General features: G+C 41.3%; 5 protein-coding genes and 1 long non-coding RNA gene across 10 annotated transcripts; 4 read left to right on the top strand and 2 right to left on the bottom strand.

The window, feature by feature from the left end:
* Nucleotides 1-306: 306 nt before the first annotated feature.
* LOC308390196 (cerebellar degeneration-related protein 2-like) lies at nt 307-18,381 on the top strand. 2 transcript variants are annotated; one of them, XM_080871936.1, is made up of 6 exons: nt 307-450; nt 11,066-11,178; nt 12,704-12,852; nt 12,939-13,103; nt 13,225-13,432; nt 14,317-18,381. In XM_080871936.1, exons 2-6 carry the CDS (start codon nt 11,140-11,142, stop codon nt 15,082-15,084), a joined length of 1,329 nt encoding a protein of 442 aa, XP_080728062.1. In that variant the 5' UTR covers nt 307-450; nt 11,066-11,139; the 3' UTR covers nt 15,085-18,381. The 2 variants fall into 2 exon arrangements, with proteins under 2 accessions (XP_080728062.1, XP_080728061.1); XM_080871935.1 differs by lacking the exon at nt 307-450 and adding an exon at nt 3,620-4,216.
* Nucleotides 18,382-19,999: 1,618 nt separating this feature from the next.
* Nucleotides 20,000-21,515, bottom strand: mrpl58 (mitochondrial ribosomal protein L58). The gene is made up of 6 exons (XM_080873017.1): nt 21,324-21,515; nt 21,103-21,127; nt 20,946-21,005; nt 20,759-20,841; nt 20,421-20,590; nt 20,000-20,342 (listed from the first exon to the last, which is right to left on the bottom strand). The coding sequence occupies exons 1-6, from the start codon at nt 21,483-21,485 to the stop codon at nt 20,258-20,260; spliced, it is 585 nt and encodes a 194-aa protein (XP_080729143.1). The 5' UTR covers nt 21,486-21,515; the 3' UTR covers nt 20,000-20,257.
* Nucleotides 21,516-21,919: 404 nt separating this feature from the next.
* On the top strand, nt 21,920-24,395 carry LOC308390727 (uncharacterized protein). The gene is made up of 3 exons (XM_080872996.1): nt 21,920-22,198; nt 23,261-23,349; nt 23,448-24,395. The coding sequence occupies exons 1-3, from the start codon at nt 22,190-22,192 to the stop codon at nt 24,178-24,180; spliced, it is 831 nt and encodes a 276-aa protein (XP_080729122.1). The 5' UTR covers nt 21,920-22,189; the 3' UTR covers nt 24,181-24,395.
* A 1,217-nt stretch (nt 24,396-25,612) lies between these two features.
* daglb (diacylglycerol lipase, beta) lies at nt 25,613-36,806 on the top strand. The gene is made up of 15 exons (XM_080873463.1): nt 25,613-26,280; nt 26,382-26,533; nt 27,691-27,865; nt 27,971-28,238; nt 28,370-28,492; nt 28,579-28,706; nt 28,788-28,914; nt 29,013-29,096; nt 29,996-30,073; nt 30,159-30,239; nt 31,840-31,967; nt 32,207-32,275; nt 34,296-34,368; nt 34,463-34,716; nt 35,437-36,806. Exons 1-15 carry the CDS (start codon nt 26,186-26,188, stop codon nt 35,630-35,632), a joined length of 2,031 nt encoding a protein of 676 aa, XP_080729589.1. The 5' UTR covers nt 25,613-26,185; the 3' UTR covers nt 35,633-36,806.
* Nucleotides 36,807-38,082: 1,276 nt separating this feature from the next.
* Nucleotides 38,083-75,779, top strand: spag9b (sperm associated antigen 9b). 4 transcript variants are annotated; one of them, XM_080872948.1, is made up of 29 exons: nt 38,083-39,117; nt 51,254-51,374; nt 53,719-53,789; nt 54,716-54,813; nt 60,252-60,399; nt 63,605-64,043; nt 64,152-64,245; nt 64,531-64,655; nt 65,189-65,246; nt 66,447-66,599; nt 66,707-66,764; nt 66,896-67,026; nt 67,144-67,200; nt 68,636-68,815; nt 69,975-70,104; nt 70,198-70,287; nt 70,414-70,575; nt 70,783-70,954; nt 71,105-71,305; nt 71,398-71,554; nt 72,369-72,497; nt 72,604-72,684; nt 72,775-72,842; nt 72,926-73,074; nt 73,162-73,333; nt 73,413-73,526; nt 73,705-73,881; nt 74,958-75,089; nt 75,177-75,779. In XM_080872948.1, exons 1-29 carry the CDS (start codon nt 38,818-38,820, stop codon nt 75,278-75,280), a joined length of 4,071 nt encoding a protein of 1,356 aa, XP_080729074.1. In that variant the 5' UTR covers nt 38,083-38,817; the 3' UTR covers nt 75,281-75,779. The 4 variants fall into 4 exon arrangements, with proteins under 4 accessions (XP_080729074.1, XP_080729072.1, XP_080729073.1 ...); XM_080872946.1 differs by having other exon boundaries at nt 38,084-39,117; nt 67,144-67,197; nt 73,702-73,881; XM_080872947.1 differs by having other exon boundaries at nt 38,084-39,117; nt 68,642-68,815; nt 73,702-73,881.
* A 43,763-nt stretch (nt 75,780-119,542) lies between these two features.
* On the bottom strand, nt 119,543-120,721 carry LOC308390759. Its single transcript, XR_013970482.1, has 4 exons — nt 120,586-120,721; nt 120,272-120,411; nt 119,879-119,996; nt 119,543-119,773 (listed from the first exon to the last, which is right to left on the bottom strand). It is a non-coding gene; the product is annotated as an uncharacterized lncRNA (long non-coding RNA).
* Nucleotides 120,722-121,896: the final 1,175 nt, after the last annotated feature.

Raw genomic sequence — 121,896 nt, 5'->3', positions numbered from 1 at the left:
TTGGTCTCACCCCCCACCCTCTAAATTCCTGCTACCTTGATAAAGATAAGCAGAAGAGAATGAATGGATTAAGAATTAATTCTGGATTTCTGCACCACTTCACACTAAACAGTGTTGGAACAGCCTGTCTTAATGTAATCAGTGATTAAAGGCTAAACATTAACATTTGCATTTAGTTTTTAGGCTTGAGTGGTTCTGAGACCTGGCTGGCTCAGCGTTTGTGTCATTTAAACCGAGCCTTTTCTGCATCACTCCTAAACATTGTGCTGACATCATATGTTTAGTACACCAGGGATTCGCTCTTGTTTCCATTAAATCAAACATTCACTGACACAAGGTAGCTTGTTATCCTGTTCCTGGAATCTTTGGGTTTATTAGTTCAAAACTGGACATCACTGTCAGTACTGAACGTCATGCGGTGAAAGGAAACGCATGGATTGGACCATACAGGTGAGGAAGGCTGGTAAAAATCACCGACTGTGGTCATACTTTTTTAGAATAACAATTTAAAGCACGCATGGAAAAATGCATTCATGCACAGATTTATTTATACGAACATCACTCTTGCCAGTCTAATTCAGAGAACTGCAGGGCGATGTTAAGAAGCACATAAAACCTAAAACTTGTCCTCAATTTCCAACAATTCACTGTTCGAATATAAAACTATCTTTGGTCATCTTGTTTTTTGTTTGCTGCAGTTATTAAACCTACATTTGGTAATGATTAGGCACTAGGTGTTTCTCTTTTTTTGTGCTGTGCTTTGTTCTGCAGGAGATAATTGGAGTGTAATTAGCTGAACGTGCTACCTGGGCTCATTAAAGCTCTCTTCCTCTTCTCGCTCCGTGTCTCCCAGACTCAGACTAGCTCAACAACAGCATGTGTTTTTGGTTTTATCCTGCATTCCTCATACTCTGCCACTCCTCAGTGCATGCTTTACACTGCTGACTGATACACACATATTCCTTTAGTTTATGTTTCGTGTAAATAAATGGTCTTTTTCTAAATTACCACCTCGTCTTGTCTTCGCCTTCTAGTTGGGCTGTGACATCAGGAACAGCATGTATTGAATGTTTCAAAAGAAAGGCAAACTAAAAACTTCCCTGTACTACTGCATATTTCCTCAGCTTTGTTTAGTCTGGGTTTTTTAGTATATAACTACTTGTATTAGTTTTTAGCATGCATAAGACCACACCAGTCATCAGTAGTGCTTCAGAGATTAATGCAATGCAGCTACTTGGGGACAAAAATAGGAAACCAATTGGTAAAAAGCTTTGAAGCCACTTCTATTTCAAATTCATTCAGTTAATTCTGACTGATCTAGTATTGTGGAACCAAGGTATGCATGTGTATGTTGTCAGTTTTAGTCTAAAACCAGCTTTTTCAGTTTAATAGTTTCTGTTTTTTTTATTTTTTTTTATCTCTTGGATTGCATTAACTCCAACTCCTTCCCCTTTTTCTGCTCAAACTTTTGTTATGACTTGCCTAAAGTTTTTTTGCAGTGTGTGTTAGTCGATCGATCATAACACACTAAACATTTTTAAAGAGACTCGTGTAGAAGGCACAATAGGGCTGTGCTGCAGTTTTTAGTTGTGTGGTTTTGTGCCACACAATAGATTTTTGTGCATGTCTGGTAAAGGAAGAGAAGGCTTGTGGGTGAGAAGAAGTGTGAGATGAGTGAACATGTGAAAATGTTGTGCGACTGAATGGAAAAATAAATCATTTGGTGTGAGCAGCAGAGTTGTGATAGTCTTAATCACTTTATAAATCATGCAAAACCGGCCATGATGCCTTTTTTTGTTGTTCACCAACTGCTCAAAAAGCTTGTCCATTAACTCCATAGTCGGGCTGATAATACATATGTATGTATGGGGGTAAATAACACACTGCTTTCAGCACACAAAACATCTATTTGAATTGCAAAACTGGTTATTTTCCCTCTGTTTTCATCCAACACAAAGCTGCTCAGAATTCAGAGCAGAGGTCTGTTTTAAATCAAAACTGTTGTGTGTAGCCAGAGTTTGGCAGCTCTTCATAAATGTGTGCAATAAAGAGATTCAACTGTGGAGGATGATGACTCCTCTGTGAAGCCTTATGTTACACATTGTCATAGTGCAACAGTCACCAAAGGGGCTAGAGGTCAAATCTAACCCTCGTGTACCCAGAAAATGTCCCATTTTAGTCACCTCAACAACAGCTCGTATAGATAGCCCAAGTATTCGTGTATGCATGAGAACTGCTTGCCCAGCTGAGTTACTTAGTCACATTCCTCAGAGGACCCTCCAGCTCACAGCAGGCTGTCACAGTGTCAGAAAGCGTGAAAATGGCTCCTCTGACTGGGAGACCAGACCCAGTCTGGCGTCCATCTGTAGCTCCAGTGTCACGTCAGGGCTGTAGATGTCACTGTTATACAAATACACACGTGGGTGAGTTATGTCAGTGGATTTGAAGCGCTTGAGTGAATTGACGTCAATGAAAGCGCATGCTATACATTTGACATATCATCATTAAAAATGACCAACATGTAAATCCCAATCCTGTTTCATTAGTGTTACAGCTTTAATCAGTGAAAATGGACAAGCTCAAAGGTGCAGAGGAGTCCATATAGGTCTCTCTTACAAATGAAGGAATCTCTGTATGTCAGACCATGCATTCTTCATTTGTCTTTACAACCATTACACCTGGCCGGCAGGAGAGTCACTGTGGATACAAGAGAGTGAAGTCTCTTGGTGTGTTTGGGGCAATGTTGGTCTAGTTTTGGGGCTCCTCTTCCTGTTTCTCAGTCTCTAATGGCTAAGAAATAAATAATGTGCCATCCATTTTACCGGACATGATCATCAGGCTCTTATCACACCAAATGCAAAGTTGTCCCTCCCTTGAATGGTCCTCAGTAGGTCTTAGTTGGGTAGATTCAACCTCTAATAAACAACAGTGCATGACATGCTATTCCATTATTTATTTAACCAAAGCTGTGTGTGAAAAGGTGAGCACACCTCATGATTCAATAGCTTGAAAATCCATCTTTAGCAGTAATATAAAGGAATCGTTTTCTATATGACTTTTTCAGTCTCTGTCCTGATATACAAAACATTACAAAGTAAACGGTCTTGTGTTGCTGTTTTTTTCCCCCCCACAGGACTGTAAGAAAGATCCAGGATGTTGTTATGACAAGCATGAAACACCAGCTCGCCCTCTAGTGGTGCAGATAGCATGCAACATATATAGTGCAACACAGTGAGATGACTTTTAATGATATTGCCTGTGAGATGAGATGAGACACAAAATTCCTCACTTAAGTCAAAATTTCACAGTTTTACATTCTAGATGATACCCAGGCCTAACAAATAAAGAATTGAGTCCATTAGAATATCAAGACATAAGCAACAGACTTTTTTCTGTAAGTGTACACATTTATTTTTTACAATTTATTTTTATTCCATTTCATTTTACGGCCACAGCAATGCAGAAAAACCAAGACGTACTGCTGAAATAGCACTTTTTTTCATATATTAAGACATCTCAGGGATTAAATGTGTAGTTAAACTTCTTTACACAGAAATTGGGCTGTATGTGGCCCACAATGTAAAATTCCCTTCTCTAAAACGAACAAGTAGACCCAAATCACGTCAACAAATGACTAGGTGTAGGGTAAACATTTTTCCTTTAATTTGTCACCCCGCAGTAGTTGCGCTTGCAGTTAATGAGCTTAAATTATGGACGGCATGTCTTGACCTGTCTTTTGACATCAATGTAGAGGGCGCACTTGAACAAAAGCTGGACGAGTGGAGATAATCGGGTGTTACGAGCGGTACGTGAAGGCGTCGTGAGCATGCTGGCGCTAACAGCGGCAAAGGAAGTGCCGTTATTCTCTGCCACGTCTGTAGGCTCCTGAAGCGGCGCAGCCTGCAGAGGCGGCAGGTCAGAGCACCGGGATGAGCCGGTGCGTGGTGGTGGTGGGGGGGATGAGAGGGGGGCAGTGGGAGTGACCGAGGAAACGCGGAGGAGAGGAAGGAAAGAGGAAACACGTCGAGGCACAACACAGCGCTGAAAAGAGCTCCGGCTTCTAGGAGCCACCGCTGTCTTCTGGAGGATCCTTTCCTGCAGGACGTCTATTGTCCGGACAGAGCCGCGGGGAAACCCATGCTAAGCTCAGGGAGAATGGAGGAATTCATAACCGAAGAGGAAGAGCCATGGTACGACCAGCAGGACCTGGAGCAGGGTAAGACAAGTCACCATCCTATCCTGCCTGCCCGCAGCATCCCTTGTTTCTGTCAGCTTCTGGCACCGGCCGCTCAGCCGGCCTCTTCGAACAAAGACTCTGTTGTCGTGAGATACGACAGAGAAGTCATTTGGAGCCGTTTGCTTGCTCTGCTTCAGCGCGATCAATAAAAACAGCGAAGGAGTTCCCAAGGAGCGCGCTTCTTTGACAACAATGCTTTGAAAGCATGCCAAGCAGGGCCTTTGCATGGCTGGAAGTAGTCAGCATCAATGTGATGCACCCGTGTCAGGGTCCACCATGAAAGTCCTAATCGAACTAAAGCGCATATTTTTAGGCACCGATGTTGCAATTCTGGGTCGATGTGTTTAAAATATTTTTCCACCTGTTTTGTATTGATTTATTAAATGCTTTGTGTGAGGGATCCCCATTATAAAATATAGCTGAGCCATTCAATTTTTTAACCTCTGCATCACAATTATTTTTATTATATTTTGACATCAGGAATGTCCTCTATGTTGCGGTTATCAGTAGAGTTTGAGAGGAAATATCGATACAGTATAGTTAAAAACAAGGAAAACCAAATATCAATATTTTATTACAGAAATTCAAATACTTTGGGACATGCACCACCACCCTGAGGTAACCCAACACTAGAAACACTTAGCTTGAGAAAATTAGCTCCTAATTTGGAGCAAGTTAATAGATGGCGACTAAATGGCTGCAGAGAGCAGGACCCGTTTGATTGCAAGGTATTTGAAACCTTTCTGCAAACAGTTGCAGTCTGACTCGGACTGACTGCAATCGTTCTCAGTGAGGTTGTCAAAGGCTGATTTCTGTCTAATTAAAAATGCAGACAGATTGCCAACATGTTGCCATCAGTCTGCATGAGTCTTAGTCAATGAGTACAACTCAGCAGGCTGCCAGCTGGTTGTATTCTGTTATATTCCTCAAGAACAGGAAGGTTACTGAGCAGAAATGTAATAGTTAGATTGCTGTTCATGTAGATGGAAACAGCTATGTGATTTTTCAATGATTTACCACTGTTAATGGCTGTATTATCAGCTAGCATGCAATTGCTAACCATTAAACTACAAACTGATGCCAGACTGATAGCAGACTAACTGCATGTTATGGTGACATTTATGGCAGGTTTTTGTGACAGTGTTGAGATGGTTATCTGATGTGAGATAGCTTTATCTTACTGGATAAAAAAATGTATTGACAAAGTTTAATTTTAAGGACAAAAAAATCGAAATATTTTCATATGGCGAATAAGGGGCTATGATAATATCATATCGTGGGATGTCTAGTGATGGCCAGCTCTAGTTACCAGTGACTAGTGATGATAAAATAAGATAAAAAAAAAAAAGAGATAAAAAAACATTTTTCTGTAAAATAAATAAATGAAAAAAAAAAAAAGAATTGCAGTTTGCCAACATTATTCTGATTGAACTAGCTTTTGTGAAGGAAAAATCTCAATAACCTTCCAGTTCAAAGCTTGCTAATTAACTCGTGTCTTTCCATTAACACCATAACCTCCGCCCAGTAACAACACAAGGGACTCGACTGTCAGTGTTGCTATATTTAAAGAACACCTAATGTCCTCATTTCCAGCTCTAAATTTTTATTTTATTCCTTGGTGAAGTCCCTGAAATTATTGTTGCTGTTTAGTTTGGCCAACTCTCTCCTGATTGGCTGCCCATTGTAAACATAAAGTCTGAACTGCTGGTGGGTGGAGCTGTGTGCCTCGGATGACCATAATAGGAATATCCTCTGTTACTGACATCATACAGTGCCAAGAGGAGAAAACACTGGTGCATTTAGCATCCAATCTGAAGCTTGTACATACACTGACTTTATTATTTGAAAAATTTGCCATGTTTAATATGAGGATTTCCTATTATAATACTGTATATATGACAAAAAATTAGTAAAGCCCGACGAGCTGAAGATACAATAAACATTTACTAAGCCTTTCAAATCGATTTCAGTGTTCATACAAATTGCAGCTGATGTTGTAGCAGATGTATCAGCTGGTCTACATCTGAATGACGGCAGCTTTTTATATTCCATTTCCAGGGAGCTTTTAAATGTCGGTGACTCAGGAAATTACATTTTGAATGAAGTCACACAGTCTATTTATTGATGAATGGAACATCTGCAGATATTCATGAGCCAGTTTGAAACCAGTCTGAACCTGATCATTCAGGGACTTGTATAATTATGTTTTTAGGACTTATCCACAGCTGTGAGTCTTCACATTCTCTGTACCACTTAGCTCATTTCCTGTCGTGTATAATCTCTCAATCACCTGCTCCCTGCTCATCTAATTATAATGCTAAGCTACATTTCCCCTGCCTAAGGCTAAATGGTGCTGATGCTGTGATTTTACCTGACTAGAAACACCAATGGATGCACAAACAAACACACTTACCATCATGATGTCATCGATTGATAAGCTAACTTGTTTCCTGTGCACCAAGTGTCACACATTAAGGAAACCGAGGGTTAAAACGGGTCTTTAATTGGCTTTATTTTGGGAGATGGTGAGGAAGAAGAGAGTGAAATTAGAAGAAAGACGAGGCAAATCAGAGCGACAGTGTGAGAGCGGAAAGTCAAAATGGCTGGAGCCAGAGAAACGAGCTGTGTCTCAGAGAGATCTGAGTTTGATGGAGCAGAGAGGATGTCAGTCCTCTCTGAACAGTGCTGGGCTACAAAGTGCTGACTGCCGCAGTTCATCTTCAGTCGTGTGGCATTTCTAGGTGCATCGAGTCCTTTGGATAGGCACACCACTCTCATCGTATTACCTTGTTGTCATGCAGGAATCACTGTAAGTTGATGTTCTTTGGGATGATTTTCCCCACAGAAGTGTTGGCTAAAATGTGGATAAATGAGGATTTCTTTCTGCACCAGAGACCTGCCCAGAGTGTACCCCGCTCCTTACCTGGTAGCTGGGTGGGAGAGTGGGTGGATGAAATTAGGATATTTTTCTTTTTAGTAGTTTTTAATAAGAATTGCTAAAAGAGTTTAAAACTGTGTAATAGTAGTCTTTGCCTGTTTTTGCCATTACCGTCTTTGACCAAGGATCACTGTCAGTTCATATGGTAACCTTCTCAGCCACAATGTAGGCCTGCCTTCAAGCCAACCCTGCTTTATCACATTTGTTTACTTTTTTAGCTGAGCTGCAAAAAAGCTTCCTCATCCTTTTAGGGTTTCTCACATGAGCTCACACGCAGATTGCTCAAGAGCTATACTGACCATGATACAGTCATATCATGGAAAAAAATGTATATTTTCAGACTGTTTGGCAGTCGTTCCTGGAGGTTGCTGGCTTGTGTGTGCATGTTTAGACGTCTTTTTCAGGACAGAACATTGCTGTGCTACTATACTTGTGAGGACCAACAGTCCCAAAATGCCTGTTCCCATGATTTTGAAGTCATTTTTGAGCCTAAAAATGTTGTTTTAGTGTCAGGTTTCTTATTAGGTTATGGTTAGGTTTAGGCTGAGGGTTAGGGATTCATTTTTGATGGTTAGGGTAAGTGGCTAAGGAAAGCATTATCTCAGCTAGATGTCCTCACTAAGATATGAAAATGAGTGTGTATGTGTCTATATTGGCGGTGAAGCTAAGAGAAGTGGCTGAACCTGTTTTCATCTTATAATCCGATGTTTATGAGAGGTGCATATTTTAAAATATGATAGTTGCATCATGGGGCTGTATTTGAGCGAGTGGTGTTGGGGATGAAAATCAATGGCATTGTGAAAAAGTACAGTCAGCTTTTGAACCACTATAAAATGGCATCATTTCTCAGCATGACAAAAACTCTAGTAAAAGCATACTTGGATGGAAAAAACACACCTGAGTCTTGCCTGGACCTCAGCATTACTGAAGCGTTGTGGGATTATCTTGACAGAGATTTAATTTCCCCAACTCTTTATCCAACTGGAGAAATAAACATGATTCATATTTAAGTGACTTTCATAATGAGCAGTATATACTGGTTGAATAGATTAAATAGAGAAAAGAACAAAAAGTGCTATATGAGTGAAAAGAACAAAAAAAATGAAGGGTAACATTAAGTGAAAACAAACTGAAAGTCTGAGTGTGTGTTTGGATGTGGCAGGTGTTAAACTAGGCCTGTAACTGTACAAACTACTCATGATGTCACGTCTCAGCTTTCGACTCTTAAAGGAGGAGAAAGCAGGAAGGATGCAGACGTGTAATTGGGATGCTTCTTTGTTGCTTCTTTGTTTGGGTTTATTGTGTGTTAGCCTGAGCCTCTCCTGGCCGATGACCAAGAAACTAATAAGTGGCTCTACCAGCTGAGACTGGGGGGCTGTTTGATTGCATACATTTGATGAGAGAGCTCTCTAAGCACTCCTGTTACATCATAACTGTTTACATCACTCAGGAGTAGAGAGCAATATCCCAGGATGTTTTTATAAATTGCTACTTTGCCATGTAGTATGCATCATTGCAGTCAGTATTACAGCCCGGATAAGCACTATGGTGTAGTTCTTCTGTCTGGTGAATGTTTCTAGTGCATTTTCTGTTACAAATTTAGTCTGAAACACTAGAAAAGAGGAACCAGAAGTCTTATTTTCCACATTCCAGTGAGTCTCGTGGGTGATACACACCTAACCAAAAATCAGCCTGTGGAAGACATCACTACGTGCTGTACTGAATGCATGGATTCGACTGCAGATGCATTCACACACTCTTAAAAATAAACTTTTATTTTTCTCTGAAGTACTGACACTCTGGCAGCTGGCTGCATGGGTTGTCTGGATAGCTTCTTCATGCATGATGTAATTGTGTCGGTGTTCCGGTCTCAGTGATGTCACCTGTGGGTCAATGTCAGGTCTGTCTGGAGCAAACAGTTGTCTATGACAGCTATTAACTTGCAAAGTTGTTGTCTTGTGCAGTGAGTTTCATCGATTGGCCCTCTTCCCCACTTCTACTCTTCCTTTGTTTTCCTCCTCATCTTTTTCTCTCCTCCCCCTCTTCCTCTGTTGTTGTGTTGATACTGAGGCTTTAGGCTGTGTAGCGCTAACTCTCCCTCCATCAGCCAAATCCCCTTCGACATCTTGTAGACACAAAGACTTTTGGGTTGTCTGGTTTTATTTGGGCTGTATTTCACATCATCAAGACAACTTCTGAAAAATGCAGGTTCGTTTTCTTTATATTTATAAGAGAAGCGCTAATTAGGGTAACATTGTGCTAATTTTTATAGCAGTTTCATGGTGATGGAGAGAGACAGAATATAAACCACAAATCAGGAAATAACACTTTGCATGAAAAGTATAAATTGATTTGCATGTCATTGAAATAAGTTTGGTTCCCTATAAACCAGCAGAAATCTGGCTCCCACAGACTGGCTTTGTGCCCACGTGGCACACAGATTACAGTCAGTCACCTTCAGCCCAACCAAAACCAAAATCAAACTCTTTGGCATCAACTCAACACACAGTGTTTGCACGGAGGTGGAAACATTATGCTTTGCGGCTGTTTTCCTGTTAAGGGTACAGGACAACTTCGCTACATTGACGACGGTAGAGGCCATGTATTATAGATACTGGTTGAGAAACTGCTTCCCTCAACTAGAACAATGCAGAACGGTCTTGGGTGGATCTTTATACCCCCACAGCAACACAGGAGTAGCTAAAGAGCCTAGCCAGTTTCCAGACTTTCATTCTATCAAAAATAAAATCTTTAGGTTTCTTTACCAGTTAGTAAGTCGTGTTTTGCTTTCATTTCAATGACATGCAAATCAATTTATGACTTTTATGTCATGTGTTTTGTTTTTTTCTGGATTTGTGGTTCATATTCTCTCTCCCTTAAAATGAAACCACAAACTACTAAACTTTAAATACAATTTAGACTGGTTGTCGACAGTATCCAGATGGAAAGATGTAATAATGTAATGTAGAATTACTGAAAATAAAAAAGCTCAAACTCAAATCAATACATTTAGAAAGTGTGTAAGAAGTAGATGATCATAAAGTATTTTGCACCAGTCATACAAATATGATGAGTATATATCAGATCTAATGGGGGAACAGCTCTGTGTACTCCTGCTTATGTGCTTGCAACTATAGGAAAATGTTGCAGTGATGCAGGTTATCAGTTGCCTGGATGTATTATGGCCTGGCATTGATCCATTTGCTAACTATTCATTACTTAAGCCAGAGGCTGGACTGCATGACAGATGACTTTGTTGGCTGTTTAGTCCTTCACTTTCTGAGAGGCTGCAAGCCACATTTTGCTGACTCAGAGCCAGTAATGTAGGCCATCAGTACTGCTGAGTCAGCGCACGGTTTAAGTGGATGCTGCTCATCTTAATTTGGAGTATTTTAGCAGCCGGGACGTATAAATAAAACACTAAAATGTGCTAAAATCAGAGTAAATGGTCTCTCTAAGAAAAAGACAACATCCCAGCGAGTGAAATCTCTATTCTCCTCTTAATCTCAGATGTGTCACTCCAAATAATCTGGGTTCCAATCTGTGACCTTCGTATTCAGTCAGTGGAGAGTAGGAGGCTTGGAGGGAGACGTGCTGCAGGGAGGAGCGCTGCCTCGCTGTCTTCCCTCTATAATTGAATTGGTCCAGGGCAGACTAAGGCGATGTGATGGATCATTGTAGTTATAACCTTGCTTAAAATAGAGCTGTGTGCGGCGTTAAATGTGGCAGAAGTCATCTAAATTGTGCAGCTGCATTATGTCTTCTTCTGTGAGATACCCCCCACCCCACTGTCACTGTTCATTTCACACCTCTCCCTTCCTGTTCTCTGCTTTCACTCATTCAATCTGCCTCCTTCTCTTTAAAAATGTTTCATCTGCTTCTTTTTCTAGATCTCCACTTGGCAGCAGAGCTGGGAAAGACTCTGTTGGAGAGGAACAAAGAGCTGGAGGACTCTCTGCAGCAAATGTACATCACCAATGAGGAGCAAGTGCAAGAGATCGAGGTGTGGACCACAGAGCAATGCAAATATTACATTAATTAATATCACAGGACTGCCAGCTCAAGGGCACTTAGTAACAGCAGTGAACAGAATTGTTACAGGAAGTGCAATTGCAAGTGAATTCTTCTGCAATACAAAAAATGTGTTATGGAGTCCCACAGGGCTCTGTACTCAGCAATAGTATTAGGTGACAATGCAGATGACACCCAGCTTTTTTCCTTATGCCACATGAGTCTGCTTAAAGACATTAACGTGCAGATAGCCTGTTGGTTTCTACTCGTGTCCGAAGGGGACACGGTGTCTTGCCAGATACCTTACTCTGGATGGCATTACCTCGGCGTCCAGTACTACTGGGTTGAACTATTTTTGTCCTTTAATTGTACATAAAAAGTTTTTTTTTTTTTTAAGACAGTCGTTTTTCATATAAACAGTTATCTACATTAGGAACTTCCTGTCTCAGAGTGATGCTAAAAAACAACTTTGTGCATTTGGTACACATTGGCTAGACTATTGTAATTTCTCATTATCAGAATGTCCTAATGGATCCATTAAAAGGCTTCATTTCCAAACACAAGAGAGATCATGTTTCTCCTTCTGCATTTTCCGCAGCCTTCCGCTGTTACATTCCTCTGTGTCGAACCACCAGACAGTATGTTTGGCAGGAGGCCTTCTCTCTGTTTTGAAGGTTAATCTTAAACAGGGCTTATTTTCTTCATTTCTGTGCACATATTCCTGTTCCTAGACTCTAGTAAAGTAGCTCTGCATGGCTAATAACATAATCTAATCTAATTAAATTACCTTATACTGGACCTTGATGCAAATCCTTGGTTCGGAGTTTGTAACAAACTTTCGTTTTGGTTTTCTTCGAGCCAGCTTGTTATTTATTTGCTGCTCCTTGTACAGAGAGTATTTGAACAGCAGGTGGGTGGAGCCTTTGTGCTCACACTTCTCAGTGACAAAGAGCCAAAAGTATTTAAAACCCAGCCTTAAATGGAGCATTTTAGAACAGAATGACGTTTGAGCTTATGGTGAACAGGGCACCCATAATTTCTGTGTGCATGTACAATGAAAATAACGGGCTATTCTATTATTCTATTATTCTATTATTCTATCAATGGAGCTGGATGAGGTGACCTGTGAACTGTCCCTTTGTTACACTGCTGTAGACTATTTTCTTCTGTGTAACACAATGCTTTAGCACAATTCTTGAATTAAATTAAATTGGGTGGAAACACCCAACGTGCTTATTTATGCGCTTATCTTTAGTAAGGAATTTTCTGCTAACTGGTGAAGTCCATCTGCTGAATGATATCATGCAGTATGGTGTGAAGCTGTACAGCAGGTGTTTAGTGGCTCAGGAGTTAGGTTGCAGTGATAAATCCTACATATGTGCTGTAAAAGTAAATGAAAGCCAAATTTAAGTGACCATTAAAAGCTTCTAGCTTCAGAGATCTAAGAGATTGTTGGAACTTTACCTGAAGTTGTGCATTTTTATTTGCGCTAAATATGTGTATGCGTTTGTTTCCAGTACTTGTCAAAGCAGCTGGAGGTTCTTCGGGACATGAACGAGCAGCATGCCAAAGTGTACGAGCAGCTGGACGGGACTGCCAGAGAGCTGGAACGCACCAACCACACGCTGGTGATGGACAGCAAGTCCTCGCAGCAAAAGATCGAGAGGTGAACGGGACTGGGAGCTTTCCTTTTTCCATGTTTTTGGCCTTCTTTCATTCATTTATAAATCTTTGCCCTCTCTTATGCACCAGGTTAACGGGGACTATTGAGACTTTGCAGAACCAGGTGGAGTCTCTGTCAGGGCAGGTGGAGCAACTTCGCTCCATGGAGCAACTGCGGGTCAGGAGGGAGAAGAGAGAGCGACGCAAGACCATCCACTCATTCCCTTGCCTGAGGGAGCTTTGCACAGCACCCAGGTACCTGTTTTGTCTTCCATAGAATGAGAAAGAAGAGGAAAGTAGTTATAGAAAGTCACGCTTAAACACTGCATGCCAGCATCAAACTGCTAAATATTTGTCTCATCTGTTATTTTGTCAGGTATGAGGATGAGTTTGTAGTGGGCAGGGCTGAAAGTTTTACTATGGAAGCCAAGCGTCAGCCATTTGAAGAAGAGAACCAGCACCTGAGGGAAGCGGTGTCTGCTCTGAGAGCTGCTGTCCGGGCCGAGAGGAGTCGCAGGGAAGGGGTGGAGAGGGAGTGCAACCTCCTGATATCGGAGTTCTCCCGGCTGCAGACACGGGTGCAGGTGGGGTGCAAAAATAATGCACTAAGCATGTTTGGCTGTTAAGATACAGGAAAACATACAAGCAGAAAAGATATCGGCAAGTTGTTTTTTGTTTTTGTTTTTTTTCCACCAAAGTGAAACTAACTGCTAGCAGGGACAGTGCTAATTTGTCAGAGTCCATTTGATTTCATTGGTTATGACATTTAATTATGTCTTCAATGCTGATCACCCCTAATGAAAACTACTGACTAATGGAGTGTCGTTTTGAATTATGGCCTTAATCATAATCATATTGTTCTATTCAAATGTGGTCAAAAGTGTGACCATGTGAACAGCGAGGCTTGGTGAGCTAGCTGTATATGTTGTTGAGGTACGTCACAGATGCTGATACCACATAATTGGTGCTCATAAATAGAGTATTAATAAGATGCCACTCAGCTTTTTTTTTTTTTTTTTTTTAAATAACCAAGTGGTGAGCATGTTTATTTTTCCTGCAAGAAAGGTTTCTTTTTTTTTTTTTTTTTTTTTTTTTTTTAAAGTAGAAGTCCATGTGTACATGCTCGCTTGAGCGGCCTCAAGTGGCCATTAGCAAAACTGCAGGTTTCTGCACTTCAGCACACTGGCTTCTTTTTTTCCAGCCACTTCAGCCTAAAGTTTCTGCATCTGTCAGACTAAATAGTCATTGATTATGGAAAGGGGTAAAATGTTCTTTAAATCTGATCTGTGTGCAGTTTAATAAACTACCTTGTAACTTGATCAACTGATCCAAAAATGATGATTTGTTGATTATAAATTAAAGACAATTAAGTGGAGGAGAATTTTCCTATGATGTGCTATTTATGTCTTTATATCGAGTGTGGGTAATGAATTTTATTTGAAATAAAACTAACTGGTTGTGCTCACAGGATGCTGAGAGATGCCAGGCGAGAGTGCGGGAGCTGGAGGTGGAGCTGCAGGAGCTGCAGCAGCTGCGCCGAGCTCGAACTTTCCTCCTGAGCAGTGAGGATGATGGTGTGGCTCTTACCCAGACTGTCCTCAGTATCACCCCGGAGACCGACACCTTTTTGGAAGTGGAGGTCGGGGAGACGGGAGGAGGCGTCAGGGAGGAGACAGCAGGTGGAGGAGGTGTTGGAGGTGAGGCGTTACCTGATTCCAGTCCTGTGAGGAAAAGCTGCAGCGACACGGCGCTCAATGCCATCGTGGCCCGGGATGCATCCGGCAGAAGGAGAGGCAGCTACGCTCTGCACGCCAATAGCGTGAGGAAAAGAGGGATGTCCATCCTAAGAGAGGTGGATGAGCAGTACCACGCCCTGCTGGAGAAGTACGAGGAGCTGTTGGGGAAGTGTCGACGACACGAAGAGAGCCTGTGTCACGCCGGCGTCCAGACTTCCCGGCCCGTCTCCAGGGACCCGTCTATGAAAGACTGTGCCATGGGCCCCATCGTGGCACCTCCCCCTACTCCCACCCAATCGCCGTCCACCCCTGAAGCCATCGAGAGCATCAGCAAACAGGTGGAGGCGGTGGATAAGCGGCTGGGGCAGAACACTCCAGAGTACAAAGCCCTTTTTAAGGAGATCTTCTCTCGTATCCAGAAGACTAAGATGGACATCAAAGCTACCAAAGCTGCGAAAACTAGCAAACCTGGTAAATCTGGTAAATCTAGTAAACACTAAATTTACACCGACTGGCTCTAGAGACGGTGGCATCATTGCTTGTTCAGTGTTAGGTTGCGAAGGTGCCCGGTGCGAACATTCTTATAGAGGGTGCTACTTTTAAAACCACTAAATTGAATTATGGTTCAGGTTGACTGAGGTCACGTCAGACTCTTGTGATCGAGAGCTGAAACCTTCTGATTTGCATGCGATCAATCTGTAAAAGTTGGAGAACTTAAGCATAAAAACATAAACAATTTAATTTCAGCCTGGTCCAAAGTCTGTTCTGGCTTCACTGCCTTACTAACTATACTTAAAACACTATTACACAGCTTGTGGGCCTGACCAGTACACCAAAAGCTAAAGTTTCACAAAAACTAATAAAACTGCATATCTGAGAGAAACACGAGTACAAATCAATGTCTGTCATGTGTTGCTTTTAACATAGAGAACTAAACTAGCATTTCTGTGATTATAATAAGACAAAGATTGATTCCTCACCTCACAAGCCGAGGATGTCAAGGGTGACCTGGAGGTGCTACTTTGACTAATATCACTAGTCGCGTTAACTCTAGTGAAGCATTTTTGTCTGGACGAGATTCCTCCTTCCTGTGTGTGACCTTACTTTGGCTTAGTGAAAGTTTACGGGGCTTCGCCTTCAATAGTTTGAGATTTTGGGAAAGTGATGAAAAGATCCATACCAGTGCTGTGTTTGTATGTTATTAAGCCACCGCTCATTTAACATAAACACTAACCCGACTCTTGTCATAACAAGTTGTGGGTTTTGGGGAGCAAAAGTGTTGTGAATGAATATAATACAGAGATTACTGACTGATACTGGATTATTGTTGCTAATACTAGGTAGTAAAATGATTATCTTTATACCTGGTTATATTCTTTATCTTTCAGTCTTCTACATTACTGAGTGCACTCAAAACCTATAGCTGGCCAGTTGCCTTGCTAGCAGGTCAAAAGCGGAGATGAGCACTAGTGAAATGACAGTTACGTTGAAAGTGTTTGAAACGTTGGGGTCACTTTTTGTTTTTTTTAAATTAATTATCAAGCAATACATTTCACACTGGCTTTTGTCCAGCTGACACTAACATAGCTGGTAGCTGCCAAAATCCATTTATATAAGATAAGATTAAGTAACCATTTGGACAACATTGCATATATCCACAGTTTGTATGGCATAGATCAGCATATATATAACTAGTACTTGTTTAAGATTTTATTTGAACGTAACACGGTGCAGGTACTGCAGACAGGGTTTCTAGTATGTGATAAAACATTAAAACAAAAAGGGCCAGAAGGGTCCAAAATTGAGGCTGCAAAAGCAAGTCAGTCCCCCTAAACTCTGATGGAAAAATGCCCACCTCTGGAGGAAATGCACGTTTACAATTTGGTACTAAAACCCATTTTGGTCTGCTCTTCGGCCACAGTGGATCATCTGCCTCGATCTCTCACCCTGTCCCTAGCACCCTCTTCTGTCACACTAACCATCTGCATGTCCTCCGTCACTGCGTCCATGAATATTCTCTGTGCTCTTCCTCCTTTCCAACCTGGCAGCTCCATCTTCAGCATCCTTTGTCCACTATTACGCCTTTCTGTCTGTACAAACCTTATCAGCCTTACCTCACTTAAAACCTGAGCTTTTCCTCTAATTCACTCCCTTCTGATCCTGTCCCCTCCTGGTCACCCAAATAAAAGCTCAGTATCTTCAACTCTGCTACCTCCAGCTCCACTGCCTGTCTTTTTGTTATCAGCTTTCACTGTTACTGTTATCTTCCTGTCACAAATCTACTCACTCCACCTTCCCTGCACTCTCTTCTTCTCCTCTCTTGTGCACTCTGTTGCTTTGGATGATTTAAACTCCTCTACGTTCAAAACTCCTTGCATCTTCACCGATTCACCTGTCTCCCTTTCATAAAAAATAGCATGACTTGCTGTTGATTAATTCTACTAACAGCTTGTGCACCTCCTTTGTTGATTGAAGTGCTAGTATTATTAATACTATATATCTAACAAGACAGCAACAGCCAAAATGCTAAAGTCGAGGTTCATAAGGAATATCTGTTCCCAACCAGCTGTTTGCAACAGTGCTTAAAAAGTACGTGCAGGAAAATGAAAGACCTGGCAACCCTGGCTGCAGGCAGTACTGAGAGCTTCTTCAGAGCCCATCGCTACCATTTCCAAATTACCCCAGTAATATTTTTCTACCCATGTTCTGTTTAAAGTTTGCATATTGGCACAAATCTGACAACAAAAATGCTAATACCGACTGATCTGTGATAGGCCCAGTAAATACTACAAAGCTTCTGACTTAGAGATGAGTTGCAAAAGGAGAATCTCTGCAGATAGCTGTTTTCACTGTTTCCTGGGCATTATGAGCTTTCATACAGAATACAGTAAATATAAAGCATGAGGATTTCTGGTTGCTGGGGTGATAACTGAATGAAGACGGCATGAAGGTTTGTGAGGAAGTAGATTTTATATAGTTAGTCATTCACACTTAATAGCTGATGTGTAACCGGTATAAGGCTTCAAACCAGGGCTTTTTCTAACACCTAGCAGTCTTACCAAACTATAAAGCTAACCTGCAACATATTGCACCTTTTTCACAATATACAATAACTATGCCTTTTTTCTTGGTAACCTCCTATATGTAAACCTTTGTTATAATGAATGTTATTAGGGTTATATATTTTATACACAGCTCTTCAGCGTCGTGGAGGACAAATGGACACAGCTAACACCGGAGGGATCGTAAACTAGTGTTTGAGGCTCATGTGTGTTTTTAGGAAGAGAAAAAACCCCACTGTGGATAATGGATTTTGTGTGCAACCCAGAAAACAGTTAGTGAACAAACTGTGGTGCGTTTGAGGTCGGCGCTCGTGTCATTTCGAATGATCCAAGCGCAATGAGAGAACACGTGTTAGCAATGCCAAACCAGAGCCTGTTATTATTCTACCAGGTTCATGGGGTTTCTGTACTGTAATGACTTACCTATTGCACTTAAAATGTCTGACGCCTCATCTTTTCATATTTAGGATGGGTAACATTCAAACTGTACCTGTATTTTGGTTTTTTTTGTGTGAATTTTTAATTTTTTCTTTTTTCTTTCTTTTTTTAATTTTTAGTGCCGATATGTGAATGTTGATAACATGCTGTCAGAATAAATTTATTTAATTTGCTTTACTTTTATTATCCAGTTGAAACTTGTGCATTATTACTTCATAAGACATTTGCATTAATGTTTAGTCTAATCTGGTATTAGTTCCTATTATTACTGAACTAAGACTTACTTTACCCTGTTAATAAAGCATTTATATAATGCATTCAGTCTCTTTGTATTTGTTGTATAATTAAACTGAGTAAGTAACACTTCCTGACTCTAGAAATAGTTTATGCATGTGCGGATCAGACCCTAAGGTCTCCTCTCACACAAACCTCTCTCCCTGACCCAGTCACACAAATTAGTTGATCTCCATTCCTTTTTTGGTGGCTGCAAGCTGTTGGTTATGACGGAAATAATAAGACTATGGAAGTGGCCACAAGATAGGAAGAGTTTGGTCATCCAGGAAGCGTTCAGAAGCATAGAAATAAAGTATCGATCCTGTCGCGCTTGTATTGATCCACACCATTGATATTTGGATTTATAGGCCCAACTCTATTGTCTACTGATCGTTCCACCAAGTGAGGTGTTTCAGTCATACAAAACTGGAAGGAGACCCTGGGGAAGCTGGAGAAATTCTATCACAATACTGAGTTGGGAACACTCCAGCACACCATAGGATGAGTTGGAGGTGATGGCTGGTAAGAGGAAGGCTAGGTTATCCCCTGTCCAGAGAATTGACTGCATAAACCAGATATGGGCAGGGATGTTAAACTCATTTTGCATTGTGGGCCATATACAAGTCAGATATATAAAGTGTAGGTATTTGTTTAAAAATATAGGGAGCTAAAGTAAAAGGTTGTCAGAAAAATAACTACTTAAGTAAAGTACAGGTATCTGAAAAGTTAACGAAGAAAGTAAACAGTAACAAAGTATTTGTACTTTGTTGCTTCCCACCTCTGTGCCACTTTTTAAAGTGACTTTAGCTGATGTATTATTGGAGTAGTAAAAAACCACAAGACTTCAGCACATTTTGTGAGTACAGGGAAAGTTTTCTCATCAACAGCTACTGATAAAACGCTGCTGTTCTATAAGGTATAACATAATTTGTGTTGTAATAGAGGTTGAAATAGTGGTAGAAAATAAAGTACCGACGTCTTATAGTTATATATTTAGGTATTTGGATATACTTGGGTTCCTCGTCTATCAATCTGACCGCGTGGCCTAATGGATAAGGCGTCTGACTTCGGATCAGAAGATTGAGGGTTCGAGTCCCTTCGTGGTCGACTTTTGCTTACGTCGCAGCCGCCAAATTCGCTTTCGATTCAGTTGCTCTTAGGCAGCTAACCTTCCACCAAACGACAGCAGTTTTTTGGAATGTTTGTGTCCTTGAGTCAATGTTAAAATTAAAAGCCAAACGAAATGAAGATGTTGTGTATGTGAAACGGAACTCCTACTGAAGCTAATAATGATTGATGGTATCCGTCCAAGCGAACGCTAACGTTATGGTTAACTTACTAGCGAAAACGATTATTCCTTAAGATTAAGACACTAATGTTACAAAAGCTAGCAATCTTACCAGTCAGTTCTGGCAACAACAAACACGTACAACAGTGAGTTAAATACAGAAATAATCACTCCCTTCACCATCGGCAGCAGAGTGGCGCAGCGGAAGCGTGCTGGGCCCATAACCCAGAGGTCGATGGATCGAAACCATCCTCTGCTAAGCCTTCTTTTTTTTTCATGAAAGAATAACCCTTGGCTCTTCTCTCGTCAACAAAGTGCTGTTTATTATTACTATAAGCGTAATTTTATAAGTGTCGTTAAACCTAGTGTGTTAAAGTAGCATTCTTAGTTAAAAGTAGTCTTCACTTAAAACATTGTTGGTGTTTATTATGAAACGCTTTCAGTGTTTATTTTACAAACAACAACAAAAACAACAACAAAAACAACAACAAAAACAACAACAAAAACCCAATATGTACATCAACCACTTAATAAATAGTATAAGTATAAAATCACAGGATTGATTATTATAGCCACTAAATCGCAGGAGGGAAAAGTATAACAGTCATCCACTTAGTCAAAATCCACACGTCTGTTCTGCTTGGTAGCTGAATGAATCTTCTTCTTTCTGAGGCGCTCCTTGTTCCTCTTTTCCAACCTGCACAACACATTTAAGGTCAAATTTAGCCATTTTTAAAGTAGATCAACAACCAAATAACGCCACTCTAAGCAGTACCTTGCTGCCCTGAGAGCGATGTCTTCAGCTGTTGGCTCATGGGGCTTCTCACTGGCTTCTGCTATGATAGCAGAGATCTTCTGTATGCAGTCAGAAAGGTTTCTCTGCTGACTCCTACTCAGCTCTGAGGTCACCAGCAGTTCCCCCGCCTTAGTGATTCGGGTTTTGTTCTGCACAGCAACATCAAAGTGAGGGGTGAAAATTAAAAAGTTAAAAAAAAATAATCTGCAAAGAGAATAACTGTATTTTCTGTTAACTGTGATGCAAGAGTAGAAATGAATGAAATTGACATCAACAAGTCAGACATATTTCTTAACTCACAGTATGTGAAAACAAACCTTTTCAAGGATTTTTTTCCGAACATCTTCTGGGATCCATTCTGCTGTTTGCACATGGAATCGGACTTCTGCTTTTGTGCTGACTGTGGATTAAAAATGGTAGACCATCTTATTAACATGCACTATGTTATGCACTAATTATGCACCAGAAAGTATTTATTTTCATTTAAAATTAAACTGTGGTAACCTTTGTTGACATGCTGACCCCCAGGACCGCTGCTTCTGCTGTAAGATACCGTCAAACGTTCTAATACATAACACAAGACCATATGGATTAATACACCGTATAAATGACATGACATTTATATGTGATTCCTCTTGAAAATATGTTTGTTTGTCCTTACCTACTGGAATGTGAACTTGGGTTTCCTGAAAAAAGTCAAAATAAAACCTGTTTCTCGATGGCAACAACTTAAACTACTCAAACTAAACACACCCTACGTTCAATACGTCCAATAAGTTTTATTCGGAAACAGTTGGTAAACTAGTCCTTTTTTAAGGGACTTTTCAGAGGCATTCTTCCTACAACAGAAAGACAGAAACTGTTCGCGTTTATTTTACTGACCTGTGTGCCGGCTGCCTCTCGGGTCCCGTAACTAACACTCGACTGAAAAGTGTTGTTAGTGTGCCTCAGTACAACATTCCGTAATGTTACATGCTGCCTAATCACGTTTATTCCTACACAACGACAAAACACATAGGAACGTCGCGCAATGGAGGCCGCCATGTTGGAGTGACGTCTTCACGACGGTCGAAAGAACGTCGTGTAGCTGTTGCTGCGTCTCGTGACGGTAGCACATGTATGTGTGCTGGTGTATTCCACACCAAACGTCGGGGTTTGTTAGTAGTATTAAAGCTGTGTGTGTGCTAGTGAGATACATGTTAATTTACATTTGGGTTTGGTCCACATGTTTGCAAGCAGAAACATTAAGAAAAAGTTAGGTTCCACCGAGATTTGAACTCGGATCGCTGGATTCAGAGTCCAGAGTGCTAACCATTACACCATGGAACCACACGTGCGAGTGTCAATTTTTTATGTATTCAACCACGAGAAAGAAATGTCACGCTACTACCATTGGCACATAAATTATTAATACAATGTTAACTCACATGATGCAGAGGCCTGAGTTTGTTTAATGGCTCCACTAGCTGGCATTTTACCATGTCACCTGTTGCTACGAACAAATCCTGTTTTTCCCGCTTTAGTCTGAACTAGGTTCTGACATTAGGGTTCCGAGGTATCTGGAAGGCGACCCTGACCTTTTAAATGACGCAAAAAACGGATCTCACTTTCTCACTGACCTTCGTTGTGGAAAGTACTCGGAGGAGACGGCTAGCTGGAAAAAGTGCAGATTGTGCAAAACTGACAGAAGGAGAAATTTACCTTTTGGACAAAGTGCTGAATTGCTCAGATTAAACAGCGGCTCTAAAATGAACAAGGTAGAAGATACACACTTTGATTTATCGCACACATTTGAATCAAAACATAGGGCCACTCATATTTGTCTTTCGATAAAATCCTTTATAAGTGATTATGAGATAAGGAGGGAACTTTTTGGGATATTTAGTATGTTTCCTCTGCTACCTGTAAACTTAAACTTAAATTAATTGTATCTCTAGGTTATTTGTTTAAACTGAATATGAACAACCCATGGTAATGTCAGGGTTGCTAGCTAGCAAACAACTACAGGCATCTTGTTTGTATTAATGGCATTACCATCAAACGGTGACTACATTTAAATTTAAAATGATACCTAAAAATGAAGAAGAACATATGAAGGATTTTGTTTCTCTTCATTTTAACTAATTATTCAAATGTGGTCTTTACACGATCTTTTTGCGTATTTCTGTTATGATCTGTTGTTAAATCTGGTAATATTGCAACTTCTGTTAACATCTGTTGTCTGTATCAATGTAAGACTCATCAAATCATCAATCTGTTTGAGTAAAATGTACTTTTAACTCATTTCAAACAATAGAAACAGTAGAATATTTGCAAAAAAACAAACAAATGCCCCTATAGCAACGAAAGCTTTATTTAAAAGTTTTGGTTCATTATATATATATGTATATATATATATTGTCTATGTGATCTTATTGCATGATTCTGTTAACATGATTTTAGTGTAGTAATATATTTTTATATCTGTTATCTATATTTAGACAAAAAGTGTTCTTGACTTTTTGATGTATGTTCTTGATGTATCATTAATCCATCTCAAAAACATTTGCCCCCATCAAAGAGGCCATAGTAACACTCACTTCTTACATGAAAAAAATGAAAATACAAAATGTAGTCTTTATTTATTTCTGCTATATAATCTTAGCACACGGTGTCACTGGGGTTTATATGTGGTGTTTCAATGCAGCCTGCTCCCAGATTTGGTTCGTGAGCGGCCGCATGAAGCAGCGGCTGATTTTAAAGTGATGATTTAAAAGTGTAAAACTGAGAGCTTTTCGAGATCTCTTGCTTGCTGAAATGTGGTTGTCTTTCTTTTCTAGATTCCCTCTGATGGAGCTGGAGGACTGGGGCCTGCTCAGTTGGACTGTGAAACAATCGCCACCCCATGCCTGAGAGATGTGTCACATGTGTAAGAAACAAGTCTAAACTCATCAGTACACCCAGAAATTGAAATTATGAGCATATACTTATTTGGTTTTCTTAATCATTTTTAATTGTTTATTCTAGGCTGCAGATGTATTTACCTGGATGTGTCGAGCCAGAATTGGAAGACATCATTTGCCCTCCGTTACAGAGCTCAAACGTCTCAGATCGTCCAAATACACTTCCACAACCTTTTAATTGTGGCACGGCTTCTTCAGAGGAGCTGATAGAGGAGGAGAGGTTTTTCCTCAAGTTGTTTATCGAGCAGTTGGTGGCTCACATTGAGATAAAGACCCACACACCAAAAAGCAATGTGGACTTGAGTAAATTAGAGGCACGTGTGAGAGAGAGAACCCCTCTTGACTTACGGTTTACTGACCCTAAAGCCTTTGACAAAATGCTCATCCCCATCTACAAAGACCTTTGCACACAGTTTGGCTCCAAATACCTTCTGCTTGCTGCCCTGGACTCTGGGGATGTTGCCTTTGAAGCAGCTGTTGCAGAAGGACTGAAAACACGGCTAACAGCGTGTGCACGGAAACCTGACAACCTGTTGAAGAGGCTTTTCTCCAAGAGGTCATCCAAGGTTGATCTGTTCAGAGATGTGAAATCACGTCACACTGATGAAAACAGCCAGGACGATGGAAAACCGATTCCATCTTTGATGAAAAGAAAGGGTGATGGTGTCCGGAAGAGGCTGTCCTCCATGGCTTCTGCTGTAAAAAAGAGATTTGGTGACAACTTTGTCACCAGCGAATGCCAAAAACGTGATTTCTTTAATGGCAAGCCTCAATTTATGATTGCCCCCCTTCTCTAATATTTATCCTGAGAGATCTGAAGATGAGCTATTAAATTTGTCTTTTTTTAAAGTAATGTTTATCTTGAAGGATTTAAGGAGGATTTGTTATATTTGGACTATTGTAATAAAACATTGAACATGGATCAGAGTAAGCTGTCAAGTTTTTTTGGATCCTCGATGGTTTCATCATATCCTGAAACTAAATGTACATCCAAAGACGTGCGTGCAAATAATATTGTAAACAAACAACAAACTGCAGTGAGAGTCATATATGTATGTAAGTATGGTATCTCTTGAGTGACATAAAAATATAGCAACAAAACCATATACTGTGTAATAAAGATGGAAACCGCATTATGCGTTTGAAGCCTCAACTTGTGTATTTTGATTATCACCAGCTCTTTTTTCCCCCACATTTATTTATTTATCTATTTTAGCTCATTTTAATTGGTGGCTCTGATTTAGGAATGAAGGACACTGCATGCTCATATGTAAGAGTCACAAAACCACAATGCTCTAAAACATGCCCAGTCTTTTTCATAATCAGTTTAACTCTTCATGAGGAACCAAATAAGAACTGTAACTAATGACTAAGACCATAAACTTCACAGGAGAGTGTTTATTGATTGATTTATTGACCCTGTTATTGTAGGGTCTACCTTACAATATAAAGCACCTTGAGACGACTGTTGTTGTGATTTGGCGCTATGTAAATAAAATTGAATTGAATTAAAGCCATACATTACACACACATAATCTTTGTCACCCCCTGTGGTAACGTGGCAAAATAATAATTTACTCATCTAAAATCTGTCAGGCAGTCAGTAATCCAAGAGATGGTGGGATAATGTTTCTGGCATTTCCCGTAGCTTCTCTCTCAGGAGCGGCTATACTGTATACAATGCTCTTGAGAAATCAAAGAAGGAAGCCCATTTGTACCATGCAGCCATTACTAGAAGTGGTATCCAAATATTGGTAGAATCAATACCAACACTGGCATATGTATTGGATCGATACTGTGCGATAGGATCTATACTTAGATACATACAATCATCAGAAAGGAGACATGTCTGTGTAAATACTGGTCCTTTCCTTTAAATACTGGTCACACTTAACAAGTTTTATTTTTGTGATAGCTGTTGCTTTAGAAGACTGATTACCTATTAACTATTCAGGCATTCAAATAATAATGAACAGTCATTAAAAACGTGTTTTGACAGGTTGATGATAATTTAGTTCATAAGTCATGTCATGCTGCTCTTAAGCTGCCTTTAAGTTAAAAGTATCTGTATCGGTATAGGTATCGACAATACTCTCTCCAGTATCTCGTGTTATGAAATCGTGCTTCAGCTGGAAACTCTCAACAGAAGAGAGCTATATTTCTGTCTGTATGGTGACCAAGAAAGCGGAACTCTAGTTTGTCCCTGTTTCACCGGAAAACATATGCGGACGGACACTGCTAATTTTCCTGACAAAACAAACCCAAACCTACTCAAATGTATCAGTTTTTTGTTTCCCTAACATTTATCAGGCGACATGGCGTACTCAGTAATATGCTGACACATTACTAGCTAAGTAGCTAGTCCTTGTCATTGGTATTTGTGTTTAGTTTCTCGGAATAGCTCGATAGTATTTTTAGCTAAGGTTAGATGCTAATCGCGTAACATCCTGCAGGCTGTCCCATTAACAGCATTAGTTGCACGGTCTAATGCTAGCCAAACCAAGTGCCAGCAGGTCGCATACGTCTTAGAACAACAGAGTCACAGGTCGGTCTTGTCGGGTGTAGCTGACACAAGCGCCAGGGTGGAGTTAACGGTGTGGGGTCTAGATCGTATTGGATAATTATGCAACGTTGGAATTTTGATGAGACACCAGTGGGTGAAGATCGTTGCCAGCTGGGTTGGCTGTTGCTTTGTCAGTGAAGTCATGCATGACGTGAACTTTGTGTTGCTCAAGAGAAGCCTTTCCACCGTGTAGCGCCGAAGCCATCCTCAGTGAGAGATCTCCGCTGTTTACCTGCAAAATGCCTGGAATGGTGGTGTTTGGTCGGCGCTGGGGGATAGCCAGCGACGACCTGGTCTTCCCGGGCTCCTTTGAACTGTTCATCCGTATACTTTGGTATGTTGATTACTCTCGTGAATACTGAAACACCTTTGCTAACCTAAGCCTGTCTAACTCGGCGCATTAATATAACTGACTTTGTTGTTGCTTTTCTCCAGGTGGATTGGCACCATGGTGTTATTCATTTATCACAAGGGTCACTTCGAATGTAACGGGAGAGCAGTTCTTCATAGCTACCTGGTTGGACTGCTGGTTGTGCTGGCACTCATCATCCTCTCACTGTGTGCTATTGTCTACATCAGTGCTCAAGGTAAATTAATTGCGGTTCATTAGAGGTCTGCCTCCTTAGTGCACACACAAGGGCCACAACCTTAACCTGAAAATGACTGAACTGTAACAGAGCAACCTAGGAACCGCAAGTAAGCCTGCAGTCTAAGAGCGAAGAGCTCTAATTGGGTGATGCTGTACCCAGTACTATAAGGTCATTAAGATAATTTGGGGCCTGATTATTCAAGACCTTGAATGTGAGGAGCAGGATTTTAAATTCAGTTCTGGATTTAACAGGAAGCCAATGAAGAGAAGCCAGTATCGGAGAAATATGCTGTCTTGTTCTAGTCCCTGTCAGTACTCTTGCAGCAGCATTTTAGATCAACTGAAGTGAACCCTAAACTGAACAATGCCATTGAGTCATTTCCCGTTTGCTTCTTTAGCAACATATATTGAGCATCTCCTTTTTATTGTGTAAGAGTTTTCTGATGGGGAAAATTGGCAAATCCTAACCCATGCATTAGACTGTGCTCGAGAAGGAGTGTGTCTTTTCCACACCTGCACTTTTCTAAAAAATGCCCAACAGAGGAGTGTATCACTACAGTCATTCAGATATGAGTAGTCTTTTACTGGCTAGCTCCCTAGTACAGAGTACACATGATGTGGGAATAGAGCAGCTAGCGAGTGGGCATCCTGTAAGCTCCCTGCATGCTCTGTTCTGGCAGCTTCTTGACTTAAATCTAATGGAGAATTTGGGGTAGTGTGGATACTTCTGAAGCGCACATTTTTCATGCTAGGTGCTACATGTGAGAAAGGACAGCTGTGAAGAATATTTTGATTTAATTCTTCTGCCTTTTCCTTCTTCATGTTGGGCAGAGAGCTGACTGAATGCTGGACTAACTTGTTGTCGCATCAAGTTGCGTTTTCTAAAAGATGTTGGCTAAGGGATAGCTGGTTAGAATACTAACTTTAGATGAAAACAGTTAAAACTGTCGCAGACCATAGCATGCATCAGTCCAACACGTGATTGGCTCAAATGTTTTCTGGTTTGGCTGGTGATTGGCTCTTTGCAGAAACAATTTTACTGATTTGAAAGTTTTCAAACTAACACTCTTATATGTTGCACATTTAAAGATCTGCCTGTCTGTTATGGAAGTTTCTTTCTGTATCTTTAGTGTAAATTAATTTTTACTCTGTCAGGTACCATTACAAACCCCGGCCCGCGGCGCTCTATGCCTGCGCTGGTGTACCTGCGGGCGATACTGTATGTCCCTGAGCTGGTGTGGGCCTGTCTGGGAGCTGTCTGGGTGTCGGATGATGGCCGTGGCTGTGATCCTGCCACGGTAGGAGCCGTTATCTCGGCAGTTGTCGCCAGGTAGGTTGTTCAGGTGTGAGGATTTTGGTTTATTCAACTAGTTAATTAGTTAACGTTGCTTTGATCAACCTTTTTCCCCCTCGCTTGTTTCTGTTGTGGCAACAGCTGGATCATCCTGCTGTTCACGGCCGTGGGGGTAGTGTTTGTTTTTGACCCACTGGGAAACCCTCGTCCTCAGCCTCCTGCCATGGAGCCGCTGGGAGTGCGAGACATGCAGAGCAGCGAGGGCACCCAGTTTCTATCCACGGCTCGCTCACTCGCTGTTAAAGTGTGGGAGAGCAGGCTGCGGCTCCTATGCTGCTGCCTGCCGCAGGACGAGAGCTCCCGGGCAGCGTTTTCCAGCATCTCTCAGCTCTTCAGCAGCTTCTTCTCTGTAAGAGATTTTTGAAACGAAGCAGAATACAGGCTGAAAAAAATAATGTATTTAACATTAAAATAAGCTGCGTCGAATATAATTTCCACTGATGCAAAACCCACTGTGAGATCCTCTCTGTCATGCTGCAGGACACAGATCTGGTTCCAAGTGACATAGCAGCCGGTTTGGCTCTGCTGCACCAGGAGCAGGATAAGATGGAGCGAAGCAGAGATCCTGATGTCGTAGTCCCTCACAGCCCTTCCTCTCCTGTAGTAAGTCATGATTCATGTAGATGAAGTCGAGCTCATGTTGTGAAACCAGCAAAGCAGAATCCTACTTATTTATTTACCATTTCAAGGGAGAGGATCTGGAGGACGAGCTGGAGAAAGCCACCCACTGGATGCAGTTTGCTGCGGCGGCTTACGGCTGGCCTCTGTACATTTACTCCAACCTCTTTACCGGGCCCTGCAAGCTCAGTGGCGACTGGTAAGATGCTGTGCGCGTTGGAATCAGCGGAACCTTTGGTGAGACGAGTAACCCAAATCCTAATGCGTGCACGTGTTTCAGCTGCATGAGTCGCGTAGCCGAGGACGAAATCGTTGGAGGAGATCACCTCGGCTGCCACTTCTCATCCATCCTACAAACCACTGGTTTGCAGTACAGAGACTTTATCCACGTCAGCTTCCACAACCAGGTGGGGGTTTCACTCGCCATTTACGTTACATAAGGTTCAAGTTGAAGGCCACCTCCAGCCTCACGACAGCACATCTAAGCACACGTGGTATGTTGCAGATCTATGAGATCCCCTTCTTCGTGGCTCTGGATCATAAGAGGGAGGCGATTCTGGTGGCTGTCAGAGGAACTCTTTCACTGAAAGTGAGTTGGGACCTATTTTTTCCCCCCTTTTCCCTTGCCAAAAATAGTATGGGTTATCAGCTGTCTAAGTATGGATTGTTTGTTGTATGTTTGGGTTTTTTTTCTTCCCTTCCCCACAGACAGCCCTCTCATTCTTATTTTGAAAGTTGATGCTAACCAGCTAGACATGAGGTTTCCTGTCTTGTGTTTACTTGCTGGCAGGCTTTGATGTCACTCCACCAATCTGCCTTTGTGTCCTTGCTTTATATCACAGGACACCTTCAGAAGTCTTTTTCTGGCAGCATGAGATATGAAACAATACAATTGGTGGTGATTTTAGAATCATGACTGATCTATGCGTGGTGCTTTCCTCATACACAGACTTTAAGTGGCTAACCCATGTGTATTTTCAACTCATTTTCTTTTTCATCCCTCTGAGAGAACAGAGCTATCCACCATCACATTAATAGTGGACATTCCCTTTGTTCATATTTTGAAAAAAGCAGTTTTTGTACCGGCCTTTTCTGTGTGACAGATACAAAATCCAAAGAATACACTCAGAGCCACATTTGTAATGCTTACTGTCTATTCTTGTCTCTTAATTTTCAGTATCACTTCCCTCTTTTTGTGTTCAACGAAGTGAAGAGTCAGTGAAAGGATAGACTGATAAATATAGGTCTCATGTCCTCATCTGATGCCATGTGACCCTTCAGCACTCACTCAATAGCACTTATACAAAAACAAAGTTGAAGTGAAAGAAGGTGTGTTTGCATCACTGAGTGTCGACACATGTGAGTGATGTAGGTGAAATGGTGATTAGATTTGGAATAATTTAACATTTCTTCTTATGAGTCTGGAGCTTCAGGAAGGAGCTGAATGATTTTTACCCACAAGAGAGTTAAACTTCATGTCTCCTGCAGGATGTCCTCACAGACCTGTCTGCTGAATGTGAGAACCTGCCTGTAGAAGGAGTGTTGGGAGCCTGCTACGCCCACAAGGTGAACATTCATTTTAATACAGCTCTCCAAGGTTGTCATTGTTGAGGTTCCTGCCAGATTCAGCAGATGTCTGTGTCTCCTGCAGGGCATCAGCCAGGCAGCGGGTTACGTCTACAAGAGGCTGGTGAACGATGGCATCCTGAACCAGGCTTTCTCCATTGCACCGGTAAGAAATGTAACTGGGCCAGAGGCTACCTTTCAGTTGCACTTTAGGTTATTTTAGTTTTATCACAACTAGATCATTTCATCAAAGATCAGGTAGTACTTCCCACTAAACCACCTGAGAATCAGTAGTTTTCTTTTGGGGGTTTTGTTTGTGTTTTTTCCTGTTAAAAGGGTTTTTTTTTCCTTCCCACAGTCGCTAAGTGCTTGCTAATAGAGGGTCATTTGATTTTTCTTTTTTTATTCTAATATTTTAGGGTCTTTACAATATAAAACACCCTGAGGCGACTGTTCTTGTGAACTGACACTTCAGAAAATTCAATTCAGTATTATTTATAAAGTCAGTCTGAGTTACTGGTGCTTGAAGTACACAAGGGTGTGTCCAAATGTGCTTTTTATTTTGCATAATTTTTCCACCATTTGTGATCCTTGATGCTTGGCCACAAGAGAGAGCAACATAACCTTTTCCAGGCTAAAAACCAGGTTTTTTTCCTCATAACCACCTGAACATCAGTGTCACGGGACTTGTATAAAAACTGCACCGATTTAATGTCAAGAAGAACAGAAAACAAACGTTGCTATCCTGGATGTTTGAGCTGTTTTCTGATAATTCATTGAAAAGAAAAAAAAACCCCATTTTGGTTAAACTCTCAGGGGCCAAATCCCAAAGGGGGATTGGTGTTTGGTCAGAACAAGTTATGTGATCTCAAAGGTGTCCTTTTTACCTACATTGTGAAACGAGACTCATCTTCAACACATGATTCCTTAAGAGTCAATGGTATCTTTGAATGTAGTCATATAATAAAGAATTGTTAAATTATCCAATGTGCTCAATCCACTTATACTTAAAGCTTTATAACAGTTCTGCTTTTTAATCTGGTAAAACGTGTGATGCAAGAGCCAAGAGAACAATCACAGGGTTGTGGCTCCAAACCAAGCCCAACATGAAGGAAAAACAACTTTTTTCAACATCAGAAAGTTGTTAGTAGGTTGTTGCACATATTCTTGGTGGAAAAAACATTTTTACTACTCTAAGTATATTCTCCTTTGGATTCATTCTGCGGCACCAGCTAAGCTTCACATGCTCATGATAACCAGTTGGTAAAACCATATATGATACTGCGATTATCAAGAATTTGCACGTGTCTCACAGTGTCACCATAAGTTGTCAGTTAAACTTGCAAACCGCACCTAATTTGCTCTAACTCAGCCTTCTCAGTTTTGCAACCTTGAGTGCAGAGAATTTCAAATGTAACGTTCATTTTTATCCCACGTGGTGATGTCAACACCCTTGAAAATTTACCCAAAAAACACTTTCTGAAGTTTTCACTTGTGAATTCTCAGAAAATGAGCTTAAAGTTTGAAGGGGCTGCAAAGTTGGTTTGATTGCTTAAATGTGTGTTTCAGCTGGAAACTCTATTAAAAAACTCACAAGATTTTATTTGTGAGATAATCGGAAAATATAAAACTGGCCTGCTTTTTTCCCTCCTATATGGAAAAATAACAGCTCTGCTTTCTGTGTGTGTGTGTGCACGCGGGCAGTTGTCTTCCTTCTTCTGTTTGAAGCCACACAGATGACGTGTTTGTGTTCCTGTTTTTCGTAGGAGTATAAATTGGTGATCACCGGTCACAGTTTGGGTGCTGGTGCAGCCTCAGTGCTGGCTATCCTCTTGCGCAATTCCTTCCCCACCCTGCAGTGCTATGCCTTCTCTCCACCAGGGGGCCTCCTAAGGTAAGGCTGACAAAGTCTGAGGTCAGGACCGATTTTAATTGGCAGCTACAGGCAGCTGTCTGTGGACAGATCTGGTGGAAGAGCTGGGTGGCTGAGCAGTAATTAGAAAAACTGCTTTGCCACCCAGCTAATGTGATGTATGTAATGTCATATTTAAATAGTTGATTACGCTTGTAAACTGTCAGGTATGGGACAGTTTTCTTAATGTGTTTTTTGTTCTACTTCCTCTCTGTGTGCAGTAAAGCTTTAGCTGATTACTCCAAGGACTTTGTGGTCTCAGTGGTCCTGGGAAAGGATCTGGTTCCCAGGTAACACGGAAAGCTCGTTACTTTATTTACTTCTTAGTAATCAGAATGTATTGAGTAACTAAATTCAGAGCTCATAGTCAGTATGTGATGCTGAATAGATGCTTGTGACACTGATCTTCACTGTTCACAGTGGATCATTAAAGGTCGTGTATATTTGTGTGTTAGCACACAGCAGTGCTGTCTTCAAAAAGCCTGCATGAATGTTCTGTGGTGAAACTATTATAGACTACTGCATGATGGAGATTCTATATTTGGCTCTACCCTGTTATTACTCACATAGGAGAATACAAGTGTAACTGACACACTCCTTTACTTTCTAAGCCTTCGTCAAAATTTTAACTCAAATTTCTATATCTAAGGATGTAAACTTGTGTGAACAGATGGTGACATGTTTTAAAAAACTGAACATTTTCAGACTCTGTAGTATTTCCTCTAAGTTGATTTCTAATAATATATTATCATGTGTTTGTATACATGATGCCATTAAAGTGATCTAAATATTAAGGAATCAAAAATGTGATCAAGTAATATAACAGCCGTGAGTGTTTTTATTTTACGTACTTGAAATATTTAGAATCTAAGAAGTCTGTTCTCTCTGTCCACTTAGTCTCAAGCCAACTTCAAATCAGGACAAAAAAGAAAAAGTGATGTTTGTTTTTGTCCTATAAGTAAGACAACAAGGAAGAGTTAGTTCAGTCACTAGCAATATGTCATTGTTAACTAATGCTAGCTCACCTGCTAACATAGACTAGCTGCTAACAGTGTGAAGTAGCAAATTCCTATCTTAAGTAACATCAGCTAATTTGGCTAATTAATGCAGCTGTTTATTTTCAAGTTATTCTATGAGCTAATTTTGTGAAATAACGATGTCACAGCAGCATTACAGCTGCTGGCTAACCATCGCTCTCTGTTCATATTGCTAGCAGTATATCTGCTGTAACAGATAAGTGGGTACATTTATTTCACAAACAGCGCGCACGTCAGTCTGTGATTCATCAGTATTTTCTTCCCTGTACTCTACCAACAGTTTTTTTTTTTTTTTTTTTTTTTTTTTTTGTATTATGGTAAGAGTACCTTAGAAAATGATGATGCTGATGATAATAATAATCATTTCTTTAGGAATTAAGTTTCATGTGAAGAATATAACCGGAAGGTTTTTTTAGGCTGCAACTTCCTTTTTTCTTAAAACGTATTCTAATCACAAACTTTTTCCACTTCTGGGTTACCAGTACAAAGATCAAACAGTAAAATAAATTCCAGACTTTTCATAAATAATATTGATGGTAGAGTTTTTTTTTATGTGTTTGTTTGTTTGTTAAAAAAAATCCAATCCACACTCATTTGATCTAGGAAAAAAATGTGAGGGGGGGGGAAAATATTCCCTATTTGTAAAATATATGAACTCAAAAAAAAAAAAAAAAATCCTTATAAAAATCTAATAAAATAGTGGACCAGTATAGCAAAAGCCGTAATGGTCCACTTGGGGAAATAAATTTGTTTGGCCTTCAGACAACAATTCTGATCACTACACTGCCGGACAGCACAGGCAAAAACAAAAAAACCCCCAACAAGTCACTCTCAAAAGTGTGTCACTTTTAATTACACACCTATGATTATAAGCTACTCAAGGGAAATGTCAGCTTGTGAATTTAGACATTTTGCTACCACCCAACATGGATCTTTCACTGTTGTCCTCTTTCAAACCAGTTCATCGAGCAATAAAAAGGCTTTATGAGCCACCAGGGAAAGTTCGCTGGAGTTCGATGACATTTGCTGGGAAAATTATTGCTAAAGCCCCAATCACACAGGCCTACTGACTGGTCAGTGACCCCCAGGCAACCACCTGTCACTAGGGGGGAAAAAAGCATGGATGGACCAGAGTACGACACAAAATCTCCAGTTTCTCAAGTTGTTTTAGTGAATGTTTGCAGACAAACGTGATCTTTTGAGTTTTTATGAATGTTGCACAGACAACCTTATAATCAATCAACTGTCTCTGTTTGTTTTTTTTTCTGCTAAGACTGAGCATTCCAAACATGGAGGATCTGAAGAGAAAGCTACTGAAAATAGTTTCAAACTGCAATAAACCCAAAGTAAGAACCCTTCATATAGCCCTACGCCTCTAGACTATCTGGAAATGAAGTTGCACTTGTGAATTTTGGACCCTTTTTCATGTTTGCATTGCAGTACCGCATCCTGCTGCAGGGATGTTGGTATGAGTTGTTTGGCGGAGACCCGGATGACTGCCCCACTGAGATGGATAACAGGAGGGAGCAAGAGCTTAGCCAGCCCCTCCTGGGAGAGGAGTCTCTAATCGTTCGCCACTCATCCTCCTATCAGAGCCTGGGATCAGATGAATCACCCGCCCACACACCTGCACACTTGCCTCTCTTCCTGCCGGGACGCATTCTGCATATCACAGAAGATGGGCCGACACGGAGGTGGGTCTGCAAATGTTTCATGTTCCCAATGAGCAGATTCACAGCAGACTTTCCAAGTGTTGATGACTTTGTGTATCTTGTAATTCTTTTTCAAGAAAGGCAAAAGTTCTTGACACATTCTTGGTTGATCACTGACTGGTTTGCGGTTCAAAAGTACTTCATATCCCCTTCAACAGTAAAGCAATTAGGGAACCCAATGGCAATTTTGCTAGCTTAGCATATGAGGACCAGTTGTGTATTTTTGATCACTATGCTAGTGTTTCAAACTAGATGTGTGGGGGAAGGACCAAGGGTTACTGCATACTGATAGAGTACGACTGCATAGACAATTTGAATTCTTTGGGACACTAATGAGAGAAGTTATGTCCAAAGTCAACATCGTGTTGCATTTAGTAAGACTTGAAACTGGAAACTGAAGACATAAACTCATCAGAAAAATATTTACTGATGGCATGGATCAAACAGCTGAGAGCAGTTTTCCTATGCAGTTCATTTTACAACCAGAGGAGTCGCCCCCTGCTGGACGTTAGAAAAAATACCCCCATTCTTTTAAAGCAAGCTACTTCCATTATGTATCTATAGTCTGTAAACTGTGTTTAGGCTGTCATGTGTTCATGTTCATTATAACCCCTAAGCCTAACTAATAATTTTAGATGCGTATAGTGTTATGAGAGATAAGCACATAAATTATTTGGTCACTCTGTCCTCTACTTTCCTTAGATCCTGCTTTTCCCAGGTCCGGTACCGTGCAGACTGGTCAAATGAAATGGCATTCCGGAGTATTTTGATCAGCCCCAGGATGCTTACGGATCACATGCCCGACATTGTGCTCCGAGCACTCGGCACTCTGACCAAGGACAAGCCCTTTTCCCTGTGCCCTTCATCTTTAAGCGACAGCCAGCACAACGCTATCTGAAATGTACCATAGAGACTGTTTCCTTGTGTCTTCACTCCCAGCCTCCGCAATGTTTAAACCACCTGCCGATCATTTGTTTTCTGTGTGTCGATGCCTGATAAAGGACTGCTTCAGGTAGTTCGCGTGGCCTGTAATCACAACATTTCCTCATATTTTGGCTCCAAGCCTTATGAAATTTCAAAGATTTCAAATATACAAGTATTTGATCAGAGAATACGTGAAAGCGTAGCCTGTTATGATCGCCATGGAGGGAACCTTATTTGTAAAGAAAAACTCTCTGGAGCACAAGTTTCATTTGTTTAATTGCACTTTTAATGATTTATATCAAATAATTTTATGTATTTTGACTTTGAGTTACTCCTTGAGCATCTGAATGCCATGATCTTTGAATGTGCGTTGTGTACAATATTTGACAGTGCTGCAGTTTTTACCGTGATGCCGGTGTTGTTGATTTTTATGTCTGTGTGAGCGGTGTGTGGTTGGAAGAGGCTGCCCCCTCCTTTCTTATCTTCTTTCTCTTCAGAGAGTGAGAGCAGACTGAGTCAGAGTGATAAAGGGGTAGCTTTCGCCACAGAAACCTGTACCGGATTCACACCTTCATTGTGTAGTAGCTGTGGTTAGCTTGTCCTGTGTTTAATGTCTTGAGACATCAGGGTGAACAGTGCCTATGCATTACAGAAACCAAGCTGAGAGACACGGTGATGAGCACAGCTTGTTTACAGTGAGATTTTTTTTTTCTTCAGTGCAGTTTGAATAGTGCATGGTGTTTGACATAAATGTGTTGGTGTAAGAAGTAGAAAGATTGTACTTACACAAAAGGTGGGAACCTGTTTACTTGCCATGGATATTGCTCATTTCAGGTGATATATATATATATATTATATTATAATATGCCTGCATAACAATCTCAAATCCTCAATAGAAAGCATTGGACTCCTGGATGCAATTAAACTCTTTTGTGAAGCACACCTTTTTTATTCTTTCATTTTTCCCCTCTTCTGAATAAACAATGGGTTTCTCAGTGAGAGGAGCCTGTTGATCTTAGAGCCAGCAAGTTTTATAAAGCTTAACAATGGGATTAATCCACGGACTGAAGCCACAGGAGTCAGTTGGGGGGATGTAATTATGAACAGGCCAGGAGGCATTAGTTCTTACCCTATTTTTAACTTTAAACACAAATTCAAGAAAAAGAAGAAAAAAAAAGTATGACTATTGTTATGTAATGTAGACAGCTCATTTGAAAGAGGCAGCGAGATCAATGTAAGCAATAATGAAGTTTTTATATATATATATATATATATATATATATATATATATATATATATATATAAATATAAATAAAATTAGTGCAGAGATTCTTTTTAGAACCTCTGCATTAATGCTATACTTGAGGCTATATATTACATGAAGACTGAAAGATACATAAAATGTGTTAAACTTTGATGTTTGGTATAAAAGGTTGCTTTCATGGAAGTGTTTACCATAAATAAAAAAGAAATTAACAACATATTATCCCTAAAAACACTTTTTTCTGTTCCAAATTGGATAAATTTGTCCTGTAAACACATTCAGTTCAGTTGATTTTTGCTTAACCTGTGCCATATAGCAACAACAGTCGCCTCATGGTGCTTTATAATGTGAAGCAAAGAACCCACAGGAATACAGAGGAAACGACAAAGATCAGAAGACCCCCTATAAGTAAGCACTTGGTGACAGTGGGAGGAAAAAAAAACTCCCTTTTAACAGGAAGAAACCTCCGGCAGAAACCTCATCTACCTTGACCGTTTGGGGAACAGACCCAACGTCAGATTAAAGAACATCTTCACAGGTAGAAACAGCTGTAAATAATCTTAAACCCCACCTCTAGGTAAAAGCATGACCAAATCCACTTAATAATTTAACAAGTATTACATCAAAAGGAGATCACAGTATGGAGAGCTGATAGAATGAGGGTGAAGTTTCTGCTCATTTTGTTGGATGCTTTGTTATTGTGAAAACTGCAGCAATGGTCACTATATGTGCTTGGATGAAAAGATGATGTGATGCAGTGGCAGGAGAGGCTGAAACGCTGACTGCACAACTGACCGCATTAGAAACAACTGCATATTCTCTTGATAGTACTTGAAATCTAAAGGGATGTAAATTTTGAACATGAAAGTAAAATACCGTGTGGATGAAGGAGTTGGTGAGACAGGCACATTCTTTTATCGAACCATCTTTTCATTTTTTTAAAAAGTGTCTTACTTTCAGTTTTTCACACTCTGTCCCCCGCAGAGATGTGACGTCAGCGTCACCAACATGACATCTTCAAGTGATCCCTGTGAGCTCATATTTCCAAACTGACTCGGGAAATGACAGAGCGGTTATTCAATGCGTTACTAACGCTGCCCAAACGACATCATCCCAGGTTTGACTTATGAAGGGAATCAAATGGTACGCCTACATAACTGCTTTGTTTGTGCTGCAGTGCTAGAATTAGAAGTTGGAAGCGTGTACTAACTCGGTCAATTAAATAATTTAAATAATTATCGATATCCTTTAACGGGAAAATTACGGGTAAATTCTGTATTTTATGCATATGCAAGAAGGCGAAGCTACAAGTGTTTTTCTTTAAACCAGTTTTTGATACGATTTTTTCTCCGCCCCTCAAACGTCACTTAAAAGTAACTATATATGAGCAATAGTTAAAATCCCATTATTATTATTTTTTAGCTCTGTAAGCACAAGCTATATTTGCTAGCATGGGCTATTGGGCTATACTGTCACCTTTTAGTGTTTTGTTTTTCCATAACTGCTAAATAATTTGTTCTGTTATGTTGCGCTTACTACTTTTTTGATTCGTTGAACTTCGCTTGTTCCCATCTTTCCAACAGCGCGTGAACGCAGCAGCAGAAGCCCATCTGTTGGATAGGGAAACTAATCAGGAGCCAAGTAAAGACTTTTCAGTACTGCTAGCTTCTAGGCTAGCAAGGTTTTAAAGTCTGCCGTCCACACGACTAAGGGATAGGACTTTGTTAATGAAGTACAGCGCCTTCGCTGCATGAGAAACAACATTCGAGCGATGTTTTAGGAGCACAGTTTTGTTGTTGCCGCGAAAGTAGAAGGTGGGTAGCCTCTGGTCAGCCGAAGCTTGCGGCTAGCTCATTAACGTTAGCTGGGAAAGAAGTGCAAGTGGAATCGGGAAAATGGAGCTGGACGACGTAGTCCTGTATCAGGACGACTCGGGCAACTCGACCATGATGTCTGAGCGGGTCTCAGGTCTGGCCAGTTCAATATACAGGGAGTTTGAACGGCTCATAGAAAAATACGACGAGGATGTGGTAAAGGAGCTGATGCCGCTGGTCGTCGCAGTGCTGGAGAACTTGGACTCGGTGTTCGCTGTCAACCAGGAGCACGAAGTGGAGCTGGAGCTGCTGAAGGAGGACAACGAGCAGCTCGTTACCCAGTATGAGCGAGAGAAGGCACTGAGAAAACACACAGAAGAGGTGGGTCTGATTAAAAAAACAAGCAGCAACAGCGCCAAACTAATTTACAAGCGGGATTAAAGATTAAAGGCGTGTATTATGCGCTCGATGAAAGGATTTGAGCCAAAGTCAGTTGGAAAATCTGGCCACTTTACTGTTGCAATGCTTTTCAAGTACACATAAGCGCATTACTTATCCTTTTGTACTTTTTATAAAGTATATAATTATTCGGTACACTTGCATTTCATTTTCTTATAAAGATCGTCCTGTACCCAAGCCATCCCTTATGGTCAACTCTGAGACACTACACTGCTCAAGTTTTGTTGCAACATTAGGGTCTCCTTGGACCAGTAGTTGCATTATATGATGGGTTTATGCACCACCGTGTAGTTTGTTGTACTTCGCATAACCTGGCAGTGTCAGATATATGCAAACCAGTCAGTGATCTATTTGCCAGCTGGCTGCTCTTGCCTCAACCAAAAACAAGTTTGAATCTCAGTGATCAGATTCAGCTTCATGACTCATGGCTGTCTCACTGACCCTGCATTTGATTCCGCCCAAATGACACCCTCGTTGCCATGCTCTTCATGACTACAGGGCGGTTTGTGTTGGAAACACTTGTTTAGGTGCCACAGTCTTGCACACTGGGTCTGAAACCCAGGCTTATGCAGATTTGTACTTATACATTTTTCTCGCATTTTGACTGCTAGAGTAGCTTTGCATGAGTTTCACACAATTTGGTTTTTAAGTAATTCATAGTTAGCTTTGCTGCAGCCCTTCAGTTCAACCACTCTTTGAGGTCTGCCCTGCCTTAAAGAGTTATGATTGGCTGCTCTTCAGAAACACAAAGTTTCAACAACAGGTGGACTGTGGACCAGTGCTGCATCCCTGAGATGGCCTTTTAAAGATGGCTCCTCTCTGATATTGTAAAGATCCAATAGTAGAAAAACTGTCTGACACATAGGATTTAAACTGTCTGAGGATTGAGCTTTTAGTTCACATGATAACCTGACCTCATTATTTGAAACTCTGGCTAGATTTGTTACAAGCATCACCACTGTGAAGCACTTAGTGTTAGTGGTTGCTTTTCTTATTTATTGCTGGGAACTTTGGGGCATGTTGCATGGGCGTGTACCTGAACGTCTACAATTACCTCAGATTGAAGTTTGGAGTAAAACTGAAGCAAGTGAAAAGATGATCAGTGTTGTGTTGTCTTTTACTCAGTTTCCTCATCACGTGGTCTTATTTAAGAGAGTTGGTGTAAAACCTGCAGCTATGTAGTATGCTGTAACCGCTTCAGTGTGGCCCTGGTGCATTGTGGCTTGCACTCCTTATTCTTGCTTTTGTGAGCTGGGTAAATTTGGGGCTGTTTCTTAGCAGCTGCAGGCATGCTCATGAGTTTGATTGGCTGTCTACAGGCACTCTTATCTGTGCTTCTGTGTACATGTGTGCTCCCCTTTGTCTTTCGCTTTCAGTGTCTATTGTTAGCCATAAGTACACATTCTAAAAGTTCACTTTCCTTCAAAGAGCTGAATCAGGACTGTTAAAGTTGTTTTTAGTTTGTGGGCCATATACAATCCAATGTAATCTTAAGTTCAATTCAAATTTATTTATATAGCGCCAAATCACAACAAAAGTCGCCTCAAGGCGCTTTATATTGTACAGTAGATCGCACAATAATAGATACAGAGAAAAACCCAACAATCATATGAGCAAGCACTTTGTCGACAGTGGGAAGGAAAAACTCCCTTTTAACAGGAAGAAACCTCCGGAAGAACCAGGCTCAGGGAGGGGCGGCCATCTGCTGCGACCGGTTGGGGTGAGAGAAGGAAAACAGGATAAAGACATGCTGTGGAAGAGAGACAGAGACTAATAACAGATATGATTCGATGCAGAGAGGTCTATTAACACATATAGTGAGTGAGTAAAGGTGACTGGAAAGGAAAAACTCAATGCATCATGGGAATCCCTGGCAGCCTACGTCTATTGCAGCATAACTAAGTGAGGATTCAGGGTCACCTGGTCCAGCCCTAACTATATGCTTTAGCAAAAAGGAAAGTTTTAAGCCTAATCTTGAAAGTAGAGATAGTGTCTGTCTCCCGAATCCAAACTGGAAGCTGGTTCCACAGAAGAGGGGCCTGAAAACTGAAGGCTCTCCCTCCCATTCTACTTTTAAATACTCTAGGAACAACAAGTAGGCCTGCAGAGCGAGAGCGAAGTGCTCTAACAGGGTGATCTGGTACTACAAGGTCATTAAGATAAGATGGGGCCTGATTATTTAAGACCTTGTATGTGAGGAGCAGGATTTTGAATTCAATTCTGGATTTAACAGGAAGCCAATGAAGGGAAGCCAAAACAGGAGAAATATGCTCTCTCTTTCTAGTCCCTGTCAGGACTCTTGCTGCAGCATTTTGGATCAGCTGAAGACTTTTCAGTGAGTTTTTAGGACATCCTGATAATAATGAATTACAGTCGTCCAGCCTGGAAGTAATAAATGCATGAACTAGTTTTTCAGCGTCACTCTGAGACAGGATATTTCTAATTTTAGAGATGTTGCGCAAATGGAGGAAAGCAGTCTTACATATTTGTTTAATATGTGCGTTGAAGGACATATCCTGGTCAAAAATGACTCCAAGGTTCCTCACAGCGTTACTGGAGGCCAAGGTAATGCCATCCAGAGTAAGAATCTGGTTAGATACCATATTTCTAAGCTTTTCAGGGCCGAGTACAATAACCTCGGTTTTATCTGAATTAAGAAGCAGAAAGTTAGCAGCCATCCAGGTCTTTATGTCTTTAAGACATTCCTGCAGTTTAACTCATTGGTGTGTATTATCTGGCTTCATGCACAGGTAGAGCTGGGTGTCATCTGCATAGCAGTGAAAATGTATGCTATGTCTTCTAATGATGCTGCCTAAGGGAAGCTTGTATAATGTAAACAGAATTGGTCCTAGCACTGAACCCTGTGGAACTCCATAATTAACCTCAGTGTGTGAAGAGGACTCTCCATTTACATGCACAAATTGGAGTCTATTAGATAGATATGATACAAACCACTGCAGTGCAGTACCTGTAATACCTACAGCATGTTCTAATTGCTCTAATAGGATATTATGGTCGACAGTATCGAATGCTGCACTAAGGTCTAGCAGGACAAGCACAGAGATGAGTCCACTGTCAGAGGCCATAAGAAGATCATTTGTAACCTTCACTAAAGCTGTTTCTGTGCTGTGATGAGCTCTGAAACCTGACTGAAACTCTTCAAATAAGCCATTCCTCTGCAGATGATCTGTTAGCTGTTTGACAACTACTCTTTCAAGGATGTTTGATATGAAAGGAAGGTTGGAGATTGGACTATAATTAGCTAAGACTGCTGGGTCTAGAGATGCTTTTTGAGTAAAGGTTTAACTACAACCAGCTTGAAGGCCTGTGGTACATAGCCGATTATTAGAGATAGGTTGATCATATTTAAGATCAAAGAATTAATTAATGGCAGGACTTCTTTGAGCAGTTTTGTAGGAATGGGGTCTAAAAGACACGTTGATGGTTTGGAGGAAGTAATTATTGAAGTTAACTCAGAAAGATCAATTGGAGAAAAAGAGTCTAACTTAACATCAATGGTACTAAAGTAGCTGTAGATAATATTACATCTGTAAATAAAAACAAATAAAGTTAACTATAACTGAGGAGAATTTTAAAGATAATTTACACCTTCTCAACAGAAGTCATACATTATCCTTGCAAGTCTTACATTGTTTTTTTTTTTGGTTTTTTTTGTGGTTATAGTTGCATCTTCATTTTTGACCGTTATTCACATGAGCAGTCTCCATGAAATTCAAGAGTTGTGAACTGCTGCAGAGGTTTGCTCATCTGACTTTTTTGCCAGACAGTATGCTAACAATCCAAGCTGAATTACTCACAACCGATAACTGGAATAGACGTTGCAGTAATACTTCCCTGCAAAAATTTGTTACATTATTTTAGATTGCATTAGTAAACCATTGTTCCATGTGTGAATAGGTCCTGTTTTTTTTAATCCCAGTTGTTGACATTTGCCTTGACGGTTAAATGTTGAATGACAAGCGCAACAGGTCACAGAGAAGTGCATTAATAATTGATGTCATGTTGTAACATGTTCCCTCAGCTTTGAGACCTGCAGATGACATTTTCCATCAGTATGCTGAGGGTTTTTTTTCATCCAGCTGTGTGAAATTTCTCACCTCTGCTATACAGTGCCCTCTGTAATGTTTGGACACAGACACACAGACAAACCAATATGTGTGTGAATGACAGATGTTTTTATTCAGTCGCCTAGTTTAACAGGTTCCAAATTAATGGGACAATTATCATGCAGTTTCAGGACCTGCTCTCTTGTTATTTCACAACAAATGGCACACCTTTACAAAATCGCTGTCAAAAATGTCAAATAGACTGTAACAAAGAAACTTGTGTTATTCTCATATTTTCATAAACATAAATACTGACATGCTCAGATGACGGAGAACCATCATAGCAAACATATTACCAGCTGATCCTTAAGCTATGCAGGATGACTGATCCTACTGCATCAGCTGTTTAAATAGCAAGTGATGTTTTTGTGATTGCTTTTGGAAGTCTCCCTTGTTCTTATTCACCACTTATCTCATGCTCTGTTATAGAAGGAGACAGATTTCACAAAGTTTGAGCGACCACGATCACAAGCAGCCCATGTCAGTCTGCACACAGCAACATGATCGTGACTTGAATGTGTGAAAATTGTTGATACTGCACATACAACAAAATAGGGCTGCTCAATTAATCGAATTTTAATCACGATTACGATCTGGGCTTTCAACGATCATTAAAAATGACTGAGCCGATTATTAGCCCCTCCCTCATTTATCCGCGACACCTTAAAGGCCGGTCCGTGAAAATATTGTCGGGCATAAACCGTCCGTGGCGCAACAAAGGTTGGAGACCGCTGATTAAGAGGACCCGAGGGAAGCTCGGAAAGCTAAGCAGAAGTTATTTGGAGAGTGACTGCCGTTGGTTGAAAAGAGAGTTTAAAAAAAAAAAACTTCAGTGGTGTTGCACACTATTTTATATTATTTTTTAAAGTCATTGTTAACCCTTTAAAGCCGGTCAGAGCAGCACGCTCCGTTTTGCGTAACTATTTTTAAATCCCTGTAGAACCTGAACCGTGTAAGCTAGCGCAATAATTTGTTTTGCATATGAAACCGGAGGAGTTGTACTTACATCTGATGCCATCAGCTTGTCCTCGGTCACGGTTTCGTTCCACATATAGCTTTGCAAAAATTGTATAAAAAGCGCTTGCAGGAACAAAAACATAATATTCCAGAAACGCGCTTTGCCGTTCCTATCAGCTGTTCGTAACACTTCCCACAGTGAAATGATGCACCTGCTGTTTTCTTTGCAAATTTGCATCATAGGATTTTTTGTTTTTCCTGCAGTATATAAAAATTGCTGTATCTCCAAAATAAAACTATGAAGACACTCAAAATAAATTTCCTGTGGTGGGAAACTATTTTTTGCAACTTTATTGTATTTAAAGTTTTGAGGGATAAACCTCTTAAATTTCTCCAAGTAGAAATATATGTAAACAAAACAAAAGCAATTTTCAATTTTTTTTGTAGTTTATTGCACTTTTTTGCAATTTATGTAATTACTATGGACTTAATGCATACATATTATTAAAATATGGGCTATAACAGTTGTATTGATGTATAGCAACTTGAAATGCTCCCACAAATGGCACTACAGCATGTAAAAAAAAAATATATATATATAAGCTCTGGTGGACTTGGTTCTATAGTAGGTCTTAAAGGGTTAAATAAATATCGTCAAATAATCGTGATCTCAATTTCAGTGAAAATAATCGTGATCATCATTTTTGCCATAATCGAGCAGCCCTACAACAAAATGTATTCTTCTGCTGAATGATAGGTGCCGTCACTCAGAAAAACACTCATCAATGCATTAATTTTTTGTAGGGATACACCTGCTCTCTCTGTAGATGGTTCCAGTGCAGATAGCTGTGATTTTCACATTTACACCCACGTGTAGATGCACACAGCCCACACCAAAGCAACTGCCTTCTCTAAGGCTGATGAGCAGTGTGGCACAGATTCATTTATGAAGCTGCTCATTTAAAAAAAGTCACTCTCGGAAAAAAGAATCAGATTAATCTCACCAAATCAACGCCGTATAGGCCAAGTCCTGCTTTTCTGTCCTTCAAGCTCAGAGGAATTCCTCTCATTGGCTTGCCTCAGCGAAAGGAGGAAAAGGCAAGGCAGGAAATTCTTTGGGAAAAACGGCACTTCCCTCAGTTCTTTTGTCCGTCCATGGTTATCTGCTGCTGATGTGGGAGAGGTCGCGCACTACTGACGAGTAATGCCAACTGATTGATCACCGTGAATCACTAACATGTACCAGGAGCAACCAATACTGGGTTCAGCATACTGTTGAATGGGTCCGTTTGACTGTGTCTTAAAGAAGAAAAGACTGAATTGTGACAGATGTGTCTGGCCATATTAGTTAAACTGCCGGAAAAGATAAACGTTTCTCAGTTTTCAGGCGAGTGACTGAAGCAACTGTCAATGAGAGTGAATACTGGTCATGGACATATGAGCTGATGCTAAGTACATTAGGAGGTTACATAGGCAAGAGGAACCTGGGCTTTAAAACAGGAGTTCACAAAACCAACTGGTGATGTTGCTGTAGCTATATCAGTCTGTAATACTCTCTGTTTGCGCGACAAGCAAATCAGCTTCCACTATGCATGAAAATTAGCAAAAGTGAGGCGAACAAAAGCATGTTGATTACTGCTGTAACATTAGAAATGTGACATGGTACCTATTTCAGCATTGAAAAATATCAAATATCCCAATACCCAAAGTGAAACCTGAATATCTGCCAAACAAATAGGCCTATAACCAAATCTTAGACATATGTCTGGGATAGAAATGTGTCAATCACTGTTGAACTGATTGTGCACAATTTTAAATTGTCTCAAGTAGATGAATCCTTTCAGACTTGAGTTATATTCCATGTTTTCCTCTAGCTCCATCATGATGGAAATCTGATTCTGGAAATCTGATCCTTTCCAGTGCTGCTAAAAAGTCCAAGTCTTCCCCCATCTAGAGAAATAACACAACATCTGCTGTGTAATTGCCACACAGTTTTGTGCCATTCACAGTCTATGATTATGTCAGGTGATCACCTGAAATTTGGTGCACGCATATTTATCGTTCCCTCAGAATGAGTCGTAAGCACTGCAAAAGTCTGTTATCAGGTCAGGGTGTGTTTGTTTGTGTGTTCATTCGTCATTAACCAAACTACCAAAAGAGCACAACAGCAGTCTGACAATAGGGATGGCATGCTAGTATTAGCTCAAAGCGCTGATTAGTCTGCAGTAAATACAGCCTCTCATACACTGCATGCTACCAGTGATTATTGTAATATTAGTAATAATTCACTGTGATGCATTTCTGGCATCTGAGAAGAAAGTTTTAGTGGTTTTGGTTGAAATTTTGTGTGAAGATTAATTATGAAAGTAGTTGGTGTTTTGTTTGACTAATAAATCGACTCATTGCAGTTCTAAGAAAGATGAGTAGGATCCCACAGTATGTTGTCAAAACAGTGTTATCTACAAGACAAATTATTTTACCATGACCTTTGGAAATCTATTAGACTACTGCAGGAGATCATCTAACCCTTTACTGCATCTGGTGTCCAGGACCTCAAACGCCCCCAGCTGTCCTAAACATCCCAGCAGGAATCTGTAGCCAAAAGCTCTAAAAAGGAGCTGATTTCAGTCTCTGTCAATTGAGTGCCAATACACTGAAGCCCTGTGTGGGGGTAGGCACACACTTGTTCTGGAAGCACATGTGTTTGTTAGCAGGAGAGTGTGTGTTGGCACCCAGGGACAAAGAGATCATTATCCATGTAGCGTAGGGGGAAGAGTGCATGGTCAAACGCTGGAACACTTATTCTCTGGAGCGCTGTCATATGTGCAAGCCTCCTTCCCAGGTCATATGAGGAGCAGTGTGGTGAGAAAGAGTTTGGGAGTTATGTAGATAAATGTGTTGCTGCAGTGTGTGTTGGGTGGGTGGGGGTCAACATATGTCAGCTGTAGAGTCAGTTAGTCCTTTATGGTGGTAAATGGTGTCTTTTAAAGTTAATTGTTGAAAGTCTTAGGGGGGAACTGGAGAAGGTTTTTAAAACACAGACCCCTGCTGCTTCACCTATTTACCTCGTGTCTTTGTTATGTACATGTGCAGACTGCGGCACCACAGATAGAGACATCTGACCGTGTTATTTTTTTAAAAATAACAAAGTTTCTTGATGAAACACCTTTTTTTTTTTTTATACTCCTCAGGTCTTAATGGGACATGTTTAAATAAGAGGCTGCTTGTAACAGGCTTCTCAGGTGACCCTCATCTCTCTGCAGATGATACTCACCACCAGCCCGGGGCTCTACTGCAGGGTGTCTAATTCGCATCTGCATCACAAGACTGCATGTTTACAGCATCAGACACCTGATTCAGCTGAAGTATCAGTACAAATGAGACAAAGAGGCCAGCAGTACCCTGTGTATTCCCTTTTACTAGAAGTTTGGCTGTAGCCTTTAACCTTTAGTTATCAAAACAGTTCTAACAGTGATGCTGTCTGTCATGTTTGATGCTGTCTAATGGGACCTACTGTATTTTATTGTTGCAGTTATTCTGACCTGTAGCTATAAGATTCCCCATTCCTTTTAAGTTTTTAAGTTCTCTTGTAACTGTAAATGCAATCTTAACAGTTCCCCACCTCCTTACTTTCCCAAAGATCTGAGTAATGCAGCATTTTATTATTTTAATTATTTGTTCAGTGATCTACTGAAACATTTGATCTCTGCTGTAGACATAGAAAATATTCATGTAAGAAACAATAACCTTTTTTTTAGCCGCATTAGCAGCAAAGCCTAAACACATGTTGATCCGATGCACTGGATAAGTGCCTATACTTAGTCGCCCGTTTGGCTAATACAAGATGTGCAACCCCTAATTTACCTTATAAATTAGTCTACTGTTGCCAGCTTGAAAAAAGAATACAGAACCAGACAGATTTTCTAACTTCAAACATTTTATATGTTCAGCTTGTACCGTTTCAGTTAAGTCCGTTAATAAAAGAGAGTCGACTAGTTCCTTATTTGTTGTGTATGAACAATGTTAACTCTGTTTTGTTGCTGGTATAAACAGTAAAGTAGGAAGTAAACTTTCTTGTCTCTCTCTTTGTCACCCACTGTGTGTGCAGAAATGCACTTAGGCCAAAACGCTTTGCTGTTCTGTCTGTGAAGGTTCTCAGTCATCCAGGTCATTGTAGTCTAAAGAGCTGGAAAGAAAAGCGTCTGGACTTTAAGTTTCCTTGAAGACGTTTCGCCTCTCATCTGAGAAGCTTCCTCAGTTCTAAGAGCAACTGGTGGAGAGTCTGCAAGAGGGTCATGGACCCCCTATTGATCCTCCACCTAATCACACAAGCCAAGGTGTGAAAATGGGTGTGGATCACAATCAGCCAAGGCTTTGAGTGAACTCATTGTGAAACCTAGCCCCACCCTATCATGTGAATACTGAGGTTTGCTGTTCTGTTCTTCATTATAACCGCTGTAGCAGACTGATAGTGCTACATGAATCAGCATTACTGATTTCTGTTTTATAATGTAATAAGAGTCTTGCTTTATTGTAACATACTGCTGCACAGTATGTTACACTACAAGAGCAAAATGATGAGTGCTAGACTGAAATAACTGAAGATTTTATGGTCACTCTAGTAATGTAGCTCTACTGGCTTGGTTACTCCACCACCTTGGTAAACAGTCAGTGTCAGCACCTATGGTGATTTCCTGACTTTCGTACTGGTGCCACAAGGTTCGTGCTTGTAGTTAAACAGTATAAGGCAGTTTTGTTTATGTCGTACTGGAGTTCACTCAAAGTTCATAAACCTGTTTTGAGAATTCTTGTGGTCTTTTGAGTCATATTTTGTCGTATTTGCTTCTTTAAAGAATTTCATTTACTTCTTTTTTTGTTATTGGATCCTTTAGAAACCCACTTTGCCAGATCTCTTTACAGTTTCATCTTATGTGTTAGATTTAATGTTGACTGATGGGTTTTTGGCTGGAGACAGTTTGAAGAAAGGGGTTGAAAATCAGGAGGTGAGTTTATCATAGTAATGATTTAACATGATTGCATGTCCAGTACTGTTTTAGAGGACTGAGGTTGCTGACAGCTGCTGCTGTGAAGGCTGCAAAACCAATCCTGATACGGATATCAAATAGTACACAGAAAAGCACTCAAGCACAAGCTGTGAGGAAGCTGTTGCTTTGCACCTGTTGTGCTGAGATGTTGGATAACTTTGATAATGAACAGAAGACAGACTCTGTGCTTTGTTTCCTATTTGTATTAATAGTATTAATATCGCCCAGATTAGGGCTGGGCCATATTATACCGTTCACGGTAATACCGGTATAATGTTAGGCAACGATAGGAAAATGAAATATCGCGATAGAATGGGAGTAAAACGCGCATGCGCAGTGCCTTTGTTTTCATACGCACATGGCCGATTGTTGAGTGCATCAGATGAACCAGAATTGGTTTGTAAAAATGGTGCAACTTCCGTGATGTGGAACTGGTTTGGTGTTTGTCCGTCAGATACACAACAAAGCACATTTTTTTGCAGAACATGCAAGCGGCCGTTGTTATTGTCGTATTTGTCGGACTAAGATGCTCTTAAATCTGGGAGTAATCTGGGTCCTAAGCTCCGTATGATTCAGGTCAAACAACACTGCAGCATCACTTAGAGTTAAAAACTGTCTAAATTCTTTCATCTTTAATAAAACGATCAGCATTGCTGCTTTACCAGGTGTAACTATAAAGTTTAACTTCCAGGCATCCATGAAAACAAAAGTTATTACATTTAACGGAGTTAGAAGTTAGCAGGAAGCTAGCGGAAGTTAGCTCGCTAGTTTCGCTAGTTACCTAAGCATGATATAGCACGTTCTGACTGAGAGACTTCTGAAAAAAAATCAAACGTACAGCTCTGCTATCACTTCCAACATAAACGAAGACAGGAAACTAAACAGCAGTGACGTTTGTAGGGTTACTGAAGTTGGGCTAGCTGGTATATAATGATGTGCTATGTGATCGCTAGCGACACAGCTATGTTAGCATAACATAAACAGTGAAGCTGGAGGACGAACACTAACACTTTTCCACTTATAAAAGTTAACGTGAAGGTTCTTCATGGTTAGAAACAAATGCAATCGCATGGCAGGATGCTGTAAACGGACCAAACTTCAGTCAGGAGAACAACTGAGATAATCCATCCACAATACGAAGTTAGTCATTAATATACTGCAACAACATGGGAATAGAGCAGCTGCCAGAGAATTCAACATTAATGAATCAATGGTACAGAAGTGGAGGAAGCAAGAAGAATGAGTTTAATAAAGTTTGATTTATCTGACTGCTTTGTTTCGCTTATTGTGCCTTATAATCCTGTGCACCTTATGGTCCGAAAAATGTGTACTGCACACTGCAGTTTAATGTTGCAAAGCACCTCTTTTTAACTTCAGTGGATATTATACATGGTTATGCTCAGGATATGTCAGCCCATTTCTACTGGAAATGCCTTTGGTTAAACTTTCAGCAAGGAATTTGCATTTGCACTGTTATATTTTTATAAAGCTTTAATGTACATAAAAACCAGCTTCTTGTTTAAGTGAAAATAAATGGAAGGTTGTCTTTTTGCGCTAGTAATGTTGTGGAGTTGTATTTTGTCTCGCATCAATTATATCGTCGGTTATATCGTTATCGCAAATTTTCAAATATATATCGTGATAAATATTTTTGGCCATATCGCCCTGCTCTAGCCCAGATTGTTATCAAGTGCACACAGATGCAACATTTAGTCCACACAGCTCTATTTCATTCTTCTCTTTCAGGCAATGATTGCTTGACTGGCTAAGGAAGCTGACCGCTCACATGCATGTGTGACATTTTTTCCTCCTGATGCTGTCATAAACAAATCATCAGTGGATGTTCTCGTGCTTACAGTAGCTTACAGTACTCTTGTTAATGTCAGTGCTGTGGTAATAAATATCTGTTTTCACTGTGTCAATCTGCAGAGGTACATCGCCTTGGAAGACTCCCAGGATGGCGAGAAGAAGGATCTCCAGTGTCGACTGGTGACGTTGGAATCTCACACACGGCATCTAGAGCTAAAAACTAGAAACTATGCAGATCAGAGTAAGTTGAATTTGCGTTTTATCTGTAACGACACACACACACACACACCCTGTGAACAGCATCCACAGTTTGAAGCTTTTGTGAATGTTTATTTTCCTGATGTGCCACAGGACAAATAGACCACCTGAATGAAGCCTATTAGTGACATACTGTGAAGTGCTTAACTTACTAAATGAGCTCCAATAGAGTACGTTTAAAGCCCAGGAAAGTTTTACTGGGCTTTAATCTAAAAAAATAATATATTTTAGATGTGATATAATAAGTTCATTTCTGAAGTAGTACTTAAGAACGATACCATCCCTCACAGTGTGGGAGCCTTTCAAAGGCATGAAAAAAAAAAAAAACCCTTCATGATGTGGGCATTACTCCACTGGTGACATAGTGTGTCACTGTCTGTTTGGTCCACCACAGTATCGCAGCACATTCCTCTTCTTCCATGCTCAGGGGAAATTTGCGAATTCTCAGCAAATCTCTTTTTAATTCTTTCGATCTGACGCTTCCTCTTTTTTCTGGTTATGTCATTGTGCCAGTTTCATTTAGTCTGTAATTTATGTTCATGGTCAGAATTGGCAGCAGAGAGAACTGCATCACTGCATTGTGTTCCTGTCAGTGGAAACACGTCTGTGTAAAGCGCACCAAATTTAGCTCCAAGCTCTAATTGGATAATGTGTTTTGACAACAAGACATTTGTTATCAGGAGTTTTCATGTTTATATTATTTCCTGGCACATAACAGGCCTTAATAGGCATGACGACGTTTGACTAAATGACATCTGAATTGGAAAACTGATTTAAAAATCTGACTTTTTATGTAGAAAACTGTGAATTCATGTAGACTATGTGCAAATTCTGACACACAAGTGAGCCAGATTTTAACACAAGTCACGATCAGAACCAGATCAAGTCTTGTTTTATTTGTGAGAGGATTAATTGTTTGCATGTGGGGCTTTCCTTAACAATCACACTGTTTTGTGAACACACCTGTAAATAACACCGCAGTTATTTCTGCTGCACTCTTTCACATCTACTTCCTCTATGAGCCCCCTCAAAAAAACCCAAACTAAATCACAGTTTTCCCCACAATATGCAGCTGCTCTGGTGCTCGTCATTGCTAACGTGCATGTTGATTCTCAAGAATTCTCGAATCAAGCTTTGCTAAACATCTGCGGATTTGAAACTTTGTGCATGTTCAAGGCAGAGGGTGCTGCTAGTACTCAGGCTTCTGCAAACCTTTAGGGCCACCTTTGACGGAGTGCACTTGCATGGCTGGAATCTGAATAACACAGTAATCTACTGCCCGACTGTTTGGCCCTGAATGAGCAGGGCCACCTGAGAGCCACAAACACTGGAATCAGTAAGTTGTCCTCAACTGGCTGGATAGAACTCAGAGCAATGTTTATGTGTTTATTTATTTTTTACTAATTATAAAGATGCATCATTTCCATTCTTATTCCTTGAAGTTCCTTTAGCTTTTGTCAGACATGGATACAGCTACTGCAGACCTCTTTCTGTTAAAATCTGTGTTTAATATGAAGGTGTAAACAGTCATGATGCTAACAGGTTCATCTCCATGACACTGACAGTAGTTGCACTATATTGTCTATGAATGAGGTTTTAGATCTAGCGACATCTGACGCACAACTCGGCCTTCTTAATAAAGGTAATCTATTTTTATAATTAAAAAAGTCAAGTTCTACATTTACTTCGTTAGCACACTGATACACACTTAAGTAGATATATCAAATATTAAATTTAGGCTTATACGTAAAGTTTATTAATTTCTATGAGTTACATTGAAAACTTATTCCAGCTTCTAAACTGTGACTGTGCCTGAAAGCTCAACTCTAAGGATTACAGTGTCATTTGCTGTTAGATCAGCCCTGTAGTAAAAACTCAGAAGAAAGACTCCAAAAAAAAAAAATGAAATAAAACTACAAACAGCTGGAATCAGCAGCATTTGTCTTTTATCCAACTGAGCTACTCAACATGCAGGAGATACACATTCAGAGTGATGATGATTTTTTTATTTTTATTAATTTCATTATTATTTTTAGTAGTGGAAAAGCAAAAAGGATGCCTTTTGGACTTGATGTTGGGTATTCAGAGCTGTGGGTACATCTGCCCCCAGTTCTTTGGTGGCACTCGGGAGGATTTTGTTGGTGCATGGCAGCCCTCTTCTGGCTCTGAGATATTACTGCAGCAGATAACTGTATCATGCTCAGTGACATAACATGTAAAAACATTGGATTTTCCACTCTCATAGAGTCTAGTCTTTCAGTATTTTCAGTAAAATTGGTTCTAGTCCTGTTCCTGTTTTCATTATATGAACTTTGTTTCTTATCCAGTTAGCAGATTGGAGGAGAGAGAAGCAGAGCTCAAAAAAGAGTACAATGCCCTTCATCAGAGACACACTGAGGTAAGAGTGTGAGGAGATGTTTGTATGGATGCTTTTACAGTAAGCTGTGGGGAAAAAATCTGTAATATTATTATTTTTATAACTTGCACAGCATATAAATAAAGAATAAGTGAAAACGTGCTGGGATAAGCAGCCAAGAAACTCCATATGGTTTCCATATCCTTAAGATTTGATTGGTTGATAGCTGTTTTCTGTATTTTAGTCATTTTTAAGATCAGATTATTTTGCAGTGTAATGATATTAAATATGTCTCATTATCCCAAAAAACATCAAAAGTAACAGGTTATAATCTCAGCATGACAGAATGTTTCACTGAACTAATGTGTATGTCTGTGTGTACATTTAACATATGCTGTTCTTTACCTGCATATTCAAGTTTATAAGGTTATTCATGTGCATTCATGTGTGGGGAGGACTTACCTGTGACCACACAGTGGAGTGTTTTCAAACACCGTGATAAGTAATGGATCATAAGTAACTGCACATCAAAAGTCGAGCCTTTTCTTTTTTTTCAGGAGACCATCAAGAATCAGTTTGAGTCTTAAATGGAAAAACAAATGTAACAACAAATTGTTGAGGAAAAGAAGAAAAAGAATGATTTTAAACATGAAGAATCTGACTGTAAATGAGGTTTTTGCTGAGCCTTCAGTCTGTCCCTGTCTGTTGTTCATTATTTATCACTAACTGTTGCCTCTATGTCCAAATAAACCTCTGAGGCCTCAGCAGCCAACTGCTAATCTGAATAATGTTGAACAGGGGAGATGAAAGCCTAATGAAGGCTGTCACCTACACACTGCATCAACATGGTTCTTTGTAAGGCTGACTGTCACAGCTGTGGACCCAAAGCACTTCATATTCATTAGTGCAGTTTGTATCAGTGAGATCACTTCATGTCCTAACGATCGTCTCGCTTGTATATCTTTTAGATGATCCACAGCTACATGGAGCATCTGGAGCGGACTAAACACCAACATGCAGCGATGACAGCAGAGCCCTCAGATACAGGAACATCAGTCAGGACACGGTTAGACAACCGCACTGTTTTTCTTTTTTTTTTTTTTCTCCTCTTTTCTTTTCTTGTTTCATATTATAGTTGGAGACAGTTGGGTACCTTCAATATCTGAACCAGCACAGGTACCTGAGAGTCCATATTTCACATTTGAGACTTTTTATTTATTGAAAACTTTTTACCTTCTTTACCACAGGGATGTAATAAAAAGGAAGTTCAAACAGTCAGGCTTAAAAAAACCCCCAAAATCCCAGTAGGAGATAATTGGTGTCACGGTGATGATTACCAACTTTCTCTGTTAACCCGGGCTTTCTGCTTTGGGCTCTGCACGTGCTCACCCACAAATGGGCAATGAATGCCTCCTATTACTCTGCAAAATGATCATTAGGAGTGTTGCCTACTCGAGCCACACATGTTGTAACAAGGTGATGCTGATGAAATTGTGATTTTTTTTTTATTTATTTATTTATTTTTAACATTTTCTATAAAATCTATTTTAAAAAAATAACCGTATTACGACACAGCAGCACTGTTGCAAAACAGACAAGAAGTCATTGAGATTAGTTAATATTGGTGTTTAGCAGTGAACATGAGCAGTGAAATAGCAGCTTACTATTTTAACGCTGAGTGTGTTCTCGGCGCTGCTGTTTATTTCTCAGGTGAAAGGCGTACATGAGAGTTCTGACACTTTAAACTGGATTCATTAAAAACGGTGAAGGTTACAGTCACACAGCCCACTAAAGATGTGGAAATGTAAAATGTATTTTATGTATTGGACAAGTATTGTGTGTGTGTGTGCGCGCTGTTATTCCAGTGATGTAAAAGAGACTTGGAACCAAGTACAACAGCATTTATATTTTCTGCATCATCATCTCAAACAGTGGGAGTGCACAGTTTGTGCTGCTGTAACTTTACAGCTTCATGTTAGTAAGGTCCAGCTTAACAATTTGCACATTTAAGATGATTTTTTTTTTACCCAGCAGAGAGTCTTCCTTGCACTTACAACATGCTGTAAACATGGTGAGTCCATGCTGTTAACTGTTAAGTTAAAACATTTACAAGCAGTAAACAGTCCAATTCCTGTGATAACTTATCCCGCTACAGGATTGGAAGCTATCGCTGCCTCTCTAAAAGCTTCATCATCACCATCATCCTCAAATAAGTGCAAAATTTAGCCTTTAGTCCTTCTGTGAATTTGACATTCATGCTGTCAGATGTGGTACATTCAACTTTGACAAGTGTTTGGTTGTCCAGATATTTCCTCAGATTAGACGTGTTTCCATAACCAGCTTTGCATTTTGATCTACAAACATCTGCGTCAAAATTTGAAAAGTGTAGCCATAAAAGTTGAAACACTACTTTCGACCCACCATTGTGGGAGGTGGAGTGCTAAATTATCCGCTAAATTAGTTTTTTTCCCTCTTTTCTTGACTTTGTATGATGTTATTTATAACACAACAGATATTACTGTGCTCATCATTAAGAGTACAGGGGAAGTTGTCAAATGACAGCCTCACTTGTACCCTTAATGATGGTTTTGACACCTCAGTGTATATCAATAAAAACTTTGATGACCATTTGAATAGAATCAAGGGTAGCTGCATAGGCAGAGGCTGCTCATTTCAGAAAAGAGCCTCAAAGGTTACAGCTAGTAGCTTTTCAAGAGATAAAGGGTTAATCTGGGCAGCTCGTGCACACATCTCTGTCCAGAAGCCCCACCCACCTCCTGTTCAAACTTTCTCTTTACAAAGGGCAGCCAATCAGAGAGCAGTTGGCTTAAAGTGAAGGGGCATATATACAATAAGGATTATTATGAAGAGCTAATCACACAAAGCTGCTCTAGCGGAGTCCAGGACTTAAACTATTGAGCTGAAAATGAGCAGAATAAGATGCCTACAACATCAGCATGAAGCATGTTAGCCTTGTGACATTAGCGTTTAGCTCAACCTAACATGGCTGTGCTCAAATAACTGAACATGCAACACGTTCCAGGCACAGATGCATACAGATTGCTATACTGAGCTTACATATATAATCTAAATGTAGTAATCTAATTTTATTATAACTTGGACTTGAACTTTGGACTCAAACCTGGGCTGCTGCTTTGTGGCCACACAGCCTGTAGTCACCTGAACACCCACTGAGCTAAACTGAAGGCCCCCCCCCCCCATATTTTTTTTTTTCGTCCAGCATTTTTTACTGTTGACAAAATTTAACATTAGATACCTGATGCATTCAGTGAATGCAGTTTCTCACTCACACCCTCGCATGCAGATGCACGCACTCTCTCTCTCTCTCTCTCTCTCTCTCTCTCTCTCTCTCTCTCTCTCTCTCTCTCTCTCTCTCTCTCTCTCTCTCTCTCTCTCTCTCTCTCTCTCTCTCTCTCTCTCTCTCTCACACACACACACGCTCGTTTTGATCAGTCTCCTCATTATGCAGCCAGTAAGCTGCAGCCTGAGAAGAGGCATATGGAACGAGCTGCCTCAGCATCCAAAAGGGAGAGGGAGATGGAGAGAGAGACTGAGAGGGAGGGGTGGTAGTGGGTGCTATCGCACGGAGAGAGGGAAAGCGTCAGAGTGTTCTAGACTGCACAGTGGCTGCCGTGTGGCATCTCGGCAGAGGATAGGAAGAGGAAAGGAGCAAGAAAAACAATCACCTTCCAGTGGAGTACAGTGAAACGAGAGCTGAAGCTACCAGTCTCTCTCTGCTCCGGATCATCTGCCGCGCTGCTCTAATCTCTGACTGGTGCTGAAGCCACCAGGATTACTGTTGTTGTGATTGTTGCTGACACATTGCTGCGCTTCTGACCTGCTCCCACTGTCTCTTGGTGCCTCAGCACTGAGCTGCAGAGCCCACAGCTCTGCACTCATTGGGGACTTTGACCTAGGAGGATACAACATCTTTGACTTCTGCCGTAGATGTACCCGCAGTAGTAAAACCGAAAACAGCAGAGTGCGGTTACCTGTCTCCGGCGAGGGGCCATGATTTGGGGGGGGCCATGAGCCCCGGGTGTATGCTGCTGTTTGTTTTTGGCTTTGTAGGGGGAGCGGTGGTCATCAATTCTGCTGTGCTAGTCTCTCTATCAGTGCTGCTGCTGGTTCACTACTCTGTTTCTACCGGAGGCTTACCTGCCCTGCCTTCCTTACCCTCCTTACCCAGACCCAGCAGGTACAAAATATGTTTGTTTGTGTTATGTGAGTTGCGTAGTTATGTGAAATCAGTAATTGCAGTTACAGAGTCTTTGAAACCTTGTAGTGTTGCTGCCATGTGGGTGCGTTTGTCTGACACTATCAGACTGCACTCTAAAAGTAGGTCAAAAGAGAGAGAGGGATGTGAGTGGCATGAGTCATATCTTGACTAAATCATCTTTCCCAATTTCACTTTTGAAATTGGTGGTTTTGGTGGGTGTACCGGTTGATAATAACCATCTTTTGAAAGTAAAACTGAAAACTGGCGCTGGTAAGCTTAACATGTAAAATATATTTTTCCCCCTGTTATGTTTCAAAAAACAAAAACGAGTGCCGCTCACCATCAGTGGGCCTGCGTGTGACTGCTGTGTCTATTGTTTTTTTAGGGCTGCTTTTAATCGCTGCTTGCCGGCTGCTTTATTCCCCATGGCAGCCATTGTTCTCTTCACTCTACAACAGTTGTTTTTTTGTTTTTTTTGGTCACTGTAGTGTGAAAAGCTGCTTGTGTGTATTAGCTCGATGCAGTGGAGAACGCTGTGTTACAGTTGTTGTCAAAGTTTGTGTGCATCACTTCCAGGCAGCTGAGCTGCCAGAGTTTATTTATTGAAGCTGAAGATGATTTCTTCCTAAGCTGTACATTAATAACACAGATCACAAAATGCACCTTTTCTCTGATAGAGGCTGGTAAAGTTGGTTTTGTGTGACTTGCCTGAGCCTAGTAGTTGGGAGCTAATTGAGTTTATGAGGCAACAAGTTATTTTTCTCCTCCCACCACTTCAGTGCCAAGGGAGTCTTTGCTACAACACCTCTCTGTGAAATCCCCATTCAGTTTTGTCACACACTTTGTGTTGTTTTGTCTAACTGATTACATCATGATGATCTGCTTTCACTGCACTGGAAAATGTCCATTTAATTTAGCAAGATCAAATTAAATGGAAGATTTTTTGGGGGAGTATAACAGTAACTGTTTAACAAAACAGAACAAAAAGGATTAAATTCAGTAAGAACCCATGGTTTGTATAGTATCACATAAACTACACTCATTAATGTACACGTCCTGCATTTTTCTGTGGTTCCTTTTTAATTAAGACCTCTGCTGCAAAATAAATGTAATCTTTAGCTCTGCTAGCAGTGTGACTACAATATCTCAGCAACTAATGGATTAAACATTGTAAAATTTGGTATAGATATTCATGGAGCTTATCAAATTCAGTCATGATGAACTTACTAAGCCAATTCAAGGTGGATTTGCACAAAGCGTAAAATCCTCTATCTATCATACAGACCTTGTCAGTCACTTGCCAAGGGAATAATATTCTTGGGATAAGTTGTTAACTTTAGTGATACCTTCACCTTTTTCTTTATGAGCACTATAATCAGGTCAGAATTTTAGTTTTAATTAATTAATGCTGTAGTTTAAGACCAACTACTAAATAATTATTAGCTTACAACTTGTGATTGCCAAGACAAACGTGTGCATGGATAATTCTTTGCTATGGGAATGACCAATGGCCTTTCTGTAGAGCTTGGAAGTATATTTGTAACTGCAGGTGTTGCTGTTGTGGTCAGTAGAAAGAATGCAGGCTTAAAACACTTTACTTTTTAAACTCGGAAGATATTTTTTTTATACAGTCTGTGGGAGTGACCCACAGTACCCATGTGGCAGCTAACGTCAGTGTATGTGGCTTTGTTTTTAAAGCCTCACATGCTGAGCAGCGAGACTAAAACGTAGACCCGGAGTTTTATTGTTCCGATAATGCGGCACTATTGTTTTTGTGCAAAGGTTATGCCTTTGAAAATTAAAATGATTAATGTGGACGTAGCTAAAGATTGACCTCAGAGACCAGCTCACATAAGTCTCTGAGGACATATGTAGGTAGGTATGCTGCAGCAGTTAATTTCCAGTAAGAAATAAAGAGCTTTCATTTTCTACTATGAAAGGCTTTGTTTAAATATTTAGTATTTGAACAAATAAAAACAAACTGCTGGTATTTGAAAAATATGTCTCATTCCTTTAATTTTTTTTTTATTCTGAACATCTTTTCTACCTTTTATGTATTGAAGGAAATTATTCATTTACATCTTGTTTCAGTGTTTTAATGAAAGTGTTTGGATGATTTTCACATTTTCAGTTGGGATTTTTAACGTTGGCATGGCTAATTGTAAAACATTAACAGACCAGCCCCTTAGAAAATCGTTCACTCCTTCCTAAGTTGTTCTCATCACGTTTGAGTTATCCCTCTTTCTGCGTCTCTCCGTCTCCAGGAAGGAGCGTCCAGTCTCCATGGGCCTGTTCCAACTTCCTGCAGCTGAAGGCATGACCCCTGACCTCCACAGAGAACCCGTGGACACCCCATCTGAACCATGGAGATTCAACAACCTTAGCCATCCACGGTCTAACACCAGCCTCAAGGTATGACGTAGGCAGGTCACTGTTTGCACTGTTAATTCATTCCAAAGAAAGACTTCTCTTCATATCAACAATTCCAAAGTGTAAAGTTAGCAAGCTTCCCACGGATCAGATCCATGACATCATCTCGTGTTCGCTTAAGAGTTTGTGAAGCTAAATCGAAAGCATCCATCTAGAGAGAAAGGGTTGTTCAGTGTGCCCAGAATTTTTAACAGCGCGTGCGAGAGAGAGCGAGATGGGGTGGCGTGGAGCCCAGGAAACAGGGAAAGTGGTACCATTCGGGGGCCTGCCTTTAACCTCAGGGGAGGGTAGAAAGGACAGTGTGTCTTCACATTGTTGCTGTTGGTAACCATGCTTCCAGCAAAGCTCCATCATGAATATTTATGAGCATCTAATAAGTATTCATTTGTAGTTATTACACTAGTACTGGGTCAAGAGGACATTTTAAGAGTGTGAAAGTGAAATAACATTCAGTTATCAAAGTTTTGCAATGCTGGTATATCCCAGTGTATCCTTTTTCCAACTTAGCTTTTACACAATGACACGGTTTTACACTTCACTCTTAGTCCAGCTGCACAGCAGCGCCTTTGTGTTTGGTCCTCTTAGTTGACCTTTTCAGAAGATTTAGTTAATGATCCCATTCTCCCGCCGCGTTCAGCAGCTTGTATGTGTTTGTGTGCAGATGTTTTTTTGGAAGCTTAGGAAAGAGCCACAGGCAACAGTTGAGCACTGTTCTCCCCCAATTGGCTGTACAGTGTAACTATAGCAACAATGGAGTGACGCCATTGTGCAGACTAGTAACCTGAAAGGAAATACTCCCACCGGTGCAGAGGGAGGAGAATAGGTGGACTCGGAGAGGGAAGAGGGATTATGTTAGAGGAAACTGTAGCATGGATATAATTTAATTCTCTAATACTGTCTGCGAACGCCTCTTTATTCCTTTTGTGTTTGTCAAGATGACAGAGGGATCTGGATGATGGCGTTATTGTCCTGATTGATTCTTTTGCATCAGCACTGTCCTATTTATGGGATAGAGGTCTCCGGCATTAGAGGATCAAAACAATTGAGGCTTAGAAAATCGAAATGCCTCTGCTAAGTGCTCGTGAACTTTAGAGGACGAACGTAATACTTGAAAGTTTTGATTTGATTGACTTTTATAGAGAGATTTCGGCAAAGCGGTGACCTTTACTGCCAAAGGAAGCCTTGAACAGGACTCACTGCTATGTTTCATAAGTTCAGGCCTTTCCCACACTTTTCCTGTTGTTGGCTTTTGAGCTTTTCATCTTCCTTAGAGTGGTTTCACATTAGCGTGGCCACTATATAGCAGTAAAACTACATAGTGTGTTTAGTGAATAATTCATTTCCAATGTTTCTCAGCTTGAAGAACTGTTTTCTCCAGTCACAGTGGAAGGTGAAAGTTCACCACAGAATGTTCCCAATGTGGATGTTGATCAGGACCAGGTAGAAACTATAGCCTGTGCATCTACCAGGCTAATGTAGTTCTGTGCCTGCAAACCACCTGTCTTAGGTGGTTTGCAGGTTTTGCACTGTGTGTGTTTGTGTGTTTTAATATTTGCTCATGCTAAAAACTAAAAATACTTTGTCCCAGTGATAATGCACGATGCTTGCCTAGCAACAGAGTGTTTTAGCAGTATCAGAAGGGGAAGTGCCTCTTTGCCTCTTTTTTTATTAAATGAACTAGAAACAATAATTCAGGTTTAATGACATTTTAAAAGATTTGTGAAGTTGAGCTGTTTGGGGCCTGCATCCCAGATTGAGGGAAACTTAAACCTGTTTAAATGTGGAATGATTCTTTGAGGCGGAATGGACTCTGCACCAGACCTGTAACAGTGCACCACTCCTGGCATTGAGGATCCTAGAAAACTGATCAAGAAGCTGGTAATCAAGTGATCCAGTTAATTAGCAGATAACTACATGCGGCATCCACTAAACTTGGATTGATGTCCTTTATAGACTTTTAGTAATTACAGCAGCAAAAAATGCCTTGTAGCGGAATATACAGTGTAAACTGAAGCCTGTCGGAGGTGAGGTCAGATAAGTAACTGAAAATCAGTCAAAAGTGACGTTTCTTATTTCTTATATCGGAATAATCCTGCCCATGTCGGGCACAGTTTCGACTGGAAAGCTCGAGCAGCTTGTGCCAAAATAAAAATGTGTTTTCTGTCATTGAGATACATTTTTGGTTTTTAGTAAAGATGACATCAAACAAGATGATGAAAACTGCAGGATGGAGTAGTTTCAACGACACTTGGAGCACAGTCATAATACAGAGGAAAAAAGTAGTTTGGCGTATTTGCAGTACAAGCCTAGTGAAGTACAGTGGGGGAAATAATTATTTGCTATCCTGCTGAATTTGTAAGTATGTTCACTTAAAGTCTGTTTTTCTGTTAATTTCATTTTAATGGAGCGTGAGAAAGAGAGAGAACATGAACCACAAATAAAAAACAAACAAACCCCAAAATCAAATTACACAAGTCATAAAAAGATTTGCATGTCATTAAGTGAAATAAGTATTTAATCCCAAAGCAAAACATGACAGTACTTGGTGGAGAAATCCTGTTTGGCGTGCACTTTGAACAGTAAGACATTTCTTGTAGTTGGTCACCAGGTTTTCGCACATCTCCGTAACGAGTTTGGCCCACTCGTCTTTACAGAAACTCTTTAAATCTGCTGCTTGGCGACTCGAAGCTTCAGCTCCGTCCACAGATTTTTATGGCAGGATTGAGGTCTGGAAACTGGCTCGGCCACTCCATAATCTTACTCTTCTTGTTTTTTAGACACTATTTGATGCCTTGTTCATCTATGGTTTTGTAATATTTTAGCTTTAATTGAATAAAGGGTTTGTTTAGCATGTTGCATTCTGGGTTGGGTTTTTGTGTGTATCCGTGTGTTTAGCTGCATGGTAAAATGTTCCCATTTTAACATGGTTAACACATAATGTTCTGTTTGAATGGAGGAAATGTAGATTCTCCTTACTGATGATGTCCTAGTGGAACTACAATTGAATGACAGTCATTTTTATGTGAACTTTGCTTGGCTTTGTTATGAATGCAGTGAGGTGCACATAACCTACTTTTTACAATTGATAAGGAGTGAATTTTAAAGTTTTAAAGACTTCCTGAGGCTCATAGTTTTATTTTTTGCTACCTCGTATCTTCTGATTGCTGTTTTCCTCCTTCACCTTAAGGATGAACTGTCCCAACTGAACTGTGGGAGTTCCAGGTCCAACACGCAAACCAACCAGGGAAGCGTCTCTAAAAACGGAACACCTGTGTCTTTACAAGATGGAGGGTCCAAATCCACCACTCCCTCGCTGGGGGGTGCCTCTAAATCAAACACCCCCACATCTAACTACAGCAATAATTCTCAGTCCACCACACCACTGTCTCCTTTTGATGGTGGTTCCACTGGCATGAGTCCCATGTCTAGTCTTGGGAGAGGGTCTGCTTCTGATGTTGCCATGGAGTCTGTGGACACCCCCTTAAAGGACCAGGAAACTTCAGATGGCCACAACAAAAACCTGGACCGGAGCAGTGGAAAGCCAGAGAGCAATAAGAACATAGCAGCGGTGCAGGAAGGACAGCAGAAGGGTCCTGAGTCTGATACTACACCTCTTAAAGAGGATGGTCAGTGCTTCTCTTATCACAGCTTCTCTGTTGCGGTAACATGACTGCACTCCCTTGTAATTGTTCTCAGTTAAGACTGTGCCAGTATTAAATCTGTGCTGGTTATAGATGGAGCAGATAGCCTGGAGAAGTCTGAGGTGCAGGCTATCATAGAGTCCACCCCTGAGCTGGACATGGACCTCGCTGGCTGCAGAGGAACAAGGTACAGCAGTAACCTAAGAGCATAAGCAATAATTATGTTTATCAATGAATAATATGAAGTTATATGTATTCATCAGTTTATCTGTGAGCTTTTACATAACTATTAAAATATATATATACAATTACACTCATGTCCATCATATTCATTGTAACCTCGCTAATGAGCCTCACCTTATCAGTCCGCTTTATTGCTGATAAAAGTGCTAAAGTATTGCAAAATCACGCATTCTTCTTCATGATAATAATCCTTTTCTCCCTTTCCTCTGTGTCCCACCTGTCCTTTCAGCACACCAACTAAAGGTGGCGTAGAGAATCTAGCATTCGACCGCAACACCGACTCTCTGTTTGAGGAGCTGTCGTCTGCAGGAAATGACCTCATAGGAGATGTGGATGAAGGAGCTGACCTGCTGGGTAAGAAGTCTCACTCTGTCAGGAGTAACGATGTAGCCTCAGTCTTTAATTTTACTACCAATTTTACCCTCCTCTCGTATTCTCTGAATTGTCTTTTCTTTGGCTGTCGGGCATTATCATCTATACAGATGAGTTTTCTGGTGTGTGTCAGTGAATTTCTCTCTCTATTAACTAGCTCATCGATTTCCTCATTTGTGTGTATAATGTGTCCCCTCTGTGACGTTTCTTTCCTGGATAGGCTGAGTAAATTATAGTGCCTCTGCTGTGCTGTGAAGAGCCGTGATGTTATAAATTAGACGTGTTAAAACGAGAGCACTTAACCTACTTGCAGAGTCTCATAAAGCGCTTTCTTATTCCCCTTTGCATGACTCTCAGACTACAACTTTTTAGGTAAGACTGAGAGAGTTAGTGTGTAGGATAGACATACACATGTAAGAACTTAAAAATACTAAACAATATAGAATAAAAAAAATAGGTGTCAGTAAGATTTTGATTGATATTTTGATTTAATATCGGTCTCTGATCATTTTCAGGTATGGGGCGAGAAGTTGAACACCTTATCCATGAGAACACCCAGCTGCTAGAGACCAAGTGAGTAATCACTGAAAAGTTTTGGAGGCGAGCTGTTCAAGCTGTGCCAGTTTAGTACACAAGTATTTTATTTCAATGGTAACCAATGCAGACTATTAAGAGCAGCAGAAATAAGTGTATCCCAGAGTGCTGCAAACCTGCCAGCTGCCACAGGGCGAGAGGCGCCTGGACAGGTGAGCCGCTGTGGTTGTCTGCAGACAGACAATCACTCACACTCAAACCTGCGGTTAATTTAGAAGCACTAATGAGCCTACAACAGTGCAGTTATAATACAGTGTGAGGACTCAGTTACAGCCCACAGTTTGGACCTTTTGTACTCACAGCTTCTGACACCAGTGAGTACAGACATGTCATAAACTGACACTGTGCCTCGCTAGTTAAAGCCAGATAAGTATTTATTTATTTCTAAAGACATAAGAGGGTCTTATTTTGTCACAAGCTGTTAATAAATCTGTGGTCCAATATGTCACTGTGCGTGCACCAGGAGGCACAATGTGGCTGCAGATGAATTTATGGTCATGCAGAGAGTGTGTTCGCTGTCCGCCTGTCTGTCTGCAGTGAGTTATGGTTTGGTTACAGCTGGTCTGTGGGCTTTTCTTGCTCGTGTTATTGTTGGTCCGTGAGCCACCTGCAAAAAAGAGCGGAGTTGTAACATGCAAAGCACTGAAGTGAAACAGCAGCAGAGCAACAGCTGAAAGTGTTAAAAACAATGAAAATCGTCCTCTGCAGCCACTGTCTCTGCTTTTCATGCTTTATTTTTGGATCTTTGAGGTACGTGTTTCTCCCATTCCCGATGAACTGTGCTATTACTCCCTGCTCTACTTTGGCACCAGTTAGCATTTGACAGATGCATACATGATTCATCATCTGCCTTCCAGCGGCAGTCAGGATCTCTCTCCTGCACTCTCTCCAACCGAAAAGAGTATACGGATGGACACGTATGCGGGACCATAAATTCCACTTTACTTCATTTTAAAAATGGCTGATGGGTGGAGTCATGTTTCCACCTTTAAAATAACCAGCTGGGCATTTTTTGACTCTACTTGATAGACTTTTACCACAGAGTTAAAATTGGTCAGTTTATGGATAAATGAATATAGAAATAACCAATATTGAGGAACAGAGTAATGGTGCCCCCTTGTGTTTAAAATTGATATTACAGCAGATTGTGTGTTTTTCTGCATATGTATTACTTTTCAGAAATGCTTTGAATGTGGTGAAGAATGACCTGATATCTCGTGTGGATGAGCTGTCGTGTGAGAAGGAGGTACTGCAAGGAGAGCTGAATGCTGTCACACATGCTAAGACCAAACTGGAGGAAAAAAACAAAGAATTAGAGGAAGAACTTAAAAAGTGAGTCGGCTTCAAAACACAATGTATAAATGAATTGCCCACCAGTCGAGGGTCTGCACTTTTACAGTTCTGACAGACTGAGTGTGTACTTTGTTACTCTGTCGCAGAGTTCGAGCAGAGCTGGACGAAGCCAAACAGAAGGTCAAGAATGACAATGAGGATGATGTGAGTCCTTGGCGCTTGTTATTTCTGCTTGTTGCATTCGTATATAAGTCTGAGCAGCGTAGAATGTCGAGGTATTTGACTTGCTATAAGTATCGGTTATCTTTAAGTAAAGATTGGTCTCCTGCCTGCAGAGTGATGTGCCTACAGCACAGAGGAAGCGCTTCACCAGGGTGGAGATGGCCAGAGTGCTGATGGAGAGGAACCAGTACAAGGAGAGACTCATGGAGCTGCAGGAGGCCGTCAGATGGACGGAGATGATCCGGTAACATGATCATCTGAGTCCATATATAAATGTTCTTCTGCACACAGTAAAATATATGCTAAGACAGAAAGTTTGTTAGAAATTGTTAGAATTTTTTGTTTGTTTTTTTTCTTTCAGGGCTTCAAAGGAGAACCCAACTCTTCCAGAGAAAAAGAAGTCCAGCCTCTGGCAGTTGTAAGCTCAAGTGTTTTTATGTTTTTGTTTTTTTTTAACTTGAGGACTTAAATCACAACTACCATGATTGTTGATATTTATTGCTCTTCTTCTGTATTCCATGTTTGAATGGTTTCTCCAGGATGTAGGTAAATCTGACATGATAAACATAACTGACCATTGAAGCTCTCATCTTATAACAAACCCCTAACAGAGGAGAGGAATCCAGAGAGCAGTGCCTCTGCTTTCAGTTCTCAGACCAGTCGTAGATTCTTGATTACGTTTTAAAACTGGTTGTAAAAATCAACCTCAGAAGCTTCCGAGGCTGCTGTTCTTCTCCTTTGTTAGAGTCCATAAGGATTGAGTTTGGTTTGAGGCTGGGCACTATTTGAAGCAGTTCTTTGGGACTGGAATAACTGCACTTATAAAACCGTATCTGACAAATGTGCATCTCTGCCTTTTTCCTGTGTGTCCCTCTATTCTGCCTGATGTTGTGACGTCTGTGTGCAGGAGGTGTGTTGGGAGGGTTGGTGTAGAGTGGGGAGGGAACTCAGAAATATGGGTGGAGTGTTTTGGTTGAAACAGTTAAAGATATAATAGATTTAATAGAATCTAACACCACATTTAAAAAATAAAAAATTAAAGTAGCTTTGCATGATTTACAGTTTAAAGCGATTCTTATTTATCTGGTACTGTGCCACTGTGTGTAACGAGCACTTTTAGCTCCCTTCTCCATCCATTTAAGCCAGCTTTCTCCTGATTGGCTGTCCCTTACAGACAAAGGATATAAATAGCAGTTGGAGCTGGTGTGCTCACAGTGGGCAGTTTTCCAGAGATGACCATATTAGGGTTTTCCAGTCTCTCTGACAAAAGTCCAAAAGTAGAAAAGAAAACAGTCTGAAAGGAAGAATTTAGAGCAGTGGGAGGCCTCAGCTTCAGCCTCAGAGGATTTGCTTGCACATTCATTAATTATATATATCATATATACACTAAGGAAAAGCATAATTGGTCCACTTTAATTGACAGATATTTTCTTATGTTAATTAGAAAAATGGTAAAAATGTATTGCTGTATGTAGATAGCTAAAAAGCTTGTTTGCTTACTGTAGAGGAGTTGTGGGAATGTGAAGTTGTTTTTGGTCAGGCCTGTTCTGCTCTGTGTTGACTAACATCCTAGTCGGTGCTCAGTATTAACCCCGCACTCCCTGCTCTCCAGCATTCTGGATTTACAGGTGCTCTGATGCTTTTCTGTTTAGAAGACGAATTAATTCCCTGGTTTGAATGAAAGCTAGCATGGCGTGTTGGCACTGGGAGAGGAACCTTTTTTATTCTTAAACCCTACCTGTGTTGCTGGAGCTACTGCTTTTGTGTCCGCCCCTCTATATGTTTGTCTGTTTGCTTTGTTTCCCTCCTTCCCCCCTTTTTCCCTTTCCACTTCCCTGCCCTTACACCTCCAGTTTCAGCCGTTTGTTCAGCTCGTCGGGCGGAGGAGCCAAGAAGCCGGCAGCGGAGGCCCCAGTAAACGTCAAGTACAACGCACCCACCTCTCAGATTCAGCCGTCCGTCAAGAAGAAGAGCAGCACCCTGCAGCAGCTGCCCAGTGACAAGAGCAAAGCCTTTGACTTCCTCAATGAGGAGTAAGTCAGAAAACACACACACTGTTAGTCGTGTTTCCTGAGATTACTTTTGGAGCACTGACCAAAGATCACAAACATCCCACTCATATTCATTGTTAATTTTTCCAAATATTTTCTTCAGTGATAAATTCTTTGATCCAAGTGTCCAAAAGTATTCAGCTTGTTTTAGCTTTGCTATTGAACTTTTACACTAGGAAATAAAAATCCCACTTCAAATGTTCCATTCATCCATGGTCTTCCACTTCAGGGTTGCCTATCCCAGCTGTCGTAGGGCGAGAGGCGGGGTAGACCCTGGACAGGTCGCCAGTCTGTCGCAGGGCTAACACATAAAGACAGACGATCATTCACACTCACATTCACACTTATGGTTAATTTAGAATCACCAGTTAACCCAACCCCACTAACTGCATGTCTATGGACTGTGGGAGGAAACCAGAGTACCCGGAAAGAACCCACACGAACATGAGGAGAACATGCAAGAAAGGCTCTGGCCACGTGGTGCTGAACCCAGAACCTTCTTGCTGTGAAGCAGCACTGCTAACCACCGCGTCACCTCGCTGCCCTTCAACACACATTTGATAAATTAAACATTTAGGCTGTCAAGATTTGAGCTCTGGTCAGTGCAGCCACAGAAACACATGTGAGTTGAGGAGAAGTGAGACAAGTTGAGAATGTGCAGGAAGACACAATGGACAACAAATCAGTAATTAAATCAACGAGTAAGTCATCAGTGTTTCAGCAGTTTCCTGTACCTCGCTCAAAATCATAGCAGCCTACCTGCACCTCAGTCTGACTTAGTTTGCATGTTTGTTGTGAGAAGCGGATGCCCTGATCTGTAGTCACCTTTCTTTAGTCAACCATAAACTGTGTAGAGGAGCTGAGGCGGTAGTATAGTGGCTACTGACATGAAAGAAGGCAAATCTTCAGTTGAAGAGGAAAAAAGAAAAATAATCAATGAAAAATGTTCTTTTCTTTTATTTAGCCTTTAGTCATCTATGAGTTCAATAATTTCTCATGACTTTTCTTGTCCGCTGTCTCTGAACTTCATTCAGTGGCTGTGGCCGTATGAAGCAGGGGAAGAGGAGCAAAGTTTAGCGCAGAAGAGAGATGGGGAAATGCAACATGGAGTCGAGTTAATAGCGGCTCTTTTGTCCCGCAGAGCGCCAGCTGATAGTGTGGTATCCAGGCGAGAACAGAAGAGGGCTCAATACCAGCAGGTCAAAGCCCACGTCCAGAAGGAGGATGGCAGACTGCAGGCGTACGGCTGGAGCCTCCCTAAGAAGTACAAAGTAAGGAAAGGAGAATATTAATTGTACCAAAGGGAAGTTCACACTAGAACAAAGCGTTAAATGCAGTGACTGTTTGTGTGTTTGGCTTTTCAGGCTAACGGTGGTCAGGCAGAGAGCAAGATGAAGAGTCTACCTGTTCCTGTCTTCCTCAGACCGCTAGATGAGAAAGATGCTTCTATGAAGGTTTTAAAGATTTGGTTCACAACAGGAAATATGAACATTTTGAGACTTTTGTCTCAGTAGTGTGGTGTAAATTATTAGCTTATTATTCATATGTCTGACTGCTGTATCTGTGTGTCTGTGCTTCAGCTGTGGTGTGCTACCTGTGTGAATCTTTCTGGAGGTAAAACCAGAGATGGAGGTTCAATAGTCGGGGCCAGTGTGTTTTATAGTGACGTGTCAGGACCAGAGAGCCCGAAAAAGAAGGTTGGATCTCAGAGCAGTCTGGATAAGCTGGATCAAGAACTCAGGGTACATACGCACACACTTTGATGTGATCTTTGACCTAAAATGCTGATTTCCAAATTTGTATTTTTTTTTATTCTTTGATTCTATTAAAGTAACTTTGTTCAAATTAATCTTTATTTGAATTCCGATGGGTCTTGCTGTTGTCTTTTGGAAACTAAAGGTTTGTTAATAAGTAATTTATTTTCCGCTTCTCTGTTTTTGTGGATCCAGGACCAGCAGAAAGAGCAGCGGCACCAGGAGGAGTTGTCGTCACTCGTGTGGATTTGCACCACCACCAAGTCTACTACTAAAGCTGTCGTCATTGATGCCAACCAGCCTGGGAACATCCTGGAGGGCTTCTTTGTTTGTAACTCTCACATCCTCTGCATCGCAAGCGTGCCAGGTCAGTTAATCAGTGTATTTGTATCCCACAGTTGGAGACGTTTTTTCTTTTGTCCTTTTTGTGGAGATAACTCACTTGGCATTCACTGGCCTGCAGAAAACGCACATCAGTTATAAAGAACAGCACGATTTCTCTATTAATTTTCTTCAGGTGCAAGAGAGACAGACTACCCAGCTGGAGAAGAAGTGCCTCCAAACTCTGAGGTGGGACCGGTGGGAGATGGCAACTCTTCAGCAACCAGTACCAGCTCAACAGGTGGCGACAGCGTGCTGGGAGGCATCACAGTGGTGGGCTGTGAAGCTGAGGGAGTAACAGCTGTTCCTCAGACAGCAGGAAAAGATGGAGAAGCCGGTAAGAGCTTTCGGGATCACTGCAAAGGAGTCTTCTTCTGATACATTTGCAAAAATAAAACTACTGTGCTTCTGCATGATTGGTTTCCCCAGAATCCAGACCAGCGGAAGAAGCCACAGAGGCGACAGAGACCAGTGCAGAATCTGCTGACCAACGAGAAAGCCTGCGGGAAATCTACACTGAGCACGTCTTCACAGATCCACTGGGAGCACAGCACAAAGTAGAGACGCCAGCCAACTACTCTCAGAGGTAACATCAAGAGGCAAAGTGGTGTTGTGATCCAGTCTTGCTAATAAAAGCTTCACTTTGTTTCAGAGCCATAAACAAACCACAGAGCAGCAACAATAGCTTGCTGTAAACCATTTACTGTATCGTGAGCTGCATGTAAACATTAGTGAACGATTACTGCAGTGCACCAGAGCTTCAGGTCAGGCTCTGTTTCTGCATCACTCATCGACTGTGTGCCTTTTACCTTGAAACGTGATCTATACTGAATTATATACTGTCTGATCTGCATGTTTAATGGCTGCATATCCGGCACGCACTTTATTCCTTTGTTAATCAGCTAATGTGCAAAGAAGAACTTTGAAAGATCTTCAGCAAACTTGGAGAACTATTGCTCCGGACCCTTTGAAATCTGGCTGCTTTTTGAGAGCAAAAGGGAAAGAAATGTGGGACGATTTGAGACTTTTGCTCAGTCCTGTATCTTAATCCCCAGTGCATCGCAGTGAAGCATTTAATCCATTATTCCTTGAAAAGAAAGTTGGTAAAATCAGTCCAAGATTTTTATTTGTCTCCTTTTGATTGAAGCGGCGTGACTAATCCACTCACTTTTTAAGTTTAAGACTCACAGTGACAGACGACAAACAGGACTCATTTAGAAAACTTTGTCCTTTTGGTGATCAAGCATAACGACGATAACTGACTTTTTGCTCTTTTGAAGTACAACAAACACACACAATCAGTCCTTCTTGGACACTCGGGTCCAAACACATAAGATTAAAGTGTCCCAGTGCAGACGTCTGATGTAAACACTGTATTTACTGTGTTCTCTGACGAGCAGGGAGAGCGATCTGCTGAAGGATGGCGTGAGCTTGAACCCCAGCGCAGAGGAGCAGGACCTGATGAGAGAAGAGGCTCAGAAAATGAGCAGTGTTCTTCCCACTATGTGGCTGGGCGCACAGAATGGATAGTGAGATTTTTTTCATTTTTCTTTCACTCAGCACTTTTGTAAGTGACTGAATTTAAAAACAGAAAAAAAACCTCTGTCTAAATCGATGCACCTGCTGTGATTCCAGTGTGTACGTGCACTCCTCCGTGGCTCAGTGGAAGAAGTGTCTTCACTCTATAAAGCTGAAGGACTCTGTGCTCGGCATAGTGTAAGTGCATTCAGACAGGTGGCAGCTGGAGTTTATTTCCTTCCTATTTGCCTGTTTAAACATGTAATTCTCACACATTTCCTCCCACAGACACGTGAAAGGGCGTGTGCTAGTCGGCCTCTCTGATGGCACGTTAGCCATTTTCCACAGAGGTGTAGGTGAGAGAGTTGAGCTGTTGCCACTTCCTTCTTTAACGTGTGTACACATTATCCAGCTGTCTAACTTGAGTTTATTTTGTAAGATGGACAGTGGGACCTGACAAACTACCATCTGTTAGACTTGGGGAGGCCTCACCACTCCATCCGCTGCATGACAGTAGTGCATGATAAGGTGTGGTGTGGCTTCAGGAACAAGATCTATGTGGTGCAACCTAAAGCCATGAAGATAGAGGTACAGTAACCTCGTGGTAATGATTAGCACTTCTGAAATATTCCCTTTGCTTCATGTCTAAACTGCTAATGTCTTTGTACACTGCAGAAATCATTTGATGCCCACCCTCGTAAGGACAGTCAGGTACGTCTGCTGGCCTGGGACGGCGACGGTATCTGGGTGTCCATCAGACTCGACTCCACCCTCAGGCTGTTCCACGCTCACACCTACCAGCACCTCCAGGATGTCGACATCGAGCCCTATGTCAGCAAAATGTTGGGTCAGTTCTACAATCGTCCGTCTTGACAACAGCAGCATGTTTTGAAAATGCAGAGATAAAAGTTTTGTCTGTGTTCCAGGCACGGGCAAACTGGGCTTCTCATTTGTCAGAATCACGGCTCTGATGGTGTCGTGTAACCGTCTGTGGATCGGAACTGGCAATGGCGTTATCATCTCCATTCCTCTGACAGAGGGTGAGTCTGAGCTGGATCTGTTTAGTTCTTTTCTAACCTCTTAGTTGAGACTTTGGTTATGCTTATTTGTTCTGTATGTGTTGCTGCCTTTATGTGTGATCTCTGAATGAGCTGTTGCAGTGTAGTAATGACATTATGTTGCTTAATAGTTGATTCACTCCTGCTCGATCATTAGCAGCCAGCAAGGTTACCAAGGCAGCAGGTAACCAACCAGGAAGTGCAGTCCGTGTTTATGGTGACGACAGTGGCGACAAAGTCACAGCAGGGACGTTTGTTCCATACTGCTCCATGGCTCACGCTCAGCTCTCTTTCCATGGTCACCGTGATGCTGTCAAGTTCTTCACAGCTGTTCCAGGTGAGCAAGCAGAAATGGACTAAACAAACTGCAGAAGCCCAAATCCTCTGCTCTAAACCACTCACAACCTGAGGGTTTAGTTTAGTTGAACAATGTGATTAATGGTGTCAAATCGTTGTTAAATAGACATGTGATATTACGGCAGTCTTTATTTACTGCAGAGTTACATTTTCTCCAAAGCTGTTCTTGGTTAGAGGAAAGAGCGGCAAGTCAACTAATCCCCCAAAACTGGAAAATTAATAAGTAAATCTCCACTTCACAGAGTAGGATACACCCAGAACTGACCAAGGAGATAATATATCTCATCTAGCCTGCTAACAACCAGGAGGGACCAGAAACCTGATGGAAAAAGATACAATAAAATAGTTACAGAATATAGAAAAAAGCAAAATATAGGGAGTTTAATCATTAAAATCTAACAAATGAAAGTATTGTGGTATGAGATTGTAAAGATTCAATGAGGAAAAGTGAAAGGACTCTAGATCCCTCCCAAACACAAGGCAGAAGGGCCCTTACCGCGTCGCGGCTGCCAGTGACGACACCTGCGGCTCTTTCTTTGAGGGGCCTCCCTTCAAGTTCAAGTTCACATTACGGACCGCAGCCAGTCTGTCAACAACGTGTTAGCGCGGTTAACTCATTAACGCGTTCGCTCCGTGAAGCCCCACGCACGGGGCGATCCGCGCTAACTTGCTAACGGAGATTTGCCGGGTTAATGCAGTTATGGCGTTAACGTCATTTTAACGAGATTAACGCTGACAGCACTAATTAAATGATGACAAAACAAGTGATGCAAACCTCGGCTTTCGGTCCTTGCTCGTGTTTGTTTCTTAACTCTGCATTAAAACTGAGTAGGCATAAAATCCAATGCTTTAGCACAACAACTCGGTCCTTTATTGACTAGTAATAAAGGGAAGGCAATGCTTCGTTATAGTTCCTGTCATTCTCAAACAGCTGACTAACTAGTGAGCTGAAATCTGACTGGGTGTAATTCTGGTAATTAACAAGGGCTAAATGTGAAAACTAGAAAAAAGTGGCTGAGCAGATGCGATCTGGAGTTTGTCCCTCTGTGCTTTCAGGTCACGCAGCTGCATCTGCATCGTGTGCAGGAGAAGCAGCTGGCGACAAGGCAGCAGATGCCACAACTCAGGAAGGAACTAAGTGTATGCTGGTGATGAGCGGAGGCGAAGGCTACATCGACTTCAGAATGGGTGAGTTTATTGCATGACGTGCTTACAGACCAGGCGGTAACGGCGCAGTGGTTGTAGAGGAGAACATGACGACTTGTGTGTCTGCAGGCGATGAGGACGGAGAGATGGAGGAGGCGGAGGACGCCCCCATCAAACTTCAGCCTAAAGCCGAGCGCAGCCACCTTATCGTTTGGCAGGTGACTCAGGACTGAGCTCTCGAGGCCTGATTTGCCTTTTCTCTCAAACCACGGAGTCGTCGAGGTGGGCGAGGCTTCTCTACGAGTTTAATCAGCACTTTCTTTTCTTCCTCAGTCCTGGACAGAAAGAGTAAAACAAGCAAAAACTGCTCTGAGCTCCTCCTCAACGTTAACCTTGATGCATGTTGTTTTATTATTGTTTTCTTTCTTTTTCTTTTTAATTTCATGGATTTGAAATGTAATCTGTTATAATGCCTCTTTTAAATATTATTTAATGTAAAGCGGTTGTTGAGGACAGAAGAATTACTTTTGATTTGTTGTATTTGACATTTCCAGGTTCCCTTCATTCAGTCCAGTTACTGTGTGCCCATGCTGGACTTGGCATATGTAAAATCGGTCAATGAAGACACAACAGAAAGTGGCCACATAATAGTGTAAAATGGAAAGCCTTCATTTGATAACTTTGCTTTTGAAAGTCTTTAGGTCAAATGCAATACACCACATATCAAGCTGGTTTGTGTCTGTTTTGTTTATCTATCCTAATAATCAATTTGCAGTAATGGTAGCCCAGTTTGTGCCTCGTGTGTTGCCGCTACATTCAGGCCACAGATCTGCACCACGCTGCAGAACCGAGCCCTGGAAAAAAAGAGCCCATGTGGAAGCACCAAAGATTGTAGTTCTTCTAATGGCCACTAGAGGTGCCACAGACTTCCATGTTATTATTCCCAACTTCACCCATGAGAATAACTTCGAAGCCTGTACAGCTAATTAGTCCGTTCAACACAAACACATACAATCAGTGTTTCTTTGTTTGTTGTTTTTTTTAAATATGCAACTTATAATTCTGGACTCTGCTGAATGAGGAATGTGAGCAATCAGGCTGCTGAGTTTTACATTCTCAAATTTCGAGTCACTGAAATGAACTTCTGCATCATGTTTGTGCTGTTTGTCCTTCCAATTTTATCAGACAAATAATTTCATGCTGTGAGGTACAGGCTGTTTCTGCTTTGGTTTTGGTGAAATTCTAGCATTTGATTAGTCTTACTGTAGTGTCTGTAGTTACACCTGCACAATTTAGAGATGCAGCAGCAGTTTGCAGCATTTGCAGCAGCAAATGTTGCTCTATAACAACTATAAAATGTCTCGTTTTGCACAGGTATTCATGGTCCTCTTGAAAATGTTTCCTGGCACTTCATGTAGTGCTGCTTCGTCTGTATGAATCTTGGGACATAATTTGATTTTGAGATTTTTTTCCCCCCTCCCAGGACGTGTCTTTAGACTCTGCATGGTTGGGGTTGTTGTGTTTCCTGAAAATCCGATGCTTAGCTCTGTGACTGAACCCAGTGTTAATGAATGAGAGGCACAAACTGCAGCTCTAACGGAGTTGCAGTAGCAGCTACCATTTTAACTCACTCACAGAACATTTGATGACATAACAAGCAGAAGCTGCTGTGTCTGTATAAACCTAAAGAAAGGACTTTCTTTAGGTTTACACACCACAGACTTGTACTGAATCCAGGATGAGGTCGAGTCCTTTGGCTCTTTGATATGCGTGAGGACTGATTTAAAGGCTTTGAGTGTAACAGAGTATTAATTTTTTTCTCAAAACAATGCTCTGATTGTTACCAAAGGTTAAAGAATATAAAGTTTTCCACATGCTAAAACAATAGTTGTGTCTGGTTTAAGTGATGGCACCTTTCTGCAGCATGTGAGTCTGCCTCCATGTAGATACTGTGTGAGTTTTTCTAACAGAATTCCTAATGTATAGATGAGATCTATTTTTAGACTTTGATATGTGGGAATATTTTTAGGGTATGGGAAAAGAGAATGTGCTGCTGGACCTAAAACTGAGAGGATAAAAAAGCCACACTGAGGATTATCACCCCGTGTCCCCCCAACCACCCCCCAAAATTCTTCTTTTTAATAGGAGGTCAAAACTGGAACATATGTGTCAATTAGCAATATCGCAGCCTGGCAGCAAAGCCCCGTTTGCCATGTTCCATATGAACGTTTCTTTTTCATGTCTGTCCCCACTGAGTGCAGTGTGTCAGATGTCCACTGGAGACGGTCTCTGGCCTGCGTGTCAGCACGCTGCACTTTTGTTTTGTTCTTTGTATTGAACCACTATAGCGGAGGCCTGTTCTCGTTTTGCGAGGGTGTGTGTGTGTGTTTGTGCGTCTTCTCTCCAGGAGAGAAGAGTAATTATATTGCAATTTAGCCATTTCAGTATTTATTTACAATGATTGAGCCTTTGCAATTCAGATTGTATCTTTGTACATGGAATATGAATATATATGAATATATATGAATATATATGAATATGAATATATATGAATATGAATATGAATATATATATATATATATATATATATATATATATATATATATATATATATATATATATATATATATATATATATATATATATATATATATATATATATATAACATAACATGAATGTGGCTTGGGTTTTTTGTTTATTGTATGACTTTACTCAGCTATGCACCTCTGAAGCGGAGTGAGCGTGGGGTGTTTGAAAGCAGAAGCCCTGCTGCCTGTCAGCAGACGCATCAGTTTCCACCTCCAGCGTGGGAAATGAAGTCAAACTGAAGTCTGGGAGGCACTGATTGGGCGGCTCCATCCCATCACAGCACGACAGAGGAAACTTTGTTGTAGAGCCTTCAGCAGAGCTCCTCCACACAGCTGTGTCATCCCTCCCCTCTGCGACTGCTTTCATTAACTCAGCAGGGGCTCCTCCTCCATGTTTGCAGTACAAATATCTTGTACGTCTGCAGCATCTATAGCCTTACTTATTTTTAACAATCAATTAAAGCAACTTTTGTGGGCAAGTTTGGTCTGCTGGGTATATTATTATGATTATTATTATTGGTTATTATACACATGGTGGCTCTGCTTGTAAAGTGAAACGAACAGAGCCATCCATCCAGTAACACTTTAGAGTTACACCATCATTAAACTGTAAATCACTAATTGAACTTTTGTTACAAACAGTAAACTATTAATGAAATGTTGCGTGTTTTGTAATCTGTGTAATATTATTTGTATTGCTGCTAAACATTAGAACTAATGTTTGTAATATTTGGATTATTATTCAGTTTCGATGTTATTTGTAGCTCTTTTAGTCGAGTTGTGTCAAGTCGAATAGGTAGTGATGAAAAGGGACATAACAGTTTACAGCAATGACCATCTTAAGATGCTTTCATTTTGTATCCACTGTTGGCCCGATGGTAGCGAAAAATCACAAGACTGAACCTGCAGGCGGCCATTTGTCCCATTTCATTTAGGCACTAAAACAGTTTATATTTAGGGGAAGATTTCGGTTTAGATCCAAATCTGAGCCATTATGAAGGAGACCTCACAATGTCTGTGACAGGAGGCATGAGCTGAAGGATGCCAGTTGCTTTGTAACCTTAACCTAAACTAAATGGCGGTATTTGACATCCTGGGATGGGCTCACTGATCGGCAATGACTCCTTGCTGGTTTAAAACAAACAAAGAAATCTGGTAATTATTAACACTAATTTTATTAGACTTTTAATTTTATTTTGTCCGTCCGTATCTGGAAGTCCCACAGGATCTTAGCTCAGCCATTCTCGACCATTTCTCCCATTTTGATCTTGGGACTTCCAGTCCATACTCGGCACAGATATTCCTGTATACTATGCCGGCCACTTGGTTATGGCGTTCCATGTATGCCCTGTCTGCTAGCATCTTGCACCCTGTTATGTGCTGGATTGTCTCAGGGGCATCTTTACACAGCCTGCACCTGGGGTCTTGCCTGGTGTGATAGACCCCAGACTCTATGGATCTTGTGCTCAGAGCTTGTTCCTGTGCTGTCTAACAGTCCAACCACTGGCAGGACTTCTAGATGTCAGCCACTTCCTCTATCTGCTGGTGGTACATACCGTGCAGGGGCCTGTCCTTCCATGATGGTTCCTCCTCTTTCTTGGGTTTCTGCTGCCTTTGGTATTCACTGAGCATGCGGTCGGTTCTGGCCATCTTCCTGATGTATTCATGGATGTTTGTTGCCTCAATCGAGACTGTGGTACTGACACTCACTACTCCCCGGCCTCCTACTTTCCACTTAGCATACAGCCTCAGGGTGCTGGACTTGGGGTGAAACCCTCCATGCATGGTCAGAAGCATTCTGATCTTGATATTTCTCTTCCTTTGGCCAGCTTATTATCCCAGCAGGGTACCTGATGACGCCCGGATCTTCTTCTTACCATTCAGCTGACTCCTCAGGACATACCTGAGACAGCACTTGGCGACAGTGGGGAGGAAGATACCTCTGACAAAATGCCTCTTTTATTCTCAGGATTTGAGCCATTTGCATCTAATAACGTTTGATCATTTAACATTCTCCAGTTTGAAGGAAGTAACAAACAGAATGGAATATCTTTAGTCAGTGTTGGTGCTTCTAGTGCAGTCAGGTTTAATTAAGGCTAATAACTTAAAGACATAGCAGAGATAAAGACAGCGCTGCCTCTCAGTCAGTTTGAAGCCCTTTAAACATTTTTACCATATGGAGGCTGTTATGTCACTTTCTACAATCCAGGGAGCAAATTTACTTGGCATCAAACGTAATTAATTGTTAATTTATCGAAATAAACAGTTAAATAAGCTGACTGATGTCCAGCTTAGACGTTTCCTCGGTATGTTCGATGTTGTGCCAAAATACTCTGCTGTTTATGGAGGTGCCTGATTTAGTGGCAGGTCCTGGAATAAGCCCTGTTTTTTGTAAAACTTCCCTTAGCCCTTTTGGATTTCCTTTAATAATAATAATGGATTGGATTTATATAGCGCTTTTCAAGGCACCCAAAGCGCTTTACAATGCCACTATTCATTCACTGTCACATTCACACACTGGTGGAGGCAGCTACAGTTGTAGCCACAGCTGCCCTGGGGCAGACTGACAGAAGCGAGGCTGCCGTATCGCGCCATCGGCCCCTCTAGCCAACACCAGTAGGCGCTAGGGTAAAGTGTCTTGCCCAAGGACACAACGACCAGGACAGAGAGCCCAGGGATCGAACCGGCGACCTTCCGGTTACAGATGCGATTCCCAACCCCCTGAGCCACGGTCGCCCCGTAATCACCTTGTGTTTCTCTGAATGTGCTCATTGTGCGGGCACATTTGGAGTTTGCTTTTACCCATTTGTATCACCTCAGAGAGTCTGATTGTGTTTCTTCACAAACACTAGGTGGAGTGCTCGACCTACAGAGTGTGAATGTTTTCTCAGTGACTTTATTAGAAGGACAGGGGCACCCCTCCCCTGCCTGCGATTGGTCCGTGACTGTTCTATTCAAAGCCTTGGTTTCAGCCCTTTGAATGAGGGGGAACTGGTGCTTAGCAGCATGAGAGACAGACAGAGAGGCTTTAATCTCTTCTCAAGCTCTTTGGAGAATGCCTGGCTGTCATGGATCACAGTCATGATAGCGGAGTAGGAGGTTAAGTGATGCATATACAGCGGATTTCCTTTTTTCCCTCCCTCAACCTTGATTTTGTACTCCCTGTCATGACCTTCAGACAGAGAATATGACAGCTGTTGCACGGAAGATGTAACCTTAAGTTAGATGTTTGACATTTTGGGGGAAAATCAACCCAGCTAAATAGTTATCTGAGAGGACCGATAGCGCTCAAGGAAAAGAGTATATTCGCACTAAATTAAGGCTTCTACACAACAGCATTTAAATCGCATGTAAAGATTTTAGCATTATGTTTTTTTTCAAGTAACCTGCCCATCAAAATATATAAATAGGATCCTAGAAACAATAAAAACACACCATATTGTAGAATTTTTAAAAATTCACTTAACCAAGGATTAAAAGTATGTTCCAAACAAGGTTCATATTTGTGGCCTTAACCTTAGTACAGCCTAAACAACAGTCTAGTAAAACCCAGAGATTTTAAAAGGATGTTTATTCTTGCTGAGAGTAGAAAGGTTTGCTGACTCTTTGCTTTTCACACCAGTTTGTTTTATTATTTAAAAAAAAAAAAAAAGAGTAATACTTAACCTTTAGCAATACAGGACCACTATCGACAAGAAACAAACAAAGAAAAAACAGACTGCAAATAAAAGATGGTCCTAGTCACTGTGACATCATCACTGTTGAGGTTAAACTTTTGAGTCAACATCTTGTTTTTGTGCAACTTAACATGTTTGGATGGAGGGGTAAATAGAGGCATAAACAGACGGATGTAGTTACCCTGATATTTGAAGTCCTGTTCTGTGCATTTCTACTATTGCCATTTAGTAATTTTGAAACTGGATGTGATGAGAAAAGGGTGAGTCTGAGTGTGAAACTGCTTGCTCACTGGCTAACAACATGTCAACTACAACTCTAGCTATGGCTAATATAAAAGATAATCCTCCTTAGTAAAATGCAGTGTAACCAAAATTTACAAAATACATTTAATAATTTATGTAATATGACCCTAAATGAGGGACTGTGTTTTAAAATGTCAAGTTAAAAAGCCATTTTTTCATAAACGTCTATAGGACTTCTTCTATAGTCTTCTTTACAACACTACATACTGTCCCCTGGTGGTCATTAAAAATAATACAGGTTTAGGGCGCTTCTCTGCTGGCTTCACTTTTCAGACTCATAAGCCACATCCATTTTTTATACTGTGTATGGGTTCAGCATGGACGTTACCAGCTAATGCTAGCAATGTCTACTGTGTCTATAAGCATTCACTGCTAACATTTGATGCTAACGTTGGCTAGCAAACCTAAACATTGGATACCTTTAGGTCTTAATACAATATAAATGAGTAAGCTAAATAAAAAGATTACAACTTGTGCAGTTTTAGTGAGCATGGGATTTAGCTAAACAGACTCATTAGCTACATCTGTCCCATACTGTGTATGGGTTCAGCATGGGCGTTACCAGCTAATGCTAGTAATGTCTAATGTGTCTGTAAGGATTCACTGCTAACATTTTATGCTAACTTTGGCTAGCAAACCTAAACAATGTTTAGTTTCAGTGAGCGTGTAATTCAGCCAAAAAGACTAAAACCATTCTCTGTACTAGCATGTACATATTTCATATTTCCAGAGCCAACTACACAGTGGCCTGTGGAGCTCTGTAGGTTTTGAAACCTCTGTTCTAAAGCTTGCCCCTTCATGAAAACTTTATATTGTTCAGTGAACTGGATCAATAATGCCAGTTACACAGCAATAACACTTGCTTACAATAACTAATGAAAGCTGTAACCTGTGAGTGTACTGACATTAACAAATCTATTTTATAGTTAATCTTTCTGTTTCACTTAGGAAAAAATCTTCTTTTCTTCCTTTTTTTTTTAAGCCATGTAAGTTGTATAGTTTCACTGTACTCACCAGAATGCAACCTTTAAGACGTGTGGGACCAAGCTGCCCACATGATAAAATTAATAATTTTAATATTCCCTTCAATCATGCGTTTCCTGAAAAGGTCACAAACATTAATATCAGCCTGCAAACGGGAGAGAAATTCTCTTCTGACATTTTGCATAACCAAACTACCATTTTAGAGTCTATTCCACAGTTACGTAAAATAGCCAGATGGTGGGTTATCCAAGTCTCATCACTACCATGACCTCTGGATCCTCTCGTGGTAACTGCTGCCCTGGATGCTCCAGGTCCACTGACCTACTGATACCGCCGCACATGTCTGTTTACAGTAACATAAAATTGCTCTGAGGTGAAATCCAGCCAAGAAAATGCCGTAAAATGAGGTTTTAAACCGCGTCTTTGTGTGTGCTTGTGGTCTCACAGGCAATATTTCAAAGAAGGTCAGAGGGGTGTAATGAGGTGGGCGCTGAGTTTGCTGAATGCCACTGTTTTGCCACAAGAAGGCAAATGTGCAAAGTAGAAATTGCTGCTTTCCAAAAATTCCCCTCTCCTCGAGACAGATTTGCTGTTGTGCATCTATTCAGCATGAATCGTGAGTGACTCACAAACACACACAAGCACCCACCTTGCTAGTGTGTGCTTTTAACGCAGTCTGTCGCCTGTGCTGCATGTCATGGCCCTCATGTGCTATGTCATCTCAGTTGGCTTGACACAGCCTTCCCGGGTGCAGGATAAACACACAGCTGGAGTGCCCCACCATCTATTTCCGTCCTCTCCACGTTTCTCATCGCTCTTTTCACGCTCCACTTTGTTAGTTCACGTCTTTCCTCGTGTTTTTCTTTATATGACGACAGGTCTCCCTTCCCATGATGATCGCATTCATCAGTGGGGCTTTTTCCCTTTGTGTGAGATGACAGTGTGGATGAAGATATCAGGAATAATTAAACCCAAGCCTCACATGTCTTTTGTTGCGCCTCCATTGGTTTTTAGAACTACATAAATAAATTTGAAAACACGCTTCGCAAGGTCTGCACACACATTCAGTTCATGCAAATCCACAGACACTCATGTACTCTCGTTTCTCTTTTACCATCCACGAGCCCGAGGCAAAGACAAAGAGAGAGAACCTCTCATGCACTTTGTGTTTCACTTATCAAATCTCTCCTCCAGATATGCTAACTTGCAGCATTTATTTTGCTCAGACTTTGAACTTTGGCTGTCATATACACTACATTGTCTGCCTTCACATGCATGTGAACTTGAGCGACATCCCATTCTTAATCCATAGGGCTTAATATGATGTAGACTCTTCTGGGAAGGCTTTCCACAATGTTTGGGAGTGTTTATGGGAATCTTTTATCATTCTTCCAGAAGCACATTTGTGAAGTCAGACACTGATGTTGGACAAGAAGTCCTGGCTTGCAGGCTCCACCGTGTTGGTATGCTGAAGCATTAAGAAATCCTTTCACTGAAACTAAGGGGCCGAGCCCAACTTCTAAAAGCCCCCCACACCGTAATCTCCCCTCCACCAAACTTTACACTTGGCACAACGTAGTCAGTCAGACAAGTACCGTACTCTTGACAACCACCAAACCCAGACTTGCCCATTAGAAAGGCAATAATAATCTGAAGGGTACACGAAGTTCGTAGTTATAATACCACCTACAGTTGACGGGAGAATATTTAGTAGCGAGGAAATTTCACATTTGGACTCGTTGCACAGGTGGCAACTCACTAGCTTTGCGTTGCACAAATAGAATGAAAGAAATCTTCTATTGAAAACTCCTGGCAAAAAAGTGTCAGTATATTCCTTCAACAGCCCAAAAATGGGATCTAAAATTGTGAAAAACAGGGTAGGATTGATAAAATGTGGAATTTAATTAAAATAAATGAATGAATAACCCATAAAGGCATATTTCTGTTGCATTCTTTGTATTGTATTCAGGCCTAACAGCTGTTGAGCATTGAGTCTTTGAGTCATAAATGCTAATAAGTTGTCAATTCGGTCCTTGTGCCGTGCAGTTCTTTTTCACAAAATAAATACTTGAAATGTCCAGCAGAAGAGTCTTCCTGGTGAATGAAAGAAGTCAAATTCATGACAAACTTTTATGAATCACATGCAACTGATTTATAAAACACTGAAACTATTTTAACAATTTTTGGAGGACTGAGCAGCAAATTATGCCACATAAGTAGTAGGCTAGCATAGGCTTTATTTAGAGTTCTTTGTTGTACATGTATGCTGTGTATTTAGTGAAAAGAAAGATTTTTAGTGAGAATGAATGCAAGAGAGATCTGAAAATGACTGTTTTGATTATAGACAAGAAGAAGAGCATTAAAAAGATCAACAGTGGATGCCTCGATCTCACCCTATACTGAGCGTCCTCCTCTGTCCTAGCTTAGCTTCACCAACTCTTTCCCATATCTTCATGCTATAGTTCATTAGCTTTATCTCTCTGTAGATACCACAGCTCTGCACATCAGCCTTGTTCTTGAAAATTCGATACCAGTACACTTCTTCTCAGGCAGGCATGACCAGATCATGTAAGATCATGTTAAAGAATTTTGTTAAAAGGTCCACAGCTCTCTGTCCTATACAGCTCCATACCTCCACAGGTATGTCATCAGGACCAACCACCGTTCCACTCTTCATAGCTTCACCTGTTCCTCGGCACGCTCCCTTCACTTGCTAGTACATTTTCATCTCGATCTATTTTCACCCTAACCTGCTGCACATCCTTTCAAGCTCAATCTCTCTGGTTTGCCAAATGATTTGTCCCTTTCTGCTTCCTTAGTGACCTGCTTCATATATAACTCACTGTAAGTAATTTCCTTTGGCTTCCCCACCTCTTTCTTAGTTATATGCCTGGGCTCTCGGTACTCGTGTCTACTTTCTTTCTGGCTATCCCACTTTTTCTTTGCTAACCTCTTTATTTGAGTCCTTTCCTGTACTTCCACAATCATTCTCATTCATTCAAGTGTCCTTGTCGTCTTTCATCCTTCCAGAGGATACACTAAACACCTTGGCAGTTTCTCTCAGCACTGCAGCTGTACTTTCCCAGTCATCTGGTAACACTTCCCTATTCCCCAGAGCCTGTCTCAACTCTTCCCTCTACGACTTCCACCATTTAATTCTTGGCTCTGCCTTCACTCACTTCCTCGTCTTGGTTTTCATCCTACATGCTACCATCTGATGCTGCCCAGATACATTCTCCCTTGCCTCCATCTTGCACTCTCGTATCTCTTTCAGATTGCACCATCTGTATAAGTTATTGTCCACGTACACCTTCCTTCATGGTCCTTATATGACAACATCTAACAGGTAGTGTTGAGATTTATCAATCTCAGCTATTAACAAGATAGGTAGATAGGTAAATGATACATGGAAAGTTCACTTTTTCCCTAAATGCATGAGTATGACTATTGCAGATGTAAACATTTGATATGACTGATAAATGTAACAGTTAAGTAGCTTTTAAAAATAATAAGGCTTTAGATGCAAAGGTTGAAAAAAGTGCGGCACTGGTGAGTGCTCTGCTCTCATAACATGACAAGAAAGATGAGGAAAAGGAAAAAGGAGAAGTGAAATTTTGATTTGAAACAGGATATCAGTAATCCCATGAAAGGAAGACAATTAAATCAGGATTAATACCAGCTGTCATATTTTTTATTTTAAAAAAAATGAGGCAAGTATCCCCCAAAGCCTTATAACATTAGTTTTTTAATGATAATTATGGAGATTTCTCAACACCTCACCTGTACAATTAATAGAACATATCAAGGCTCGATTCACCTAATTGCGTATTGAGTATATTCAAGGAGTTGTTGACCTCAAATAAACAACTCAGCTTCATTACTTCCCCTTGAAACGAATTAGTTAACGCATGAGTTGACTGACATTGATTAATTGCCAGTTTGATAAGCGATTGATCATTTGATTTCTTTTAACAGAGAAAAAAAAGTTGTATAGTTTGATTAGGAACCCCTCTACAAATCAAGGCTAAGTGATGATTGCTAATTTTTGACAAGGTACCATCAACCACGTGAAGTGAAGGAAACCTAGAGTTGGTTTGATCAAAGAACCCAAATCTGTGATGCTGGGCTCAGACTATAGACTGTGCAGTAGATATTTTCTGTACCTCGTGTCAGGCCGGCTTTGTCAGCCTTGTGTTTTTTTGTTCACGTGCTTGTGTAATATTCAGTCATATTTATTTTTCAAGATTCAAGATCTTTTATTTGTCACGTGAATAGTTATACGAGTATAACACACAGTGAAATGTGACCTAATACGCTCCTCGACTGTGCGAAAAAGAGAGAGAAAACATTATATACAGTAAGTAAGTAAATATATACAAAGAGGACATTATGTGCAATAAGTGAGTGAATTATATACATTAAGTAAGTTAAATAAAATAAAACAATCTGGAAATTTACACTTCGAAATTTGTGAATGCACATTGTGTAAGTGGGGTGTTAAAGTGACTTGTGCCGCAGTGAAGTCAGAAGGATCAGGCATGATATAAGAATATGTGAGTCCTGTCTCAGCTGAAAGTATTATTATTTGATATTAATGTATTAGTTATTATTTTTGTGTTCAGTTAAATTAAAAAGAACTACATCTCTGCCAATGCTAGCTAGCTAACAGCAGCAGCTGTAATGTAACACACGTTACTGTACAAGTCTTTATCCTGTCTTCCTTCTCTCACCTCAACCGGTCACGGTAGATGGCCCCGCCCCTCCCTGAGCCTGGTTCTGCCAGAGGTTTCTTCCTGTATGTATTATTGTAGGGTCTACCTTACAATATAAAACGCCTTGAGGCGGCTGTTGTTGTGGTTTGGCGCTGTAAAAATAAAAATAAATTGAATTGAATTTTATCTTACCTGTAGAAGGATTTCTATCATGTCTTAATGTTTGTTCAGAGGCAAGACAATTGGAAAAAGTTCACAAAATAGCAGTGGCTATTATAGTTAATGGCAAGACTAATGACAATGAGATGTACTTACTACACAAGTACATAGTGCTCATAGTGTACTACATGGAAACGTGCTAATGGAAAGTCTTCATAGAGAGACACTGACATTTTGCACTCAAACTGACTAAAAAAATCACAAGTAGCTCCTGAACACGTGGACAAGGTTGAGATGAAAATATGGCTTACATTGAATTCAGACGGAAAGTCATCAGAAAAACAAAATATAGGCAAATGACATGAAAAGGTTATGAAAATGCTCAGGCTGCTCGAATGCAAATTGTAAAACTATGTGGCTGTCGTATCAACCCTCTCCTCAGAACCCGGATAAGTCTCCCAGTGCGACCGCCTGTTCAGATGAGGTGAAGCCGGTCAGCGAGGACAGGCTGTCTGTGTGTCAGAGGTCTGGTCCATCCTCCTTCTGTCTTTTGGGACGCTCTGACTGGTGCCATGAACACTGTCAGGATGAATGAGCCTTTAGCAATTGCTCCATTCTCTGCCCTCGCCGTTGCTCGTCTGTCTGCCTGTCTGTCTCGCTTTTCGTCATCCCCACTCCCCCTCCCTCTTCTTACACTCAACATGATGTGGAAAGATGATTTTAAATCGCTCCCGAGTTCAGATCGCAGTGAAGTTTGCTGATGAGATATAAAAACGAACACTGGAGAAAAAAAAAAGGTTAGAAGGGAAAAGCGGAATAAATGCATTTTGAGAGTCAGAGCCCAAGGGTGAGATATGAGTCACTCCACCCTCCGAAACCCTTTGGGCTCAGTGGAGTCAAACACAGCTCGTCTGCGCACACACACACCGTCCTTGCTGTGCTCTAACTTTCATCCACACGGTGGTTCACGCACTCAAACACTCGAGAGCTGCACTCGACCTGTCGGCTGCACAGCGTGCCATTGTGGTGCTCCCAGTGATTCGTCACTCACAGCGTGACCAAATGTAATCTAATGATACGCCACATCGACATGGAGCACACAATATTACATCTTCTCAAGTCCCTTTGATTAGCAAAAACGAGTCTCTCCCACTCTCGTAGATTTAATTTTCAGCCACATTAAACCGTGAATATCATTCTATTCAGTCTAATCCTCAGAGGAGAATTTTTGCGTATAAGTTACATAACACTCACACAGAGGGCAAATACAATCATCCGTCTGTCACCCCCCCTCCTCTTTTTTGTTTTTTTACATACAGTAGTGTCATATCACATGCAATGCTGTTTGTCCTCATAAGAAAGCTGCGGGTATAGATGTACCGAGCGCTGCTAGTCCTCAGGCTGACTCAGCAGACGCAGAGTCACTAATGTATCCGCTCTTTTGAACCCTGGAGGCGGTCGCCATGGTGAACTGTTCTCTGACCCATCCTATGGTGCTGTGTGCTGTGACAGATTCAAATCAAATCAAATCACATCAAATCACTTTTTATTGTCACATCACATGTGCAGGCACACTGGCACAGCACATGCGAGTGAAATTCTTGTGTGCGAGCCCCACAAGCAACAGAGATGTGCAAACACAACAACACAAACGAGCAAAATACAAGAATGGCCAACCTGAAACTAATAAATATATGTACAATATATAATAGTATATGCATTTCTGGATGTGTATACTAAATATTTTCCTACGTGTGTGTGTGTGTGTGTGTGTGTGTGTGTGTGTGTGTGTGTGTGTATACACATTTTTACAAATTAAATAGTAAAAAAATAAAATAAAATAATAATAATAATAATAAAATATATAAAATATACAGAGTTGAATATGTGCAAAACAAGTGGCATTTATATACAGTGTGGAGTGCATAATGTTGAAGTTCCAGTAGTGAAGCTGAGGTGTCTATGAAGTGTTCAGCAGTCTGATGGCCTGATGGAAAAAGCTGTCTCTCAGTCTGCTGGTACGGGACCGGATGCTGCAGAACCTCCTTCCTGATGGAAGCAGTCTGAACAGTTTATGGCTGGGGTGACTGGAGTCCTTGATGATCCTCCCCGCTTTCCTCAGGCACCGCTTCCTGTAGATGTCTTGGAGGGAGGGAAGCTCACCTCCAATTATCCGTTCAGAGCACCGCACTACTCGCTGGAGAGCTTTGCAGTTGTAGGCGGTGCTGTTGCCATACCAGGTGGTGATGCATCCAGTGAGGATGCTCTCAATGGCACAGCGATAGAAGGTCCTGAGGATGCGGGGGCTCATGCCGAATCTTTTCAGTCTCCTGAGAAAGAAGAGGCGCTGCTGCGCCTTCTTCACTGTTTTGTTTGTGTGTACTGACCACGTAAGATCCTCAGCCAGGTGTACGCCAAGGAACCGGAAGCTGCTCACTCTCTCCACAGCAGCGCCGTTGATGGTGATGGGGGTGTGTACTTCTCTGCACCTCCGGAAGTCCACTATCAACTCCTTTGTCTTTGCGACGTTGAGGGTGAGATGGTTGTCTTGACACCAGTGGGTCAGGGCGCTGACCTCCTCCCTGTAAGCCGTCTCATCACTCAGCGGAGGCAGCGCAGGGTCCATAACGCTTGGCTTTGAAGTAGTTATGGTTACTTCCTACTTTGGTTGGTATTCGATGCCTTCAAGGCCTCTCTGAGGACGGTGCGTGGGTTTCATGGTCTCTGCCTTCACAGTGAGGTACGACTGAGGCCTGCAGGGAGCACTGCTGTTTTGGAAGTTGGGGTAAAAGAGAAGAAAACAGTCTGTCCTTACCTCTGGCCTGCAGAGCGTAAGGACACACGACTCCTAGTCACATACTCTGTGTGTGTGTACCCGGCCGTCTTTTCTGGGCTATTTATCCTCTGTCCTGCCTCCCACTGCATCATCTTCCTGTGCCCTTAGTTGGGTTGTTGGGTTGTTTTTTGGAAATTTGATCACATAGTTGTTGGATCTGTAAATTGTTTTGCATGCCTGACATATATTAATGGATCATTTTCCAGGGGAAGAAAGTCACCAATCTTCAAATGATCCATCTGTGCTATGTGAGATCAGGATTCCTGTAACACTAACACTTTCTCCTGTTGTCATTTTCAGTCCATTTGACCTTGCCTCAAGGTCAAATGCATAGCACTTTATTTAGAAAACAACATGCAACCTTGTTGGGAGAAAATGTCTGCAGAGAGAGCTATTCAAAAAGATTGTACTATATACAATAACCTTTCGTTTGTCCACTTTCTGGCCTTGTAAATGTCAAGTATACAGTGTCTTAACTTTTGTGAATGTTTGCTGTGCAACAAGGAAAATGGTATTACAGTGCAGAAGCTCCAATTTAAAGTCAACAAGTTTTAAACACTGTTTTAAGGATGGCCACGGGGAGCTGGGCATGAGCACATATCTAGATTGTTGGGTTAATCGATGTGAGCAACCTCTGATTTGACTGCAAACCTCTCTCTTAAAATACTGCAAATAACCATGGAGAGTGGAGTCTTGATGACACAAGATTATGCATGTGGAGTGCAATAATAGACCACAATTTCACACTGTTCAGTTATATGTTTGCCCGCTTAGTCACAGCAATGCATCAGTTAACTGATTGAGCAATATTATGGGCAATCACCTCATTTTAAGGAACATTTGGGCTCCTGTCTATAAGCTTACATATTGTGAAATACAATTTCCCCACAGCATTTGAAGAAGATATAGTTTATTATATGCTGTAGCATACTCAACATCACCCAGTGACATGATTGCTGATGTTTGTTTATGGGAATCAAACACATCCCAGCATGCACTGCTGGGATGTTCAGCCTTAGTTGTCAATCTTAACAACACTAAAACCTAAAACAGGGATGATTTGATCCTTCAGTCTTCTCTTCATGTCGAATAGCTAAAACTCCATTCTTGGCCACAAACCATGTAATTATTTATTTGTCTGTAATAAATCAAGGGCAAGCTGTGGGCCGGATAAAGGAAAAAAAAAAAAGCAGTTTCTCTAATGGCCACTTGAGCCATGCTTCAGAAGTGAGTGTATTTCCATATACTCCAATGTAAAAATGCTCACCTTCAACTGTAAAAATAATTCATTTATAGCCTACTCAAAAAACACACACAAACCCCCCCCCCCCCCCCCCCAAAAAACAACAACAACCCACCTTTGCACTCAATTTCAATTTATATTGTGCAGTAAAGACCTTTCAATGATAGAGAAAACCCCAACAATCAGATAACCAAATATGAGCAAGCACTTGGCGACAGTAGAAGGAAAAACTCCAGAGATAAATAATAACTAATGATTAAATGCAGAGTGGTGTATAAACATATAGGGTTGGGAAAAAAGGTGAGTGAAGATGAAATACTCGGTGGGTAATGGGAAGGCCTTAGCAACCTAGGCCTTTTGCAGAAGGTTCAGGGTCACCTGATCCAGCCCTACCATAAGCTTTATCAAAAAACAAGCAAAATTTTAAGCTAAATTTTTAAAACTAGAGAGCTCTCATAATTCCTGTTTAATAAGAACTGAACAAAGTGTTTTCCATGGCTCATTATTTGGATGCTATTCATGTAATGGAGTGTAGCTGCTAACACTAGCTAGTACTGTTAGCTGTACTGGTGTGCTAACACAGGCCAGTGTTGCCAATTCTTGTCTGCTGAGCTTCTCTTCTTCTCGTACAAGACACTAAACTGGACCTCTTGAAAGTGTTTTTCATATGAACTGTAACTTGTAGCTGGTTTTATTATATGTAAGTCTGTGTTTGCTTGCACTGAGTTTGCATATGCAGCTTGCTAGCATTAGCTGACAACTCCACTGGTCACCTGGTCATGCTACCTATGTGTGGTAAACACACTGTACACTACTCACTGAGGAACAAATGGGATACAGGTAAAGGCAGTCAGTAAATGTCGACATTAAATAGCTGATATTTCTCTCATAAGTTATAAATGAGACCAAAACAAATTAAAAAAGAGCAGATATCAGACATATTTTAGTTTTCTTGATGGAAAACATAGCTGCTCATAACTGCGAATGTTGCTGTGGGTCTGCTAGAAGGGTAAAAGATGGCTACACTCTTGCATATTTATCATAAAACCTTGCAATGTCTTATTACGTATTGATAATATATTAGCGTTTTATTGCGAAGGTCCTTAGGTGACCAAACTTTGCATTTGATCTATTCTGGTATCTTCACAAAGATCTATAGGCAGCTGAAAACCATTTGTGTATTCTTGTGCTCAAGAATCCTGAAAAGTGATCTTACACAGTGTCAGATTTCAAAGTAGTTTGATAACTGTACTGCACGTACTAGGTTTTAACAAAGAACCTCTAACACTTGCTTTTGGAAAAAATTAAGTACATTTCGGCTCTGTGAATCTATCACCATTAGAACACCTGCAGCCCAGACCAAAGGTTTGCACAACCGTGACCCAAATAAAACACACTGAGCTCACATCAGCAGAACGAGCCACTACGCAATCACTTGTCTAGAGTTGGAAAAGTTTGTTATTGACCCAAGAGTTGGTTCCAAAAATCATAATTTCTGTTAACTGCTCTAAGGAAGCAGCTCTGCTGACCAGCTCAGCTGATGGAGCCAGACTTTGACGTTTGGATCCCGTTCAAGGCCTTGAGGTCCCGACTCTGGAGGTAACATAACCAGAGCTTCAAGCCTCAGGTTTGCCATGACCCAGTTCTGTCTTCCTGTTGTCTGGACAGTTGGCTGAGTGGAGGTTTGTTGAGGAGACGAACACTAGACATGAGAGACTGGGTTAAGAGAAAAGAGATTTCATTGGACTAGAGAGCAGAGTTTTATTTAGGGTACTGCATAGCTATTTATACCCCCAACATACCGCTTTCAAGCAATGCAAAGATTTAAAATAACACTAATGAGTTATTGCCTGTTTCACTGGCAGTAGGGGGCCAAAACAGTCACTGTTATTTTTCCTTTCAGCTCCCCAGATTGGCAACTATATGTGTTTTGCTTTAGTAAATGAGAAAAGCAGTTTCCTCCCCTGAAAAATGTCAAGGAGCCAGTGTCAGTGTCCAAAACACTTTAAATACTTAATACAAAAGGTGAAAAAGTTCTTCCTGAAATTTTATTTCTTTAGGCTTTTCACATCCAAAACAGTTTAGCATAGGGATAACGATAGGACTGGTTCCTCTTTGATTTATATATATATATATATATATATATATATATATATATATATATATATATATATATATATATATATATATATATATATATATATAGAAGGCATCGGTGGGCAAGGGACGAAAACAGGGCGTTGTTGGAATGCTACTACGCAAGTAACCCCGGCGGAAGGGGCTACATGAATAGGATGAGGGACCTATGGATTCTTCGATACCCAACATCCACAATGACGGCGAAACAACTAGTAGCTCAGTGTTCCAACATTCGAAAGAAGGGACTGCTCTCACAGCTAGAGATTGACGAGGTACAACACAAATGCTACGGCAAGGAGGAGTCAGGACGCCAGGTCAGGGGGGAGATATCATCACCCCCACCCGAGATTGGGTACATAGCCCCAAGTGCGATAGGAGAAGGATCGTTGAGTGCGAGAGGAACTGACCTGAAAAATAGGATCATGGCCAAGCTTGAAACCTGGATCCCCCGTAGCCGGTTACCAAGATTACGTGAAGTACCCTCAGAAGGTCTGCTAGATGATGTTAATGCAGCACTACGGGCAATACCTACAACCACGATTACCGACACTAACAAGCTGATCTACAATACGGCAGCAGTGATCAGTGAGATGCTTGGCTACAAGTTGAACAGCCACAAGGGGCAGTACCCTCCATGGAGAAGGAGGCTAGAGGGCAAGATCAAAGTAGCACGGAGGGAGGTTAGCCAACTAACAGAGTTGCAGAAAGGTGCGACAAATAAGGTGCCTAAGAAATACAGCAAGCTGTCCATACCTGAGGCCTTGGAAACTGCCAAGCAAAGACTCACAGCCTTGGCCAGCCGCTTGAGGAGGTACACCAGAGAGATAGAAGGCAGGAGAATAAACCAGCTGTTCTCCACAGAACCAGCAAAGGTGTACTCTCAGTGGCAAGGGAACAATAAGAGAACAGCACCACCAAGGCTGGAGACGGAGCAATACTGGAAGAGCATATGGGAGAAGGATGCAACCCATAACGGCAATGCTCAGTGGCTAGTGGATCTGAGGGCAGACCACAGCGACCTCCCTGAACAGGGTCCAGTAACCATCACAGTGGCAGATATCCAAGAAAGGGTCTCCAGTATGAAGAGTTGGACAGCACCAGGGCCCGACATGGTTCACGCCTACTGGCTGAAGAAGCTGACTGCACTCCACGAGCGTCTGGCAGCACAAATGAACCAGCTGCTAGTTAACGAGAGACACCCGGAATGGCTAACCGAAGGCCGGACGGTCCTGATCCCCAAGGACCCCAAGAAGGGAGCGGTCCCCTCCAACTACCGACCAATAACCTGCCTCAGTACTACATGGAAGCTCCTGTCAGGCATCATATCGGCTAAGATGAACAGGCACATGGGTCAATACATGAGCGGGACACAGAAAGGAATTGGCAAGAATACCAGAGGTGCAAAACACCAGCTACTGGTAGACAGAACAATCAGCCGAGACTGCAAGACCAGACTGACCAACCTGTGCACTGCCTGGATTGATTACAAGAAGGCCTATGACTCAATGCCCCACAGCTGGATACTGGAATGCCTAGAATTGTACAAGATCAATGGGACCCTAAGAGCCTTCATCAGGAACTCAATGGGGATGTGGCGTACAACACTAGAGGCCAACTCCAAGCCCATAGCACAAGTTACCATCAAGTGCGGGATCTACCAAGGAGATGCTCTGTCCCCACTGCTGTTCTGCATAGGCCTGAACCCCCTCAGTGAGATCATTAACAAGACTGGCTACGGATACCGACTACGGAACGGAGCAGTTGTCAGCCACCTCCTGTACATGGATGACATCAAGCTGTATGCCAAGAGTGAACGAGACATCGATTCACTGATCCACACTACCAGGCTATACAGCAATGACATTGGAATGTCGTTCGGACTGGAGAAGTGTAGTCGGATGGTAACAAAGAGAGGGAAGGTAGTCAGAACTGAGGGGATTGAACTACCAGAAGGCAACATTGCAGACATAGAGGACAGTTACAAGTACCTGGGGATCCCGCAGGCAAATGGGAACCATGAAGAGGCCGCTAGAAAGGCTGCAACCACCAAGTACCTGCAGAGGGTCAGGCAAGTCCTGAGGAGTCAGCTGAATGGTAAGAACAAGATCCGGGCCATCAACACATACGCCCTGCCCGTGATCAGGTACCCTGCTGGGGTAATAGGCTGGCCAAAGAAGGAGATAGAAGCCACTGACATAAAGACAAGAAAGCTCCTGACCATGCATGGAGGGTTTCACCCCAAGTCCAGCACCCTGAGGCTGTACGCTAAGCGGAAGGAAGGGGGCCGGGGACTGGTGAGTGTCAGCACCACAGTCCAGGATGAGACAAGGAACATCCAAGAATACATTGGGAAGATGGCCCCAACTGACCGAGTGCTCAGTGAATACCTCAGGCAGCAGAAACCCAAGAAAGAGGAGGGAGACGAGGAACCATCATGGAAGGACAGGCCCCTGCACGGTATGTACCACCGGCAGATAGAGGAGGTGGCTGATATCCAGAAATCCTACCAGTGGCTGGACAAAGCTGGACTGAAAGACAGCACAGAGGCACTAATCATGGCAGCACAAGAACAAGCTCTGAGTACAAGATCCATAGAGGCTGGGGTCTATCACACCAGGCAAGACCCCAGGTGCAGGCTGTGTAAAGATGCCCCAGAGACAATCCAGCACATAACAGCAGGGTGCAAGATGCTAGCAGGCAAGGCATACATGGAACGCCATAACCAAGTGGCCGGCATAGTGTACAGGAACATCTGTGCCGAGTATAACCTAGAAGTCCCGAGGTCAAAATGGGAGATGCCCCCAAGGGTGGTGGAGAATGACCGAGCTAAGATCCTGTGGGACTTCCAGATACAGACGGACAAAATGGTGGTGGCTAACCAACCGGACATAGTGGTGGTAGACAAACAGAAGAAGACGGCCGTAGTGATCGATGTAGCGGTTCCGAATGACAGCAATATCAGGAAGAAGGAACACGAGAAGCTGGAGAAATACCAAGGGCTCAGAGAAGAGCTCGAGAGGATGTGGAGGGTGAAGGTAACGGTGGTCCCCGTGGTAATCGGAGCACTAGGTGCGGTGACTCCCAAGCTAGGCGAGTGGCTCCAGCAGATCCCGGGAATAACATCGGAGATCTCTGTCCAGAAGAGCGCAGTCCTGGGAACAGCTAAGATACTGCGCAGGACCCTCAAGCTCCCAGGCCTCTGGTAGAGGACCCGAGCTTGAAGGATAAACCGCCCGCAGGGGCGTGCTGGGTGTTTTTTTTTTTTTTTCTGAATAGTGAAAGCAGCTGTAGGGGTGGATAACAACTACTTTTACAGCAGACAGAAACATTTCTAAATGTGAACAATAAGACTGTCTGTAGGGAGGAATTTTACAGTGTTTTGTCCTTGGCCTTCTTCTTGGCTGGTTCATGACTTGGAACAAGTTGTCAGATACTTGCAGATAAAACAATTATATATTCATCCATCACAGCAAGATCATTTGTTCCACATTTTGTCATGCTGAAGTTTTTGCTCATTACTTTGTTGAAGCACCTTCAGCAGCAATTACAGCATCAAGTCTTTAAAGATAATGCTATAAGCTTGGCACACCTATTTTTAGGCTTCTTCCATTGTTTTTTGCAGAACTTCTCAAGCTCTATCAGGTTGGATGGTCGGTGCACAGAGATGTTCAAATACAGTCTGTGTTCTGGCTGGGTCACTCAAAGACATTCACAGTGTGGTCCGAAAGCCATTTCTTTGTTGTCTTTGCTGTGTTTTTTTAAGAGTGCTCAGGAGCAGGTTATCGTCAAGGCTCTGTACATTGCTGCATTCATCAATTGTACATTGCTCGTCCCTGACTAGTCTCCCAGTTCCTGCTGCTGAGAAACATCCCACAGCATGATGCCGCCACCACCGTGCTTTACAGTACGAACAATATCAGCCAGATAATGAGCATTACCTGGTTTCCTCCAGACATGCCGCTTGGTATTCAAACCAAAGAGTTAAATTTTGGCCAGAAAACACTCGAAAGACTCTCAGATCATGAGAAACGAAATTCTCTACAGGTTGGCCACTGAGGAGGGGCTTCTGTCTGGCCACTCTAGCATAGAAGCCTGATTGGAGGAGTGCTGCAGAATTCTGATGTGAAAAATTAACTTGATCAACTTTAGAATAAGGCTGTAACATGACAAACTGTGGAACAAGTGAAGTGCTTGAATAATATCAGGGTGCACTGTACGTACCAAAAGCCAGCAAATGCACACTCTACGACTCAGAAATACTCGCTACTAAAAACTTTCAGTTTGCTTTGGTGTCAGAAAAGAATCGAGGTTAATCAGCAATGCTCTGAACAAGATTTGGAAGAAAAATAGAAAACAATTTAAAATGGTAAGTTTGCAGACTACTAGAAACAGTTTTCTGCTCATTAGATTTCAGTTAGGACAACTATAGTCAAGAGAAGATTATTTACACCTGCATTAATCTATATGCGGTAGTATGGCTGTGTTCTGGGACCTGCCGGCCCTGCCACACACAGACATGGAAAGCAAGAGGCACAGACCGGAGCGGCCAACAGTGACACCAGATACGACACTGTCGGACACAGGATGAAAGGAACGGCTGGGGTTTATGTGGGTTGCAAAGTGGCTTTCAATTTGAATAGTGAGCCGGCTAAAGCAGCTTAATTATTCTTTTAAAAGTGTAAAATACATACAGCAAAGCCTGGTTGTATAGGTTGTTTCATTGTCTGACTACACATGTGTCAACATAAATATAAAACAGCTAGAAAACCAGCTGCTGCTCGTAACCAGAAGATGAAATATCTAAATGCTTCACTGGCAAATCTGATAGGGATTTAAAAGTAATAATAAGAGTGGATTATAATCCATTCTAAACAAATGAACACCACTGAAGGATGAATATAGGAGGAGAGAATATGTTGTAAACTGAACACCTGGCTTATTTCTATGGCCCAGACAGTACGCGAGCACAAGGCAACCGGTCAACTCTCGTATTTTCCCTGCAGGGCAGTAGGTCTGGATCTCCACTTCATTTGCATGATAAGGGAGAAATGCACGATATTGTTGCTGTGACAACGCAGAGGAGACATATGGCTCTTTCAGAGAATCCTCAGGGTGTCAGAAAAGGTGGAAGCTCTCGCTGAGTGTTTCGCGCAAGGTGGGGCGAATGAGAGAAATCTTTTGGTCCTTTTGTGCTATCGAGCCTCCTGATGCACAGTGCAAATGTTTTAGTGTGTGCCAACATCCCCACCCTTCCACCTGCCACCACTACCTCCTCAACTGATCTTTCCTGGCAAACAGGAATATATGACCGAGGATGCTGCACTCTGAAAATCAGAAAAAACAAGAGGATGGAGAAAGAAGGAGACAAATGAGTGATTTGTGTGGGAGGGAAAGTTGCCCACACTTCATTTGTATAAGATTTCACCAATGAATGAGCCTCATGCCATTACCCGCGTTTGGACACAAAACAATGACTTTCCTGTGTATTTAAAAAAGCGCTCTTGTGCGATTCCACGGTTATCATAAAAGTGCCTATTTTACACATGCATGCGGCCGTTGTTTTCCAGGAGCCACTGAGGCCACAAACAATACAGAGCCTGTGTTTGTGAGCGAGAGCACGTGCCGCCCTCAGACTAGAGAGCAGCTGGCAGCACCATCAAACATTCATGAGTGAGATGGAAACACTGAAGGACAGTGTGGAGCCGGGGATACAGGAGGAGAGGCAGCGAGTGCGAGCGTGCAAAGGATAATGCGACTTATCTGCATTACCTCTGGGCTGCTGTTGTTTGTGCGGGCCACTGTTTTCTGTGTGTGTGTGTGTGTGTGTGTGTGTGTGTGTGTGTGTGTGTGTGTGTGTGTGTGTGTGTGTGTGTGTGTGTAAGAGAGAGAGAGGTGAGCAGAAATCGAGTTCCTGTCACCGTCTGCAGCACCTGTTCAGTTCACTATACCCGAGAGATACTAGTCTTCTTACAGTGCAGGCAGCATGCTATTCTTTAACGGTCAGCATCTGTTGATGGAGAAGAAGAAAAAAAAGAAACCCCAAATAAAAACATTACCCCATCCGTGTAAATGAGTGTTTGGCGTTTCCACGGTGACTGGTGACCTTACCTGCGGTGAACGGGCTTCAGGAATCTCAGCAGACTGACAGATGACCTGACTCGACACCAGCCGAACAGCAAACGGCGAGAATTCCTTCAGAAGCCGTGATTGGCAGGGAAGGAGAAAATAAAAGCCTGCGCTCTCGCCTCTTCGAATTGCCAGTCTTATAAATTATTTTCATAGTTTGATCAAGGTTGCGCATAACAAGCAGAGATGAACCTGAGCTGGCAAGGCAGCAACACTGACTTTCTTTTCTTGTCAAGGAAAGACTTGGCAGGAGGAAGAAAAGATGTTTTTGAGGCTTTTAGTCTTTGAGTTTTGTCATCTGGATATTGCAGTTAGTCGTTCGATTTCCCTACCTTCCTGTAGTATCAGAACACATTTGAACTTCTCACAAAAGCACAGAAGAACATAGATTACTTTGAAAACTTATTCAGCCTCTTTCACCTCAAGATGACAAGGCAACTGCGGCATACACCAATGAGCTGCATGATTAAAACCATCTGTCTAATACTTTGCAGGTTCCCCTTGTGTTTATCTCCTCACACTGAAGCGTTGAGGGCTGAACATCTTTATCATCCCCTTCAATTTTAAGGAAGGTGTTAATTATCTCTAATTAATGTATCCCGAAGTGTTCCTGGTTTTACATTTATCCCCCTGCGGTGATCTGACAGATTTTTCTTTTTAGGGTTTGGATGAAATCCACAGTGTTAATATTCTGGATGGTGTGTGCTTTGAGATGAGATGAAAGCCTCCAGAAAGTCTTGCAGCCTGGGCAGTATTTCTCTCCACTGCAGAGTCTCCTCATATATAAATGTGTTTCTTCTGTCTCAGTCTTCGCAGTCACACAGGAGAAAAAGACTACTGCACACCCGCACTGTGGTGGCAGTGGTGTGCTGGCCAGCTCTTCATCAAGAGTGCACTGAAATAAAACCTGTGCCCTTGGATCCACCGGCCTAGAGAAAGGGGAGGATTGAGGTCGGCTTGCGTGCCAGTGTGCGCGCTCTTGTCCACGCCGACGAGAAGAACATCTTAGAAAGTTAGGGAGATTAGCCGCATCAGTGTCCGTGCTAATACTGCCCCATATCTGCCACTGATCCTCATCAGCACATATGTTCCTAGAAAAGGAAGCAGCAAAAGGAGTTCTGCACGCTGACCAGGTTAAAGCTGTGTGTATTTACAGTAATGCACTGCTATTTACAGTGTGGCTGCTACTGTATCTGGCTATCCACGTAAAGCACGGACCAGCAATAGCAGGGCTTGTTTTGCTAAGTATAGAGCAGTATATGTACTGTACTTTCTCTACCTGGTACTGCTGCCGCTGGCTCTCTGACAAGGGCGTCTCTAATGGAGGTGTTCAGAGGTGATGATGATGACAAATGTTCTTACAAATCAGCTGTGACTGGGAACAGGGTGTAGCATGGCCTGTGTTATTACAAAAATAAAGTGCGTGCCTGCTTGTGCGCATGAACTGTGTTTTGCATGCTAGTCCAGATGGTCAAGAAAGGCCTAGTTGAGCCTTCTCTCTTCTGGCTCGCTGTGAAGCAGAGACTTTCTCTCTCTTCCTCCATCTGCTCGTGCTCAGTGGAGTCCTCCGCCTGCTGCAGCAGTGGGGCAGTTATTAGCCGGCTGGTTCTCAGGGACAACAGTAATTAAGAGATGAGATGGACTTGTGCTGTCCTCCAGGACTCGACAGAGTGCTGCAGCGTCCCGGCCTCCCCCCGACACCATGCTGTTTGTATAGCAGGTTAGAGAGAACGGGGCAAAACAGTACCCAGGCTCTCCTTCAATGTCAACCTGAGTGCTTGTGTTTTTACTCACACCATTGACTCTATTGATCTGTAAACTCTCATGTTCAATGCCAGCAGTGCTTAACTGATAACTTCTAGCAATCAGCTCGAAATTGGAGGATTCTTTAAAAGTTTTCAAAGTAATTCTAGCACCTCTAATATTACTTGCTGTGATCCTGATTTTCATATATTGATGAAATTTAGATAATCTGCCACATCAGCAAAGATACATAGACTTCTAGGACCTATTCCTTTACCACAGGTCAAGGTCAGCCCTGCAAGGAGACAACACTGATGGAAATCAATGGAATTTTACTGGAAAAAAACAAAGAAAAAACCTTCAGCTAACTGAGGATAACTCAGGTTACTAGTGGTAGATATATAGAGGTGTGCAGACTGAGTAGTTTATAGAACTATTGTTAGCGAGAATACGTTGAAGTAACTGTTTTCTGTATGAGTTTATCAGTTTCTCATATCACTGTGGAGGTATTTTGACCCGTCCTTCTCTACAACATTAGTTCAGTTCACTGAAGTTTGCAGGTTTGTTTATGTACAACTCTCTTAAAGTTCCACCAAAACATTTCAATCAGGTTGAGGTCTAGTGTTTGACTAGATCATTGTAATTCTTTTCTTTGTCGGTCATTCTTTTATAGATTTGTTTGGGATCAGGATAAGTGGCCTCACATTTGACTCCGGAATACTGACCAATCACTGCAAATATATACTTTAGATATACCTCTCCTGACCAACATCTGGGGAATCACTGAGCATGGCTGCTCTACATTCTGGCTACATGTGGCCACCAGAGGCAACTGGAGATGATTGAACCCACCCAAAACAATGTTTGTGATTCCTGCAGTCATGCAATGGTGTAACCCAGAACTCCCAGAAGTACCAGGTCTATTTTTTAAGATGAGTTAAACAGGGCAGGGCAGATAAGGCAGGATGCTGCCATAATCAATCCAGAGATTGAATTAATGAATCCCCCCCAAGTACTTTCTATCTTCTGGGACCTTTCATGTGCATGCATGAAAAGCCAGAGGCAGGGGGAGCAACCAGACATCAGCACAGAGCGGGCAACAGATATGAAAGCGATGAAGTCAGACTCAGAATTAAAACTGAAGCAAATGTGTGTTGCAAAGCAGCTTGCAGATGTGCAACGCCTGTGCAGGCTGTAGCAGCTGAAATTGCACAGCCTGTAAGAGATTTGCCACACTGATTTTTCCATACTTTGAAATAAGCTGATCTGTCAGGAGTGGCTGATTTTGACTGAGGCCTAATTACATTTTTTTGTTTTTATTCCTATGAGATGCAGGAGCTCAGGAATATGTCTTGCTCCTGTATTTTCAGGAAAAGCCAGATTTAGAATTAAAACACCTCAAATTAATTGCCACAGGAAGCCTAGAGCATCCAGTCGCTCTGATGCATTTTCCCACTTTGCCTTGTTTGTACTTGCTTGTAATATCTAAAAATTACAGCAGGGATATTTTCATTAGTAATCATCTGTCGTTTGCTCTTTGAGAAACTGTGGAAAAGAATATTTTGCTTGCATTGTGGCTTAATTCTTACCATGCTAACCTTTAATATTGCAAAATGTTTGCATAAGTGTATAAACCCTAAATCACTGTGTTATGGCTACATGCTGAACTTTTTACCTTCCGTTTCTGTTGTTTATGCAATTTCCTGAATGTAGTAAACACCAGCTAATACCCCCCTAATACCCAACTTAGAGTCACATGACGCAATATAAAGATTTTAATGCTCTGTTAGAGCACAAACACTAAAGTGTTTCACCTCAGCTTCGTTTATAGATCTTTTTTGTACGTGAGCATAGACTTAGCGCAACATTAAAAAGATTTAACACCAAGATCGGCAAAATTACAAAGGAACCAGTGCTGAGAGGTTAAAGATCCCCGTCGTAATGGCTTTAAATATTCCCATGAGAACAATCGGGAAGTGTTAGAAGAGAACGATGAAGGCTATTTAAGTGTGAGGGAACAAATGGAGCGAGCAGAAAACAGTCACTTTTTTTCTGGGAGAAGAAGACGACGTGAGGTTTTTCTCGAGCAGCTTCTCAGTCAGAGACAGGATGACTGTAGCATATTTAACGCTGTAAATCACCAGAGATGGCGATGTGGAGAACGCGGCACAGATTTTTATTTTAATCACCCGATGCCAAGTTTGAGGTTGAAATTCCATCCTGTTGCTACAGTTTCACCCCCACCCCCAAGAGCCGCATCCATGCTGTTCGGTGTAGCAAAGAGAGCCGATCCACGTCTGTCACAGTCCGACACAGAGAGAGAGCAAACCCCATCAAGCCGTGTTTCACCTTGGTCAAAGACAGAGAGCGGAGAAAGAAGAACTGCCGCTGCATACACAAGCAGATATCAAACACTGTAAAGAGCTGCTGGACAAAAGCTGCAATCAATCTCCTCTCGGCTCAGACAGGAGCTATTCTTTGCAGAGTTTATTAACACGGCGAGATCACTAAAGCCACCGATTGCAACAGCAGCGATACAATTTAAGAGTGTGGCCATCTGAGTGTCTGGTTCTAATTTTACCCAACCGGGGTCAACTCAGATACTTGTTTATGATGCACAGCTCTTATGTGTGCGCGAGTGTAAAGCTGCCCTGTCATCAGGGCTTTTCTTGTATCTTTAACCTTTCAGCCCCCACCTGACTTCACTTCTTATTTCCTTTCCTAATTTAAGCCTCTTCGTAGGAGGAAACCCTGCACCCATTCCAGCAGCCGTGACGGGTTCTGCTTGCTGTGACGACAGCTAATCCCTGTGTGCGTTTGTATGCCTGCGTTTGTATGCAAACATGAGCTCGCTAATGGACTTGTGTAAGAGGCTCAGAGCGTCACTAGGTTGCCATGCTAAGTAGCATGTAACCCCCCACAAAAACACTCCAGAGAGAGAGAGAGAGAGAGAGAGAGAGAGAGGAAAACATGGGATGACGAAGTGATTGTGGCACAGGAGCCAAGATTAGTGGCCACTGCTGGAATCATGTTCCTGCCAAGGAAGTAAAAAAAGCTGTTTTGTGCACTTATTAAATCTACAGTTTGATTAAAAAAGGAAGAATAATCCATTTTTTCCCTTTCTTTCTGGTTAATGTGAAATAATAGTCTCATACACAAAGCTGAAAATCTTATGCACCATTAGTTAGGGGACGGTGGCAGATCCAGCCATCTGTTTGGTTGCCCTCATGCCTTATCTGCCTCGTTAGTCTGAGTTACTGAAAGAAGCATGAATCATACAAAAGCATGGATTCACCTTAACACTTGCATAAACAAAACTTGAGAAAAATGTGAAAAATACACACTAAATCTTCTTGAAATTATGGTGGCATATAAGCCAAACTGAAGACGGATGAATAATGGGCCTTTACTTTAGCTTAGTTACAATGTAACGTTCGAGAAGAAATCCGTTATGCACTGATCAGGCGTAAAATTACGATCACCTGCCTGATATTGTGTTAGTCCAACTTTTACTGGCAAAACAGCCCTGTGCTCTGCTAGACCCCTGAGGTTGTGCTGTGGTATCTGGCCTTAGCCCTTTGAGGTCTGAGCCATCATCAGCGATGATGCAATCCCAACCGTAACTCAAAGACAAGCAAGAAACACAATTTTGCAAAACAATGTAAAAAGTGTTTGGTGCCAATCAACAAGAAAGAAGTCTAACCACTGATGTTGCTCCCTCCGTGTCAGTCTGTTGTGATTTTAAACAGAGCATGTCAATGTGCAGAATCCCCAAATTCAATCTTAAAACCACTGACCTATCATCTGATTTCTTATTAGATAGATTAGATACATTTAGATGATTACATTTATTATGCCTATTAAATTTCTGCATTAATAAACCGAAAGCCCTGAGTCATGGAGTGTTGTCAGCATGCTAGAGGATTATTTGATGACCAAGAAATGAGTCAAGAAACAGAAATTAAGGGTGAAATTTCAATAATTCAATTTAAGAATTGCTGGAATATTTCTGCAGTGTTCTTAAGCAGAGGCAGCCATATGATCGCATCTCTCCTAAGCTTATAACATTCATTCTGATGTTATTTTTAGAACGTACACATGCTACATGTCCCGAGTCTATTTGAGGTTTTTGTGTAGGTTGGAATGGCGATCGGTCAAAATATATTAACCTCTCCGAGAGCCTCGGGTCCTGCATACTCTGCACGTGTAGGAGTGTGAGAGAGAGGGGGGAAGGTAAGCGGGAGATAGTGATGGTGGGATGGTGTATACTGTGTGTGCATATATCTCTTACATAACTCGTGACTTAACATTTGCACACAGCCACCATGATCTCAGTCTATCCGTCTGTGCTCGGCCATCATCGTGTAGTTTGTACGGTTTATATGCAGATTCCAGCAGGATTACCTTAATACCACCTCCCACACACACACCACACCACACCCCACACACACACACACACACACACACACACACACACACACACACCACACCACACACACACACACACACACACACACACACACACACACACCCCGCTTTAATCCCAAATCCCCACAAGGTCAATCAAAAAGTTCCAGGTCACAAAGTTATGACGCTGGGGTGAGCATGGTATCCCTCTCTACCCACCAGCTGAGGATTGCACTGGCTGCCAGGGAGGGGGACTCGCCTCTGAGGAGGACAGTCGCTGAGAGTCAGATATGGCTGACCAAGTAACCCTTCCACAAAGATATATCCTGTGCACACAAACACAGGCTACCTTATTCTGCTCTCTAAGTAAAGGAAATACGTTCAGCATCCGGAGAGATAAACTCTTGTTGTTACCTTCCGAATGTTTTCTGACATCAGTTGAGGTTTGGTGGAAAACTTTAACCTTGAAGGCTTCCAACCAAAGTTTTTCCTGAAGAAAGCCGTTTTTTACATATTTATATAAAAGCCTTAATATATTAAAGCAAGTCTATTTTTCTTTAGACACCCAGATGTGTTTGTTGAATGCATCTATTGAAATAAACCTTTGTCTTGGTTCTTTGCTAACAGACCAATGTGAATCAAGAAGTCTGGGTTCAAAGTCATGCGATTTGTACGCTCAAGCATTCACCACAAACAATGCAATGCTACGGCAGCTTCACTTCTCAGTGACAACAAACACTGTTCGCACGGTTACAAGAGGCCAAGCTGACATAAATACTGGTTAAAAAGTGCACGAGGACATATCACTGCTGCTGTTTTTAGTTTCAGATGGATTACAGCAAGCACCACTTCGCTTGATATATGAGTCACTTTATTTGGAATTAGAGCTTAAGCTTCCAAACCTGCCATGTTTAAAACAGTCTAACAATATATAGGAAAAGCGAGTGCACACAAATACAGGTCACCATTCTCCTTTAGCTGAATTCTACAAACTCCAGGTGATTATTAAGTTAAAGGTAGTTTATTGGTTCTGTAGCAATGACTGAGGAAGACACTGACCAAATGAGAATTGTGTTGAGCCACACTGTTAGTGCATTCAGATGTTTTCAGTCCTACTGCAACAGGTGCATAAAATCAAGCCCATGCAGTCTGCCTTCATAAACATGTATGACAGAATGGATCGTTCTAAAGAGCTAAATCTGAGTGTGGTTCTGTAGTAGGGTACCACCGCTGCAACAAGTCAGTTTGTGCAATGTCTTCCCTCCCAGGTATTTCACTATCAGCTGTAAATGGTATGCTTGCAAAGTGGAAAGTTACAGTGTATGGTGTGTAGTGCATATAGGTTGGCGATGCTCTGCTGACGCACTAACTGCAGGCTTCAAAGCAGAGCAGCACAGAAACTGTGTGCTGGGAGCTTCGTGGGTTTCCATGGCCGAGCAGCTCCCGTAGGTGTAATCTGTAAGTGGCCCAGTACTTTTTTTTTTTTTGCTTATGGTGTAGTCTCAAAAATCATAACCACAAAAAGAACTTTGTTGAAAATATTCCTCCACAGCGCACTGTCCTATTGTTTGGTGAATTCACTGATCCACTTCTACAAATAGAGATAATATCGCTGTTCCTGTTTGTCTCCTGCTTTACGTCTGCAATCTAAGACAAATATGTTTGTGCTTCTATAACTGTGGCTGCATTTGGAAAGCATTTTACAGAGATGTCTGATAGCATAGACTGCTCAAGTATTAATAATTTATCTTGAAAGGGCCAAAAATCAGGTCTGAGCAGAAGTGGATAGAAGTTGCTGACGCACGAGATGCTACTTCTACTTTCAATTTTTTATGTATACACATGTGTGTGGATACAGTATTTTCTGGACATATTTGCCCTTATTTTATAGGACAGTCAGACAGTAAGGTTGGGGGACAAACAGGGGGGGAGAGAAGGGCCTGCAAATCGAACCCTTGCTGCAATTGGCACCTTTGTTTTTTTAATATATATATTATTTTTTTGCCTTTTGCATCATTGGAGAGTCCACAGTTGGACCAGGAGAGGGACTCGGGGAAGACATGCAGCAAAGACGTAGACTTGAAGCCAGGCTGCTGCTTTTCAGCCTTGCAGCAAATGGCTGCGTCTCACCCATGATGCCTTCCTTACAAGCATATTGCAATTATCACAGGGATGATGAACACATCTACAAAGCTAAAGCCCATGTGATATGAATCCAGAATCATCCTTAAACCTTCTCTCTGACTCAGCCTGGCCTGTAATTGCTGTAGGGAATCCAGACATGGATGGTTCCCACCCCCACCCCACTCAAGTGCAGTAGCAACTGCCCAACCAGTGACTGCAATAAGCTGCTGATGGTAAGATTCAGAGCATAATTCTGCCTACTGACTCATGTGTCTCATTCGGATGATTTATGTTCTCATTTACCACGGTCCCTCGCCTCCCCAACTCCCTTATGTTTTATTTCTCTGTGTAGCTCTCCTTCACCTTGTTTTTCCCACTCCCCTCTTGATTCCTTGGAGTGCTGTGAGAACAAGCCAATAAATGCGCTCAGCATTTCTGAAAAAAAGAGCAAAACAAATGTCGTTCTCGCGCAGCCAGAGAGAAGCACCAGAAAAAACACAAACACCTGTGACGCACAGTCTACTCACTGAGGCTTGCCCTCTTCTGACAGGAATAGTCCACCCCCTCATCCTCGTCGCTTTCATCCTTTCATCTCACAAAGAGAGAGAGAGAGAGAGAGAGAGAGGAGTCTGAGGAGGGCCTTGAGTTTGTGGATTGAAGAGATAGGACACGTTGAAAGCATCACGGGAGCTCTAATTCACTGTTTTAATGCCTATTCATGTGCTAATGTGGACTTTTGTGGGTATAATGCCACACTGATGAGACGCGCCGTCTTTACACAAACAGGATATCTGCACGAGTGTTTGAGAGGCAGGGGAATTGTGGCTGGATGGTGTATTGTGTGAATTGGTTGAGAGATATTTACCACGCTTGAGTCAACTTCAGTTTTCCGTATTGTGCTTGTTCCTGCAGCTTTTAAGTAGGAGCGTTTCGAGGCGTTTGTGTTTTCTTCTAGTGCAAACGCACAGAGCCCACTCACTGGTTAGCATTTTGGGCTTCTGCTTCCATGCAGTTTATGACTTGGCATAAATAGAATCTGAGATGTGCAGCCCAAGGTCAAAAGTCAGAAGAATATCTATGATGCTCAGTCAGTAATCCTAAACTGGGCAAACTGGACTTGTCTGAAGAATGAACTGCAGTTGGCTATGCTAAATTGTCCTTTTCCTCATTACTGCTTTGTCACAGTCATTTTTCAACCATTGTTTCATTTACTTTTGCCAGAGGCTAAGCTTAGCTATGTGCTAATGTAAGCAAAAGCTTATTGATTTTAGTCACATTGGCCGCAAGGCTCTGTGGTTGGGAGTGCAGAGTGGCTGGTCACTCCTACATGTTAGTCTAAAAAAATAAAACAAAACAAAACCCCAAAGACACCAACACGTGAATCAGTCACACTGACAATACAAATACTTACAAAAGAAAAAATTACTCATATATTCTAGCAGAACACATACAATAGTATTTATAATTAGTGCTGTGCCTCTGACCACAAACACTAAACAACACATTGCAAATGCTGCCCTATTATGGTATTTCTAGTCAGTCATTCCAAATGTCAGTATGTGCATAATTTGGTTTATTTAATTTCAGCTGAATCTAACTTTTGAAACACACACAGACACAAACACAGACCATAAATATGTAGTGTAGTACATAGACGCGAACTAATGGAAGTGCTACAATTGAACAGTCTCAAAAACATTTGCTGAAATTACCAGTTACCATATAAACCTTAGGCTGCAGCTGGCGTTAGCATACACTCACTCCGGGTTCTTTGCTTGTGTGTTAGCATGCTCTCTGTGTTGATGCAAAGAGCTGATATTGCATCGGCAGTATAATGCAGTTATTTCTCTTTTGCATGCAGTTCACACCTTACTACCATGCTCTTGTCCTTTTCTGCAATGTAAATAAAAACCTCCGAAAGTTCAAAAGTTGTAGAGCCCTGCACTGTTTTGCTCCTCCCTGCACACTAACTGTAACATTGTAACATTGCTGCACAGGAAGAAAATGGCACGTTTGATACTTTTGCTATCCTCTCATCATGTAACTGAAGAACCAGTAACAACTGGAAATCTAATTTGATAACTGCCTTTAGTACAATAATGCTTCACTGCATTAATGTGTAATGTATTCCATGTGCAGTCTTAGATTGTGAGTAAACTACTCACAGTTAAGTCACAAGTAATAACTCAAGTAGCCTGATATCTTATATTCATTATAGAGATATAAAATTATATTACTTTTGATTTTTCAGACACATTAAGTTTTTAAATACAATGTATCAGATCAGTATCATTGATAAGAGCCTGAACTTTACTTGGTATCACATAGGAATGGAAATCGGTATCACATGTCACAACATCACTGTTTATATCGTCCAAAGGTGCATGCTGACACGACAACAGAAATTAGGTCAAAGCACTCCAGTGATTAATCAATGCCTCAATGAAATACTGGTATGTCTTCAAGTGTAATTGTTTTTGTTAGATTATGACCCAGGTGTCTGTGGCACCGCGTTGTGCTTTCTTACAGTAACTACCCCTGACTGCAACATGCACGGATCACAAGAGAAGCTGTGGGATACATTAACAGAGCACACGCTGTAGATGAAGGTCACATCAAAGTAACATCTTCTCAGGCCGCAGTTGCTCTGAGGCTACATAGAGAGGTCTTTGAACTGCGCCGTACGTTACAGTTCAATCAAACGCACTGCAGACATTAGCCCTTACAAGTCAGGTTTAAAGAATAAATAAAATAAAAACACAACCTTTTTTTATGGCTGAAAGAGAACGACCAGCAAAGTCAGTAACTGTCCACAATATAAAGCAGGGACCCACAAATATGAGACATGACAACAGGAGGAGATACTCTAAAGACTACTCTGGGGAAAAACAGGATTTAAATACTCACACTAGAAGCCAATCAGGGGAACGAAATACAGCTGAGCAAATGAGGAACAGGAGACGCTAATGAGATGAAGGAAGTAAAACTGAACACAAGACATGAGACAAATGCTTACTAAAAAGAAACATGGAGATACACCAAAGAGACAGAGAGAGACTAAACTACGACATACAAAAACCAAACATCTCTGACGCTAACAGCTAACAAACAAACAAACTCCAGTCCTCGAGGGCCGGAGTCCTGAAACTCTTCCATGTTGCAACACACCAGAATAAAATTAGCAAGAGCATAGAACTTGACTACATACTGAAGTGGCAACCCCTAACCGTACTTTTACTGCACCGTGTTCATTCACTCATGAGCTGCTGTAACATAAATCAAATGGCTGAATTGCCACCTCAGCGTGCTTCTATAGAGTCTTGCTAATGACCTACTAATTGTATTCAGGCGTGTTGCAACAGGGACACATGGAAAAGTTGCAGGACACCGAGGACACCTCGAGGACTGGAGTTTGAGACCCCTGCACTAACAGAAGAATCCAAATATCAGAATACAACATAACAATAACTAAAAGTGAAGACAGATTAAACAAAGAATCATAAACAACCTGATACAAGACAGAGTTTAACAAATCAGGAATACTAATAGGGTGACTTATAATTAATATAAACAATGACGGAGATAAGGAAATGTTATTCTAAAACTAAAAGTGGATTCTATGGCAGACAACATTCAGGTAGCTACTCTATCAGGGAGCTCCCTCACCCTGTTTCAAGTATAGTGAATGCATCTGAAGCGGACTATTTCCTGCTGAGTGCTACATGTGGGTCAGACAGCTGTAGCAAAAATCCCAAAACGATTCCCCTGAAATCGTCTGAACTTCATGCGTGAAAACAGCTTTACGGGGACATCAGGGAAAAATTCAAATGTGCAAGTTGCCCGAGTTCCAAAGCTGAAATCTTCCAGTTGCACTGAAGGAACAAAAAAAAAAAAAAGAAAAAAGAAGATTCACAAAATAAAGGACACTTCAGGTCATAAAATTGGCATGAGCAGTTGCCTCCCTTGTAGCCCGCTGTGTGATGATAGTGCTGCAGATCGTTTGCATTAGATCATTTCAGTTTTGACTTTGCTGACGATGCTGCAGCAGTTTCAGGAGCAGCAATCCTTCTGAATGCTCGGTTCTGTCAGCCGATGTGGCTGATTTTATCTCAGATGTCGTCCGCTTCACCTTTTGCTTTTTGAAGCACTCGGCTTTCGTTAGAATCAGCTGCTGGCTGTCTTGTTAGTAAAAGCTGACAACTGGCAGGCACGGCATCAACGCTGTACTGGTTACTTGTTATGCTAACGCCCACGTGACGCTTCACTTTTTAAAACCCAGATAAATCACATTCTTCCTCTGGAGAGAGGATTTGATTACTGGTTTAAAAACTTTGGTTTTAAACTGAGTTCTTTGTACATCTAAAGTATTAGAACAAGCCCTCATTTGACAGGCAATAATGATGCTGAAAACAAACTGCACTCCTTATTCAGGCTTTTCCCCTCCTCTGTAGATTAAGCTATTTACATATATGAATGAAAACAAGCCTTTGGAGTCACTTGTTTCATTAGTTTTGACAGGTCAAAAGAGAACTGCCTCAAAAATTTCTAAAGCCCTAAATAAGCCCTTTGTTTTAAGGCTTTTTGCCAGCATGCAATTTAAATTAGGAAACACCTTTTTGAAGGGTCCCTCAACATTTCTATCAGGAAGGAGGATTTCTTCAAATGCAGGCTGCTCATCCAATTACAGCGCGGCCTTCGCAGACATGCCGGGGTAAAGGGAGTGTTGCCGTTTGATCGTATCCTTACACGGCCTTGTCGCGTTTGTGATTCACCTTGTTGCTGTGCTGTTTTTCTTTTCCTCAGACCAATTCCACAGAAGGCTGTCAGCCTGAATCAGACTGTTGACTGTGAGCCTCATGGGCCAGACAGAGCTTCACTCACAGCCTCCAGGGAGCCCAGTGCTGTTTTGCTTATCAAACCATGAGCCAGCAGATATTTATTTCTTGTATTCAGAGACTAATCTAACTTAATTAGTAAAACTGTCGGGAAAACTACAAAGAGTCCTGCTGGCGATTATTGCATTGAGATTTTTTCCCCCCAACACCTTGGAATGTGAACCTTGACAGTATTACTGTCCATTTTTGTTAGGCAGCATGATCAGACAATAACAAAAGAATACATTCAGCGAGTGAAAAACATGCAATAGAAAATCATAAACAAACCTCAGTTCACCTTAACTACAGTTGGATACTTCCTCCTCTCTGCCTGCCTCTCTCTGTGTCAAGACATTTCCACCAATGATGGATAAAACTTGAAAATTATTTATGAAAACTGAGTCATGAGAACCAACTTTTACCATCTTTGATGCATTCGCATATACACCAAATACTTTATTAACAGCCACAACAGCTCCACAATCCTCTTGACTCACGGGGGCTAGAGACTCAGAAAAGAACTAAGGCGATAACTGTATAACCTCTTAACTATTCAACCATATTTTCCTTCTAGCAGCAATAACCCTTATAAAACATCTGGGTTTTAAAAAAAACATGATAGCCATGATCGGTTTTAGTAGTGGTGGGTTATCATAAAGTTTTACATTGATGGAGTCTAATCAGGCGATTGGTTTATAACTGAATATCCAGAAAGTAAGACAGTGTTAACATCCATTGTGCGTTGTTGGTGACCACATGTTTGTGAATGGTATCTTTGAGAAACCAAAGAGTGTGTTATAGTTTCTGCATCCAAATATTGTCGGGTCAGCTTGGGTCCAAGTAACATAGAGAGTGTAAAGCTCTGAGAGGACATCTGCGCCCCTGCTAACCTTTTGTAATCGTGCATATTTGTTCATGGAGACACAACACTGCAATGCACCAACTATGCATTTGACCTTCAGGTGAATTTTAAAGAACTGTAACAGGAGTGACTACACATCTGTGTAGCCAGCTGTCCATGTACACTACGTGTCCGCAACAGAATTTAACCGCTAGAACCCGACATTTGGTAGCCATGCTTGGGGCTAACAAAACCAAGTACCCAAATAAATAGGGGAAAATATAACGTGTAAAATCTTGGAAATAAAAGCATCTGGACTTGCTGGAGAAACTATCAGAATTGATGTGAGAGAATGTACAAAGAGAAAATTGACTGCCACTGTCTATAAAACATTAGGACGTAAACACGAGGTAATTAACAGATGATGCATCAGCACAAGCATAACGATGGTAACAATGTCAGTCACTTGTGTAGATTATGTTGTAGGCTCTACGAAGACGCTCCCCAGTCTAAATCAGGTCTTAGGCACAGTCTCGGAGCAGAAATATTACAAACACTAAATCTAAGTGTTTCATGTCTGCGTTGTCCACATTCTGGCTCCCTTAATTGGCACTTAGTCTTAAAAACTCTGAGAACTCCTGTTCTAGTTACTCAAATGTTCCTCCTGAGGCTTTAATAGCCTGATATCAGACAGAACCACATTCATCACACTCTCTTTTCATCTTAAGGCTTACATGTTGTCCAATCTAACTAACTCCCATGTGAAAGGTATTTTAATTCAATTCAATCCAATCCAATGCAAATTCAGTTTTGTTTATATAGCACCAAATCACAACATCAGTGACCTCAAATTGCTTTATACTGTAAAGCAAAGATTCTACAATAATACAAAGAAAACAACAACAATCACACGGGCACCTATGTGTAAGTACTCGGCAATAGTGGGAAGGAAAAAAAATCCCCTTTAACAGGAAGATACCTCTGGTCGAACCAGGCTCAGGGATCACCTGGTGGAGGTTAGGGGACAAAAGACAGGATAAGACGTATTTCAAATTTCTATAATCAATCACTAGAGAAACGGGGAATAGCCTCTTAAATTTATAGTATTTTTAAGTTGACTGTAATGCTATAATGGTATAAAATATATATAGCAAAATATATATAGCATGGCCAGGACACTGATCCTGGCCATGCTGTTCTTTGGCTAGTGTTGAGTCCTCCTTTATTTGTCATTGGGTGAACTGTTTTTAGCTTCCAATTAATCAATATGCAAATTGTCATGACTATTGATCAACAACCACTGATGGTGAATCTTCACCATCTCACAATGCTGTGATTGCAGCCGTTCCCCAACTCTCTGTGAGTTGGGGAACTCTGTGGTACTCATAGCTATTGATCAGTGGTCAGTGATCAGTGGACCTCCCAGCCCATTGTTCACTCAGTGGGCTGTTTTCAGTCATTGTGCAAGTGTACTGTTTTTAAGTTTGGGGGAAACCTGCAGTCAGCTGACACTGAAGAAGTCACATGGATGAGTGATGAAACGCTTCCCCCACTGAAAACGCTGCATCCAGATGAACAGAATCAGCCTTTTGGGATTAGTAAAGAAGATACTACAGGATACTGCAAAGCTAATATAGAAGCAGAAAACCAGGGAACATTCACCACTGCAGGCATGAAATTTCAATGCCCTAAATATACAGTCATACAAATTGCCATCGTCTCAGAATCTGATGGTGTCTCTTAAAGTTTTAATTGTCCAAAAACACACTGTTCAGCTCTCAGTGCCTAATAAGAACAAAATACAAAAGTGTAGCTTTTACAAAGTAACACAGATAACAACAATTAAAAACGTACTTGCTTATAAGTAACTTTAAACTCAAAATCACTGAAAAGAACAATCAGAACAGCTAACTTTAGAAGCCCAAGAGCTAATGAGCCACATGCCTGGGGGCTCATGCTGTTTGATTGAAGGAGCTTTTTAATTGGGACAGCAGTACATTGCATTAAAATGAAACTTAGCATGACTGTGCACCATATTATTTGAAAATGCATGCCTTCAAAGTGATTTCCTATTCTTTGGAGCCCTGCTATACATGTTAGATCTATTCCAGCTCCAGCAGACCTTATTCACTTGAGACAAGCTTGATTTTTGTGTGCTTGAGGAAATATCAATCACATTTAAGCTTCAGCATCTGCCATGAACATCTATTTCACTCTATTTAAAAGTTTAAAAAAAATGAAACTTTTATCCTGATACACTGTTGAATGCACCTTCCGGAGTGTATTCATTTTGAGTTGGAGGATGGAAAGTTGAGCAGTGGTTTGAGGCTAAAAAAACCACCACAGAGCAGACAACATTAAACCTGAGGCATGAATGAGAAGCAGGGAGGGAAGCCTTTTTGAGGAACATGCTTTAGGGAAATGGCAAAAAGAAGTGTCGCTGTGATTTACGAGAGGAAGCAACAGAAGCAGGAAATGATTTTTGCAAAAAATATGCGAGAACAAGAAAAACAAGGACACGGCTTTGTGGGATCTGATTCTGTGCACGCTGGATGAAGATTGCCTGCAGTCAGCCCTGTCTGGATCTTCACACAGGATGATTTCAGTGTATTACGACTGGGATCTTGAGCATGAAATTTCACCATTGCTCTTGGAAATCTTAACTGAAAAACAAAGAGCAGGCTTGCAAAAGGTTTTTCTATTACATTTGTTGTTTTTTTGTCAATACTATGACTTCTTCAAAGCCTGCAACATTAAGTCTTAATCCTTTTTATAGCTGGTTTGTCTGAACTGTGTTCAGAATACCCCTCTTCATGATACCTTTCAGCCACACCACTGCTTCTTCATTTATTTAACAACATATTCATGCTACTGAGTTTTTACATACACATGAACTTTCCAAAGTCCATACCTCTGTGCACTTTGTATTCCAGTAAAGTGGGATTCTCCTTGTATCATTCAGCAGACGACATTTCCAAGTTTTTCACATTTCTGACTTTTCCTAAACCTCCGGGATCTTCAGCAGTGATTATTTAGACATGCAGGACAATAAATTAGATTTGCAGGAATTTATTTTTTCAGATAAAGCTAGATTTTTCTTTTTTTTTAATTACAATTTTCACAAACAAAAGCAAATCTGAAAATTTGGTAACAAATGCACTTGTTGTAATGACATGGAAATCATAAAATAATACTATTTTACCTCAGACACGTAGCTAGACTCTTCCCAACTCTTTGAAATGATTTCTCTGCCTCCTCAGATGAAATATGTACGAAAGCAGTCGTAATACAGCTTCAACTCCTGGACCAAACTCTGAAATTCTCCCACTGCTGTCTTCTGTTGAGAACTGGATCAACCTAAAATCTTTGTTTCTTCCTTTTTCTTGTTTAGAAACATTAAGACCAGGTTATTATTGCTTGACGCAAACGGCTTTTTGGTCACAGTGTGTTTTTTTAAGGACACATTTTTTGCAAAAAGGCCGCGTGTTTAGTGTGTATTTATGTTGGATGAGACGTTTGCAACCCCCAAATTTGGAATTCTGTGTTGCTGTTTTGCTACAGGCTTAGTGTGTAAATGTGTAAACCTTAACCAATCAGAATAAGTAATTTTTTTATTTTATTAAGTTGTTCTCCCAAATCTTGGCAATCAGGGTACAAAAAAAATAATACTTCTAACTGAAACACATCAAAAATATTCAAATATAGGTTAAAATATAGAGTTACTATGTTACTATGAAGTTAGTTTTAGTACAAAGACCACATGGGTAAGTTTATTAAATTGTTCGGATTCAGTTTTACACTTTTACAAAGTTAAACAAAGTGAACAAAAGGCAAACTGTTCCCATGTGCAATAAGCTCACATCGTCCCACAGTTACCATTATATCTGCTGCAACAATAAAACCTCTCCGTTTCACCTTTATACCTTTTTTACAGAACATTGAAGCAGAATTGTAGGTTAACATTCTCACCTTTAACACATCGTAAAAGAGGCTACTGTGATAGAGTGACATTTATGCCTACTGAGTTCTTAAACACTCACACCCCTTGTGTCTTAACACTTAATACTCTATTGGACAAATCACGAGTTATACTTTTCATTTGGTGAGTTTACTATTTCACGTTCTGACACACCAGCCTCAGCAGTCTACTGAATATGTAACTGACTGAGTCACTAAATCTTGTGCTGGTTTTCAACTTTTGTTTGTTTTCAGTTGTCTTACTTTGGACGTGATATAAAATAGGTGTGCAGGTTGTTTTTTCCCTTCAGTTTGACCATGTGAAGTCAAAGTAATAAATAACGGGAAACTCTGAGTGACCCTAACTCAATGTTCTTGGAGAAAAACACAAAGAACTTCTTTGGGGAAAGAAAAGTGTGTAGTTCGTGATGTGTGTCAGTTGGAATCTTCATCTTTTGTTCTGAAAGACTTGAAAGAACTTTTTGAAATTCATAAACTGGTGTTAGGAGCTCCTAGACTTAAGAAGTGTTTACTTTAATGGGAAATGATTACCAAACTTTCTTTTGCTTAACTTTGACCTCAGTTATGATTAGACTTTGTGCTCATGTGCAGTGCAGTTTTATATCTGACATTTTGACTGCAGTTTCTCTCAGTTTTACCTTCAAATAATTTGGGAGCTGTTTGACTGACTGCTCATTTCTCGACCCTGTGTAAATTTTAGATGAATAGACACCGACAGAAATAACCCCTTAATTATTATAAATAATCCTTGAACTGCAAGAGATGCATTCTCTTACAATCTCTTTGTTAGTTGAGAATTTTTCTTCATTCAGGTTTAAGGCTTTAGACAAATAGGATTTGAATTATCTTTAAAAAAATTGCCTCTGCCCACCTAATATGTGAGCGACAGAAGGGCTGTAAGCCTCAGAGCTTTCAGATGGTTTATTTTAGTCATGGACCCATCATGTGCCAAGAGAACACAGCAACTCTAAAATGCAAATGGATGCTCCAACAATCCAGGAGGGCATTTAACGTTGTCCCCTGCTATTGCAGTTTGCACACAGGTAACACATGGTCACAATGCACCTTTGTTTGATGTCATGAATCAAGAGCTAATTGGTGCAAAGAGATACTTGCTGTGTTTGAGTCCTGTTTTTCCTATGCACTCATTATGCTGTGTCTTTAGCCGGAATACGCTGGGTCCCCATAACAGCTGGTTGCCTCAATCAGATGTTAGTGTAACTTGTGGCTGCTGCCATGATCTCTATCGGATTTGTAGTTGTGCAGATTATAGATATTCTCTGTTGGCTTGTCCTCATCAAACCAACCATTCCTCTAATCCACTTCCTGTCAGGGCCTGAGCCAGATGAGCCAGATGTTGTGGGTGTGTGCACATATCTGCCTCTGAGTGTTTATTGCTGAAATCTTCAAATCCTGGCATGCAACATCAAATTACACAACAACTTTTCTGTCCATACCTGGCACATTATCCATCAACTCAACTGTATCCTGGAGGTACACGTCAAAGATGTCGACAAATACCTCAGCACTCTCCGCCAGGTCTGTCTCTGCTAGTATTGATCACAGTCTGCTCTGCTGACCTCTGTTGGCATGCCTACGGCGTGCATGATAATGCAGAATCTCACCACTACCTCATAACCCTCATAACTCCTGGAGACCTCAAGGATTAAGTCCTAACTTTCCAATGAGAAATCAATTTCAATTACCCCCCATGTGATCAATCATATTCTCATTAATGTCTGAAGTGTTGCCTCCAGCTGTACACAGCTGATTACCAGTCAAGGTTCCAACTTGAACAGCTTTATTGCTCAAGTCCCCATAAACGATCTTTTACAGTCTCGTAAGAAGCTCAAGCAGGGTGGTTTAAGGTGATATCACCTGATGTTTGGATGTCAGCAGTCACTTGAGGGGGTCTTGTGCTGTAATCTAAGAGGTCCCTTGCAGGAATAGTCTTCTGCTGACCACCAGGATTCCCCCTCGCCATCTCTGCGCTATTAAAAGACAGAAAAACACCTCCGTGATGCTTTGAAATGTGGCAGTCCTAGTGGAGGGTAAGCAATGGTTTTGCAGCTTTAATTAATCATATAAAAAGTTACTTTTATGAAAACAGGACATGTGTAAGGATGTCTCTCAAACTCAGCTCTCTCAGGGAATGTGTGCATAAGACTGTGGGTTGCAGCTTTTTCGAGGACCTCTTTCCCAAGTAACACGAGTCTGAGACATTTGTAACAGGAAACCAAAGACACAAAATCAATGACAATACCCAATAAATGAATATCGAATAATGTCTAGCTGAACTACTTTGAGTTTTTAGACCATCAAATTTAAGAAAGTTTGTCCACTTTTTGGCCTGGTCGCCTCTTTTTTTTTAAGACTTGTTTTAGGATTAAAGTTAAAGTTAGGTTTACCTAAGCGTTTGACACTTAATTATGGTGGTTAAACTTCAGAATAAACAATAATTTAACAAAACGTCCTCACAACAATCTTACATGTGCATGTGTGCCCCTCCCCCCAGACGCCTGGATGATTGACAGATGGGCAGACAAGAGATTTCTCAGCTTATTAGCGAGCTGTTGGTTTTTCCATGACATCCCTTCAGTAGATGATCTCAGAGGTTACAGATTAGTCACTGAAAAAAAGAAGAAAAAAAGCAGTGTATTATGTTCCACTCTCATGTTATCACTGTGCCAAACACCGCAGTGTGTTTATTAGCGAGTCTCGTTTTCCGGGTCACTCGCTCTGTCAGCGATCTGTGTGACCACTTCCTTGTGATGGGGAGCAGTGAGGCATTAAGAGAGCTCACCTCTCATGTAACTGGAGCCTGACATATAGATCAGCTGCTTCTCTCTTATCCCCTCTCTATCTCGCTCTCTCTCTGTGGGCTTGACTTTGTTCCCTTTTGGCTCCAGATTATCCAGGGCTGAGCAGGGCTGTACGCCTTCAGAGTGTGGCGAGGTCAGGTGAGGCTTTCACAGCATTTCGCAGATTTAGCGCTGTATAAATGCACACAAGTGGAAGAAAACAGCCGGGGAGGAGAACTGCAGGATAGAGCTTACATATAGCAACAAAGGATCATGTGCCACAAGGGGTCAAAGTGCAGTTAAATTTAAAAGTATGACAAGTTGCATGTGAGACAAGGGAGGGCATTTAACACGGTTCAACAAGGGAGCTTGAAATTTACACCAGTCACGATCAAAGAGCGAGGCTGGTAGTTAAAGGAAAATTCCACTCCATTCCAACGGTTTCAAGTGCCGTCTGCTTTGCAAGCAATGCTCTATCACTTGTGATAAGTTGCAGTAAATGTGATAAGAGGCTGTCAGGCGCAGTATTAAGGGTGACATCAGCTGGATTTTGGAAGCCCAACACACAGCAGCACATGTAGAACACGTGTCCATTTCCAAAGTCTCTTTAAAACACACGCCCATGGTTTTTCCTTTCCTGTCAGACTTTGTTGAGAACTCACACTGACTGTAATTACACCAAACGGCAATCTCATGGGCTGAAAATGAAGCCAATGTCCAAGTGCCAAAAACAGTTCCTCTAATCACCATTTGTGCTTGGCAACAAAAGCGTCTTTTTAGACTCCCATCTTTAAAATGTTTTCAACATCACAGCATTATACATGGCACACACATATATATGTGTATGTATATATGTAATATATATATATATAAAAAATATATTTGCCAATTTTGAGTCATTGACAGAGCCTACTTAACCATATTTGTACTTTCAGTACCTTTTGGAACATTTTTATTGGAACTGTCAGACATAAAGTTTCTGTGTGGCACAAACAGCCCGAGAAGTTTGTATTCAAGCTTTGGTGAGTGCACACGTCTAAAGCTATTGTTTAGGACTAAAAAGCAATGTCCCATGCAGTTTATGAATGCAGATTCTTAAAGAAGCTTGGCACTCTTTACTCAAAATATGTCAACTTCTGCTGCCAGAGTAAAAAACATGCCAAGAGTGAAATGAAGTTTTAAGCTTAAAATGAGACTAGATGAGTCTTGAGTCTAGAAAGCAGCAGTAGGTGATGTGGATGCAGTGTCTACAGCACAAACATACAGTAGTTGAGATCTCTGTTTGTGGTTGTACCCCAGAAGCTCTTTGAGTG

Source organism: Rhamphochromis sp. 'chilingali', assembly GCF_963969265.1.
Source record: "Rhamphochromis sp. 'chilingali' genome assembly, chromosome: 22".
NCBI lineage: Eukaryota > Metazoa > Chordata > Actinopteri > Cichliformes > Cichlidae > Rhamphochromis > Rhamphochromis sp. 'chilingali'.
This window is presented reverse-complemented; position numbering and strand designations above follow the sequence as displayed.

What these genes read in the sequence shown, in the direction of transcription:
- spag9b (XM_080872945.1), top strand. Translation starts at nt 38,818, where the DNA reads ATGGAGCTGGACGACGTAGTCCTGTATCAGGACGACTCGGGCAACTCG. An exon ending in GACTCTGTGCTCGGCATAGT is followed by an intron (nt 72,685 to 72,774) that starts GTAAGTGCATTC and finishes TTCCTCCCACAG; the next exon opens with ACACGTGAAAGGGCGTGTGC. An exon ending in CATTTTCCACAGAGGTGTAG is followed by an intron (nt 72,843 to 72,925) that starts GTGAGAGAGTTG and finishes TTATTTTGTAAG; the next exon opens with ATGGACAGTGGGACCTGACA.
- LOC308390727 (XM_080872996.1), top strand. An exon ending in CTGAGAGATGTGTCACATGT is followed by an intron (nt 23,350 to 23,447) that starts GTAAGAAACAAG and finishes TGTTTATTCTAG; the next exon opens with GCTGCAGATGTATTTACCTG.
- daglb (XM_080873463.1), top strand. Translation starts at nt 26,186, where the DNA reads ATGCCTGGAATGGTGGTGTTTGGTCGGCGCTGGGGGATAGCCAGCGAC. An exon ending in ATCTCGGCAGTTGTCGCCAG is followed by an intron (nt 27,866 to 27,970) that starts GTAGGTTGTTCA and finishes TTGTGGCAACAG; the next exon opens with CTGGATCATCCTGCTGTTCA. An exon ending in GGAAAGGATCTGGTTCCCAG is followed by an intron (nt 32,276 to 34,295) that starts GTAACACGGAAA and finishes TTTTCTGCTAAG; the next exon opens with ACTGAGCATTCCAAACATGG.
- LOC308390196 (XM_080871935.1), top strand. Translation starts at nt 4,138, where the DNA reads ATGCTAAGCTCAGGGAGAATGGAGGAATTCATAACCGAAGAGGAAGAG. An exon ending in CCAGCAGGACCTGGAGCAGG is followed by an intron (nt 4,217 to 11,065) that starts GTAAGACAAGTC and finishes TTCTTTTTCTAG; the next exon opens with ATCTCCACTTGGCAGCAGAG. An exon ending in GAGCTTTGCACAGCACCCAG is followed by an intron (nt 13,104 to 13,224) that starts GTACCTGTTTTG and finishes TTATTTTGTCAG; the next exon opens with GTATGAGGATGAGTTTGTAG.
- mrpl58 (XM_080873017.1), bottom strand. Translation starts at nt 21,485, where the DNA reads ATGGCGGCCTCCATTGCGCGACGTTCCTATGTGTTTTGTCGTTGTGTA. An exon ending in CCAAGTTCACATTCCAGTAG is followed by an intron (nt 21,006 to 21,102) that starts GTAAGGACAAAC and finishes GTTATGTATTAG; the next exon opens with AACGTTTGACGGTATCTTAC. An exon ending in GGAAAAAAATCCTTGAAAAG is followed by an intron (nt 20,591 to 20,758) that starts GTTTGTTTTCAC and finishes GTTGCTGTGCAG; the next exon opens with AACAAAACCCGAATCACTAA.